Here is a 112,250-nt window from a genome sequence, read left to right on the forward strand (position 1 = left end):
GATCCCTGAATAAATAAAATCTTAAAAAAAAAACATTTATTTATATGAGAAAGAGAGAACACTAGAGGGGATGAACAGGGGGAGGGGCTGAGTGAGGGGGAGAAGCAAATTCCCTTCTGAGCAGGGAGCCCAGTATTATAGGGCTTGATCCCAGGACCCTGAGATCATGACCTGAGCTGAAGTCAAACCTTAACCGACTGAGCCACCCAGGTGCCCCAGTAATGGTAACATATTAAAAGGATTATACACCATGACCAAGTGAGATTTCCCCCTAGAATGCAAGGATGGTTCAACATTCTAAAATCAATCAATATTATATAACACATTAACTGAATGAAGGGAAGAAACCCCATATAATCATTCAGTAGATGCAGAAAAAGCAATCGACGAAATTCAACACCCATTCATGATAAAAACTCACAACAAACTAGAAATAGAAGGAAACTAAAAAAAAAAAAAAAAAAAAAAAAAAAAAAAAAGAAATAGAAGGAAACTAACTCAGTATAAGCCATATATGAAAAATCTACAGCAAACATTGTACTCAAGGGTGAAAGATGGAAAGCTTTTCCTCTCAGATTGGGAACATGGTAAGGATGCCCACTTCTTCAACATAGTCCTGGAAGTCCTAATCAGAGCCATCAGGCAGGAAAAAGAAAGAGCACCCAATTTGGAAAAGAAGAAATAAAATTATTTCTGTAGACAGACAATATGACTTTATATGCAAAAAAGTCCTAAAGATTTCATCAAAAAACTGTTAGAACTAATAAATGCAACAAAATAGCAAGATACAAGGCAACACATAAATATCAATTGCATTTCTACACACTAACACTGAGCAATTCAAAAAAGAAATTAGGAAAATTTATTTACAATACCATCAAAAAGAATAAAATATGTGGGGATCCCTGGGTGGCTCAGTGGTTTGGCGCCTGCCTTTGGCCCAGGGTGCGATTCTGGAGTCCCGGGATTGAGTCCCACGTCGGGCTCCTGGCATGGAGCCTGCTTTTCCCTCCTCCTGTCTCTCTCTCTCTCTCTCTATCATAAATAATAAATAAATATTTAAAAAAACAAAAAGAATAAAATATGTATGATTACTTAACCAAAGAGGTGAAAGATTTGTACAATTAAAACTAGAAAACACTGCTGTGTTCATGGATGCTGAGTAATCTACAGGCGTAATGCAATTTTTAAAATCAAAGTCCAAATGATGTTTTTAGAAAAATAGAAAAGCCCATACTAAAATTCACATGGAGTCCCAAGGGACTGCAAATAACCAAGACAATTATGGGAATAAAACAAAGAAAAAAGAGATCTCAAACTTCCTGACTTCAAAATCTACCACAAAGCTACAGTAATCAAAATAGTGTGATACTGGCCTAAAGACAGACATAAGGACTAATAGAGTTCAGAAATAAATTCTCATCTACATGGTCCAATAATTTTCAACAAGGGTGTCAAAACCATTCAATGGGGCAAGATAGTCTTTAACAAATGGTGCTGAGAAAAGTGAATATCCATGTACAAAAGAATGAAGCTGGACCCTTACAGAACACCATGTAAAAACATGAACTGGGAAGCCCGGGTGGCTCAGTGGTTTAGCGCCACCTTCAGCCCAGGGTGTGATCCTGGAGACCCGGGATCAAGTCCCACGTTGGGCTCCCTGCAGAGAGCCTGCTTCTCCCTCTGCCTGTGTCTCTCTCTCTCATGAATAAATTTTTAAAAATCTTAAAAAAAAACATGAACAAAAATGGATCTATGACCTAAATACAAGACCTAGACTATAAAAAAAAAAAAAGACCTAGACTATAAACCCCATGGAAGAAAACACAAGGAAAAAGCCACAGGGCATTGGGTTTGGCAATGATTTCTTGGATATGATCCAAAGACATAAGCAATAAAGGAAAAAAAAATAGATTAGCTTGATGCAAATTTAAGAATTTTGTGCATGGACAGCCCAGGTGGCTCAGCGGTTTGACACTGCCTTCAGCCCAGGGTGTGATCCTGGAATTTGGGATCAGGTCCCGAATCCAGTTCCCTGTGAGGGGTCTGCTTCTCCCTCTGCCTATGTCTCTGCCTCTCTGTATGTCTTTCATGAATAAATGGATAAATCTTTTTTTTTTTTTTTTTAAAGGATTATAGGGACCCCTGGGTGGCTCAGTGGTTTAGCACCTTCCTTTGACCCAGGGCGTGATCCTGGAGTCCCAGGATCAAGTCCCACTTCGGGCTCCCTGCATGGAGGCTGCTTCTCCCTCTGCCTATGTCTCTGCCTCTCTCTGTGTGTCTCTCATGAATAAATAAATTTTTTTTAAAGAAAGGATTATAAGAGAATACCATAAACAGTTGTATGTCAACAAATTAAATAACCTAGAAGACATGGACAAATTCCTTAAAACATACAAATTATATAAACTGACTCAAGAAGAAATAGGGAATCTGAACATACGTATAGCTAGGGATTGAATCAATAATCAAAAATCTCCCAACAAGTCCTAGACCAAATGGCTGCACGGTATATTCTAACAAACATTTAAAGAATTAACACCAATGCTTCTTAAACTCCTCCAAAAACTTGAAGAGGGCATACTTCCTAAGTCACCATATGAGGCTAGAATTACCTTGATACCAAGGCCAGATAAAGACATCAGAAGAAAAGAAGATTATAGATCAGGGGCACCTGGGTGGCTCAGTGGTTGAGCATCTGCCTTGGGCTCAGGGCATGATCCTGGGGTCCTGGGATCAAGTCCCACATCGGGCTCCTTGCAGGGAGCCTGCTTCTCCCTCTGCCTATGCCTCTGTATCTCTCATGAATAAATAAATAAAATTTTAAAAATAAAAACCAAAAAAACCCACCAGAGTATCTTAATGTGAACAAAAATTTAAAATATTATTTGCTAGATAAAAGGCATTTATGAGGAACCCACAGTTAACATCATATTCATAGACTGAAAGTCTGTCCTTTATTTTTTATTTTATTTTTTTTTTAATTTTTATTTATTTATGATAGGCACACAGTGAGAGAGAGAGGCAGAGACACAGGCAGAGGGAGAAGCAGGCTCCACGCACCGGGAGCCCGACGTGGGATTCGATCCCGGGTCTCCAGGATCGCGCCCTGGGCCAAGGGCAGGCGCCAAACCGCTGCGCCACCCAGGGATCCCAAGTCTGTCCTTTAAGATAAGGAAAAAGACAAGGATTCCTGCTTTTACTGCTGCTATTCAATATAGTACAAAAAGTTCTATACAGCATATATTAGACAAGAGAAAGAAATAAAAGACACCCTAATTGGAAAGATGTAGAACTATGTCTCTTCATGGATGGTGGGATTCTATATTTAGAAAACTCCAAGGAATCACCAGAAAGCTGCTAGAGTAATACTTACTTCATTATAGAAACCCTAGAAAACTAATACAGTCACATTCTGAACTCGTGAGTAGACATGAATTTGGGGTTCAGGGGAGGCACTATTCAACCCACTATGCTGGGCTTTCAGATTTCTGGTTATTGACCCTCCCTAAAGGTGAAGTCATAAGAAGTGGATCAGTTTGACAAGCTGCCTCCTTAGGGTCAGGATCCAAGCAGAGCTTCCATGTGCTTCCTTAGCAGATGCCTGTCCTGTGGCTGACCTTGAAGAATACCTCTGATTCCCCGAAGTACCCTGGGCTCCCCTAGGCATGTTCCTCTCCCTCTGCTGCTCCCCCTGCTTGTGTTCTCTCTCAAATAAATAAGTAAAATGAAAAAAAAAAAGAAAGAAAAAGTAAAGAAAAGCAGACCAACTTAAAAAAAAGAAAGCAAAGAGCACAGTTTCCTTTCAAGGTCATGAAAATGTTTCAAACTTAATTGCAATGATAGTCACACACTTCTGGGAATATACTAAAATTATTGCATTGTACACTGTAAATGAATGAATTATGTGGTATTTTATCTCAATAAAACTGTTTAAAAAATAATCTTTATGGTGCTCTCTTTGCTGAACCCACTGTGAGAATAAAGACCATTTTCAGTAACCAGACTGTCTACATTCCAGAAAATGCTATCACTCTGAATGGATGGTCACTGTGAAAGGCCCAAAGGAAAGCTGCAGAGGGATGTCATCAGTGTAGAAATCAATTGGAAAGAAAAGCAAGAGGCTTCGGGTTAATAAACGGAGAGGAACTGGTGACAGTTCCTCTGTAGTCAATTATAGCACATGAGCAAGGGTGTTCCATTGGGTTTCCATTAGGATGAGGTCCATGTGTGCTCATTTCCCCATTTTGGTCTTTATTCAGAACAGCAGGTCTCTTGTTAAAAATCTGAAAATTATTGGGTGAAAAAAACCTATCTGTTGGGTTCAAATGAGGTCAGGTATGGCTTGTTCAGCACCAGAAAGTTACTGGCTTTTTTTTTTTTTTAAGTTCTTTCATGTGTTCAGCAAATGTTTATTGAGGGCCTGTGTGGTACCAGGCACTGTGCTGCCCATTTTAAGTGGCTTTAATTTTCACTGGGACCAAGGGACACAGAGGAATGGACAGGCTGGCAAGGGAGGAGAGGCAGAGATGAAGATGGGGGCTGGTTGAGGGTGGATCGGGGACCCCCTCACCCTCAGGGGTCAGGTCCTGCAAAGGCCTAGGATCCAGGCTACTCTTCCCAAATGGACACTCCTTGGCTACTGTCAGGACACTTTCAGGGCACTTTCACCCTGCCGGAAAGAGGGCTTTCTATTTAGCTGGGAGTTGGAAGAGGCAAAAAGGGGAGAGGGCCCCAGACCAAGCCCCTGAGATGACGGGAGCTGAAGGACAACATTCCTGAACCACTTAGGAGAGGCACCGTGAGCTTCCCAAGTCCCAACTTATCTTTTGAATCCTTAACTGGAAGAAGGTAAATGAGACAAACCCTTGTGAGTAAGACATGAATCCCTCAGTGCTTTGTGAATGCTGCCTTCCAAGGCCAATGGGAAAGGGCCCCCAGGCTGGTCTTCAGAGAGCAAGAAGGAGGACCCAGGCAGTAGCACCCCACTCACTCCTCACAAAACCAGAAGAGGGAGGAGGGCCAAAGGCCGGCTGCCCTGGACGACCAGCTGTGCCTTAGACCAGCACGGGGGGGGGGGGGGGGGGGGGGGGGGGGGGGGGGCAGGAACCAGCTCTGCCAGCAGCGTCCATGGAGCCCACAGGCCCAAGGGGGATCCCCTTCAGGAGCAGGGCCTTGGGAAGGGGGATCCTCAAGGAGATACTCAAGGAATCAGCCCAGGGGCTCTGGCAGCATTATGGGAGCAGCACCCCAGCCCCTTGCTCAGCCCCTCCTCTTTCAAGTCCCCACTCCAGGTAGGAGGTGTGAAGAGAAGACAGAAGGACAGAGAAGGTACAGAGAAAGCAAGAGGGCAGATGGAGGGTCTGGAGGTGGTGTGACTTCCACCAAAGAGTGACTTCCGAATGTGCTGTGAAAATCGTACACCCAAATCTGTGCTTAAGGGACACTGAAGCAGAGCTGAGAGATAGGCTGTGTACAGCTTTGGCCCAGTAGGGTCCTACCAGAGAGACTCCTTCAAGGCTGGAGGCTCAGCAAGTGCCATGCTCCAGATGCTGCTTGACAACCAGGTTGGTTTTAAGAACATGCAGAATGTGGAGCATGTCCTGCTGTCGTTGGACAGAGCCATGCGGCTTGTGAAAGACGTCTTCATTTCTGCAGCAGAGAGGGATGTGTACACTGGGGATGTACTCAGAATCTGCATTGTGACTAAGGAGGGCATCAGGGAGGAGACTGTTCCCCTAAGGAAGGATTGATTGGTGTGCTGTTGTCATTAATCACTTCAGAACTGATTAATTTTGTATCTTGGAACTACTGGACTATGTTTCATTAAAAAATAAAAGCTGAATAAAAAAAAATCCTCTTACACTGGATTATAGCAGAGTGTGTAGCCCACATGGCTGTTCTGGGACTGGGGGGACAGCATTTGGGGTAATAATGGCATCCTACTTGAAGTATGGGAGGAAAGTGGATATTGATGTTGGGTGGTAAAAGGGATAGACTTAGCAAACACTTAATATCCTTTGCTGTGAATTTTAACCTCCATAAAAAAAATCGTACCAAATTCACCTTCTCTGATTCAGCAAGCTCTAACAGTTAATCACAAGGCTATCGGAAAATTTTTAGGTGTTATCTGCCTCTCAAAAAGGAATTGATTAGTGGATTGATGAAAAAGATTTGAGGTCGTTCAGGTAGAGAAACAAGAAGATGCCACAAGAGTCCCAAGACCTATCTGAGATACTGTTTAAATACAATAAAATTTATCTATTGAAAAAAAAAAAAAGGAAGTCTCGCCCTTGTGCCCTGAGCAGCTGAGTGTCCTGTGACTCGCTTGTGAAGCTCCAGGCTGTGACCATACAGTCTTTGCAGGGACATTTCCGTGCTGCTCCCCACCACAAGGGGAAGCATACTCCATTAGTACTTTCTAAACATCAGATAGGCCTTTGGAATGTAGGGTAATTTGGGAAAAGGAGTGAAGGTGCCATCAACAATGGTAAATGCAGTTTGGGGTGTGCTGAACGAGTCATTTTACCTCTCTGGGCCTTCATTCCCTCAGGGATCCCCTGAGAGGACCCCTTCGCAGGATTTCTGCTCACGGGGGTTGCTGTCACAGTCGTCCCCAAGCCACAGCAACGCAGTGGGCCCGCCACACACCCCAGGTCGCCTCTGCCCCGCGAGGCTCTGCGGGCTCCCACCTGGGGGGCGGCGCCCACGTGGGGGAAGTCCGGGGACCAGGAGGGGCCCGGAGCGCAAGCGGTCGCGGCTGCTGTCCCAGAGGGAAGGGAGGGGGACGGGTTCCTCCCGAGGGGAAACCAAAGAGCTGGCATCTGAGCTGAGCTTGGAAGGCGACCCGGAGAGCGGGACGGGGGACGCTGCGGCCCCCGAGACCAACGGGGGGCAGAGCGGCCCGGGCAGGGGCAGGTAGTGCCGGCGGATGACATGCGAGAGAGGAAAGGGCGGGAAGGTCTCGTCCAGAGTCCAGTCGGCGCGGCGTCCCCGCGAACCGGGCGCAGGCCCAGGAGGAGACGGGGCCGCGGGGCCCTGGGGCCCTGGCTCGGGGCCCAGCTTGCGGCCAGGGCTTCCCCGTCCCTTCCCTGGTGGCAGGAGGCAGAAGCAGCCCGTGTACGACCCCCGGGGGAGCCCGCGATGCCGGGCAACGGGGAGACGGCCGCCCCCCGCCCCCCGCCCCCCCGGCTCCGTTCCTAGGACGCCCCGGCAGCCTCGCCCGTGAGCGCAGCTCAGGAGCCACCTGACGGACGGGCGTTGGGTGCAGCTGCTGGAAGCGGAGCGTGGAAGCAGTTTAACTGCTGAATGGGGGCAGGGCCCGATGGGGGGGGGGGGCGCCGGCCCCGCGGGCCCCGCTCCGGCTGCTGCGCGCGGCTCTCGCTCACCCACGGCGGCCGGGCGGGGGCTGCGCTCCGCGCCGCGCTCCAGCTCGGAGGCTCGGCCGGGCGGTCCGCGGCGTCGGGGACGGGAGGCTGCGGCCCAGCGAGCTGCGGCCGTGCTCCCCCCAGGCCGGACCTGGCCCAAGTGCATCGCGAGGCCGCGGGTGCCTTGCTGAGGGGGAGAGCGTAGGCTCCTCTCCCGGGGAGGGATGCGGGTGCTCGTGAAGCTTCTTCAGTCTACCGCCAGTGTGCCGAGCGGGAAACGAGCGAGGTCACTTCAGACTGTGACCCGTGTCACGGATAAATCAGGGAGATGTGAGAAGGTGACTGGAGAGGGTGTTGATTTATAGCAGGTTTATCAGAGGAGAACGTTACATGCCCCCTTATTCCTCTCGCTTAAAATTAGTTTCTGCTTTTCTTCTTCCCATGTAGTCAGTTTTGAGCTCTTTTTTCTTTTTCTTTCTTTCTTTTTTTTTTTTTTTTTAGCTCTTTTCAGTTAAACCTTTTTCAGTTAGGTGGTGGTGGAAAGCTGATATTGGGTCTTGAGAATGCAGCAGGAGGAAAGGAATTTCAGGAAGGGCATGTCTCCTCTTTCCAGCAACTGCAGATGCGTGGACACGGCTCCATGTCATAAAACTGGTTCAAAGAATCTTATCCTAATGATGTGTGGACTTGGAAATACTTATGAAAGTTCTGTCCATAGCTGAAACGTGTTGTTTTATGTTACTTAAAGTTGTGCTTAGAAAGGAGCTCCTGATATAATGGCAACATGGGGGAAATCTCAAAAACATTATGCTGAGTGAAAGAAGCTAGACACAAAAATCATCCTGTGTAATTCTGTTAGTGTGAAACTCTAGAGAGGCCAGATCTAACCCATAGTGACACAAAGCAGATCGGTGGTTGCTTGGGGCCAAGCGTGAGGACAGGATTGTCTAGGAAGGGTCAGAGGGACCTGCTTGGAGTAGTGGCAAAGCTCTACCTTTTGATGGTGGTGGTGGGTATTCAGGTGTATACATTTGCCAAGCCTAATCAAACTGTACACTTAGAATGGGTATGCATTTTATTATATGTAAACTATACCTCAAGAATTTGTCTTAAATAATCAATAAAACTGTCCTTGAATTATTTCTGCAAGATTGGGGAAGAGCCTTTTAAGACACTGAACTTAAAGACAATTTTTTTGGATCTTCTAAAAATAATCTTTAACTTCTAAAATATGTTATCTTAATTGGTTGTTGCACTTTATAACTGTTGCCTCGGTATTGATATTGAAATACCAAGGGCACTTGGCTGACTCAGTCAGTAGAGCATGGGACTCTTGATCTTGGGGTTGTAAGTGTTAGCCCCATCTTGAGTGTAGAGATTACTTTAAAAAAAAGATAAAATAGCAATTGAAATATCATGTGATATCTCTGTATTCCTAAAAGATGTAAATACTTATATTCATATATGTATTTGTCAGCCCTGAGGATAAAAACAGACAGTTCCCTTTTGTCTATATATGTATGAATATACAATAAAACCCATAGCTCTGTCGATTCCTGTTACAACATGAGTTTGAAAGTGTTTGAGAGACAGAACTACAGAGTGACTACAAGTATAAATCTGGAACCCTCTGACCCTTCCTGGGGAATCCTGTCCTCATGCTTAGCCCCAAGAAACCACCGATCTGCTTTGTGTCACTATGGGTTAGATCTGGCCTCTCTAGAGTTTCACACTAATAGAATTACACAGGATGATTTTTGTGTCTAGCTTCTTTCACTCAGCATAACGTTTTGAGATTTCCCCATGTTGCCATTATATCAGGATCTCCTTTCTAAGCACAGCTTTCAGTAACATAAAACAGAACACGTTTTAGCTAATGGATAGAACTTTCGTAAGAATGCTTAAGTTCAAATTCCACCTCTGCCTGTTACTAGCTCTGTGGTATTAGAAAAGTTACTTAAATTTGCTGTGCCTCAGTCACTGCATTTATAACATAGGATAACAATAGTGTCTATGCAGAACATGAGAGACTCCTAACTGGGAAACGAACTAGGGGTGGTGGAAAGGGAGGTGGGCCGGGGGTGGGGGTGACTGGGTGACGGGCACTGAGGGGGGCATTTGATGGGATGAGCACTGGGTGTTATTCTAGATGTTGGCAAATTGAACACCAATAAAAACAACAACAAAAACAAAAACAAAAAACCACAATAGTGTCTATGTCACAGGGTCACTGTGAGAAGTAAATAAGTTAATACATATAAAGCACCCAGTACTCGGCACATAGTGTATCAGCCAGGTTAGGCTAATTATGCTGTGGTAACAAACAGCTCCAAAGCCTCAGTTGTTTGAAACAATAAAGGTTAATTTCTCATTCCTGCCACACATCCATCACAGGTTGGAAGGGGGGCACTGATCACCCTAACTCACTCAGGAACTCAGGCTGATGGAAGCCTTATTGTGCCTCATGCTTCCATGATCACCAAGTCAGGAAAAAGGGATGTGTCAGGTCAGGCACTGGCCCTTAAATGTCTGCTATTTATATTCCACTTAGCAAAAATAGTTACATTGTCACACCTAACTTCAGAGGGGCAAGACCATGTGTCTAGAAAGGCAGAGAACCAGAAATATTTGGTGAACAGCCCTAATGACCACTATGATTAGTTATTGTAATTGCATTTTGAAGTTGGTGGAGGAGGACTTACTTAGGAGGTGATGTTTTCGCTGAGGCCAGAATGAGAAAGGAGAAACTGTCGGAGAAATCTACATAAAGTCTGTAAGGCAGGAATGGGCTTGGAGTATTTGAGGACCAGAAAAATGGTTCAATGTTTAGAGAATGAATGAATGAGAGTTAGCAGGGTTGAGTCACACAAGGCCTTGTAGACCATGGTAAGGAGTTTGAATTTTATTCTATAGTGTACTGGGAAGCCAGTAGAGGGTTTTAGCCAGGTGACATGGAATAATCTTTATAAAGATCATTCACTGTGGTTGCTCTTGTGGGATGGGCACATATGGAAAAAGGGAGATGATCAGTCCAGGTGAGAGATGCCGGTTGGTGGTCTGGATGAAGGCAGTAGCAATATGGTTGTAAACAGGCAAGATTCATTTTGGATTGATGTGGAAGGTGAGGGAAAAGAAGGAATCAATCATAACTCCTAAGTTTCTGGCCTCAGAAGCTGAGTCGTTATGTTACCCAAAACTGGGTTCACTTCTTGGTAGGTACAGAGCCAAAAGACACAACCAAGCCAAAGAATAGGAGAAGGAAGGGTTTTACCTGCCACAAGTAGAAAGCATCAGGGATATTTCCTAAAGCAGTGCCTCCTTGAACAAAACCGGGGGTTAGCCTGCAGCAAGATGGCGGCGGCCTCCATGTCAGCGGCGCTGAGGCGAATGCTCTGGGGGGAAAGGGCCGCGGCTGCAGCCGCCCGTTCCGTTTCCAGGGCTCCTGCCAGGTCATTAAGCACTTCCACATGGAGGTTGGCACAGGACCAAGCTCGAGACACGCAACTCATAACAGTTGATGAAAAATTGGACATTACTACTTTAACTGGTGTTCCAGAAGAGCATATCAAAACTAGAAAAGTCAGGATCTTTGTTCCTGCTCGCGATAACATGCAGTCTGGAGTAAATAACACAAAGAAATGGAAGATGGAGTTTGATACCAGGGAGCGATGGGAAAATCCTTTGATGGGTTGGGCATCAACGGCTGACCCTTTGTCCAACATGGTTTTAACCTTCAGTACTAAAGAAGATGCAGCTGCCTTTGCAGAAAAAAATGGGTGGAGCTATGACATTGAAGAGAGGAAGGTTCCAAAACCCAAGTCCAAGTCTTACGGTGCAAATTTTTCTTGGAACAAAAGAACAAGAGTATCCACAAAATAGGTTGGCACTGACTATATCTCTGTGCAGTATGACTGTGAATAAAGTCATCTGTGCAGTATTTATAGTCCAGTTATAATACATCTCTTAATCTTCTAATAAATTTGACTTTTAACCACAAAAACAAACAAACAAACAAACAAAACGGGGAATGTTTAGGCCAAAGGGACATACATATTCATGAAAGGGCTTGTGCCATAGGGTATTCAGCATGGAATTGGGGCAAAAGTCATCTTATGGTGACAGGGTCTAGGTCGAAGTCACAGGGCCAGCAAGGATGAGCATCATCAATTCTCTGGCTCCAGTTGGTCTGGTATCTAAGTGATCAAAGGGGGTTAGATTGTGGAAAGGTAACTCAAGAATGTGCATCAGGTCACTCTTCACCTCTGAATCAAAGCTGGGAGTTTTACCACAGATTTATTGGGCCTGACCTGACAGTAGTTATTTGTTCTTACATGTTTTGTTCCCTTGGAATCATCTACTGGGATCTATTTTGCAATTTCAACATATCCCAGGAAGTTCTGCAAGAAATGTGTTTTGGGCAAGTAGTGCTTGTTGGGTATAGGTCACAAGATGGCTGAGGGCCTACAAGACTTTTCTTAGTCAAGAAGGCTATGTCCTGTCTTTCTTTATCCAGAGACCTCTAACTCCTTCTGCTTACCATTACTGAGATAGAGATTTTTCCCGAAATAGAAACTGAGTAGTAGTGGGGTTTTCCGAATCATGACTTGGTTTTCCCCTGTTAATTTTGAAATGTTTTTTGATATTTAAGGGTTGATTTCAGGTAGTACTTTGATATATGACTTTGGAGCTGTGGAGCGGACAAGGCTGGAGATGAAAACTTAGGCGCTGGATTAGTTATCTACTGATTCATAACAAATTACCCCCAAACCTAGTAGCCTAAAGCAATAAACACTTATTATCTCACAGTTTCCATTGGTCAGGAATTTGGGAGCAGCTTAGCTGGGTTATTCTGGGTCTGGGTCTCTCATAAAGCTGCAGTTAAGGTGTTGTTAGTTCAGGCTGCAGTCACTTGAAAGCTTGAGGGGGCTGGAGGATCCATTTCCAAGATGGCAAAACCACAAAGCTATTGGCAGGAGGCCTGAGTTCCTTACCAGCTATTGGCAAGAGGCATGCATAGCTCCATAGGGGGCTCCAATGTCCTCAGGACTTGCAGCTAGCTTCCCCCAAAGCAAGAGAGCCAAAAGAGAGCAGGAGGCAGAACCCACACTATGACCTAGTCTTATAAGCACTTGTACCATCTCTTCCTGATCTCATAGACCAACCCTGATGTGATATGGGAGGACATTACACAAAGACATGGATCTCAGGGAATTTTATCATAATATAAATGAGATATAAAACCATGAGAATGGATGAGATAATTTGATAGGGGGGGAATATAGATAAAGAGCCCTGGGACACTCCAACATTTTAGGCTCAGGCAGAAGAGAAGGCTCTAGAAGAGGAGGCTGAGAAGTGTTAGTGAGGTGGAAGGCAAACCAAGATCATGTAGTCTCAGGGAGGCCTGGGAGAGTGTTGACTTGAATAACCAGGTCAAAGGTTACAGAGTGTAAGAAGATCCAAATTGTTTGGATCTAACAACATGGAAATAATTGGTGATCATGCCAAGAGCAGTTTCCATGGAGTGTTAAAACTGGCTGAAATCAGTTGCTAGTAGAGAATGGAAAAATCTGGCAACATTGAGCATAGAAAATTCTTCCGATAAATTTTGCTGTGGAGAGGAACATGGGGTTAAGGGAAAACACTTTTCATGAAGAGAGATCTAGAACATGTTTGAATGCTACACAGAAATGGTCCAAAAGCAAGACAAACACTGTCAATGCCACAGAAGGAGGGGTCACTGAGAGGAAGTCCTTGAGAAGGCCAGAGGAGATGGGATTCGGAGCCCACATGGAGGGACTGGGCTTTGATGGGAGCAGCAGCAATTCATCCAGGCCAATAGGAATGCAGGCAGAGAATGTGGGGGCAACTGCAAGGGGGCGGGTAGATTTGGTGGTGGAAGGAAGGTGAGGGTTTCCTATGTTAAAAGGTTTTATTTTAATTTTTTTCTTCCTTTCCCTTCCCTTTCTTCTTTCTCTTTCACCCTTTCTTTCTCTCTCTCTTCCTTCCTTCCCTCTCTCTCCTTTCCTTTTCTTCCTTCCTTCCTTCCTTCCTTCCTTCCTTCCTTCCTTCCTTCCCTCCTTCCTTCCTTCCTTCCTTTCTCTTTCTTTCTTTCTTTCTTTTTCTTTCTTTCTTTCTTTCTTTCTTTCTTTCTTTCTTTCTTTCTTTCTTCTTCTTTTTTCTCTCTCTCTCACTTTCTGTCTCTTTCTTTCCTTTGCTTTCTTTCTTGGTTTAAAACAACAGAAATTTATTATCTCAGATCTGGAGACCGGAAATCCAAAATCCAAGTGCTGGTAGACTTGGCTCCTTCTGGAGCCTCTGAGGGAACATCTGTTCCATCCTTCTCTCTTAGCTTCTGGTGGCCACCAGCAATCTTCCGCAAGCCTTGCCTTATAGACTCATTACTCCAATCCCTGCTTTTCTTGTTTTCTTAATGAAATATAAGGTGAAGGTTTACAATAAACAGATGGATCATTAGAATTTTACTTTCCTTTGTGATATAATAAGAGAGTTCTGACATTTTGAAGCTTCTGCCAATCTTTCTCTATGTCTTTTTTTTTTTTTTCCAGCTTGCTGCTTCAGCCTCCTCTAGGATACTTCACTCTCTTCTGTTATGAACTGAATGTTTGTGTCCCCCCACCCCCCCAAAGCTCAAATGTCGGGGCCATAATCCCCACTTGTGTCTAATCTGGAGTAAGGAAATAATAAAGGTTAAATGGGGCCATAAGGGTGGGGTTCTGATCTGATGGGACAAGTGTCCCTGTAAGAGAAGATGCCAGAAAGCTCTCTCTTTCTGTGTGCCCCCACGAGGAAAGGCTGTGGGAGGACATGGTGGGAAGTTGGCAGTCTGCATGTAGCCCTCACCAGAAACCAAACCAGCCAAAGCCTTGGTGTTGGAGTTCTAGCTTCCAAAACTGTGAGAAAAAGAAACTTCTGTAGTTTATGTCACCCAGTGTGTGGTATTCTATTATGGTGACCCAAGCAGACTAAGATATCACACATTGAAAAATGATATGGTCAGTAATTCTGAGAAGGAATACAAAATCAATCTGAAATTAAGGCACACACAAGAGCAACTCAAATGCATTTAATAATAGTTGCTACATTGGACAAAGTCACATACTTATTCAATCAAATTACTCTTTTTCAATATTCATGGATTTATGTGTGAAAGTTCCATCACTAGAACATTTGTTTCTTTAGGCCATTTTGCTATATGGATGGCAGTTTTGTACACTGTTTTGTTTGGAGCCACCAAACCTCCCAAGACAAATGCTAAGGCGTGAGCTGATACATCGGGTGTGAGTTCACAAAAAGATAAAATCACCATTTATGGTACTGGTACAGGTTGTACCCTACAAACACAGGAATTGTAATAAATTCTATTTTACACAAATCTTATACAAAAGAAAACAATGTATCTGTATAGATATAAAGGTATATACCAAATTGTCGAGGCTATTCTGTTAAGAGTGATCTTACCTTATGTGTAGGTACCAACAAGAATGTCTGCTTACAATTGTACTGACCTAGTGATTGGAAGAATTTTACACACATTAAGTACATTTAAAGCCTAGTTCATGGGACGCCTGGGTGGCTCAGCAGTTGAGCGTCTGCCTTCGGCTCAGGATGTGATCCCGGGGTCCTGGGATCGAGTCCCACATCGGGCTCCCTGCATGGAGCCTGCTTCTCCCCTCTCTGCCTGTGTCTTTGCCTCTTTCTTTCTCTCTCTGTCTCTCATGAATAAATAAAATCTTAAAAAAAAAAAAGCCTAGTTCATCCTTCATCACAAACATACACCCAGTGGCAGTAAATCAAATGTTCATCTCTGGCCTTGCATATTGGTATCACGGTATCGGGGAACTAGGTTCTTGCAGTGCGTAGTTGGAGCACTGCGGGAAGCCTCTTCACGCTGGACCCACTGTCAATAACTTTGGGCAAGTGGCTCAACCACATAATTATATTTCGTTAAACCCAGACTAAAGCTCAACTTCCCCTTAGCCATATCTCAAAGATGCTGGAGTCCATTCCAACATCATCAAACATGAAGACAAGAGAAAAACCAGAGGAAAGAAAGAGTGGACTTAGCCAAGTGAAGTAAAGATTTCTTACTTTTTGTAAATTTTACAAAAGTGTAAATTTGTGTGTTTTAATTTGGGTTCCCCCAAAACACAGCTTGTGATAAGGGCTTGGATGCTAATAGTTTATTTGAGAGATGATTCTAGGAAGCAGGGAGAATAACATAGAAAAAGGAACAGCCTAGATAGGGGTGAAGACAATACTATCGGAAATGGGCGGTTGATTCCTCTGGGGACTCGGAGAAGTAGACATAACGTCTTTTAGAATGTGTGGCCTAAAGGGAAGAAGGTGGGAGCATTTATCCATTGGCTCCTATCCCCCTCTGAGGGGAGCTGCCCTTGCACTATTTCACTGCCCCTCACTTCTTTCTGTGAATTGGACAGAGATAAAATAGGGACCACTACTCTGGCACACTGTGGTAGATGGTGGGTCCATCCTGCAGTAACACTGGAGTGAAATATTGCTCCTGTTTACTATCTTGGCAGATGGGATGGGGTAGAGAGGAATTGCCAGGACTTCCTCAGTACCCCCCCCCCCCGCCCCCAAGGCAGTAGGAACATCCTTACCTCATTTATGGTTAGCCACTGTTGTGTTCAAGAGGTGAACAACCTTGCCATAAGTATAATAAGGTTGACTTGATATAGCCTTTCCAGGACTTTAAATCCCAACTCTTGGAAAAGTTGCCTTATACTATGTCTGTAAACTCCCCCTATGCAGCTTTACGTCCCACACCCTGCTCTGATATAGTCAAGTCTACTCCTTCTCAAGTTCCCCTTTTTCTGTCAGTACATATTAGCCAAGTCTTGGAATTCTTTCACAGAGTAAACTATTTCCTCGGAGTAGGCCTGTATTTTCCTGTTCATGTTGTGCTGAGACTTTGACCTCAGTTATTAATCTGGAGGCAAAAAGAGGAGAAAGGTTGGGATCAGGAGGGGCATCCTCCTCAGGTGGGAGTTCCACCTGAGTTTTCTGTCAAGAGGAGGCTTCTTTTCTTTTCTTTTCTTTTCTTTTCTTTTCTTTTCTTTCTTTTCTTTTCTTTCTTTCTTTCTTTCTTCTTTCTTTCTTTCCTCTTTCTTTTCTTTCTTTCTTTTTTTTTTTTTTTTAATTTATGAGAGACAGAGAGGCAGGGACATAGGCAGAGGGAGAAGCAGACTCCCTGTGGGGAGTCTGAGGTGGGACTCAATCCCAGGACCCTGGCATCATGACCTGAGCCAAAGGCAGATGCTCAAGCACTGAATCACCCAGGTGCCCCAAGAGGAGGCTACTTTCAAGGGCATAGGGCTTCTTTAACTGGCTAGAGGATTCAGGTAAATCTGGGGGTTCAAGATTTTCAGATATAACCACCCAAGTGTCCAGATCCCAGATACCAAGGTCTCACTCCTTCCCTATCAGGGCCCTTAGTCTAGCAGCTCTGGCACCATATGGTTAAATACTTGGCCCAGTTTTCAATAGTCTTCCTATAAAACCAGGAGGAGAGTTTTTTAAACAGTGCCAAGGAGGCCAGAAGCTTTCACACTGAGCCCTATATTATTAGTTGGCTGAATGGAGCCTGCCATTCTTTTTCTTCAAGGTTCCCTGGGCACTCAGCAAAAGCAGCTAATTCCAAAATCCTTATAATCACCCTTACTCACATTTCATTCAAGTTATATTGCATGATCTAACGACTCCCCTCCATCCATTCCTTACTGCAATTCACACTAGGTCTTAGTAATTCTAATGCTTCAGCACCCAAGGAGCTATCACTCTCCACCTAAAGGAACAACAGGCCTTGTTGTTGAATGACCAGAAATGTTGTCCAGTTCCAGAATCCCATCCTGATGGTTGGTTTTCTAGAGCCACTTCCAGTTGGATCCTCTTGAAAGCAGAACCTAAAACAAAGACCTATTAGGTACAGGCATTTATTTGGGAAGTGACACTAGGAGTAAGGTAGCAGAAAGGTAACAGAAGAAGGAAAAGCCGATATCAAAGTGCATTATCAAGATCACACCTTGACTACACATAATGCCTCCTAGAGTTGTTCTCCAGAGGAGGAAAGGCTGAAACACTCATCCAGTGCTACTTAGCTCCCTTCAGATGACAGTGTCTCCAGGTTTGTTTGTTTGTTTGTTTGTTTTAAGATTTTAACTAATTTATTTCTCAGAGAGAGAGAGAGCCAGAGAGCACAAGCAGGGGGAACAGCAGAGGGAGAGGGAGATAGGCTCCTCACTGAGCAGGTAGCCCAATGTGAGTCTCGATCCCAGGACTCCAGGATCATGACTTGAGCTGAAGGCAGACACTCAACCACTGAGCCACCCAGGCACCCCTCTCTAGGTTATTAATACCCTAATATTAATATTAGGACTTTCACCCTCACTTCTCAAGTCTCTTGAAGAAGCTGAATTTAGCAATTTAGAGCCTGCTCCAGGTGGGATGCTCTCAGCACGGGGTGAACCTGAGCTTTCAGAGAATTCAACTCTTGCTGAAGTCTGAGGCAGCAGAGGGGATGGGACACCATGTGAACAAGTGCTAGCACCCCTCTTAGAGACTTAGAAGGGGCTTTGGCAAGCAAGGGCCCCTGAAGCTTAAACTTTTAGCTTCAGGGTTCATCTGCCTCTGCAAGGAACTCATGTTTGTCCTGGATGCAACCATTGAGAAAAATTTTACTCAAGGCAGCCTTCCACACATGGTTTGCCCTCCTTTCCTAGTTTCCTACTGCTTTGGATTCTCACTCACAGGAACATCCTGGCCACTCCTTTTCCTCCATAATCCCACAGGTAGGGTGTAGGGCAGTTGGGAAGTACCAGTCTTGTCATGGCGTTTATTGGGACATTGTTTTAAGAAGAACACATTGAAGTGTCAATTGCCTCACTGAAATATGCTTGAATGAAGATTAAAAAAAAAAAAAGGCTGGATTTAGCAATTTGCAGACAGGAAGAAATGCCTTGGAGGGCTTATTCCAGGACAGGGAGGAATAAGCCCCCTCAAAACCACTTGGGATTCTCAAGCTGTTCACTGGAGGTTGAGGGGCTACATCATCTGGTGACCAATTCAGGCAAGTCCTCGGAAAGATATTTGGAGGAAAGGCTCAGAAATAAGAGCAGAGCTGGAAAACAGTGCCCATGAGAGCTGGAACTCAGAATATGTCCATATTTGTTAGCTGATTCCTTCTCTTTCTGTAGAGTTACTGGCAGATGAGTCCTTAGAATACAAAGTGTTTGTGCACCTGCATTTGGGAACAGCAAAGAGGGAGCTGGTCTCATTCTCAGGTCAGGCTGGGGGGTGGGGTTGCAGAGGGGAAGATTTCCCTGGGGTGAGGTTGATGGTGGCAGCAAGCAAGGAAGACAAAAGGAGAGGCAGGGGTGGAGATGCTCCAGAAGAAAAGCTATGGAGTGGTGGGTGGCCCCTCCGGAAAGGCAGCATTGGCAGAAGAATGGTTTCCAGAAAAATGAGAGGAGGATCACAAGAACCAGAAAAATGGGGAGGGCAGAGGAAGTGGAGCTTCAGGGTGGTAAGGGAGCAAGTTTATAGTCAACAGGGATGGGGGAATGTCTGCGGAGGTTGTGGTCTGGGAGGAATCTTGGAGGTAGAGAGGTTTCAGAAAAGAAAGAATCAAGAATGTGGTCCAGTAAATAAGCAACCATGGGAAGAAAAAGGACTAAAGAAGAGGAGGTCACAGAACTGAGGCCCAGGATGGGGAGGCTACTCACAGGGACAAGAAGTGGGATGGGGAAGGGGCCAAGGGTCCCTGAAGGATGAAGCCAAGGGCCAAATTCCTCAGTGAATTTGTCTGTAGGGGAAGAGATGTGGAAGCCAAAGGGATATGAGGAAAAAGCTGTTTGGAGAATTATAGGAGGAGAACGAAGGGCTTCCAGGCAAAAGGCATAAGCACAGCACAGAGGCATGCAGGAACATGGGGTGTTCAGGTCCCAGGGCCAGGAATAGGTCAGATCACGACAAACAATGCTAGGGGGGTTGGATCTGGCCTGGAAGAGATGGGGACCTGCCCATTCCTCCTACTCATCTGTATTCATAATGTTGGGGAGTCTGTAGACTCATCTTTGGATCCCTCCTCTACCTGCCTTCATTCCTTTGGTGACCTCATCCATTCTTAAGGCTGACAACTCCCAGGTTTACAACTCCAGGCTCATGTATTTCTACAAGGCTGAAAACTTGGGGGTGGAGGTGGGAGTGGGTGGAGACCCCCACCAGGGTCTGGTTTTCAGGTTCAGAAGTATGCAAATTGTTCCGTTAGTTTTCTATCCTCCTCTCTCCCCGTTAGGCAGTAGAAAATAAATGTATTAAAGCTGAAGGGTAAATGAAAAATCAATGTATTAGTTTATAGGGGCCAAAAGACCTTTAATTACTTTTTTTTTTGCCTGCTTGTTTTAAAAATACATTTATTGGTTTGATTCTGATTATAAGAATAATGCATATTTACTACAGAAAACTTCAGAAAATCAGAAAGTCTGAAAAACAAAATGCAAATCCTCTATAACACCAGCAACACTTCACATCTGTATTTGTGTGGATATGATCTTAACAATATTGGGATCATCCTGTACCTACTTTTGCATCCTATTCTTGTTTTTATATCGTAAGCATTTGGGCTTCTAGAATATATTTTATTTTTAGTACCCTAGTAACTCTGTTGCCAGTTTTTTTTTTTTTTTTTTTGCCAGTTTTAAAATCCATTATCAGAAGGTTGCTTTTGTGAGTATAAGATCAGAGAAAAAAAGAAAAGGCAATAGTTTTAAACATCAGGTAAATATCTGAACAATTTTACGCAGATTAGGTTCCTGGACCCCGCATCCCCTCCGCGCATCTTTAGGACCGCGCAACGCCAAGGGGGAGGAGGCCCAGGGTCGAGGCTACGACCGCGAGGCCATCGCCCGGGCCACCGGGTGCCCCCGCCATTCCCGTTCCCGGGGCCCCGCCCCCGGCTCCCGCCCCCGGCTCCCGCCCCCGGCTCCCGCCCCCTGGCAGAGCAGCGGACCCTGCGGCCGCCGGCTTCCTCCGGACGGCGCTCCCGCCTTCAACCAAGATGGCGCGGGCGGCGTCAGGCGGGGCACGTGACCCTGCGGCCCCCGCGCCGCCCCGCCCCGCGCCGCCCCGCGCCGCCCCGCCCGCGCGCCTGGGTGCCCGGCTGCTGGGGGCGCTGCGGGCTGCGGGCTGCGAGCCGGGGCCACGCGCGGCCGCGACGGAAGCATGTCTCGGGGGCCGGCGGGGGCCTGGGTAGCGCTCGGCCCGCTGCTTTGGACCTGCGGGCTGGCGCTGGAGGGCGGGATGCTGTACCCCCGGGAGAGCCCGTCGCGGGAGCGCAAGGACCTCGACGGCCTCTGGAGCTTCCGCGCCGACTTCTCCGACGGCCGGCGCCAGGGCTTCGAGCAGCAGTGGTACCGGGCGCCGCTGCGCGAGGTGCGGGTCCCGGGGGGCGAGGGCGGGCGCCCGACCTGGGCCCCGCAGCGATGGCGGCAGGAGCCTCGGATGGACGGGCCGACGGGGAGCGAGCGAACGGGAGGAGCCACCTGCGGGGAGCCGGCCCGGACGGCTGTGGGGCGGGGGCCGGGGCACGAGGGGCCTGATCCCAGGGCCCCCCACGGGCCGGGCACGAGGGAGCTGATCCCAGGGGCCCCCCACGGGACAGGGCTTGGCACCCAGGCAGCCCAGGACCGCTCCCAGGTCTCCCATCTGACTTTGGTGGCGTCGGCCTGTTTGGCCGCTGGTCCAGGCCACTGCTGGATCCTCCTTTCCCAGTGTCTGCCACCCATTCACAGGGGGAGGAAGAATGGAAGGCTGGGTGCTGGCGTTGTGCCTGCTCAGTTTCCTCTGCAGAGCAGCCCCCACACGGTCGCCTTCCTCTCTGGGGCTGTCAGTTAATTATCTTCCTCTTCTGGCTGTCCACCGTTCCTCTTGCCTTGGGCAGGGTTGTGGCCTGGCCCCACCCTTGTCCACAGACTACCCTGAGAAAGAACTGCACCCCCCTCCCCCCCGCCAAGCCCTGGACACAAACCATCCTTGCAGTGGATTTCTTGTCATCAAGTTACGCGTCCATTCAGCCAATACTTATTGAATCTTTGGAAGTCTCATTTCAGCGTGTTAGGAAGTCTTCCCCAGGCTGTTTGCAGGCTCCCTGAGCTGTCTGTCCTGTTCGTGCCTAGCCCTCTACCTGAGGTGGTCAGGGTTTCCCTGCCAGGCTCAGGTTTATGCAGTCCTGCCAGCTTGTCCTGAGGTGGTATCCCATATGGCCCCCAAAAGGGCCCCCCTGACCCCTCCACATTCTTCATAGAGCTGATCACCTGACAGCAAAGACCTTGTTCACAGTTTTATTCCTGGGACCTAGAAGAGTGTTGTAGGTGCTCACTGCACACTGTTGATTGAGTGAGTGTCCAGTGTCTACTTCGTGGAGTCATGAGGGGGGATGGCCTGGGATCCCAGGGCCTGGGGGAAGTCGTCTTGTCCAGCCTCCTTTCTGCAGGCAGGATGGCGGGGGATCCTGGCCCCTGGGGAACGGGTTGCCTGTGTCTTTGGTGATCCGGCCCTGATCCCAGGCCTTCTTTCCTCAGTCGGGCCCCACCCTGGACATGCCAGTTCCGTCCAGCTTCAATGATGTGGGCCAGGATAGGCAGCTGCGCAGCTTTGTCGGCTGGGTGTGGTACGAGCGGGAGGCCACCCTGCCCCGGCGATGGAGCCAGGACCCGGGCACGAGAGTGGTGCTGAGGATTGGCAGCGCCCACTACTATGCCATCGTGGTCAGTACAGCGAGCATCAGGCAGGGCAGGTGGTCGGGGCTGCTTCGGGGTGTCTGGTTCACAGGGGTCACCTGACAAGCCTGCTCCTGCGGTGGATGGGGGCCATGCTCAGGCCCCACACTGGGGTTAGTGGCCTGGTTTGGGAGCCAGTGGCCTGATTTATTCTCCCAGCGCTCACTTCCCCCATCCCTGAGCCAGGCGGCAGCTGGCAGGACTCCCCGCCCCCACGTAGCGTCCATCTGGGTAAGGGTGCCTAAGGTGGCTGGCACTGACTTGCCGTACCCTCCCCATGTCTCCTTGTGTCTGCAGTGGGTGAATGGGGTCCATGTGGCAGAGCACGAGGGGGGTCACCTCCCCTTCGAAGCTGACATCAGCAAGTTGGTCCAGAGCGGGCCCCTGTCCTCCTGCCGTATTACCCTTGCCATCAACAACACGCTCACCCCCCACACTCTGCCGCCAGGGACCATCGTCTACAAGACAGACGCTTCCAAGTGAGCAGCACTCTGCTCCCCTGCCCCCCCTGCCCCCCACCCACTGGGCTTCCGACTAGGGGCCGGGTGGCCTTAGCAGAAGTGAGGCCCTGGCTCTGGGAGGTCAGGGAGACATGTGAGCTGAGGCTGAAGGACAGAGCAAGGCCCCAGCTGGGCATTGTTCTGCCATCCCAGGTACCCCAAGGGTTACTTCGTCCAGAACACATACTTTGACTTCTTCAACTACGCGGGCCTGCATCGCCCTGTGCTCCTCTACACCACACCTACTACCTACATCGACGACATCACCGTCACCACCGGCGTGGACCAAGATACTGGTGAGGGTGCCTGGCATGAACTTTGCTCAGCCAGGCTCCAGGTAGCTCTGCTCCCTGTTTAGAAAAATCCTTGAGGAGAGAGGCTCTCCCAGCATCTCTTCAGCCTCAGCCTTCCCATCCACCTGAGCAGATCTGGAATCCAGCCTGTCTGCACTGGCATGGGCAGCAGACGTCATCCATCTGGTCTGACCTCATTTTGTGAGCAAATGAAGCCCAAGGAGAAGTGGGGCTTGCCTAAAATCATAGCTTTGGGTGAATAGCTCGGGATCCAGGAGAATCCCTGTCTCTTCCCACCGTGTTGCCCTCCCTTAACCCCCCCTCAGTGCAGACTGAGATCCAGAAATAAACAGTTGTTGGCTGTGGACTCCTCAGTGGTCGCCGCAGGGAGCTCTCCTCTTCATGACCCAGGCTGTGTCTGTCCTTCTCTCTTTTGTCTTGATCTATCTCGTCTTTTGCAGGGCTGGTGGATTACCAGATTTTTGTCCAGGGCAGTGAACACTTCCAGCTGGAAGTGTATCTTCTGGATGAGGAAGGCAAGGTCGTGGCCCAGGGGACAGGGAGCCAGGGCCGGCTGCAGGTGCCCAATGTCCACCTCTGGTGGCCGTACCTGATGCATGAGCACCCCGCCTACCTGTACTCGTTGGAGGTAATGGTGGTTAGGATGGGGGCTACAGAAGGTCTTTGGCCCCCACCCCACAGCCTTGGCTTCTGGGGGGCGGGGTGCAGGACAGAGGGTCAGGCACACGTGGTCCTCTTAGCCTCCTGGTCAATTGGATTGAAGTGTTCCAATCAATCAATTGATTGATTTTCCCCAATCCTTGGTGGGGAGGCCCAGTTTCAAAGAGCAGGCACCAGGGAGCGGGTACCTCCTTACTGGTGGCAGAAGCCGGTGATTTCTGCTTGTGGTCCCAGAGGTGGGTCACTGCGGTTTACCAAGGGCCCTGTGTGGACTCAGGCCCGCATGGACGCCTCACACCTGGTGCTTTGCCTTCGCAGGTGAGGCTGACTGCGCAGATGGCCGCTGGGCCTGTGTCAGACTTCTACACTCTCCCCGTGGGGATTCGCACCGTGGCCGTCACAGAGCGCCAGTTCCTCATCAACGGGAAACCTTTCTATTTCCATGGGGTCAACAAACATGAGGATGCCGATGTGAGTTGTAGCCGCTGGGTCGCTGTGAGGGCTGTTCCTCACCATTGCCTTCTCCATGGCCCCTGAAGCAATCGGGGGTGACTCAGAGCAGTCCAGCAAAGTGCAGGAAACCACTGCCTGATGGGGCTTGCGCTTGGGCCCGAGAGACGGCTGAGAGGGTGAGCCTTGCATGGCCTCGCTCTAGAGGGAAGTGCACCAGGATGGGGGCTGGGGGTTCACTCTGCCATGCACTCCCCTAGATCCGAGGGAAGGGCTTTGACTGGCCGCTGCTGGTGAAGGACTTCAACCTGTTGCGCTGGCTGGGCGCCAATGCCTTCCGCACCAGCCACTACCCCTATGCGGAGGAGGTGATGCAGCTCTGCGACCGCTATGGGATCGTGGTCATCGACGAGAGCCCTGGTGTGGGCATCATGCTGGTGTGAGTGCCCCCCGCTCCTGGTGTGCCCAGCCTGCCCCAGGCAGCGGGCCCTGACTTGCTGCTCTTCCTCCCTGTGCTGCAGCCAGAGCTACAGCAATGTGTCCCTGCAGCACCATCTGGAGGTGATGGGGGAGCTGGTGCGTCGGGATAAGAATCACCCATCTGTAGTCATGTGGTCTGTAGCCAATGAGCCCACTTCCTTCCTGAAGCCTGCTGCTTACTACTTCAAGTGAGTCCCCTGACGGGGCCCTGGGCCAAGGCAGGGATGAGAGGTCAGCCCTGGGGCGAGGCAGGGTGGGGGCAGGTGAGTGCCTTGGGAGGCAGCCTGGCTCCTAGCCCGGCTGGGTGCGCCTCTGCACACAGCCCATTCAGGGGACTGAGTACCACCTACCACTTTGTGATTTCAACCTGGGTGAGACCCATTGTCCCCTTTTCACACTTGAAATGAAATCTGGACATAACTTGTACACAGACTCAGACATATAACTTCAGGTTACAAAAAGGTAGCCTGTGACACAAGGGACTGTCATTTATTTATCTTTTTTTTTAATTTAAAAAAATTATATTCGTTTATTCATGAGGGACACAGAGAGAGAGAGAGAGAGGCAGAGACACAGGCAGAGGGAGAAGCAGGCTCCATGCAGGGAGCCTGACGTGGGACTCGATCCCAGGACACTGGGATCGTGACCTGAGCTGAAGGCAGATGCTCAACCGCTGAGCCACCCAGATGCCTAGGACAGATGTTCATTTATAAAATAATATGTGAACATATGGGTCTCACTCCCCCGAAGACCCAGTGAGGGGGCCAGATGCTGGCACCTGGATGTGGAGTCACCGTGAAAGCACAGCTACAGTTGCCGACAGTGGGGGCACCGTGTTGGTGACTGCTAACTGCTGGCCGCACTGCCTTCACTGCCATGTGTTTCTAAGATGGTGTCTCTGGGTAAAGGTCTAAACAAAACAGTTACACTCTTCTCTCGTTTTATGTTGTCTCCATTCCTGGGAAATTTAGTGTATGTTAAAGGTACAAAAAAACCCCACTTTGTGATGCTTTGGAATCATCTGTAAAGAGGAGTTAGGTTTTATAAAACTGGACTTTCTAGGCACATGATTCTTTTTTTTTTCAATAAATTTGTTTTTTATTGGTGTTCAATTTGCCAACATACAGAATAACACCCAGTGCTCATCCCGTCAAGTGCCCACCTCAGTGCCCACCACCCAGTCCCCCCACCCTCCGCCCACCACCCTTTCCACCATGCCTTCCACCACCCCCAGTTCATTTCCCAGAGTTAAGAGTCTTTCATGTTCTGTCTCCCTTTCTGATATTTCCTACCCATTTCTTCTCCCTTTCCTTCTATTCCCTTTCACTATTATTTATATCCCCCAGATATAATGTTTGTTATACATACAATGTTTGTTCTTCTTCGACTGACTTACTTCACTCAGCATAATATCCTCCAGTTCCATCCACGTTGAAGCAAATGGTGGGTATTTGTCATTTCTAATAGCTGAGTAATATTCCATTGTATACATAAACCACATCTTCTTTATCCATTCATCTTTCGTTGGACACCGAGGCTCCTTCCACAGTTTGGCTATCGTGGCCATTGCTGCTATAAACATCGGGGTGCAGGTGTCCCGGCGTTTCACTGCATCTGTATCTTTGGGGTAAATCCCCAGCAGTGCAACTGCTGGGTCGTAGGGCAGGTCTATTTTTAACTGTTTGAGGAACCTCCACACAGTTTTCCAGAGTGGCTGCACCAGTTCACATTCCCACCAACAGTGTATGAGGGTTCCCTTTTCTCCGCATCCTCTCCAACATTTGTGGTTTCCTGCCTTGTTAATTTTCCCCATTCTCACTGGTGTGAGGTGGGATCTCATTGTGGTTTTGATTTGTATTTCCCTGATGGCAAGTGATGTGGAGCATTTCTTCATGTGCGTGTTGGCCATGTCTATGTCTTCTTCTTAGGCACACAATTCTTAACAGGGTTCTCAGTGATGTGCATATTCTAACTTTTCTAAAGTTCCATCATTGGACAGGATGAGTCTGTCCAAAGTTCATGGTCTCATTCACTAAATACTTCCCCCACCAGGCATGGCAGTGGACAGAACCCCACTTAGGGGCAGCATTGGGAGGGTTTACTACCTCTGGTGGGCCTTGCTTCCTTGGTGTTCTCACAATTATGCAGTGATCCCAGCCTGCAGAGCGTGATGACTTCACTTGCTGTGGGGGCAGCTGGGGGCATCCCCGGCATGGAGCCCTGTGGGCTGAGCTGTGGGTAGGAGATGTGGGGCTCTGGGCAGTGGGCCCACCTGGGCAAAGGAGAGCTCTGAGCACGCAGCCCAGAGCCTTGGGGTGCGGGCTGTGCTGAGTAGGGGGGCTGGTGTGCGGTGAGGCAACAAGGAGCGCTGGTCCCAGGGTTCGGGGAGGTGTGGGCGATAGAGGGCACCCTCGCTGGGGCAGTGGGAGGTGGGCAGGGGCCTGAGGAGCCAGCGAGGCTTTGCAGCGTCCCAGTGCCCCAAGGGCTGTTTCTCTTTAGTATGGCTTTGGGACTCAGGCTAGGCTTGGGGAGAGGAGCGGAGTGAGGAGAGTCAAGAAGAAGGAAGTTGGCTGTGGGGGCGAGGAAGAGGGATGCGGGCTTGACCAGTGAGCGGGGTGACCGGCACCGCGTGCCTCTGATGGGTCCCCGGGTTGAGTCCTGAGCACAGGCTGGGCCCTCTGTCCGAAGCCTCTCCTGAAAGTCCCTCCTTGGTGAGCGCGACTCAGCATAGCTGTCGTTTCTTCAGAGTCTGGGGCTGGCTTGCCAATGTCCTGCCTCTCAGAGCTCTGCTCCCCTTCCTGGTCCTCCTGCCACTTGTACCGGGCTTGGAGCCTTTCCCTGTGCAAACTGTGTGAGGCTGCAGAGGTCGAGGTGTCCCCCGTGCACACCTGCCTCCTCGCACGCACCCCCTGCTTGGTAACTTAGTATCCGTCGGGGCCACTAGCTTTCTTGGAGGGTCAGCATGCCGTTTGGGGCAGCACCCAGCCCGGGACCCCAGTGCCGGGGGCCTGCATACCTTGCGAGGGTGGCCCACTCTCTGGGGTTGGGATTGGGGAAGGGAGAAAGAAAGTTGCTGGGCAGTGTGAGCTAAGGTGAGAAGGACGTGTTTGCTCACCTAAAGTCCTCCTCAAGGTGGGGAGGGGAGCAGGGCTTGGGATGGTTGATGGGAGGGAGGGAGGGACGGCTGTGGGAGGACCCTGCCCACACTGACCAGGCCTTGTCTTCTGCCTTCTGCCAATAGGACGCTGATTGCTCACACCAAGGCCTTGGACCCCTCCCGGCCCGTGACCTTTGTGACCAATTCCAACTATGAAGCAGACCTGGGGGTGAGCCTGGGGTTCTCCGCACCACTTCTCTTCTCCCACTTGTCCCCTCGCCTTCCGTGATGCTTGCTAACATGGGCTGCGGGGACGTGCCTGGAGCAACTGGCCCCAGCGCTTTCCTGGACGGTGTTCAGGTGAAGGGTCGCTTGCTGCTTGTTGGACAGGTGGACTGGCTTCCTAACCCGAGGAGGCTGGCACAGCGAGGTCTCATGGGCGCTCCTCCGTTTAGGAGAGCTTAGCGTTGTCACTGTCCAGCGTCCCTTAAACCTGCCTGGTTGTCAGAACCACAAAGGAAGCTCCTGAAGGTACGGATGCCTGGATTCTGAGCTGATGCTGGTTCAGTAAGGCCTTGGTGGCACCCTGCATTTTTACAAAGCTCCGCAGCGATTCCCGCCGTCACCTGGCTGTGGCAACACGGGCTGGCGGATGGAGGGCAGCTGGCCTGGCTGTGCTGCCCGCACCCCCGCCCCAGTGCGGCAGCCCCTCGGACTGTGTGTTGTGTTGTACTGAAGCTGGACAACACGGGAGCCAGGAAACGCTGCTTCAGGAGGGAGCAGCAGGCTGCTCCGTAAGAGAACGTGACGCAGGAGGAGCCAACACCACGGGGAGAATGCAGGGGAAAATGCTCTGCGAGTATGAATAGGGAGCCCTCGCCACAGAGTGCCCGGAGGCCTGCAGCCCCTCAGAGAAGCATGAAGACCATGGCAAAACACTGTTCCTGGAGCACAGGCGGCGCCTCCTTGGGTCCTGGCCCCCCCACCCGGGTGCCCAGGAAGCCGGGCCCGCGCCCCCAAGGCAGGAGGTGCCCTCATCTGGGGCCTGTGGCCACCCATAGGCGTTGTGTTGCTGTTGCCGCCCTCTGCCACTGCCCGTCTCATACCAAGGGGCTCACTTGCCCAGGAAAGTCGGGGCCTGGCCGGCCCAGGGAGGCCGTGGAGGTTGGCATTTGTGCAGGCAATTAGGCGGGACGGGGCAGCTGGCTGCCTGGTGTTGGCTGCTGTGTCCCAAGCACCGTCCAAGTAGACACCAGCTCTGCCTTCCGCCAGGAGGGAGTGTGCGGCCCCCTGCGGCCCCCAGCACCAGCTCACAGATGGTGCTTAGCCAAGATGTTCGCCAGGAGAAAGACTGCACGTGTCCTTTAGTGGGGCACCTTTCCCCAGGGCCAAGTGAGGGAGGGCTAGTGTGACAGGCCATAGAGAGAGAAGCCCTCCAGGGTACAGGCGCAGCCAGGTCCACAGCATCAGCCACAGTCACAGACCTGCCTCTGCCTGCTGCACGGGTGGGGGTGGGTGTGGTGTACACCCCCTGCCACCTGCGCCCTGGTGCTCTCCTCCAGCTTTCTGGCCCGTGAACAGGTGTAATGCTCTCCTCCTAGGCGCCGTATGTGGACGTCATCTGTGTCAACAGTTACTACTCTTGGTATCACGACTATGGGCACATGGAGGTGATTCAGCTGCAGCTGGCCACCGAGTTTGAGAACTGGTATAGGACCTACCAGAAACCAATAATCCAGAGCGAGTACGGGGCAGAGACAATTGCAGGCTTCCACCAGGTAAGCAGTGAACAGCGGTGCCACTCATTCTCCCAGGCCAGACAGGGCTCCCCCATTGCTCACTGTGCTCCTCGGGCTCACACCCCCCGGTCCTCCAGGGTTCAGGCCTCGGTCCCGTCTCCAGAGAGCCTCCCACCAACTGCCCGAGTGGCCTCCTGAGCAAATCCAAACCTTGGAAGCCCCTCACTGGCTTCCCGTGGCCCCACACGAAGGCCCCGGCCCCTGGCCAGGGCGCTGAGGTCTCTGCCTATCCCAGGTCCTCCTCCTCCTCTGCCTTCCCTCCTGGTCACTGGGCGGTTCTCACTGCTCGTGGGCTGCTGCTCTGCTGGGGGCATTCCTTCGGCCTGGAATACCCCTGCTGGTACCACATCTGCCACCTGTAATGGTGGACTCTACTCTGCTCCAGTCTCTGCTCAGGTGTCCCCCCTTTGGGGAGGTTTACCCACTTGCCCCAGGCCTGCTCAGCCTCTGTCTCAGCCCTTCTCACTGGATTCTGTCATCATTTCTTTGACTCTCTTCTTGGCAAGACTGTGGTTTCAAGAGAACTACTGAATCCTGTTTATCCTTGCTTCCCAGGCCCTCAGCAGTGTCCGCACTCAGTGGGTACCAAATAATATTAAGGAAATGAATGAAATCTTGGAGCAAATTTTAATCACTAGAGTTTTTCACACCCTCCTCTTTTTATTTCCTCACCAAAGATACGATACTTTATCTTGTGGGGATTTTTTTCCCTGTGGATTCTTACACCACAGCAAGCCCCTCATCGCTTCCCCCCGCCCCCCCCCCCCCGTCACACTCACCTGTCACAAGTACCAGATTCCTTGTTGACACACAATGTATTTATCCTTGGTACTCCTGTTCATACCCTTAAATTCATCTTGCTTACACAGAATGCCACTTTTACAGACTGCTAGAGTAGGGGGAGATAGCGTATGAGAACACCAGTTCTTCATCTTTGAGAAGGTGGCCAACTCTGAATCTTGAAGAGGATCAGGCTAGATCTAGTGCTGACTGCATCATTTGCCGTGATGAATTTTTCTGCAGTGTTCAGAAGCCACTAGCTACATGTGGCTACTGAGGACTTGAAATGTGGCTAAATCAACTGACTGAGTCGATTTAGTTTAATTTAGTCTTTATTTTAAATAGCTAGGTGTGGCTAGTATTAGGCCATGCAGGGTTGTTCCCAGTAAAAACAAAGTAAGAAAATCTACATATTGCCCTGCCCTCAAATTCAGCTTTGGAACCAGAACAAAACATGGCTCAGCTGTACTATGACCTTACCAGTGCATCTGATATAACATTATAATCCTTCTCATTGGAACAGAAAATCAAAGCTTGCAGGGTATATTCTCCTGTAAAATAACTGAGATGCTGCATCCTTGAACACTGAAGATGTGAGTGCCCCCAGATTCCCATGGGACATCTGAATGATCGTTACGTTGAAGTGTGCACCACACGTAGGAGCTCTTTACCAAATCCTGAACAAGTCCACAGACACGGCCTCTGCTCTCATGAGGACCCTCTCCTGGGAACTGGGAGCTTGGCTGCCTTCCGGGGAGCTGTGTGGGGTGCGTCTCAGCCCCCTACTAACTAATCTGCTGCTCACCCTCAGTACACCTACAGCTTGAGTCTGTCTGGAGGGTAGAACCAGCAGGGGCAGGGACACACTGACCTTCCCTGCTTATCACTTCATGGCCAAAATCTCTCTGGAAGCACATACTAAGTCATTTGGGGAATGGATAGATGTGCTAAATAGCCGCTTCCCCAGACCAGATACAGATAGATATGAGGTGAGTTCAGTGAGTCACGCTAGTTCTCAAATTATGCGCTGGCAGCTACTTAAAACTTGAGGTTTAGTTTTATTATTCGAAGGCTTATTTTTACTTCCACTGTCACTCAGCTTTAAGGCTGTCCTGGTCTTAAATAGGGACAGAAGAGTAAGGTAAAGAAAATACCAAGTCCTGTTGCTAAAGCAGTTGCTAATTCAGGTTGTTTACAGAAAATCTCTTTCCTTTCCTCTGGGCCTCGTCACAGCCTGGCTGTCCACCAGTGCCAGCGGTCCTGGGTCACTACAGCCCACTGTGGGCATGGCTATTCTGGTCACCATCACATGGGTCTTTATTTTTATCTGACGTTTACAGTTCTACAAGTTCTGCCTCTTTTTTTTTTTTTTTTAGTTCTGCCTCTTAAATTGTCCATTTGCTTTGAACTGTAGGATCCACCTCTGATGTTCAGTGAGGAGTACCAGAAAGGTCTGCTCGAGCAGTATCACTTGGTGCTGGATCAGAAACGCAAAGAATATGTGGTTGGAGAGCTCATCTGGAATTTTGCTGATTTTATGACTGACCAGTGTAAGTGGCAGTTTGGTTTACAGAATGTACCATTTCTCATTTTTTCAGGTTGGCCTTTAGTTCAGGACATTGGGTTGTAAGAACAGTGGAAACGAGCGGGGAAGCTCTAATCAATGTAGGTGATGGGAGAATTTCTTAGGAGAACCAAGTGGTATCTAGCAAGCAGAAGTCACTTGCCTGCTTCCCAAATCATTTTATGGTATAAAAGTAAACGGTAGAACCTCTTCTCTTGAGGCAAAAATGACCAACTTACCTTTGTCGGTTTCACAACAGTGTGAGAAAAAAGTGGACCTTGTATTGGATTTACTTGTGGGATACACTTGTTATGCCAGAGTAGCATACTCAGCATACTGAGCCCGGGAAACTTAGGGTATTTCAGTATGGTTTACATCATCCACTTGTAAAAGGCAGGTTTACCAAGTACAAGTAAGTGTCAAAGTGTTTTGAATGTGGGAGGGTCTGAAGTCTGCATATTTCTGAAGTGGGGAGAGGTGAGGGCCACTTCAGTTAGGTTCCAAATGAATGTATCTCCTTTCTTCCTGTTCCTGTAGGTATTGCTAGTTTTCTGATACACCATAAACTTAGCATAGCAATTTGGGGAGGTGAGGAAGGATTTGGTAGTAGTGGACATTAGAACATAACACAAGGAAAGACAGGCCTTTAGAACGTGAAAGTTTAATTAAAAATTAGAATGGAGAGGAGGGAGGTAAAGAGAAAAAGGAATGAGAACACAAGCCTCTCCGTTTGGTAGATGGGATCCATGGCTTCTGCAGCCTGGTTTCGTGAATGGGTGTGTCGGCTCTGCGTACAGGCAGTGAGCTGTGTGAGTGGACAGATTACCTGACTTTTATGAGCCTGTAAGTGGGGATAAGGCACCGTGCAGGTTGAAGTAGGAATTTATTTGATAAAGCGCTTGGCACGGTGCCTGGCATTTGCTTATAGGGAAAGCCCTTCCCACTTGAGCCAGACTGTGGTTTCTCTGGTGGAGAGGGAAGGTGCGCGCGAGCCGCAGCCAGCCCCGCCCACCCAGAGCTCCGGCTCCGGCTCCGGCTCCCACTGGGAGATTGGGCTTTTCAGAAAAGCCCAAGTCTTTCTGGGGTAACTGCCTCAGCCTCCGGCCCCTGACCAGGCAGCTGGGGACTCGTGCTTAAAACCTCGTGTCGCAGATAAAAGAAAAATAATTTGGGGTGTTTTCCCCGTGACAGACCAAAGAAATAACCCATTAGGGAGCTGAGGTTTCGGGGAGGAGCGGTATTTCAATCTGTACGCTGCCGTCGTGCAGCCGCTTCTGCAGGCTGCTTCTGCCCGGCCCATCGAGGGGCCTGAACCTCCTTTCCCTCCATTTCCAGCACCACAGAGAGCAGTAGGGAACAGAAAGGGCATCTTCACTCGCCAGAGACAACCCAAAGCGGCGGCCTTCCTTTTGCGAGAGAGGTACTGGAAACTTGCCAATGAAACCGGGCACCACCGGTCCGCGGCCAAGTCCCAGTGTTTGGAAAACAGCCCGTTCGCCCTCTGAAGCCTCTGTCTGCCCCGGAGGGGAAGGGACCACGTCCACGGACCCCATGGACCGCGTGTGGCCGCCTGGGACGTTCCTGCCTGCAGCCTGTACTGATTCACTGGAAGGGAATCTTAGAGGTGGAAATAAAGGCTTTTGTTGTGTGTGAATAAAGAGTCATCTTAGAAGTGACCGTCCATCTGTTGAATAATCTGTGTGGCTGGAAAGCATCCGGAACTGTGTTTAGGTGTCAGGCTGCTACCCCAGACCTCTGTGCTCGCTGTGGAGCCCCTTCCACACTCACACCACAGTCAGGGCTGCCGGTCACCGACGGTGCTGCTGCAGCAAAGCGGGAGGAAAAGAGAACTGCTCGTGGGCTCCGCAGGGGAGCTCCAGGGGAGCTCCAGGCCCACGGCATAGACAGAAGGTGCTGTTGCTGGGATAAGGAGCCAGGTCTGCATACCAGGTCCCACAAAGCTAAGCTGACAAATGAGAAGACAGGAGCTGGGGAATGTCAGAGGCTACCTGTTCTTCCAGACATTAGTCCCACCTCAGCCATAGTCTAGTCTTGACAGAGAGGGACAGAAGGACATTAAACTACAGTGACTGTGATGGGATCTTTTGTACCTCTGGGTGGTGGCACCTGCTCTGCTCCTAGGGGATGGTCCTCCTCTCCCACGGGCTCCAGTAAGGCAAGGAAGGTACACTGTTCCTAAGGTGTCAGTCCTGGTTGAAAGCTCCGTGCTTTGGAAAAAGACTCCTGTTGGCGTCTAGTCAAATACAGAGGACCATGAACCAACGTGGTTCTTAATCCAGAACTTAATTCACTTCACTTGGGGTTGATTCCACACATCTCAGCACATGCCTATTTTTAATCCTTCCTTTCTTGCAGGAAGGGAACAGTAAGGACCATTTAACCTCCTTTTAGTGTAAATGTGAGTGTAGTTGGTTCAGATATGAAGTTAGAGATTCTAGGGTTTACACGTTTTTGAACTTACGTTCTTTGAAGGTATCAGGTTTTGTGTTACATTAATGTCTAGGAATGATCTATGATTTTTTACTTGACATTTAAAAAAGGTTACACAGAGCAGACACACTTAAATGTTTGACAAGTTAGGGGTAAGTGCCATGTCCTAAGTCCCAAGGTTCTATCACAGAGGCATTTGTTAAAGTCACTAAAACATGGCTGAACTGTATTTTATGTGGATTCATCATCCTTGGAGATGTTAGTTACTTTTTTAGGAGACAGAGTAGCAAAAAAAAAAAAAAGGAAAAAAAAAAAGAGAGTAGCGCTTTTAGGCCTATACTTAGGCCATGCTTAATACAGTTTTATATAAAACATTTCACGTTTTCTGGGCTAGTTTATAAAAAAAAAAAAGCAAAAGCTGTGGGCAAGAGCTGACAGCACCTTTGGTGTGCTTATACAACTCTGAGCACTAACTTCTTTTTCACTAATTCTTGACAACCACACACATCATAAGCCCACGCAAATTCCATGAACTAGAATCTCTAAGAATGCTGCATGTGTTCTCCATAAACTGCATTTCAGGGAAAAACAATCAATTTCAGTGCATCTGTAAAAATGGAATTAATGTGTCAGCTTCAAGGAAAGTTTATGGGAAGACTGGATTCTTTTTTTTTGGAAGACTGGATTCTTTTCAGCTCCTTGTTTGAACTATAAGAAGGATGGCAGCACAGCTTCCACAGGTAACGTCTACATTTATTTTATACCAAAAAAGTTATGTGCAACAAATAAACATTCTTACATATTTACATTTGTTTTTACCAGTTAGCAAAACTGTGTCCTAAATCTCTGATAAAGAATAATTCTATCTATATTAAAGGGGGAAGTCTGCCCAGTGAACTCCACTTTAAAGAATGTTTACTCTGGAGCTTAAAGCACTAGTAATAAATATTTTTTGATGGAACATACTATACAGATCATACACCTAATACTTAGGCCATGCTTAATACAGTTTTATATAAAACATTTCACGTTTTCTGGGCTAGTTTATAAAAAAAAAAAAAGAAAGAAATTAACCAAGTAGCCTGGATTCCCACCCCTGCCCCTTTTGTTTGATTGAAGGGTGGTTCTCACAGATCAGGAATCGGAAGTGCTGCTGAATAGAGATGTTCCACCAATGCTTGTGTGTTGGGGGAAAATACCAGGACAAAGGTTGCATGTTAGGTATTCCTTTAAAATAGGTTTCCAAAAATGACAGTGGATTTCTTGTTGGCATTTGTCTAACACGAATTTTCAAGACAAGATTTGCCAGCTTTCGCTCATGTCTGTGCTGGTTCCAATCTGTTACGAAGTAGTTGCTGAAGATAGCTTTGCATGTTTGCTGATAATCTTATGAATGAAGTACAAGCAAACTAAAGCCAACAAATAGTTTTAATTTCTCTGGAGTCTTGGTCCTATAGCCTACTGAGTAGGGTCCAAAGATCTCTTGCACCAAATGACAGATCTTTGTATGAACATAGTCAATGTTTTTCAACATCTTTAAAAGTAACGGATTTAATGAGAGGCGACGGACATCAAGTAGAAGTAATTTCCTGGCACGCAGCTAGTTAAACCTGAGTTATTTCACCAGTTTACCTTCGCAGAAAGCACCTAGCTGCAACAAAAAACTGAATTCTCTAAACCACCTAGTTTCCCTAGAATTTGTCATCTAATGACAGCTTCTCCAATTTCTTCAAATGATAGGACTACCAAGTAAATAAGGGGCTTCATTTGTTACAAGAAGAGTAGAATTACTGCAAAACCCAAAGATCTGACTCCTTCTCCCCGCTAATTTGTTCTTCAATGTTGGTGGCTAGCAATGTTGCAGTGTTTTAAATATGGAATCTAAAAGTCATAACAATCTGAACAATCTTACAGCATGGTCTCCTTCTTGAGGTGGAAGAGAGGATGTAGAGGGGAGCCTAAATTCTTCCACCAGGGTCCTGCTGCTTACCGAGATACTGGCGTTAAAATGCTGTTATTTCAGGCAGCACACTTTCATTGCTCAGTGAGGAAAAAAAAAAACCATTAATTCTACTGGGGTTACAGGAACATGGCAAATATTTTGTACAACTGAAACAGTGGTGTTTTCCCCAAGGCTTATTAGGAAAGCAAAGGAAAACCTTGAAGGGTCTGGCAGGACATTTTTATGTTTGACCATGTAAGAGTTGAAGACATTCGCAAGAACGCAGCATCAAGACAAGCTTTAACTATACTTTGCTGATTGATACAAAATAGGATGAAAAACCATTTTAAATTGGGACACAAGGAACTTATTTAGCACAACCAGTGTTACATATACCACAGAAGTCTTCACGGTTAACCATTTCCACTCTAGCTTAGAAGAAAGAACCAGGAAGCTGCTGGGTAGAACTGAAAGCACTGCCACAAGATGACCTCAGTGCACAAGCCCTGCAACAGCAGGATTTGTTTCTCCATGAACACCAGACATCCAGTCCAGTGCTTTCTGGAGTTCTCTAACTACAGCAACAACAACAATACATACATCATAAGACAGGCATCGAAATATTCACATTCATGGGAAAACAGAAGCCTTGAAATCCGAATTCAGCTTTTACAAAACTGGTTAAAACCGGGTGAAAGTTCATTACAATTCTGATTTTCTACCTGCCTTGGGCCAGAAAAATACATTGCCTCAATTAGGACAGTTAGTTGGAAACTGCTGAACAGTTGCTGACTTTACTCATTAGGGTTTACAGAGCAGAGCCTGTCCCCTCCCTTCAAAAAAAGGCGGCTTGTTAAAGTACGTGATGGTTACCAGTCTATTTTTAACATAATGATTAATTGGAAGCAAAAACATTGCTACTACTTTTCAATCTAAGGAATAAAATGATCATACAGAACCTTTCTAGAGAATAATGCAAGTTTTCTACGTCATGGTAAGAGGAAGGAAGGACACTTCTGCCCAAGTTCAACACACAAAATATTTGGTTTGAGATTTAAGACAGAAGGCACTTTTAACATTCTGATATAAGGTGTTAACCAGAGAAACATATTGTCACAATTTCATTTGGGTTTATTCACATCACCTTTAAAACCGAGGCATTTGCGTAGTTACCAGGAAGAGCAGTGACACCACTTGTGTACTTCGCCTTCAGCTATTTCTACCTGCACTACTCCCGACGGAACAAACAGAGCAGCATGTCAGCCCTAAAATTTACAACTGTAATATTGACTCTAAAACAATTAAACTAGACATCCAATTAGTGCAGAATGAAACAGGAGGAAATACTACGGAGGTACCCAAGAGCAATCCTACTCCGGAGCAACTGGGCTTATACTGGTTATTTCAAGGTCAATACTGTCTGGTCAACTGGCACCAATGTTAAGGAAAGAGATCTGCATGAAAATTCAGCTACTGTAAGAAACTATCTAAAAATGCCATATTAATATTTCCAGCTTTTCTCCAAAGAAATCTACCCCATTTCCCCAACTTTAGTGTCCTGAAGGCCTTGGATGTGAAGGTCTGCTCACATGACTTACTTTTAAGGTCCTAACTGATCCAGTTTTCTGACTTGAACGTTCAAATTTAGTTTCTTCCCTTTGGAGGAAGGAGACGAACGGGAACCGACTACCCTATTTTTGCCGTCAGTGCCGGACCCACAGTGGTCAGTACTTTTCTCAAGATGCTCTGTATGGACTTAACTATTGTCCCTCTTTCTTCAGTCAACGTCGGGCTGCCAATTCTTCACTGCTACACTTCGGCTAAGCTGTCCAGTAAGTTCTGCAGGATGGATCCAATGTTTCTTTTATTTACAAACGTCACATAGATGGATTCTAGTGGAATCTACATGTTTCAATCCATCAGCTAAAAACATATTACATATTGTAAACATGGCAATATTTAATACAGTATCTATTCTAAAATATTTTCATGTCATGATCACATTTGTTATACCTGAAATTGAATTTATACACATTGGAGAATTACTAGCAATGGTTGCTCACTTGACAATCATGGGCAGGGGGCTAGGGCTACGTTTCATTATCTCAGAAACATCTTCAAAGTAAAGTTAAAGCTTGTCTTTGATTGGCTCGGCAGCTCCTTTTTTTTTTTTTTTTTGTATCCATATTGAAAATGAAAGATTGACACAGAAAATAGCTAGGGCCCCTTCTAATTTACAGGATTTTAAAAAATCAGTTTAAGATTCTTGGGGAAAGTGTCTGTTGTGAAGAATCAAATCAAAACAAAACAAAACAAAAAAAACTGCTGCAAAATAAACTTAATGGCAAAGGGGACTTCCGACTGTCCAGAGTTCATCCGTTTGTTAGTCCTGCTTGGGCTGCAGCTGCCGTTTCCAGGCCTCGTTCAAGTAAACTAGTCGTTTATAGTTGATGATAAGAAGAATGAAGTTCAGCACGTACGTGATGACGCATATGATGCAAAACTCCTTCAGCACAAAGTACAGAATGTAGGCCAGATACAAGGAGCCTACCACGGACACGATGGAGGATGTCATGAGGATTAAAGCTGCAACTGCACTTGCTGTCATGCCTGCAAGAGAAAGAGACACCCAACTCAGTCAGGCCCTGACCCCGGAGAGAAAGTCTCTGTGTTAAAAGCTAGCACTCTGTGATTTGCCGCAGCATGGGAATATGACTTTACTGGAAAATGCGATGAGTTTTGAGAACACAAGCTACTGGTCTGTTTTGTTAAGGTTATGCAGGTTGATTTTGCATGTAGAATACTCCCTTTACAGCTGCAGTGTCTCTGATGTTTCAGTATTCTAGGTGAAATACTACTTATACCATAAACCAGCCTTCATTAAGTCATGCAAAGAAAACATGCAGTCTTCTAATCACATCATGCATGAGGCTCATCTGTAAAATCGACAGTCTCGTCACTCCCAATGGATAAAGGAACATGAGGACCACAACCTTCTCTCCCAGGCAGGACACACTTCCTCCAACCTTTTCACTGCAGGCTCCCCATCTGTGGGAAGTAAAACTTGCCTTCTCATGTTTAGGTCAAATTTTTAAAAAATCCATACTGGGAGATGATTGTACCAATATGCTGCTGAAGTTGTAATAACCATTTCAGAAAGGGCTCACCCTGGAAGGTAACAGAAACCACGTTTGGCCAGTTGGCCACGTGTAGGTCAAACCAGATCAAGAAAAAGGCACTTCTGTGGGCTAACCCAGGGCTCTCTTGATGCTATCTGATATCTTCACATGTATTATTTTGTAATTTTCTGAAGCCAACAGTCGTGAGAACATGTGCATTTATTTTCAAGGACAGAGGAGATAGCAGAGCATATTCAACTACCCTCCCTCCCAACAACTAATGGACAAGGAGAACAGAAACAGGAAAAACTAATCGGTGGTAGGAGATCTGAAGTGGTTAATTAAGGAGCTGAAATCCCCACTGCCTGTTGATGAGAAGCTGCCTGTGGGCTAGTCTAGCCACAAAGGCCAGACCAAGGCCGGACCTGCCCACAAGACCAGTCATTCTAGCCTTACCTTCCGTAAGGCTCTTCAAGGCACTTCAAGATATTGCTGGATTACTTATGCCAGGGACTGGTGAATCTGATTGTCCACCTGCTTTTGTAAACAAAGACTGAGTGGAACCCAGCCACGCTCACTCGTTTATGTAACATCTGTGGCAGAGCTAAGTAGCTACAAGAGCCAGCAAAACCTAAACGTTTTTCTGTCTGGCCTTTTACTAAATATCTAAGACTTCAAAAATTAATGCAGTCACATTTTCCTGAGAGAGTTAGTTTCCAAATGATATGAACAAGTGCCACTCTTTTCCTTAACTTGAGATAATACTCATTTTTACTTCCCAATACTGGTGTGTGCATAGATTAACAGAGCTAATAGGAGGGGCACCTGGCTGGCTCAGCCAGTAGAGCCTGTGACTCTTGATCTCAGGTTTTTTTTTTTTTTTTTTAAATTTTATTTATTTATTCACGGAGACACACACACAGACAGAGCGGGGGGGGGGGGGGGGGGAAGGGAAGCAGGTTCCACGCAGGAAGCCCGATGTGGGACTCGATCCTGGGTCTCCAAGATCATGCCCTGGGCTAAAGGCGGCGCTAAACCGCTAAGCCACCGGGGCTGCTGCCCTGATCTCAGGGTTTTGAGTTTAAGTCCCACACTGGGCATGGAGCTTACTTTAAAAATAAACAAGTAAAAGAGGTAATAGGTATAAAACACTTTGAATGCTCTGTAAATACTGGCTTTTAGTTCAATACTATTGTACCCAACCTGTCCTGATGTAATGTAGATGGTGGTTTGGGACACAATTCCCAGGAGAATTTACAAGGTCCTGTAACTCTAAATAAATGATGGTTCAATCAAGCAGTGGACCATTTTGCAGCTGTGAAGAAGAATGAGTCTTCATTCTTAATGGGCTGCTATGGAAATATCACCACTATGAATGAGTCAAGCAAAAAATAAAGAGTATGAAGAACAGTATGTATAGCATCCCCCTTTTCTATTTTAAAAAGGTGGAAAATTAAGCTATGTTTGTATTTTCTTGTACATGCCTAAAGCAACGACAGCAACAACACACAGCCACCAGTTGGGGACAAAAGGCAGTAGGAAGTGGGCAGAGGGGGCAAAGGCTGGGGACAGACCCTTTGCTGGAGAGCATTTTATATGTTTTTTACTTTTGAACTTGTCAAAGTATTACCTATGGAAAAATTAATTGAAAATGCTGTATCTCAAACAACTTGGAAGGGCGTGAAGATAATGTGCTCTGGAAAACTGTTAAATGACTTCACATGTGCCTTCTGACATTAAAAATGCTTCATGTAGGGATACCTGGGTGGCTCAGTGGTTGAGCATCTGCCTTTGGCTCAGGGTGTGATCCTGGGGTCCGGGGATTGAGTCCTGCATCAGGCTCCCTGCAGGGAGCCTGCTTCTTCCTCTGCCTGTGTCTCTGCCTCTCTGTGTGTCTCTCATGAATAAATAAAATCTTTTTTAAAAAAATGCTTCATGTGCACACACAAAATGTGAACAGAAAAGATACACATGATACATGCCATTTAAAAAAATATGTATAAGGAAATTCACAAATTAAATATTATAAATGAAATTTGATCCAACTCTATCTCCAAAAATTAACATAGTCAGAAGCGTTTCTTAGGGCAGTCCCGGTGGTGCAGCAGTTTAGCGCCGCCTGCAGCCTGGGGTGTGATCCTAGAGACCCGGGATGGAGTCCCACATCGGGCTTCCTGTATGGAGCCTGCTTCTCCCTCTGCCTGTGTCTCTGCCCCCCTCTCTCTGTCTCTATGAATAAATAAAATCTTTAAAAAAAAAATGAGAAGCGTTTCTTAGGCTATTTTAATTTCAGCTTATACACTATATTCTTTAGAAATCCAAACAGAAAAAAACAAATTGAATAAAAAATAAAAGTCTCACCCCAGGCCCCCAACCACCAGACCTTTTCCTACACATTTATATGCATACATATAAACATATACTTCTTTTATACCTATTATACTACAATTTGTTTTTTTCACCAAACTATAATCTTGATCTTTCTAGAATATTCATGTAAGACCTGCTTTTTCCTTTAATAGCTACATAGTATTATCCAGTATGGATGTAACCTAATTTATTCAACCATTACTTTTGCAAAGCTATTTCCATTTTTTTGCTATACTCCTATGAATATCCTTGTGCATATTTTTGTATTTCTACAGGATATGGAACTGGGCAAAGCTGATAGGAGTATTTAGAAAAATTCAGATTCACAATTTGCCTGATAACAAATCAATTTCAGTTAGGCAGATGAGCACAGAAAAGACAGCAGGTGATGGGGTAAAACAGTAACAATGGAAACCAAAGGGCAAAAATGGTGGATTTAACTCTCAAAGTGCAATCAAAATTCACCAAACTAACATAAAAGAGTATAAAGAATGGCTAAAATGTTTGTCACAAATATGAGAGTGGACTATTATCAGGATCCCAATAACAAAAGTGACAATGCAAGGAAATTAAAATGATGGGGATTTGTAACCATTAGAGATTTCACAGAAAACACTTTTTAAAAATGTCCACTCTCTGTCTCTCATGAATAAATAAATAAAATCTTAAATGAAAATAAAATTAAAAAAAAGAGGGATGAAGTTTTGGGGAAGCCAGACAATTGAGAGATAAGCAGTTTGGTAATACATACATATTAAAGTCCATCAGAAAAAATCTATGTGTTTTGACTCATTTGTCCAGTGTTTGGAAATTTATTTTGCAGAACTAATTCAAAGGGGGAGGTGTGTGTCAGGAGGACTTTAAACAAAGTTGATCCCCACAGTGTTACTTAGGACACAAAAATCTTGAAACCTTGATATCAACAATAAAACACTGAAGAGAGGAAACAACATAAAAATTCACAAAAAGTTAAGTGAAAAAAGCAACAGATGATGGACACAGTGGGTGTGTAAAGGTGGTGGAATTATGCACACTGCTTCCTGTTAATGTTCTCTCAAGGGCATACTATTTTTAAGTAATCTGCACAGTATATAAACTAACAAGGAAAAAGTTTCTGGGGAAGGCTGTTGGGAATAATAAGCTCTGTGAATAGGGCTGGTTTTTTTGGACACTCTGGGATGCTGCTGTACCTGATTAAAACCAACAGATACCAAAGTTAGCATCAGCATCATCAGAATCTCAGTGAACCAAATTTTCACCACAGAACAATGTGCTACAAACTAGTGGTTCTATCATTAAGTTACTTTTATTTAATATAAAGACATTTCAGGGGAAAGATACAAAGTACTGAAGGGAATATAACAAAACAAACTTATTTTTGTATTGCTGTATAAATACTTACCAAGTAATAACTGTAGTATATAAAATATAAGTCCAAAGACACTGTTTGGCTGGTTTAATACACCATCCTTTCCAAAAATGGAACCCAAAAGACCAAATCCTCGACCCCATCTGTAAAATAAGGAAAACCAATGACCCCATTTTAAGTCTTCCTATTTTTAAAAATGTAAAATTGCCTGAGAATGCCATGGTAATACCCCCATCTGAATCTCTAAGTTGCCTATTTCTATAGGTTCTTTTATCCAAAAGGTAGGCTCAAGGTACCCTTTTTTTGATGGTGTTAGTGATTGCAGAGGAGGGGCTCCCTGGGTGTAAGCCAGTCCCTTAGCAGCAGCAGCAGCACTGACATTCTGGCCTAAAGAATTCTTGGCCATCGGGGGCTGCTCAGTGCACTACAGGGGGTTAGCAGTGTCCCTGGGCTCCACTCCCTAGTGGCAGGTGTACTCCCCTGCCAGCTGGGACAACCAGAAATGTTTTCAGCGAATGCCAAATGTCCCAAGGGGGAAAATCTCACCCAGTTGAAAGCCACTGACTTTAAGCTGCCTTATTTCTTCACTCAAAATATGTGGACTGAGGGGCACCTGGGTGACTCTTGGTTTCATCAGGTCAGGACCTCATGGGTCATGATCGAGCCCCAGGTCAGGCTCGGTGCACAGTGCAGTCTGCTTGGGATTATCTGCCTCTCCCTTTGCCCCTCTCCCTGTGCACGCATTCTCTCTCACAAATAAATAAATAAAATCACAAAAAATGTGGACTGAAATGTTGTTTCCCGACAAATTTCACTAGGATATGCAATACGAAACACATTTTGGGAACATATCTTTAAACCTACAACAGTATCAGAAACTACAGGTCCTTCCTGGAATCACAACTCAAGGGTAAAAAAAACGGATACACAATTTGCTGCATCAGTTTTTATTTGCAGTTTAACTTCAGATTCTACACATAACGTTTTCAGAATCTTATTTTCCTATTAAAAAATAGATTATTTTGGATTTAATAAAATTTGACTCCAATATCAAACTAACATTTACTTTGGATGAAAACCTTTGAGGATAACTTTAACTCTGACTGAGCATGCTTTTCAAAAATAAAAAAGAAAACACCAGTCATGGTTTTTAAGTCCATAGGGAAGCACTCAGTAAAACCTAAATATTCGTTTGGAAAACAAACTACCTGAAAACAAGAGTAAATAAGTGATTCTTTGTCACAGTTTAATTAGTAATGTTCAAGAAAGAGTGAACCTTTTCATAATGATATTGGGAGGGAAGAGAAGTGAGAGCCCCGAAGATTTTCACCATACAGAGTAACACACTTTGAGGAACACAAAGTAATCATATTTGTGTATTCTTTTACACGTCAAATACTTATTGTGCGTGCTCTAGGTGCAGAGGTTGAGTCAAATGCTGGAACACAGGAGAGAACAAGTCAGAAAAGGTGGTGCCCTGGGTGGAGCTCTTACTCCATTTAGAGAGAAGTAGTGACCATGTAACAAATGACAAAGTTATCTTCAGAAATGGATGACACTATTAACAGATATGCAGGGAAAGGGAGGGGGGAGCTATTCTAGACCAGAGCTTCTGAAAACTTAAAAGTGCACACAATCATCTATGGGCTCATTAAAATCTAGGTTTTCCGGGGATCCCTAGGTGGTTCAGCAGTTTAGCGCCTGCCTTTGGCCCAGGGCGCGATCCTGGAGTCCCGGGATCGAGTCCCGTGTCGGGCTCCCGGCACGGAGCCTGCTTCTCCCTCCTCCTGTGTCTCTGCCTCTCTCTATGTCTATCATGAATAAATAAATTAAAAAAAAAAAAAAATCTAGGTTTTCCTTTAGCAGATCTGTGGTAGGACCTAAGACTGCATTTCCAAACAAATCAAAATGCCCCCAGCTCATGCTTCCCGTCTGAGGAGCACACTCTAAGTGCTGCTCTTGGAGGAGAAGGGTTAGAATGGCTCCTCTAGGTAGGTGGTCAGAAATGGCCTTTTTAAGGAGCTACATTTTGAATTAAATCCGGAATGATGAGAAGCAGCCAGTCTCTTGAGGACTGGCAAGTACAGAGGCCTTTGAGGCAGGAATGAGCCATGAGTGTGGAAGAAGGCCATCGAGGCTGACACACTGAGGAGGGAAGAATGACAAGAGAATGAAGCACCTGATCATTTTCAGCTTTTATGGACTTTTGTAGGCCGTGATAGTTTGAATTTTATCCTAATTGCAATGGGGAAACATTCAGTGGCTTTTAAATAGGAGAGTAATATAAGCTTATTTATGACCATTCTTGACTATTGGGTAAAAAACAAAAGAGTAGACAGAAAGAAACTAGATGCAATCAAACTGCTTAGCCCTACTCATCGGAAGTAGGAATTCAAGTGTAAATCGCCACCTTTGGCCACAGAAATAATTGGGCATACTGCCAAAATTATCATGGGTAAACAGAATTTTTATATATTCCAAGCATTGTTCTGTGTCTAATTATTCACACAGGATCATGTTGATATTCTCCTTGAAAACAATGCAGAAATCCACAGAATGTATCATTTTATCAAAGTAATACATGCATAAAGGTTTAAAAATCAAGTAACACTGAAAGTCTTACAAAATAGGCATCCCATATTCCAGCCCTCTCCACATACAATTTTGACCCCAGAGGCAAGCATTATGATATCTTTTAACCTTTTTTCCCTATTTAATTCCACATTTAAAAAAAAAGATTTTATTTATTTATTCATGAGAGACACACAGAGAGAGGCAGAGACACAGGAGGGAGAAGCAGGCTCCATGCAGGGAGCCTGACGTGGGACTCGATCCTGGGACTCCAGGATCACGCCCTGGGCTGAAGGCAGGCACCAAACCACTGAGCCACCCAGGGATCCCCTTAATTCCACATTTTAAAATAATATGCTTACATGGCTATTTCTTGATTTCTGAATTCTTTTTTTTTTAATAATTTAAATTCAATTTAGTTAACATATAGCATCTTATTAGTTTCAGGGGTGATTTCTGAATTTTAAGTATCTTATGACTTTCTAATATGGTAGAGCAGAATGCTGCTTTAAAAAAAAAACATTGTGGGGAGCTTTAAATGTATATACACAAAATTAACAGAACAGAGTAATAACCTCATATACCTATCACCCAGCTTCGAAATTGCACCTTTCTTGTTTCATTTCCACCTCTATCCACTCACCACTCAATGATTATTTTCAAAGCAAAATTTACATACATTTAAGGCACAAATCTTAACTTTTCTGGAACATCTGACTAATCCTGGATACATCTGAGTAGTTGGCATACTAATTCTGGAATACTTACCCAAGAGTGTGAAAGAAGACTCTAAGTGCCTTTCATAAACAATGGAACAAACACACACTCCAACACCATATAGAGTGCCTCCATATCTCCAGTTAAATTCTTAGTTCCCTCTCATCAATTTACACTCTTCTTCACCATAAGCATCAAGTACCTCGCTAGCCAGGCTTATGGGAATTCAACCACAATACCCAACTTAGATCTCTGGTCTCCTGGATTGCAGTGCTACACTACTTCCCTTGTATCATATTAAGAGTTATAAAATAGTTACTATTTTAGCATTTTCAACCAAACAGATCACTTAATTCCTTGATGAATATAATTAAATAATGTTTAGTAAACTTTGATAAACTTGTTGTTAAAAGTGTTAGCAAGTCAATTCACAAGCAAAGTAGACTGGCATTACATACAATTATTCTCCTTGGAAAGGTAAGAACAGACATTCATAAATGACACTATCCTTTAAAACTAAAGGTGGTGTAATTTAAAAATCTTTTAGTCAATGTTCAAGTTGAACATTTGAAAATATTATGGTTTCCCCTTACTTCTAAAAGCTATACAGAACTATATGAAATATATTTTATATGCTAACTTTATTTCTGGCTTTATCTTAGTTACTAACCATTTTCTTCTTGTCCCGTCTATATTAATAATTCTATTATATTACTTATTCCAGAGTTTCCCCAAGTAATTTATAGAAGGACTGGGATATTAACCAACTGAGCAAAAGGAAATGTTTTTTTTAAAAATGATGATTTGTTGGTCATTTTTTTTCATTAAGTTTTAAAAAAATTCCAATATAGTTAACATATAGAACACTATTAGTTTCAGACATACAATATAGTGATTCAACAATTCTACACATTACTTAATGATCATCATAAGTGTACTCTAATTCTCATCACCTATTTCACACATCCTCTCCATTGACCCTCTGGTAACCATCAGTTTGTTCTCTATAAGAGTCTGTTTCTTGGTTTATCTTTCTCTCTTCCCCCCCTTTGCTCATTTGCTTTGTTTCTTAAATTCCACATGGGTAAAATCATGTCTTTCTCTGACTTATTTTGCTCAGACTATAACTTTGTAGCTCCATCCATGTTGTTAAAAATGGCAGTATTTCATTATTTTTTATACCTAATATTCCAGTGTGTGTGTGTGTGTATCACATCTCCTTTATCTATTTGTCTATGGATGGACATTTGGGCTGTATCCATAATTTGACTATTGTAAATAATGCTGCTATAAACACTGGGGTGCCTGCATCCTTTGAATTAGTGTTTTTGTATTGAGTAGATACCCAGTAGTGCGAATGCTGGATTGTAGGGTAGTTCTTTTTTTTTTTTTTTTAAGATGTGTAAAATTTAGAGAGAGAGCGAGAGCACGTGTGCACTCACAGCAGTGGGGGCAGGAACAGAGGAAGAGGGATAAGTAGACCCAATGCTGAATATGGAGTCCAACACAGGGTTCAATCCCATGACACCAAGATCATGACATGAGCCAAAATCAAGAGTTGGATGCTCAACCCACTGAACCACCCAGGTGCACCACAGTAGTTCTGTTTTTAACTTTTTGAGAAACCTCCACACTGTTTTCCAGAGTGGCTGCACCAATTTGCTTTCCCACCAATAGTGCAAGAGGGTTCCTTTCTCCCCACATCCTCACCAAAAGCTGTCTCTTGTTTTTTATTTTAGCCATTTTAACAGTGTAAGGATACTTCATTGTGATTTTGATTTGCACTTCCCTGATGAGTGATGTTGAGCATCTTTTTATGTGCCTGCTGCCCATTTATATGTCTTCTTTGGAGTAATGTCTGTTCATGTCTTCTGCCCAGTTTTTAATTGGATTATTTGTTTCTTGGGTGTTGCATTTTACAAATTCTTTATGTATTTTGGCAACTAATCACTTTTTGGACATGTAATTTGTAAATATCTTCTCTCATTCCGTAGGCTGTCTTTAGTTTTGCTGACTCCTTTGCTGTACAGAATTTTGATGAAGTCCCAATAGTTTATTTTTGCTTTTATTTTCCTTGCCTCAGGAGACAGATCTAGAAAAATGTTCCCATGGCCAATGTCAGAGAAATTACTACCTGTGCTCTCTTCTAGGCAGGTCTCACATTTGGGTTTTTCACCCATTTAATTTTTTATTAATGGTGTTAGAAAGTGATAAAGCTTCATTCTTTTGCAGGTAGCTGTTCAGTTTTCCCAACACCATTTGTTGAAGAAACTTTTTCCCATTTTACATTCTTTCTTCCTTTGTTGAAGACCATGTAATTGTGGGTTTATTTCTGAGTTTTCTATCTGTTCCATTCATATATGTGTCTAATCCAGTACCATACTGTTTTGATTACTATAGCGTTGTAATATAGCTTGAAGTCTGAAATTGTGATACTTCCAGTTTTCTTTTTCAAGATTGAAAAAGGTTCTTTTGTAGTTCCATAGAAATTTCAGGATTTTTAAAAAAGATTTAATTATTTATTCATGAGAGACACAGAGAGAAGGCAGAGACAGGAAGAGGGAGAAGCAGGCTCCCTTCAGGGAGCCCTGTGTGGGACTCAATCCTAGAACTCCAGGATCAGGCCCTGAGCCAAAGGCAGTCGCTCAACCACTGAATCACCCAGGTGTCCCTAGGATTTAAAAATTTTTTTAATTTTTTAAAAATTTTTATTTATTTATGATAGTCACACAGAGAGAAAGAGAGAGAGGCAGAGACATAGGCAGAGGGAGAAGCAGGCTCCATGCACCGGGAGCCTGACGTGGGATTTGATCCCGGGTCTCCAGGATCGCGCCCTGGGCCAAAGGCGGGCGCCAAACCGCTGCGCCACCCAGGGATCCCCCGCTGCGCCACCCAGGGATCCCGATTTTTAAAAATTTTTTTTAAAGATTTATTTATTTATTTATGATAGACATAGAGAGAGGAGAGAGAGAGAGAGAGAGAGAGAGAGAGAGAGAGGCAGAGACACAGGAGGAGAGAGAAGCAGGCTCCATGCCAGGAGCCCGACGTGGGACTCGATCCCGGGACTCCAGGATGGCGCCGGGGGCCAAAGGCAGGCGCTAAACTGCTGAGCCACCCAGGGATCCCCGGATTTTTTTTTAAAGCTTTATTTGTTTACTTTGGGGAGAGAGGGAGAAAGATAGCAAGCAGGGAGTAGGGGCAGAGGGAAAGAGAGAGAATCCCAAGCAGATTGCCTGTTGCACATGGAGCCAGATCCTGAGATCATGACCTGAGCCAAAACCAAGAGTCAGAGGCTAAACTGAACCACTCAGGCACCCCCAGGATTGCTTATTCTAGTTCTGTGAAAAATGCTTTGGGTATTTTGATAGGATTAAATGTATGGATTGCTTTAGGTAGTATAGATATTTTATTATTTATTTATTTATAAGATTGCATTTTTATTTTTTTTAAGTGCGCTTTATTTATTCATGAGAGACGGCGGGGGCGGGGAGGCGGGCAGAAACAGGCAGAGGGAGAAGCAGGTTCCACGCAGGGACCCCGACTCGGACCTTGATCCCGAGTCTCCAGGATCACACCCTGGGCTGAAGGCAGCGCCAAACCACTGAGCCACCCGGGCTGCCTAGACTGCATTTTAAAAAGATTTTATTTAATTATTCACGAGAGACACAGAGAAAGGCAGAGACATGGGCAGAGTCAGGGAGTCTGACGTGGGACTCCATTCCCAGGACCCCAGTATTACAACCTGAGTTGAAGGCAAATGCTCAACCACTAAGCCACCCAGGTGCTCCAGTATAGACTTTTTAACAGTATTTGTTCTTCTAATCCATGAGCATGGAATGTCTTTTCCATTTCTTTGTGTCCTCTTCAATTTCTTTCATCAGTAGTTTTCAGAGTACAGATCTTTTACATCTTTGGTTAGGTTTATTCCTAGGTATCTTACTATTTTTGGTGCAACTATAAATGGGATTGATTCTTTCTCTTCCTGGTGCTTCATCATTGACACCAATTTCTGTATGTTGATTTTGTATCCTGCAACTTTACTGAATTTGTGTATCGTTTCTAGAAGTTTTTTTGGTGGAGTTTTCAGGTTTTCTATATACAGTATCATGTCATCTGCAAATAGTGAAAGTTTCACTTCTTCCTTGCTCATACGGATGCCTTTTCTTTTTGTCTGATTGCTTTGGCATGACTTCCAGTACTATGTTGAATAAAACTGGTGAGAGTGGACATTCCTGTCTTGTTCCTGACCATAAAGCTCTCATTTTTCCCCACTGAGGATGATATTAGCTGTGGGTTTTTCATAGATGGCCTTCAATATGTTGAGGTATGTTCCCTCAACCTACTTTGTTGAGGGTTTTTATCATGAATGGATGTTGTATGGAAATATTTTCTTAAAGCAACAGACATTTATACATCTGTTCATTTTGTTTCAGTATAGTAACATCAATGAAATGATTATGTAAAAGAGAATCTACTTTTTGATTCTAAAAAAAGGTTCATCTTTGATCCAAATAGTAACTTCTTTGAATATTTTTTATTTGGGGGCATAAACAACCAGCATCTATGTTATGAATGAGAAATTGTTCAAAGGTTTCTAAACACATCTACTTTTGCAAGGAACAACAAATATGAAAATCACTGTTCTCCAACTCTAGTCTCCTAGGTCCCTGAGGATAAACCTAAGACATTTGCCTCTTTCACTCACTCCCTCCCAAGTGTATAGGGAAGTTTTCAAAAAGGTACATGTGTGACATTTAATAATGCAAAAGACTGAAATGCAGGGGTTAATGTGAGAATCCAACAGTCTTCAATTCCAGTAGACATTAAAGAGATTTGTGGTGACAGAAACAATGCCATTCATTTCTTTTTTCTTGAATCACTGTTTATTAGATGCACTGCCAGCTCAGTTTGCTTTCTGCTGTCATGATTTTATTTTTATTTTTTTATTTATAAATTTATTTTTTATTGGTGTTCAATTTGCCAACATATAGAATAACACCCAGTGCTCATCCCATCAAGTGCCCCCCTCAGTGCCCGTCACCCAGTCACCCCCACCCCCCGCCCACCTCCCCTTCCATCACCCCTAGTTCGTTTACCAGACTTAGGAGTCTCTCATGTTCTGTCTCCCTTTCTGATATTTCCCACTAATTTTTCTCCTTTCCCCTTTATTCCCTTTCACTATTTTTTATATTCCCTAAATGAATGAGACCATATAATGTTTGTCCTTCTCCGATTGACTTATTTCACTCAGCGTAATACCCTCCAGTTCCATCCACGTCGAAGCAAATGGTGGGTATTTGTCGTTTCTAATGGCTAATATTCCATTGTATACATAAACCACATCTTTTTTATCCATTCATCTTTCGATGGACACAGGCTCCTTCCACAGTTTGGCTACTGTGGACATTGCTGCTAGAAACATCGGGGTGCAGGTGTCCCGGCGTTTCATTGCATCTGTATCTTTGGGGTAAATCCCCAGCAGTGCAATTGCTGGGTCATAGGGCAGATCTATTTTTAACTCTTTGAGGAACCTCCACAGTTTTCCAGAGTGGCTGCACCAGTTCACATTCCCACCAACAGTGCAAGAGGGTTCCCTTTTCACCACATCCTCTCCAACATTTGTGGTTTCCTGCCTTGTTAATTTTCCCCATTCTCACTGGTGTGAGGTGGTATCTCATTGTGGTTTTGATTTGTATTTCCCTGATAATGCCATTCATTTCATTACTGTGTGCATGTGTGTGTGTTTGGGAAAAGTTATTTTTTACAAAAATATTTTAACATGTAATGGGTTTAAAGTATTATTTTTAAATGAATGAATACATTTAAATAATTTAAGTAATTTTTCTGTTTTTAATTTCTAATACAGTAAATACCAAAGATATAACATAAGTAAAAATGACTTGGGGTTCTCAATAATTATTAAAGTATAAAGGAGTACTGGGATCAAATAGTTTGAAAATCATTGCTTCCAACCAATTTACCCCAAAAAATACATTACAGTTCAAATACTGTTCAAATTTTAAAAATTGGGGTGAGGTAAAGTTAGGGGAACCTTGAAAAAATAAATAATGTGCATTATAGTAAATTATATTTTTATTTTTTAATTATATTTTTAAAAGATGTCATGGCCATAACACAAAAAATGGAAAATAATAAATGTTGGTGAGGATATGGATATTGGAATCCTTGTATGTTGCTGGTGGGTAACATGGTGCAGCCACCAATGGAAAACAATGTGGCGGTTCCTCAAAGAGTTAAACAATTACCGTACAAGCCAGCATTTCCACTCCTAGGTATACACTCCGAAGATCTGAAAACAGGTATTCAAGCAAGTACAAGTACTTGTTCATAGCAGCATTAGTCACAATAGCTAAAAGGTGGAGACAACTCGATGTCCATCAACTGATGGATAAACAAAACATCGTGTATTCACGCAGTGGAATATTATTCAGCCATGGAAAGGAATGAAAGCACTGGTATGTGCTACAATGTGGATGAACCTCAAAAACATTATGCTAACTGGACTAAGCCAAACACAAAAGGTCACATGTTGTATCAGTCCATTTTCATAAAATGTCAGAAGAGGTAAATCCACAGGGACAGAAAATAGGTTTGTGGTTGCCAGGGGTTAGAGAGGGGGTGGTGAGGAGTGCCTGCTTAATGGGTACGGCATCTCCTTTGTGAGTAATTAAAATGCTTTGAGGGGCCCCTGGGTAGCTTAGTCAGTTAAGCATCCAACTCTTGATTTCAGCTCAGGTTGTGATCTCAGGGTCCTGGGATCAAGCCTTGTGTCTGGATCCACAGCCAGTGGGGAGTCTGCTTCTCTCTTGCTCCCTCTGGCCCTCCTCCCACTCACACTTTGTGCATGCTCTCTTTCTCTCTAAAAAATAAATCTTTTTAAAAAGAAAAAAAGAAAAACTCTCTGGAATTAGAGGTGATGGCTGCACAACACGGCAAGTGTACTAAATGGGCTGAATGTACATTTTTAAATGGTTAATTTTAATAAAATTTCACCTCAGTTAAAAAAAATCTGTGTAGTGGGCTGACAGGTAATTTTTCTTATCTTTTTTTTTAATTTGTATTTTCATTATAAAACTTTTATGTATTATCCTAGTTTTCCACAAAGAACATGTATAACTAAGTTATCAGAAAAAGAATAAATTATTTTAAGAAAATAAATACCACAATTATCAACTGTTTCTTAATGGTAGGAAATAGTTTATTTAATAAGGGTACTTTTTTCTCCTTCTACTTTGTTGCATTTTGTAAATTTTCTTTAATGATCAAATATTACTTTTATAACAGCAGCAAAAAAAGAGCTAGTATATTGAGTTCATCAATCACATTTAAATTAATTAATGACAAACCTTAATGTCTTTCCAACTCCACTCTTTCCCCCTCAACCAAATTTAAGATTTACTGTAATCTCCTCACGGAATATCTACAAGGCCCTAATATAACGACTAAAACATTCAGGAATATAAAACTAATAAAGAAAGGAAGTAAATAACAATATGAGGTTTCCTGATATTCTCCTTCCTCTGAGGAAGAATTTGTTGAAATGCTGGCTTACACATACCGTTTATGGATATTCTTGTCACTTATATTTAAGATCACTGGCTCCTTGCTTCTTTTCATTTCCCCTCTCCAGTTCAAGCTTAGTCAAGGAAATATATTTTGCCTATAATTTTCTAATTTTTTAAAGTTTTTTTTAAAGATTTTATTTATTTATTCATGAGAGACAGAGAGAAAGAGAGAGCGAGAGAGAGAGAGAGATTGAGAGAGAGAGGCTGAGACACAGGCAGAGGGAGAAGCAGGCTCCATGCAGGGAGCCCAACGTGGGACTCGATCCCGGGTCACCAGGATCATGCCCTGGGCCGAAGGCAGCGCTAAACTGCTGAGCCAGGCAGGCTGCCCAAGTTTTTTTTTTTAAAGATGCACTTATTTGTGAGAGAGGGAGCGTGTGTGCAAGCAAGGGGAAGGGCAGAGGGAGTGGAGACAAGTAGCCTCCCGCTGAGCAGGGAACCCAAAGTGGGGGGGGCTCAAACCCAGAACCCTGAGCTGAAATCAAAAGTTGGATGCTTAGCCAACTGAGCCACACAGGTGCCTCAATGCTTTTCTAATTTTAGATTGTATGAGCATTTTGTAATGGCCTACTGGTATAACAAAACTATTCAAACATTTTAAACTGCTTGTGTTCGATGGTTATAAAACTCTGAGAAGAAAAAAAAACTCTGAGAAGTCCATTTTACTGAAAACAAATAAACAGACCAATCTAAATGAGCTGTAAGAAACAGAAATTAAAATTCAGTTGGTTTCCAAAGGTGGTTGGATGCATAATGAACCGGACATGACAAAAAGTTTGAAATGTTCAAGAAAAATACTAAGGATGTAATTTCTGCAAAGGAAAGGTCTACCCACTGTGGACCCCCAGAGCTAGAAGTGTGGGCTCTGGAGTCAGACAACCTTGGTTCTGTTAATAATAGGCTGTGTGACTTTGGATAAGTCACTTAATCTTGGACTCTATATCCTTTCAGTTGTAAAATGGAGATGATTATAAGTACTCAATTCATAGCACTGCTGTGGGAAATAACTGTGTTAGGAATAACTGTGTGGTGGTTTAATGTCAAAATATAAGTAGACATGTATATACAAGACATTCTGTTCTCTAGCATTCTATTTTCAAGGCCCAATGATTTTGATATAGCATGCCTTTATATAAAGCTATTTTTCTTGCACAAACATCGGCATACTTTATTAAAACATTTTAGATTTGATCTTAAACATTTTGTTTTACATTTTATGGATATACTGTAATTAATGGCAGATATTGCTGGTGAACATCAGGCTATTTCTACTTCTCATGATTATACAACATTAAACAAATATATTGTGCAAAGTGTCAGTCTGTATATTACCTTATTTCCATAGGATAGACTAAAAAGAGAGAAATGGCTTAAGTAGCATAAGCATGTTAAAAACTATTGTATATTGTACAAAATGTGTGCAATTTAATTGCCAATTTATACTTCCAGCATCAGCCCCTGAAATGTCTTTTTTTTTTTTTTAAAGATTTATTTATTTATTCATTCAGAGAGAGTGAAGAGAGAGGCAGAGACACAGGCAGAGGGAGAAGCAGGCTCCACACAGGAAGCCCGATGCGGGACTCGATCCCAGGTCCCCAGGATCACACCCTGGGCCGAAGGCAGCACTAAACTGCTAAGCCACCCAGGGATCCCTCCCTTCCCTTTTAACAAAAGACTGACTAGTAGGCCATTTTATGTATATACATGTTTTGTATATCCATTCATCTACTCATGGACACTGGGTTGCTTCCACCTCTTGGTATACAAGGCTTGTTTGCAATATATTTTTCTCTGTTGCTCCAAACAATTCCAATTACTCTGATAATTTTTTACCCATTCCTCTGATAGGAACAACCCTTGATAATAAAGTTTCAGATAAGACAGACTCAATGTCAAGGCAAATCAAAGAAGATGAGGTTCTTGACAAAAGAGCTAGAACATTCTCTCCTACCATTTTGTTGAGAGTTAACAGCATGGTTCATGGGAGGTGATGCCCTGGGTGAAGACGAAAAAATAATGCATATTTCTTTCAATCTAAATTCATGGGTTATGATACATCATCAATTTAGTAACAAATTTTCAGAGACAAAAATTAGCATATAAATATGTATACTGATCCAGGTGGTAAAGTTAAACCATGGACATGAAAATCAATAGCAACAGAAAAGTAAATGTTTGTGTTTATAAAATCTTTGTCAAACTTTTTTGTTTTTAATATTTTATTTATTTGTGAGAGACACAGAGAGAAGCAGAGACACAGGCATTGGGAGAAGCAGGCTCCTTGCGGGGAGCCCAATATGGGACTTGATCCCAGGACCCCAGGATCACGACCAGAGCCGAAGGCAGATGCTCAACCAATGAGCCACCCAAGCGTGCCCCTCCTTTGTCAAAGTTTCTTTTGTGGAAATGACCAGCTTGTACCAGGAAAGGGCCTCATTCTTAGGTCACTGGAGACAGTAGGTATTGAATAAAGCTTAAAATTTTTTCATGATGAAAGGTCTATTTTTTCACATTAGCTCAAGAACCCAAAATGGTCATAACCACTTAAAAGGAAAAATGGATCCTGGAAAATGCACATAAGTGGAATAATACTTGTATTGGGCCTAGCATGGTATCTTGTAATACTGTATGTTCAAAAAATATTTGATTACTATTATAAAAATTTCTGGAAGCACCTGGGTTGGCTCAGTCAGTTATGCATCTGTTTTCGGCTCAGGTTATCATCCTGAAGTTCCAAGATCTATCCCTGAGTTGGGCTCCTTGCTCAGTGGGGAGTCTGTTTCTCCCATCCCTCTGCCCCTCACCCCTGCTTGTGCGCACACACTCTGTCAAACAAATAAAATCTAAAAAAAAAATTCTGAGGAACTTGGTGTTAAGACCTATATACTCATTTGGTAAGATTTTTTTGTTTTCATGATACTAAATTTTTAAAAAATTTTTATTTATTTATGATAGAGAGAGAGAGAGAGAGAGAGAGAGGCAGAGACACAGGCAGAGGGAGAAACAGTCTCCATGCACCGGGAGCCCGACGTGGGATTCGATCCCGGGTCTCCAGGATCACGCCCTGGGCCAAAGGCAGACACTAGACCGCTGCGCCACCCAGGGATCCCCATGATACTAAATTTTATTAAAATTATACATCTGTATTTTTCAAAATCAGATAATAATAGACTTAGGACAAAAACTAGCAGTTCTATGATCTTGGAGTCATCCTCCTCAGAGGCAAGCACTTTTCAACTAATTTTAGTGGTTTCTTTGGTATTTAGCCAGAAATTTCTTTTTACACAAATTCTTTACCATTTTCAGATTGGATCACTGGATGCAGCAGGCCACAGAGGAACACAGTCCATACCATGGTTTGGCCTCAGGCTTTCATGACATCTCCAACATACTGTTGACTCCATAACTCAGCTGCCTCCGCCCTTTCTTAGGTCCTCATCCAGCAAGCTTTCTTCATGTTTCTGCCATCTGCCCTAAAGTGAAGTCCTAGATTGACCTTATCATCTATTTATTTTATGTAGAAATTAACAAGTCTCTTAACTCTTCCAGTATTTTAAATAGGATTATTCTTGCTCTCTCTTCATCATCTGTTTAGTTACACTGGATTTGAATGGTCCACCCCATCTTTTGTTTCCCTATAGACCTTGGTATTTTTAAATATATTTTTTAACAAAGTATCATTTACACATAGAAATTTACACATAAATGTATAAAACTGAATGAATTTCCATGAGCTGAGTATACTTGTGCACCAGCACCTAGATGAAGAAATAGAGCAATACCAGTGCCTCAGAAGCTTTCCTATGCTCCCCTTATAGTTACTCCTCCTCCCCTGGGAAAACCACTATCTTAATATTTATATATATAATTATTACATTATATTAAATTATATTAGAATTTAAGCATATTACTTAGTATTAAAAATAAATATTTCATGTCCTAAAAAATGAATTATTTTAAGTTGAACGCCCTCAATAACAACCACCCTATCCCCTTGCACATGCTCCAACCTAATCAAACACATGGATTTATCACAAGTGAGCATTCTTAAATACAACAGTTTAGTCTTGTTCCCACTTCCATTTTCTTTTATTTGATGTTGAGTTCCTTTTAAGCAATAAATTCCTAGCTCTGGTATCTTGAAGGTTCAATTCCATAGAAAATGAGTTTCTTTCAGGAACATATTATGCCAGAAATGTCCATAAAACTGTAATTATATTTCTTTTTATACACATATTGCTTTTCTTAGAGTTAATAATTATCTTTTTGTTTTTTTCAATGCCACCATCAATTTTCCAAAATCTTTCTGGGCAATATGCTTTTTTTGACACTCTGACATGCTTTTTATTTAAGTTTTTAAAAACTTATTTGGAAATAGTTTCAACTTATAAAAGAAGTAACAAACAAAAACAGTATAAGGAACACCCATATAGTCTTTAGAAAGATTCATCTATTGTTATCATTTAATCCCATGTGCTGTATCATTTACTGTGCCTCCCTCTTTCTCTCTACACACACACACACATACACACACATTTCCTGAATCATCTGGAACAAGTTATATACATCATTGTTCTTTACCTCTAAATACTTAAGCATGAATTTCTGAAGAATAGGGCTTTATTCTATAGTTAATTCCATAAATTCACACTGGCATAATACTCTAATTTACTGTCCACATTTCAAATGTTTTAGTTATTCTAGTAATGTCTTTTATAGATTTTTCTCCTTCCAGTACAGGTTCAATTTTATGGTCTGAAATAGCTTTCAGTTGTCATGTCTCTTTGGCTGCCTTAAATTTGGAACAATTCCCAGTCTTTTTTTTTTTTTCTTGAACATTGATTTCTGAGCAGTATTTTCCATAAGATCACCCATACTGAAAACTGTACGTTTTCTCCTAGAACTCTTAACCTTTCTGATCCATCCTGGACAACCTGCTTCAGGCTGGCTGCTGTCTGGGCCTGCTGCACAGCTGTCATTCTGACTTCCAACCTCTTCCCTACACTGAACCTTTTATTTTGTGGATTTAGTATCTTCCTTTTTCCCCTTGGTTAATCACCTGTTTTAGTGAAATAATCTTTTGTAGCTTCCTTGAGAAAATATAGACTGGAGGTAACATTCTGAGATACTGAGATCTGAAAATATCTTTCTACCATCACTGGATTGGTAGTTTTGAGGGGATATAATTATAAATTAAAATAATTCCCTCTCAGAATTTTTAAAGTCATTGTCCTTGAAAAATCTGATACCATGCTGACTCATAAATATGACCTGGTTTTGTTTCTTTATGAGGCTTTAAGAAACTTTTTTAAAAAATTATTTTTAAGATTTTATTTATACTGTAGTTAACATATAGCATATTATTAGTTTTAGGGGTAGAATTTATCTCTTCCTCCTGGGTTATACCACAACTTACGCCACCCTGGTTCAAAAACAGAAGGTAAAGGAGGAAAAACTTCTTATAAAACTCCACGTATGCAATAAATTGTATGCAATTCAGTTGCATACAGCACCCAGTGCTCACTAGATCGTGCTCTCCTTAATGCCCATCGCTCAGTTACTCTACCCCTCTACCTGCCCTCCAGCAACCTATAGTTTGTTCCCTATAGTTAAGAGTTTCTTGTAGTTTTGCTTCCTCTGTTTATATTTTATTTTATTCTTTCCTTCCCTTATGTTCATCAGTTTGGTTTCTTAAATTCTACATGAGTGAAATCAAATAGTATTTTGTCTTTCTCTTATTTCACTTAGCATAATACCTTTTAGTTCCATCCATATCATTGCAAATGGCAAGAGTTTATTCTTTTGATGGCTGCGTAATATTCCATTGTGTGTGTGTGTGTGTGTGTGTGTGTGTGTGTGTGTGTGTGTGTATACTGCATCTTCTTTATCCTTCCATCTGTTGATGGACATCTGGGCTCTTTCCATAGTTTGGCTCTTGTGGACATTGCTGCTATAAACATAGGGGTGCATGTACCCCTTCAAATCACTGTTTTTGTATCCTTAGGATTAATACCCAGTAGTGCAATTTCTGGGTCACAGGGTTGTTCTATTTTAACTTTCTGAGGAACCTTCATACTGTTTTTCCAGAATGGCTGCACCAGTTTGCATTCCTACCAAAAGTTAAGAGGGTTCCCTTTTTCCACATCTTTGCCAACATCTATTACTTCCTGAGCTGTTAATTTTAGCCATTCTTTTTAATCCTATTGATCTAAAATTTCACAAAGGATGCGCCTTGGTGTAGGTCTTAAGTTATTCATTGTGAAGGGTCCGTGGTGGGTCCTTTCAATGTAGAAATTCATGTTTTTCAAAACTAGACATTTTTCATGTATTACAACTTAGCCAAATGTTGAACGTCTTAAATTAAACCTTTTTTTTTTTACTCTTTTCTTTATTTTCCATCTCTTTTTCCTTTTGTTCCATTTTCTTGGAGATTAACATAATGTACGCTTCCAAGTCTTCTATTAAATTCATTTATTAAACTTACTGCTACTTACTGCTATATTTAATTTTTAAGCATTCTCTCCTATCCTATGATTGTTCCTCTTACCTTAACTCTTTTCTTAGATCGAAGGAGATACAGCCATCGATGTTTATTTTAGGTTTACTTCTTGCAGCTTCATTTGTTTCCCTGAGTTCCTTGGTGTGTGTTTGTATCTGTTTCTCAAATTGGACATTTTCCCCAAATGTCTGAGGATCCTTAACTGTCAGTTAATTTGTAAGACCAAGGCCAAAATTAAAAATATGTATGCCAGTTCTAGCTTTGGATAGAACAGAATATGGGCACTCTAGCACCTATCCTTTCCTTCCTCACTGATTATAACTAAAAATTGAACAGAATACAGAAAGCAACCACCCAAGGACCCTAAAAAGTAAAAATAGCAGGTAGATAGGGAGAAAAGGCCAAAATTTGAATAAAAACCAGTGCAATGGAGTTTTCTGAGAGGTTCTTCCTCCTTTACCTTCTGTTTTTGAACCAGGGTGGGGTAAGTCGTGGAATTACCCAGGGGGAAGAGATAATAAAAAAAGCCCCACTTTCTGGCCAGAGGATGACTAAAAGGGATCCATGTGAGCTGGAGAACATGGGAATTACCACAATTTGTTTTCTTTTTTTTTTTTTTTTAATTTTTTTATTTATTTATGATAGTCACACAGAGAGAGAGAGAGAGAGGCAGAGACACAGGCAGAGGGAGAAGCAGGCTCCATGCACCGGGAGCCCGACGTGGGATTCGATCCCGGGTCTCCAGGATCGCGCCCTGGGCCAAAGGCAGGTGCCAAACCGCTGCGCCACCCAGGGATCCCCCACAATTTGTTTTCATTTAATTTTTCTCTCCTAGCCTTTTCTAAAGGTCTGCACCTCAAGCATGGTGGCCCAGATACCTCAATCTATGTGAAAAATCCTCTCTCTGCCTTTAAGAAATAAGAAAAGGGCCCCTGTGGTCTTAAGCATGTGGGAGGAATCCTATAATTCCTCTCTTTTCCCTCATGGCTTTACCCTGAGGGTGAATTCAGTCATGTGGAACTATCTGACAGTAAGGAGGGCTAAAACTCTCTGTGAGAAACCTGTCTTCTTACCAAGAGGAACTGGGAAAGCGGCCACTGGAAACCAGAGATTAGGAAGAAAATCCCAGCAAGGAGAAAGCCAATAAAGGGATCCCTAATTCTGAGTAGGAACCTATACAAGTCCTAGATTCATCCCTGCGCTGCAAATGCATAGAAGTGATCCAAAGAAGTATAGCAAAACTAAGATTAGAGCAAAAATCAATGAAATTGAAAACAAAAAAACAGGAAAAGTAAATAAAATCAAAAGCTGATTCCCTGATCAAATAACCCTGATAAACCATGACCTACAGCTGGCAAAGGGAAAAAGAGAGAGACAGACACAGAGAGAGAAGACACAAAGTACCGATATCAGATATGGAGGAGAGGATATCATTACAGACAGGTATAGACATTAAAAGGATAAGGAAGTGCTACAAACAATTCTATGCCCATAAATTTGACAATTTACAAATAGATCAATACTTTGAAAATCACAAATACTAAAAGTCACTCAAGAATAAACAATCTGGGCAGCCTGGGTGGCTCAGCAGTTTAGCGCCGCCTTCAGCCCAGAGTGTGATCCTGGAGACCCAGGATGGAGTCCCATGTCGGGCTCCCTGCATGGAGCCTGCTTCTCCCTCTGCCTGTGTCTCTGCCTCTCTCTCTCTCTCTCTCATGAATAAATAAAATAAAAATCTTAAAAAAAAAAAAAAACAGAATTTGAATGGCCCTAATAGTTTAAAATCTTTTTCCAAAACAAAAACTCCAGGTCTAGATGGTTTCACTGACAAATTCTACCAAGTATAGAAGTACCAATTCTACGTAACTGCTTCCAGAAAACAGAAGAAAATAGAACACTTCTTAACTCAATTAATTTGTAAGGCAAACATTACCATGACATCAAAACCAGACAAAAACATTACAAGACAAACAAAACCAAAACGAAACAACAAAAAACCCACTACAGACCAGAATCACTCATGAGAAGACACAAAAATCCTCAACAAATTATAAATCATATCTAGCAATATACAGAAAGGATAATGTATCATGACCAAATGGGGTTAATTCTGAAAATGCAAGGCTGGTTCAACATTCAAAGATCTATCAATGTGATTGATCATATTAACAAACTAAAGAAGAAAACTACACAATGATCTCAATAGAGGCAGATAGTGCATTTGTGAAATACACCATCCATTCATGATTTTGAAAATGCTCAGCATACTAGGAAGAGAAGGGTTTTCTTAGATCTGATAAAGGTTATCTACCCAAAAACAAAAAACAAAAAACAAACAAACAAAAAAAACCTACAGCCAACATCATATTCAATAGGGAAAGACTAAGTTCTTTCTCTCTAAGATTGGAACAAAAACAAAGATGTCTGCTCTCACCACTTCTATTAAACATTGTACTGAAATCCTAGCAAGTACATTAAGGGAAGAAAATAAACCAAAGTCATGCAGATTAGAAAGGAAGACAAAAAATGCTATATGCAGGCCACATGATTGTCTACAAAGAATCCTAAGAGGATAAATACACAAAGAGACAAGAGCCAGAACATATACACAAGCAGAACTCTGACCTACAAACCTCCATAACAACTAGTCCAGGAAGCCAAACCACAACTTCTGTAGTGATCAACTGGTTCCAAGTAGCCAGGACTTGATCAATAACTGCCAGCCTCCCCAATTTTTGCCCCTACTTCCAATTTAGGACCAACCAGAGAAAGCCAAATACACTCTAGATGTCCCACTTCTAGTCAGGCCAGCTTCCAGCTTCCCCATACCAACTTCCAATTAGAACAACCTGAAGCTTTCCCTTTTTTCATTAAAAAGCTTTCATATTCTCCTTTTAGATGCCCTTTTGAGTCTGTACCAAATGCAAGTAATGGTGGCCAATGCCCTTATTCTCCTGTAGGTGGTCTTCATTTATTTCCATACAAGAGATCTACAAAAAAAGCTCCTAGAATTAATGTTTAGCGAGTTTATAAGGTCATACAACATAAGATCAATATACAAAAATCACCTGTTATTTCCAGACACTAGCAATGAATTATTGGAAATAAAAATTTTAGAGCATCACTTATAATAATGTAAACACATACAAATAAAGAAAATACATAGAAATCTAACAAAATAGTGTAGTATCTGTATGCTGAAAATTATGTGACATTGATGAAATTAATCAAAGAAGATCTACATGGATGGAGAAAGATACTGTGATTAAAGACTGGAAGATTCGGGATCCCTGGGTGGCACAGCGGTTTAGCGCCTGCCTTTGGCCCAGGGCGTGATCCTGGAGACCCGGAATCGAATCCCACGTCGGGCTCCCGGTGCATGGAGCCTGCTTCTCCCTCTGCCTATGTCTCTGCCTCTCTCTCTGTGTGTGACTATCATAAATAAATAAAAATTTTAAAAAAATTATAAAGACTGGAAGATTCAATATATATATGATATTAATTCTCCTCAGACTGATCTATAGATTCATTCAATGCAATTTTAATCCAATACCAGTGAGATTTTTTTTATAGCTAGTGACAAAAATTTATACAGAAAAGAACTAGAAAAGCCAAAGTATTTTTTACAAAATATTTTATTTATTTATTCACCAGAGAGAGAGAGAGAGAGAGATAGGCAGAGACACAGGCAGAGGGAGAAGCAGGCTCCATGCAGGGAGCCCGACGTGGGACTCGATCCCGGGTCTCCAGGATCAAGCCCTGGACCGAAGGTGGCGTTAAACTGCTGAGCCACCTGGGCTGCCCGCCAAAGTATTTTTGAAAAAGAATATAGTTGGAAAATACATACTAACTTCAAGATATTCTATGGGGCATCTGGATTCTGCAATGGGTAAAGTGTCTGACTCTTGGTTTCAGCTCAGGTCATGATCTCAGGGTCATGAGATGGAACCCTGCATCAGGCTCCCTGCTCAGCATGGAGTCTGCTTGTGTTTCTCTCTCCCTCTCCCTCCATCCTTTCTCCTTGTTCTCTCAAATAAATAAATCTTAAAAATAATTAAATAGGAAAAAAAAAGATATTCTATAGTACTCAAGACAGTATTGGCAAAAGGACAGACCACAGACCAACAGAGAATATAGAGCTCAGAAACAAGAGATGTTTTTAACAAAAATACAAAACTACTTAATGAAGAAAAACGTCTTCAACAAATGCTGTTGGAATAATTAAACATGGGTATGCAAAAAGAAAGAAAGAACAAATGAACTTGACCAATACCTCATACTTCAAATACAATTCACAATAGAGAAGACTAGCAAAGTGGACTTCAAAACTTAAAATATTTGCTCCATTAAGATATTGTTAAGAAAACAGAAAGCTAAGCTACAGATTGGGAGAAAATATTTGAAAATTATGTATCAGGTAAAGAACTTTTATCCAGAATATACAAAATCACTAAAAACCCAAGCATAAGAAAACAAACAATGCAATTTAAAAGGAGAAAGTAAATTATTTAAATAAACATATCATCAGATATATAGAAATGGTACATAAGTATATGGAAAGATGCTCAGTCATTAGAGAAATGCAAATTAAAAATCCAATGACATACAACTACATATCTACCAGAATAGCAAATAAACAACAAAACCAAACATACACATCTAAATGCTGGTGAGGATGCAAAGCAATCAGAACTCATACATTGTTGATGGTCATGCAAACTTGTACAGCTATTTTGGAAAACAAATTATCAGTTTCTTAGGAAGTTAAACATACATGGGTTATATGACCCAGCAATCCCACCTGTTTACCCATGAGAAATGAACACTTGAGCTCACTCAAAAATCTGTTTGCAAATGTTTATGGTAACTTTATTTATAATTGCCAGAAGTTGGAAACAACTCAATTGTCCTTCAACAGGTAATTGGATGAACAAATTGGTACATACCATGGAATATCACTCTATAGTAAAGTCAAGAGACTATTGATATATGCAACAACATGGATGAAATTGCAAATACATTATGATAAGTTAACAAAGCCAGACTCAAAAAGACTGGATACTGTAAAATTAATTTAAATGATATTCTGGAAAAGCCAAAAGTATAAAGATAGAGAATAGATAAATGTCTGCCAGAGATTAGTGATGGAGGAGGGCTGAGCACAAAGGGGAACTCTTCTGATGCTGATAGGACTGGTGGCTACCTGGCTATACACATCTGTTGAAACTCAACAATCTGTAAACCAAATAGTGAATTTCACTATATGTAAGTTTAAATTAATTAAATTCAAAATGCAGAACGTATTTTCTATTATTGGGTGTTTATTATTTGCCATCACGTTTACCTGGAAATCTAAAATTCACTTTCTCAAATTTTATCAAATACCTATGTGCCAAGCAGGCGGTGTCTGAAGCAGTAGGTAGGAGTTTTGAAGAATACATGAATCACAGTGTCTACCCCCCTAAGAAGCTTAGTCTTTAAAGAACAGGGAAAAGTCATATTCAGAAACACTAAGTAATAAACATTGTAAAGACCCATGTATCTCAGTGGAGAGAGCTTATTTCTGCCTAAGAGGGTTACCAAGTAAGTTCCTGTTGCATTGATACACAGTAGAGATTGCTCAAGGGGGTCAGAAGTGAAAGAGTAAGGCCAGTTAGGAGACTGACTACTCAAAAGTTTAGGTGAAATATAAAGGTCTGAACTAGGACTAAGAGCACAAAAGATGGACTCAAAAGAAATTCAGGAAGAAGAATCAACAGATCTGAAAACTGAATCATGAGAGGACGATGACTGGGTAGATGGTGAGGCCGTGCATGAGACACCACAGAAGGAAGAACAGTGGGTGACTGAGTTGCTTTTGACATGCTGAGTTTACACAGATCTCTGAGCCACACAGTCAATGTTCTTTTTATTTTTTTTTAAAGATTTTATTTATTTATTCATGAGAGACACAGAGAGAGGGGCAGAGACACAGGCAGAGGGAGAAACAGGCAGGGAGTCTGATGTGGGACTCTGGTCCCAGGACCCCGGGATCACACCCCGAGCTGAAGGCAGACGCTCAACCACTAAGCCACCCAGAAATCCTGATAGTCATGTTCAGTAAGCAGCCCAAAGTAAAAAATCTAAAAATTTATAAATGGGTCTAAAATGTGTATTTAGCAGTATGGTTCTAAAAATGACAGCCATGAATAAGAAGGCTCAGGGAGAATTTTTAGAAAAAAGATGATAGAGAAGGAATCCATGGGGATGAATGAAAATTGGCTAGGGCAGTATAACCAGGAAAGAGTAGAAGAGGAGTGAGTAAGAGAAGATTTAGCGAAGAAAATAGTATTCAATATCAAATCCCAAGGAAAATATTAATAAAATACAAAGTAAAAAGTACCTCCTAGATTTGGCAATTAAGCTAGTAATGGACCATGACTTAAAAGAATGGGCAGGTATTTTTTGATATTGGCGTTCCCAATTCCAACGTGGGGTAGGGGCTTCCCATCCCCCACAAAACCAAGCAATTCTTCGATACCAGCAAGCTGAGAATTCAACTCAATTCCATCACTATCTACCTGGAGATAGCATCCGATTCTACAGGTTAAGGGCTCAGTCCTATAAGATTGCCTCCACTCCCAACTTCAGAGGCCAGTTGCAAGCCCCAACAACTCACTGAACCCAGTCCAGTCCCTCTGGGTTTTTAATGGAGGCTTTGTTACATAGACTAGCCAAAAAACCTCCCAAAACCCAAAACCACAATTGTTTGAAAAAGTAAAATGAAGTAAAATGAACGCAGAACTAGTAGAAAAAATAAATTGTGAAATGTTATTTTTAAATCCAGATATATCAGTGATTAAATTAACCATGTGAAAGGCCTATTAAAATATCTGCTAAAAACACTACTATCAAAACTTGTGGGATTTAGCTAACACTGTGTAGAGGGAATTTATAACCATAAACACATACATGCATCAGTGATCTAAGTATCAATCTCAACAAGTTAGAAAAGTAATAGCAAATTAAACCTCCCCAAAGTAAAAGAAATAAATACAAATAGTCAATTAAATAGAAACAAGTATAACGGTACAAATCAAACATTAATAAAAGGAATCAATTCCTAGAAAGACCCATCTTTAATTTAAAAAAGAGAAAAACAATTTCAAGAATGAGAAAAGGCATACCACTTATAGAAGCTACTTAACATTCATTTTTCAGATCCCAGCTTTTGATCCTTGACCAGGGAAGAGCCTCTTACCCCTCCTGTCAGCTTCCTACATTTTTTACTCATACAAACTAAGCTATTTCCTTGAGAGCTTTTCTCTGATTCTGTACATGTATCTGTTATTACTGCGTCTTCCGTATGAGTCTATGCTCCATGAGGAGAGGAATCACTCACTGTTGCTATCCAGTCCAGCACGGTGTACAGAATGTAGTAGGGCAGGGACTCAATCATTTATCCAACAAATACTGAGTGCCCACCCTGTGCTTGGTACTGTTTTAGGTGCTCAGAATACAATAAGCAAAACAGACAAGATTTTATGCTCTCATGGACTTTACATTCTCATGGAAGGAGAGGCAATCAAGCAAGTAAAATATATATCAGATGGAGACAAACAAAGCAGGGAAAGTGAGTATAGGACTGAAAAACTGCAATTTAAACTACATTTAAAATTTAAAGTCGGTAGTCAGGGAAGGCTTTACTGAGGTAAAAAAGCAAACTATGCCCACCTGGCTGGTTTGAAAAAAAGAGTCAGAAAGCATGGACACAACAAAGTAAGCATATCAAGGAAGGGAAGAGCAAGAGGGAGAAAGTAAAAAAACATCAGGACAAGGTTGTCAGCTGATCATGCGGGTGTTTAGGCCATTATTAGGAATTTGGCTTTTACCCTGAATGAAACAGGGAGCTAACTTGTGGGTGGGACCAGTTTACATTTTAAAAGGATCACTCTGGCTGTATGGCTAAAAAACAGTCTATGAGGGGGAAAGGCAGAAATTGGGAATCTAGTTACGAGGCTACTGCAGTAATCCCAGAAAAAGATTATGTTGGCTTGGACCAGATGAGAGAAGTGGAGGTGGTTAAGAAATGTTTTAGAACCAGCATTAGGGGGGATCCCTGGGTGGCGCAGCGGTTTGGCGCCTGCCTTTGGCCCAGGGCGCAATCCTGGAGACCCGGGATCGAATCCCACGTCGGGCTCCCGGTGCATGGAGCCTGCTTCTCCCTCTGCCTGTGTCTCTGCCTCTCTCTCTCTCTGTGTGACTATCATAAATAAAATAAATAAATAAATAAATAAATTAAAAAAAAAAAAAAAAAGAACCAGGATTAGGGCAGCCCCAGTGGCTCAGTGGTTTAGCGCCACCTTCCACCTAGGGTGTGATCCTGGAGACCTGAGATCGAGTCCTGCGTCAGGCTCCCTGCATGTACCCTGCTTCTCCCTCTGCCTGAGTCTCTGCCTCTGTGTCTCTTGTGAATAAATAAGTACAAATCTTAAAAAAAAAAAAAAGAACCAGCCTAAATTTTGAGGGTAGAGCCATGTAGTACTTGGCTCACACACTGAATGTGCAGTGTGAGAGAGAAGGAAAGTTGTCTAAGAGGATACCAAGGTTTCAACTTGAGCAGATGAAAACAAAAGTTATTTTTCTGAGCTGGGAGAGAGAAAGCTTTGGGGAGACAGAATTCAGTTTGGGACACAAGTTTTACACTGCCCTTTATGTATCCAAGTGGAGATTTCAGGTAGGCAATTGGATTATGAGTTTTTGGCTACAGATAAAAATTTGAGTTGTCAGCATATGGGTGGTATTTAAAATCATGAGATTGAATGACGTCATCAAGTAATCTTTGACAAATGCATCAATCAATGACTAATAAACATATGACTATTAGCCATCTGAGCTGTTAAGGACGAAAAAGTGTTGAACTTTGGGGACTTGGAACTTCAGCTGGAGTGAAATCACAACTCTTTGTTTTGGTTTTTAAAGAAGAATCTTCTCAATTAACACCTCCAAGGCAAAAAATGCATAGCCAACATTAAGGGAAGGCAAGCTTCCTCAGTTTCCTTTTATTTGTTCTCCAAAGTTGGTAGATTTCCTAGCTGGCACCATGTTACCTACACTCTCTCTATGCTTTGAAATGGATGTTGTACTTATCTTATCAAATCCTGGAGGGGGGGGGTTGGGTACCAGGATTTGAATGTTTGAAGATCATCCCAATCATTCATTTTGATGAGTATTAACTGGAAATCAACCTGGACCATCAGAAATCTATGCCTTTGGACAATATCATCTCTCCTATGTAGAACTGCTTGCACTGAGTTTCATGTTAGCATTACATCTTGGCAGTTTCTAAAAGAAACAATCAGATGAACTCCTTTATTTGCTATAGAAATGTTGCTGAAAGCATTGTCTATATATCTGTGTCCTTTATGTGTAACCCTACAAGAGATTTCTTTTACAATGGGAAAATGTTTGCCTTCCCTGAAGAGTTATATGCAACATTTCCTTTTAGGCAAGGCTATCATGAATCACAGCAATGGATACCTCTGGAAGGCTGGGGGATGAGGGGTGGGGAATTGACTGGCAAGAGGCAACATGAAACTTCATGGGGTTATAGTAGTGTTCTACATTAGGATTTCTCCAAAGCGGTACTACTGACAAAGAATTGTGACCAGACTCTACCCACTAGATGTCAGTACTAACCTACCCTTACCCAATACAGTTAGGACAACCAAAAATATCTTCACAGGGTCAAATGTTCCCTGGGAGGCAAAATTGCCCCTCATTGAGTACCACTGCCCTGTATCTTCACAGTTTTGGCTTACAAAGGTATATGCATTTATGTCAAAACTCAGAGAACATATAGTCTCGGTGTGTTGCAGTTTATGAGTATTTTAGCTTTTAAGAAGACAAACTGTAAATACATAATGAACTCTAGTTTATGATATGCATGCTCATGTATTTAGGTTTTTTTTTCAATGATGGTTGGATAGAGGTGGATATTTGTATAGCAAAAGGTTAATGGTAGAATATAGGTAGTAGATGTATAGCCACTCTATAAAATTCTTTAAACTTTTCTGTATATCTGAAAATTTTCATAATAAAGTTGGGTTATTCTCATTGATCCATTACACAAATCAAGTACCCAGTGAAGCCAGTTCAGATACTTGTGCAGTGGAAAGTATCAGCTGTAAGCACTGTGATCTTGGAGGGTCACAAGTTACACCACATGGTATATGGTTCTTGATGGCTGCCTGAAGAAGAAACAATGCTCTACAGCTCTATCATCACTAATAAATTACATTAGGATATTCACACTTCATAAACATTTAAGAAGACTTTAAATACTCTGAAATTTCAGTTAAAACTGTAAATGCCTGCACACTGTTTCATGAATGCATTGTCAAATATTTGAAAAGTAAAATGTAATGATGATTAAATATCAGTTATGGTATTTCCGGTTTCTAATGAGGCATTTTTTACCTTAGTATTATCTTATTATGTATATATAACTCAAAAGTGTGTGATGTGCTCTGTTGTGTCATATAAGAGGTATCAAATCCTTTTAAAAGATGCAGTGAAACTGGTTATTTCTAGACTTAAGTACTAGTACATATAAAGCCTATAGCTTTATTGAGGGTGATACAATTATCTGACATTCAAAGCATGGATCACAAACCAGTGATGGTCTATGAACTCTCTTATGGATCCATGTTGAGAGCAGTTCAAAAACTGAAAGTAAGCACTTAGAAACTTTCACAAAAGTGTGACACTGCCATGACATGAAGTCTTTTTTTTTTTTTTTTTAATTTAATTTATTTATGATAGTCACACAGAGAGAGAGAGAGAGGCAGAGACACAGGCAGAGGGAGAAGCAGGCTCCATGCACCGGGAGCCTGACGTGGGATTCCATCCCGGGTCTCCAGGATCGCGCCCTGGGCCAAAGGCAGGCGCCAAACTGCTGCGCCACCCAGGGATCCCGACATGGAAGTCTTTTTGAACAGAGTATAGACAGATACAAGTGCTGTCAAACTCACATGAGTTGCATATGGCACAGAATCAAGTTACATATGATATTTTAAGGTCATCTTGTCAGCTACCTAAAGGTGTATAAGAATCTGAGATGTGCAGGCTTATTCATTTTTATAACTAGTTAAGTTTATGAACATTTTCAACTCAAACTTGCTTTTTATTTTAGAATTTAACATAATTCACTAAATTAGGGAAGTGAAATTTATATTATTTTAACCTAATTTACATGTGGACAAACCAGCTTTGGTGGATTTTTCAGCATCTTTTTAGTGAAGACATGCCCTTTCTGAATGCACCAGTAGCAGTAAACCAAATGAATATGAAGGATATGATTGATTCTGAAGACTAACAGAGGCCTACTTTCACTCAGGAGTATGATCCCTTTTATAGTGAGTTCATTTTTGTAGCCATAATTGATGGTGAACTGCTAACATCACAGTATATTAACTGCAGAGATATACTGGTTAATGGACCAACAAAACCATCTAAATTTCAGGAGTAAGTATTTACATACAAAAATAAGTTTAAAACCAAAAGAATTATTTGAAAGAAAGAATACTGAATCTAAAAGGCTAACAGAAACAGTATCTCATCCATAAATGTTTTACAGGCTTCCTCTCCTAGCATGTTGTACTGCTAAAACTAAAATGGTAAATACAATTGTTAAGAAACAAGATAATAACTACATCAAAAATACTTGCTTAGAAATATTGGGTAAATACTTTCCAAAGGTAACACAGCAAACCACATTTAGAAACTCATGATCTGGAAGAATCAATTTACAAAACCATATTTGCAAAGTATTTTTCATTGCACCTGGACAAGTCCATAGGTATTACTAATATGTTATTTGAATATGATGGTGAAATGAAGGAAGAATTCTTGTTTGCAGTTTTATAGCTAGCAAACACAGTCAATCAGCTTTGAACTGGATAAAACTAAGAATTACACCATCAACAAGAGTGGCCTGGAGTTTTGCAGAGAACAATGTTCTGATGACACAACTGATATGACAAGAAAACATTCTGGAGTAATTTCCCACATGAAGGAGCATCTGAAAGTAAATTAACACATTGCTTCTTTTGTAAACAAAATCTAGTTATATAAAAAGTCAGCTGAACTCAAAAATCGTGAAAATATAAATGTTAAAGCATTAAAGATTACTTTTTATTATGTAAAATATAAACACATCTTATAAATGATTATTAATGGATTAATGTTAAAACAATGTCAATGTTAAAACAATGGCTACCGAAGGCAAGTTGAAATTACAAACTCTTAGTGTTTCTGTGAGATAAAAAGTTTGGTTCCAATTTCTTAAAGATGTGAACTGGATAACCAAGTTGTGTAATATCTTCAGAACTTTGAATGTTCTTAAGGCTTCTTAACAAGGAAGAGATGCAACATGTTTTTCAGTAGCAGTAAGAGTAAAGTGAAAAACCAAAGTTCACTTGGAAGAAGTGTTTCTTCAGCTTATCACCATACAACTGATAAATGTAACAGAACACCCTGAAATGAGATCCACAGATAGGAAATGTAATAGAACCGAATCCATTTCTTTCATTTAAAGATAATTTAACCACTTACAGCTTAAACTGTTGGAACTGGCTACTGTTGAAAGATAAAGGATACACTGGGGACTACAGCATCACTTGTTTTTGGTTAAATTCTAATGAATAGCCTGAGTTTGATGAAACTTTTTTTTTTTTTTAATTTTTTAAAAAATTTTTTTTTTTTTTTTTATGATAGTCACACAGAGAGAGAGAGAGAGGCAGAGACACAGGCAGAGGGAGAAGCAGGCTCCATGCACCGGGAGCCCGACGTGGGATTCGATCCCGGGTCTCCAGGATTGCGCCCTGGGCCAAAGGCAGGCGCCAAACCACTGCGCCACCCAGGGATCCCTGAAACTGCTTTTAAGATCTCTTCTAATCCTACCAATATAACTCAATATTTTCTCTAGAGTGTTATTAAATCAAAGCATTAACAAGTTTAACTATAATGCCATCATCTGAAAATAACACTATCTTCAACCCAACCTAGATAAATTAATAAGCAAGACGTACTCTCATGTCACATTAAAACTTAAAATACTGATAAGATAGTGTTTGTTCAAGGTATATGTTACATCTTTAAAATACCCAATTACTATTTCATAACTTTATTTTTTTAAAGTAATCTTTACACTCAACGTGGGGCCTGAACTCACAACCCTAGGATTAAGAGTCACATGTTCCACTGACTGAGGGAGCCAGGTGCCCCACTATTTCATAACTTTAGATACGATTACCAAACAACATAAAGTTAAGAGTGTAATATAGAAATTTACCATAGTAATTGACCATACATGCATAGTTTTTATAATTCTTCATATTTCATTGATTCTATTAAAATGTAATTTTGTCATTTGAATAGACTACTTGAGTTGTATTTAGCATGTTTTCATTTGTTTAATAGTTCATTTTGCAAACATAACAGTCCATAATGGATTGGAAATTTTAAAAACTTATCTTTTACTACAGTGAAAGAAAAACACTGGGCTAGCCTTAAGTAGCTACTTGTTATCTTGAGTTTCTGGTAAGAATAAACCCACATAAATCCTGAATAAATCTATACTAATTGAGATTCTGTAAACATTTAAAGTTAAATTTAAATTTTTAAGTATTTGGAAACTTTAAGAATGTAGAAAAACGTCTTAACCAGATGCTGGTAATCATATACAGAGTAGCTGTGGCCTCCATTTATCAGAGTTCACAGGTCTGGCACACTGCTTGTTTTCACAGTAAGTAAAGAGAACCTGGACTGGAACATATTTTTGTCTTTAATTTTAATTTTAGCCATCGAAACTATTGTCTCTGATGGAAAAGGGAAACTGATGAAGATTCTCTTAAAAGCAAAACCTATCCAGCTGAGATTAACAAACTGAACAAGATTGTCTTTGGAAACATCAAACTGTTCTGATTGTAATCTCAGACTCCCTAAAGTTCAAGTAAATTTGAACTTCAAAATAATTAAGCACCTGGCTCAGAAATCTGTAGATCATTACACTAGCTAATATCAATGAAAATGTTAGACCTTCCCCCCTTGATTTTAAAATAATGGTAATATTCATAGTAGCATATATTGTCGGTAATCAAGATTGGACACTGGGAGGTGTATCGAGGGTCATTCTGGATTGTGAAAGCAAACTTAAGCCACTCTTTCAAGACAATTATCAGTGCTAAGAAGATGCCTAAGGCCATAAGAATTACTGCTACCATAGTTTTCAAATATAAGGAAAAAATTGTTAAACCTCCATTTTAACTTAAGGTTTTAATGGTTAATTGTGCATTAATGTGAAATAGAATTCTAGCAGCTCTATGCACAAAGCTGAGGTTGACTGTCAAGCATTTTGTTGTTCAGTCCCATTCTCCTACAAATCCCCTATCTTGAACAAAACATTAAGTTTTGTATTCCATCCCTAAATGAGGACTCTTACAACTAGAAGAAAACCTTATTCACTGCTTTGTAATTTTTAAATTCATCCCAGGTTAAATGCTATCACTCCAAAATGCAATCTCAAATCTCCTTCATTCTGCAAAAACCTCTGCTGGCCTCTTTCAGTAGAAAATGTAAATTACAAATTTTGGATCTCCTTCGCCTTCTGGTACACCCCCCCTCCACACACACACACCACTGTTTTACTTATTTTGCTTATATCATCTGTGTCTGGCATTAAAGTGGACTTCAAGAGAATAGGAACTCTCAATTATCTTTGAGTTCCCAGGTCAAAATTCCAAAGTATAAGTAATTAAGAAAAGGCAACAAATTCTTTCACATTCCCAATTTATAGTCCTCTCAAGAATAGGTATTTTGTATTCAAACTTTCTTCGATTACTTGTTTATCTTTGGTCCAGTGACCTTCTGGGGTCTCAAAAAATAGTTCAAGAAGTAGATGCTGTCTAGAATACTCCCACATAACAAACTTTGTAAATAAAAACTTGAGGCCTAACTTTGTACTACTAAAAACCTTGTGATACCACATTTTAATTGTGTCCAAGTGAAGTAAAGGAGCAAATGACAATACTAATAAACAAATAAACATTTTCTTTTATTCCCCAGCCCAAAGGTATTTCAAAATATACTAAATAGTTGAGGTTTAAATACCCTAGAGCAAAATATAAAAAAACAAGATATAAAAGTCTTGATAGTCTCAAGTAGCTGGTGTAAACTGAGGGGAAAATAATAAAATGCAGATAGCATTTAATGTTTTAAAAGAATCTCAGAGAATTCTGCATATGAGGAAAGATTAATAGAGATGAAAAGATTTTCAGAGATGAAAAACGTAACTTGCCAAATTTAAAACAGCAATAAAAGTATGGAGTAGCAAGGGTGCCTGGGTGGCTCAGTCTGTTAAGTGACCGACTCTTGATTTTAGCCCCGGTCATGATCTCAGGGTTGCGAGATGGAGCTCCATTACACAGCAGGGAGTCTGCTTGAAATACTCTCTCTTCCTTTCTGCCTCTCCCCTCACTTACACTCTCTCTATAAAATAAATAAATCTTGGGCACTGGAGTGGCTCAGTCAGTTAAAAGTTTGCCTTTGGCTCAGGTCATGATCCCAAGGTCCTGGGATCAAGACTCACATTGAGCTCCCTACTCCACAGGGAGCCTGCTTCTCCCTCTGTTTCTGTCTCCCTCTATTTCATGAATAAATATAATCTTTAAAAAAACAGTGAGTAGCAGATGAAATACTACCAAACAAAAAGTGACATAAAACAATAAATGAATACATTATCTCACAATTCTAATAAAAAGGACAAAACAGGTAAGATAAAAAAATGTTAGAAATATACAGATTGGGGGGGATCCCTGAGTGGCTCAGCAGTTTAGCGCCTGCCTTAGGCCCACCCAGGGCATGATCCTGGAGTCCCGGGATTGGGACTGAGTCCCACATCAGGCTCCCTGTATGGAGGCTGGTTCTGCCTCTGCCTGTGCCTGCCTCTCTCTCTCTTTCTCAATCTGTGTCTCTCGTGAATGAATAAATAAAATCTTAAAAAAAGAAAGAAATATACAGATTGGGGTAGCATAGTCACTTAAGCAACTGACCCTTGGCTTCAGTTCAGGCCATGATCTCAGGGTCATGAGATCGAGCCCTGCAAAAGGCTCCATGCTCAGCCTGGAGTCTGCTTAAGACTCTCTCTCAAGCTCCCCTTCCCCTCCACTCTCTTTAAAATAAATAATAAATAAATCTTAAAACAATATATTATACAGATCAACTTTACCAATAATAAGAGTTGTAGAAAGAAAAAAAAAACAGTATTTATTCTTTTAACAAATTTATTGAGCATACAGTATACTACTGTCGATTTCCATGTTGTTTTGTTCACTACTGTCTCCTTGGTGCCTGACAGTACTATATTGCTGAAAAAGGAAAGGAAAAGGAAAAGGAAAAGGAAAGGGGAAAGGAAAGGGGAAAAGGAAAGGGGAAAAGGAAAGGGGAAAGGGAAAAGGAAAGGGGAAAGGAAAAAGGAAAAAGGAAAGGAAAGCAAAGGGGAAAGAAAGGAAAGGAAAGGAAAGGAAAGGAAAGGAAAGGAAAGGAAAGGAAAGGAAAGGAAAGGAGAAAGGAAAGGAAAGGAAAGGAAAGGAAAGGGGAAAGGGGAAAGGGGAAAGGGAAGGGAAGGGAAGGGAGGAGGGAGGGAGGGAGGGGAAGAGAGGAGGAAGGAAGGAAAAAAGAAAAAGGAGGAAAAAAGGAAGGAGGGAAAGAAGAAGGTAAAATAAATGTACACATTTTGTTTTCTAGCTAGATTTAATGCAAAGAAATTGACAGAATTTTTTAAAATTATTCATTTATTTGACAAAGAGACAGGGAGAGCACAAGCAGGGGGTGGGATAAAGGGAGAAGCTGACTCTGCTGAGCGGGGAGCCCAACCTGGGGCTTGATCCCAGGACTCTGGGAACATGCATGATGTGAGCAGAAGGCAGACACTTAACTGAGCCACCCAGGGGCCACCCAGGTACCCCTCTTTACAAATATTTTATTTCGTGTCAAAATGCTTGTGACTCAAAGTTAAATGAAAAAAATAGGATGGCCTCAATTTTTTTCTTAAAAAGAAAGCGTGTATTTATGGGTATACATTCATATAGTCATATATACATGTACACAATACATATTTACAGATAAAAATCAACTGGAAGAGAGTGCACTAAAATGTTATTTGATGTAATTTTTTTTCTTTTTTACTTTGCAAAGAATTTTTAAGGATCAGAATGAGGGACGCCTGGGTAGCTCAGTGGTTGAGCATCTGACTTAGGCTTACGGCATGATCCCAGGTCAGGGGGATTGAGTCTTGCATCAGGCTCCCTGTGAGGAGCTTGCTTCTCCATCTTTCTGTGTCTCTGCCTCTCTCCCTATATCTCTCATGAATAAATAAATAAATCTTTATTAAAAAAATCAGAATGAGTTTTGTTTTTTTTGTTTTTATTTTTTTATAAACTTATTTTTTATTGGTGTTCAATTTGCCAACATATAGAATAACACCCAGTGCTCATCCCATCAAGTGCCCCCCTCAGTGCCCTTCACCCAGTCACCCCCACCCCCTGCCCACCTCCCCTTCTACCACCCCTAGTTCGTTTCCCAGAGTTAGGAGTCTCTCATGTTCTGTCTCCCTTTCTGATATTTCTCACTCATTTTCTTTCCCCTTTATTCCCTTTCACTATTTTTTATAGAATGAATTTTTCAAGACCATTTACACTTAGTGTAATGACAGACTGATATGCCTGTGTTTTAAGTCTTACTGTTTGCTATTTGTCCCCCCTTTGTTCCTTTTCCCCTCATTTCCTGCCTTCTTTTGGATTTAGATAGGAAATTGTGAAATCACTGGTTGACTTACAAAATTTGTTGAGCAATGATGGAATAACAGGGACTGAATTTACCCTGCTACCTTAAACCACTAGAAAATTAGAATATGAAATAACAATTTAGAGACAGTGGGTAATAGGCAACACAGGACTGTGATCAATGAAAGAAGAGAAACGAACCTACTGAGCTTAGTGGTTATCCCAATTTCTTGTCTGTAGGTGGTTTTCAGGCTACAGAGCAGGGAACCCAAAATAGAGCCCAGTGGTTTCACTGAGTTAAGAAGACAGAGATAGGGACGCCTGAGTGGCTCAGTGGTTTATTAAAAATAAATTAAAACATTATTTTTTAGGATTCCATCATTGTTGTTACTTAACATTATGTGTCTTTTTTTCTCTGCCTGTTTTTTTCTTTTTTTAAGATTTTATTTATTTATTCATGAGAGATATTCTCCTTGGGATTTGTTGTGCTTCTTGAATCTGTGGATTTGCAATTTTCATCAAATTTGGAAATTTTCTGGTCATTATTCCTAAAAATGTCTTTTGTTCTCCTCTCTCCCTCTTTCCTGGGCTCCAATAGACATGTTAGACTGCTTATTCCTGACTACTGTCCCTGTTTTAGACATTGATGATCTATTCATTTTCCTCACATTTTGAACAGTTTCTATTGTTACATCCTCAAGTTCACTGATTTGCTGTGCCTCACCTACTAATCCCTTGAGTATATTTTTCACTTCATTTCTATCTCTGAAAATTATATTGAGGTCTTTTTTTATATCTTCCATTTCTCTCTCCATTACATTAACCATTTCCTCTACCTGCCTGAACATATAAAGCATATTTAAAAGAGTTGCTTTAATTAACTTATTTGTTAATTCTATGATCTCTGGATCTATTTCCATTTTTCTGATTCTTTTTTTTTAAGATTTTATTTATTTATTAATGAGAGACACACACAGAGGCAGAGACATAGGCAGAAGGAGAAGCAGGCTCCATGCAGGGAGCCTGATATGGGACTCGATCCCAGGACTCCAGGAACATGCCCTGGGCTGTCTTCTTTTTTTTTTTTTAATTTATGATAGTCACAGAGAGAGAGAGAGAGAGGGGCAGAGACATAGGCAGAGGGAGAAGAAGCAGGCTCCATGCACCGGGAGCCCGATGTGGGATTCGATCCCAGCTCTCCAGGATCGCGCCCTGGGCCAAAGGCAGGCGCCAAACCGCTGAGCCACCCGGGGATCCCCTGGGCTGTCTTTTTAACTCAGTGAAACAACTGGGCTCTATTTTGGGTTCCCTGCTCTGTAGCCTGAAAACCACCTACAGACAAGAAATTGGGGTAACCACTAAGCTCAGTAGGTTCGTTTCTCTTTCATTGATCACAGTCCTGTGTTGCCTATTACCCACTGTCTCTAAATTGTTATTTCATATTCTAATTTTCTAGTGGTTTAAGGTAGCAGGGTAAATTCAGTCCCTGTTATTCCATCATTGCTCAACAAATTTTGTAAGTCAACCAGTGATTTCACAATTTCCTATCTAAAGTATTCACCTAGTGTTCTCTCTTTTAATATCTAACAATTCTAACTACTCCCTTGTCCCTTGGAATTTGCTCCACTCTTAGTTTGACACTAAACTCTTATTCTCCTACTTCTCTAAGATTTCTTATTCTTGAATCCTCAAATATAGGCAAGTTTCCAAAGTTCTGTCCTTGCCACATTTTCTTCTCCATCTGTGCAGGATCTTACCATGTGTGCTTTCAACAAGCCCTACAATTTCATTTATGACCTCTTTTGCTGCTGACTCTTAACACAACAGAAGTATCATATGTAACTGGCCTCAGACTTTTTCATTCATGAAGAGAATACAAAGAAAAGCAGAATACAAAATGTAAAATCTCCACTCCATTTTAAAATGTGAGACCTCAGAGGCACCTGGGTCGTTCAGTTGGTTAAGTGACCGACTCTTGATTTCAGCTCAGGTCGTGATCTCAGGGTCATGAAATCAAGCCCCACATCTGGCTCCATGCTCAGCACAGCGCATGTTTGTCCCTCCTCCCACACCTCACCCCTGCCTGTGCCCGCCCCCACTCATGCTCTCTAAAATCTTTAAAATAAATTTTTAAAAATGTGAGTTTATATATGTATTTTCATAACATGTAACCAAAACAGACAAAAAACCCAGAAGTTAATTCAATTAAAATGTTCAGAATGATTGTGTTTTATGGATTTTTTCCTTCTATATACTTTTCTGATCTTCTACACATACACAGGCATACACTAAATTTATAATGAGAAATTATTTACTAAATCCCTACTTCCAGCTCACAGCTTAAGCTATTTCATAGGTCAGTATCTCAAACCAATATATTCAAAGACCAGTAATGCACCTTCCACCTAGAGTCTGCCTATCCCTCTCTGCTCTATTTAATGGTACAAAGTCCTCTCAAATTTCAGAGTCATTTCAACTTATTCTTCTGTCCCCGCATCCAGTCAACAATCCTAATGAAAAAATGAGTTTCAGTTCACAGGAAACAATATTACTGCAGAAAGCTCTAGAATAATGATTCAAGCAGCACTGAATAGCTAGAGAATGAAATCTCTCCTCCCACCCACCTCCCCAGGTCAGAGATACAGGAGAAATCTACAAAGAGGAAGCAATGGCCTTGGCTCAGAACCAAACTGTCCAAGAGGTAAAGGGGTAGACTCTGAGGAGGGCCAAAGTTGGACAATAAGCCCAGGGGAAAAACTACTGAGCATAATGAGTCAAGAGGCTGGGGACTGAAATGACCCTCCATTCTGATTGGCATTTATACATGAAAAAAAAGGAGAAACATGTAGTAAAGCTTCAAATGGCATTTTGGCATAAAGTTGCTGCCAAAACTGGCATTAAATATTGGTTGACATGAATAATGCACACTACCAACTTTTTACTGAATAAAAGTCAGCTCCAGATGAAAAGGTCATAACCTTTTTATCTTAATGCTCTTTTAAACATAGGTAATAGGGTGCCTGGGTGTCTCCGTCGGTTAAGCATTTGCCTTTGTCTCAGGTCATGATCTCATGGTCCTGGGATCAAGCCCTGGGTCAGGCTCCCTGCTCAGCAGAGAACCTGCTTTTCCCTCTGCTCCTCCTCCCTGCTGTGTACCCTCTCTTTCAAATAAATAAAATCTTAAAAAAAAAAATGTAATAAATGAACAAGGTACAGAATCCAAGGATCACAAAATACTATGGATGAGCCTTGAAACAGTCTGCTAAGTGAAATATACCAGTCACAAAAATACATGATACACACGAATATTGTATGACCCCACTTTTATGAGGTATCTAGAGTAGTCAAATTCATAGAAACACAAAGTAGAATTGTGATTGCTAAGGAATAAAGGAGATGAGGAAATAAGGAATTGTTTAATGGGCATGAAAAGTTTTGGAGATTGGATACACAACGATGTGAATAAACTTACAGTACTGAATTGTTTACTTAAAATGCTTAATTTGGTAAATTTTATGTTATGCGCATTTTGCCACTATGAAAAATGTTTTAAGAGAGTTAAATAGTATATAGAGAAAGTATCTCTCATTTTGTCCCCCAGCCACCAACTTCTCGTCAGAGAGGGCCAGCATTAATATATTCTTTCATCCTTCTGGGAATATTCTATTTACATATTTACATAAATGACTTAAAAATATACCCACACAGAAATAGAGCTGATTCTTGAACAACACAGGTTTGAACTTCACCGGTTATACACAAATTGTTTTTGACAAATATAGCATAGTACTGTAAATGTATTTTCTCTTCCTCTTTAACATTTTTTCCTCTAGCCTCCTTTATTCTAAGAATACAGTGTAGAATACATATAATATACAAAATCTGTGTTAACTGACTTTATGTTATCAGTAAGGCTTCCAGTCAATGCAGGTTATTAGCAGCTAAGTTTTGGAAGTCAAAAGTTATACACAGGGAAATGCTAATTAAAACCACAACAACCTGACCCTAGTCAGAATGGCTAGTTTAAAAAGACAAGGAGTAGTAAGTGCTGGCAAGAATGTGGAGAAAAAGGAACTCTTGTGCACTGTTGGTGGGAACGTAAATTGGTGTAGCCACTGTGGAAAACAGTATGGAGGTCCTCAAAAAACTATAAATACTGTATGATCCAACAGTTCCATTCCACTGCTTAGGTATTTACCCAAATGAAAACACTAATTTGAAAAGATATATGCACCTCCGTTTACTGCAGTATTATTTACAAGAGCCTAGAAATGGAAGCAACTTAAGTGCCCACTGATGGACAGATAGATAAGAAAAGATGGGGTATACATACACACTGGAGTATGACTTGGCCATAAGAATGAAATCTAGCCATTCGCGATAATATGGATGGACCTAGAGGGTATCATGCTAAGTGAAATCAGTGAGAAAAAGACATACTACATGATTTCATTATATGTAGAATCTAAAAAACAAAACAAATGAACAAACAAAAACAAAAATTCTCACAGAGAACAAATTTGTGATTGCCAGGGAGGTGGGTGAGGGGATAGGCAAAACGGGTGAAGGGAAGAGGTACAAACTTTCAGTTATAAAGTAAGTCACAGGGATGAAAAGTACAGCATATACAGTCAATAATTTTACAGTAATGTTATATGGTGACAGTGTAATTGCATGTATAGAATTATGGATTCATAATGCTGTACTCCTGAAACGTAACACTGCATGTTAACTATACTTCAATTTAAAAAAATGCAGATTAGACTACACAGGTAGTCAGTGCCCCTAATCCACATGTTGCTCAAGGGTCAACTGTATTAGCATATAATATTTATCATTCATGCACCTTGCTTGATATTTTTATTTAAAATATTTTAAGAGGGCAGCCCCCGTGGCGCAGCGGTTTAGCACCGCCTGCAGCCCAGGGCGTGATCCTGGTCCCACGTCAGGCTCTCTGCTTCTCCCTCTGCCTCTCTCTCTCTCTCTTTCTCTCTGTCTCTATGAATAAATAAAATCTTAAAAAAAAAAAGATTAAAATATTTTAAGAGATGTTACTAAATTAGTTCACAAAGAACTCCTTTTAAGGGCTGCTAATTCACCATGTAAGAATACCATTAGTTACACAGGTAATAAAGTTTTGTCCAAAACTTTTGTTATTACAAGCATAGAAATGAATGTCTTCATACTATTTAACCCCCATGTATAAGAGTGTATATATATATGTATGTGTGTGTTTACAAGCCAGAAAAGAACTGCTAAACAAAGGGTATGTACATTCCTTATGACTGTGTGTATAAATGCAATTTTTATTTAAAATTTATTATTGAATTATAGTTTATGTTCAGAAAAGTACATAAATTCTCAGTTTACAGCTTGAAGAATTTTCCCAATGTAAACATAACTCTGTAACCAGGACCCACATTAAGATAGAACATTACAAGCCCCCAAAAGCTCATTTTGTGTTCCTTTTCAGTGAGGTAACATTATCCTGACTTCTAACTCCACAGATTAATTTCATCTGTTTTGAAACTTGTATTTTCACACCAGTTATTTCATTCACCATTATGGTTTTAAGAATCCACCATTTTTGTATGTTAATTCTTTTTTTTAAAGATTTTTTTTTAAATTTTTTTTTTTAACTTTTATTTATTTATGATAGTCACAGAGAGAGAGAGAGAGGCAGAGACACAGGCAGAGGGAGAAGCAGGCTCCATGCACCGGGAGCCCGACGTGGGATTCGATCCCAGGTCTCCAGGATCGTGCCCCGGGCCAAAGGCAGGCGCCAAACCGCTGCGCCACCCAGGGATCCCTTTTTTAAAGATTTAAAAATTTTTTCATTCATTCATTTATTGGGAGGTAGAGAGAGAGGGAGAATGTCAAGCAGGCTCCACACTGCACAGAGCCCAACAGGGGGGCTCAGTTCCGCAACCTCAAGATCACGACCTGAGCTGAAACCAAGAGTTAGAGCTTAACCGACTAAGCCACGGAAGCACCTTCCCTCCTTTCAAAAGATTTTATTTATTTTGTGGGCCAATTCATCGATTTTTTTCTTCATGGATTCTGGGATTGTGTAAAACTTAGGAGCAACTGGAACTTTCATATGTTGCCAGTAAGAGTGTAACCCGGTACACCTATTCTGGAAAACTGTTTTCAAAAAACTGAATATATATATTCTAGTAGTTCCATTCAATTCCAATAACAAATTGGAATAACAAATGAGTACTTAACACCCACCAAACACATACAAGAATGTTCTAAGCAGTTTTATTCATCTTAGCCAAAAGAAAAAAAATGTACACAACCAAAAATTCTATCAACAGCAGAATAAAGTGTGCCATAATAACACACTACACACAGTAAATAAAAGAACTGCTACATGCAACATAAATAAATCTCAGACATAACGTTAAGCAAAAGAAGCTAAACACAAAAGAAGACTTACTATATGATTTACTTCAAAACCAAAACCTCTGCATAGAGGTCAGAAAAGTGGCTTACCAAGGGGGGCTGACTGGGAGGCATATAAAGGAAATTTGGGGGATGCCAGAGATAGTCTATATCTTGATCTACATGATAGATTCTGTGTGTATACTCACAAATGTATTATTGGTCCCTTAAAATATGTATACTTTCCTATCTGTGAATTACATCTCAATAAAAGTCTTTGTGTTTATGAGATGACAAGCTAGCTTTTTTTCCTCAAATGGCTACTAAGTTGATCCAACACTACTTATTGAAGAATTCACTGTTTTATTACCTGTAACAGTTCTATAAACATAAACAGTTTATGTCACTACTGTCAACTCTGTTCCAGGGATAACCTGTCTGTCTGGAGCCTTTCATTACTTCAGCTTTAACACTGACTTTAACAGCAGCAACCCCCTTCTTCATGAGTATTGATTTTCATATTTTTTATGAAAAATTCTGCTTTGGTTCTGTTTCATAGAAACCTTAGAATCAAGTTTTGAAAAGCCTGTGGAAATATTCACTGGGATTACACTGAGTTTACAAATTATGTTTTATCAAGTCCAAAATACCTTCAATGTAAGATGCACAATTTTATGCAGCACTAAAAAAAGGACACTGCCACATGAACAGACTCCTGTTTTGTGATTGAGGATTTTTCTTTTAGGCCTATTAAAATACATCTTTTAGACTTACAGACTGTTTCGTCTTTATTTCTTTTTTAAGATTTTATTTATTTATTCAAGAGAGACACACAGAGAGGGAGGCAGAGACACAGGCAGAGGGAGAAGCAGGCTCCCTGCAGGTAGCTCAATGTGGGACTCCGGGATCACACCCTGAGCCAAAGGCAGACGCTCAACCACCGAGCCACCCAGGCATCCCAGACTGTTTTGTCTTTATATCATAGGTGACTTGTGCTTATAATTAAAGGAAAATAAGTAAAATAAATTCATTAAGATGTTCATAAATAAAACTTCTTCACTACTACAACATTGCCAGAAATGAATGGAAGGTTTCTTTAATTTCTTTTGTTTTAGAGATTTATTTACTTATTTATTTGACAGAGAGCAAGCAAGCACATAAGCAGGACAAAGGGCAGGAGAGGAGAGAGAATCCCAAGCAGACTCCCCATAGGACTGGTCCAACACAGGACTTCATCATAAAACCTGGAGATCATGACCTGAGCTGAAATCTAGAGTCAGACACTTCACTAAGTCACCCAGGCACCCCTGGAAGGTATCCTCAATTTTAAGGCATATCTCAATTTTAAAATGACAAAATGCAAAAGTGTATCTAGTAATACACAACACAACAATTTAGAGGGCATATTGACATCTTTCTGATGTGAGAGTTATCCTATTCAAGTTATGTGTCATGTATTTATTGAATTTTTTTATGTCCCTTGTTAAAGTTTCATATTTTTCAGATATACTTTGCTTTCTTGTTTTTTTATAATGTATTTCTGTGTAGACTTTTTTCTTTAACAATTGTTAAGAAGATGTGCAAAACCTCTCCCTAACAGTATTACTCAAGGCCAAATGCGTATTTCTGCAGAACGTTGTAAGCAGACTCTAAAACATATATGCAAGTGCAAGGGGCAAACAATAACCAAGACTCATTACCTACTGGTGATCAGGTAATTCTCAAACTGGAGACTCTACAGGATTTTAGTTAATGTGATTTTACCTACTATATTTATCACATTTGAAGTTAACACAAAATTGTGAAATATTTACTTATCTAAAAATAACATTGTATGTTAACTGAGTTTAAATAAAAATTTGAAAACAAATAGGCAGCCCCGGTGGCGCAGCGGTTTAGCGCCGCCTGCAGCCCAGGGCGTGATCCTGGAGACCCTGGATCGAGTCCCACGTCAGGCTCTCTGCATGGAGCCTGCTTCTCCCTCTGCCTGTGTCTCTGCCTCTCATTCTCTCTCTGTGTCTCTATGAATAAATAAATTAAAAACCTTAAAAAAATGAAAACAAAAATAACAAAAAAACAAGAAACAGATTACATATTAACAGGGATAAATTCTTCATGAAATATAACTGTTTTCCAAAACATAACAATTTAATGAAAAGAAAGGCAGTGTTTTACATTTTTGTAAGTAAATCTCCTTAATATCTGGCTTAAGAGGAGACAGTTGGAATTCTCATACCTGCATTTACATTCAATCTGTTTCAATATCACATGTCATACAGCCTCTAGAAAACCTATTGTACACTTGGTGAGGGAAAAGAGTAAAATAAGGTGAATAACATCTTATTATTACTATGAAAATAGTTTTTGATCTCAAAGACTCTCTGAAAAGGTCTGGACCTACCTGGTCCCAGAAATGAAAGGGACATAGTCCCAGAGAACTACTGAAATAGAGTAGTTAAGATAGTGGCACCCTGGCACAAGGACACACAAATAGAAGAATAGAATACAAGAGCCCAGACAAATCCTTTTGTACACAATCAGCTGATTTATGAAAAAAATAACTCTACAGAGCAAGGGAGAATAAGATCTTAAACTGGTGCTACAATAATAATAACTAAATAGTCATACAGGAAAAAAATTAAGTTGACTCCAACCCAGACCACTAAAAATATTCCACTTAGAATGTTGATCTAGGGATCCCTGGGTGGCGCAGCGGTTTGGCGCCTGTCTTTGGCCCAGGGCGCAATCCTGGGGACCCGGGATCGAGTCCCACGTCGGGCTCCCGGTGCATGGAGCCTGCTTCTCCCTCTGCCTGTGTCTCTGCCTCTCTCTCTCTCTCTTTCTCTCTCTCTGTGACTATCATAAATAAATTAAAAAAAAAAAAAAAAGAATGTTGATCTAAATGTGAAAGGCAAAATTTAATAGAAAGTATCTTCATGCAGAATATCTTCAACACTAGGATACAAAAAGCTCCGATTATGAAGGAGAAGGCTATTTATGTTAAAATTAATAATCTCTGTTAATGAAACACCTTTAAGAAAACAAAAAGGCAAAGCAAGCAACAGGGTAGAAGAGGATATCTGTAATATAGCTTACCTGAAAAAATATATATGTATATGTATATACATATCTTACAATATACATATATACAGATATACAAACATATGTTAATGTATCTCAAAATGAGTAAGATGAACACCAGGCAGAAAAATGGGCAAAAGATTTTAATGAGACTTTAATGAGTCTTTCAAAGAGAAGATAATCCAAATGGCCAATAAACATATAAAAGGCTGCTCAACCCCATCAATAATCAGGGAAATGCAAATTAAAACCAAATAGGGGGGATCCCTGGGTGGCGCAGCGGTTTGGCGCCTGCCTTTGGCCCAGGGCGCAATCCTGGAGACCCGGGATCGAATCCCATGTCAGGCTCCCGGTGCATGGAGCCTGCTTCTCCCTCTGCCTGTGTCTCTGCCTCTCTCTCTCTCTCTCTCTGTGTGTGACTATCATAAATAAGAAGAAAAAAAAAACAAAAAAACAAATAGGAATTTAAACAGAACAACCACTTTGGGAAACTATTCTGTGGTTTCTAATAAAATTAAACACCTACCCTATGACCCAAAAATCCACCCTTCAATATATACCCTAGAGAAATAAGAGTGTGCATGCATGTGGGTGTGTAAAATCATACAATGGCACTAAGCAATAAAAAATAACTGATAAAACCAACAACTTGGATGAACTGCAAAAAACATTATTATGTTGGGCAAAAGAAGCCAGACAAAAGAGAGTACATACTGTTATGAGACCATTTACATCAAGTTCAAGAATAGGCAAAACAAATTTATAGTGATAAAAGTCAAAGCAGGATTGTCAGAATAACAGCTTCTGACCGAAAAGGAGCATGAGAGAACTTTCTTGGGTGATAGGAATGCACATGCATATGTGAAAACATTTTCAAGCTGTACATTTAAAATCTTTGCATTTTAATGTATATGAAATACATCTCAACTACCCACAAAAATCCATTACATATACACCAGAATGGTTAATAAAATTTAACAGATTGACAATTCCAAGAGTTGGCATACAGGTAGAATAACAGGATATCTGATATATTGTTGGTAGGAATCAAAATTATTGCAATTACTTAGAAAACAGTTTGGCATTACCAACTAAAATTGAAAATACATAAAAGTGCTCATAGCATCATAATTCATACCTGCTTCAAAGTGAAAATAATTTAAATGTCCATTCAAAAAAAGGAGTAAGTTAATTGTGATACGTTTGTCTAACAGAATATTCAGCAATGAAACAAACTATAGCTCTATAAAACAGATGAAGCTCACAAGATAATGCTGAGGTGGAATAAAGAATACAAACTAAATGGTTCTATTTATAAAGTTCAAAAGGCAGGGAAAATTAAACTACCAAGTTTAGATGCAACCTTAGGTAGAAAAGTAAGAAACTATCATAAAAGAAGTCAGTTAATCTTGAGAAGGAGGAAGAGAATATTTAATAAGGAGAGAGTTAAAGGAGGGCTTTCTGAAGTGCTGACAATCATCTATTTAATGACCTGAATGTTTGTTGGCTACAAGGGTTACAGTTTGTGATTATTACATGAAAAAAGATGCACAGCTCAATGACTCTTCCATGTGTATGTTACAAATCAGAAAAAAAGATTAAAAAAAAAAACAATTGGACCTGCTGACTGATTGGATTTCATGGAGAAACAACCAAAGACAACTCCCAGGTTTCTGCTTTGCACAACTGCTTAGGTGGTGATGCCTTTCACTGGAATGAGAAACAGCATTTTCAGGGGAAGAATTTTTTTTTAAAGACTTACTTACTTACTTTATTTATTTATTCATTCATTCATGAGAGACACAGAGAAAGAGGTAGAGACATAAGCAGAGGGAGAAGCAGACTTCTCACAAGGAGCCCAACATGGGACTCGATCCCAGATCCCGGGATCACACCCTGAGCCAAGGCAGACAGATGCTCAACCACTGAGCCACGGGTGTCCCAGGGAAGAGTATTAATTAAATCTTGGACATGTTAAATATGGTACTTTGAAGACATCCTAGCAGAGATGTCCAGCAGGCAATTACATAAACAGAATTAGAGTTCAAAGGAGAGAGATAAATTTTAAGACTAGAGGGATGTCTGTGTGGCTCAGCGGTTGAGCATCTGCCTTCAGCTCAGGGCATAATCCCAGGATCCCAGGATCGAGTCCCACATTGGGCTCCCTGCATTGGAGCCTGCTTCTCCCTATGCCTGTGTCTCTGCCTCTCTCTGTGTACATCTCTCGTTGAATAAATAAATAAAATCTTTAAAAAAAAATTGAGGCTAGAGACATAAATTTCCAGGCTAGAGATCTAAATTTTAGGTTCATCTTTGAGTGAAGCCATGGATATGGATGTGACTTTAGGGAAAGAAAGACTGACAAGAGGGTGTAGGACTGATCCCTGGTGTGTCAACATTTAGTGGGCAGGTACAGGAGGATAAGCCAGTAAAGAAAGCTGAGAAGGAACCAAGTGGTAGGAGGAAAATCAAGAACATGTCATGAACCATTAAGCAAGGGAAGAGAACGTCTCCTGAGTAATAAGTCACCCACTGCAGGTTGATGCATAGTTAAGAAAGGATATGGGTTATGTGCAATACTTAGCCAGTTTTTTACTCCAACTCTTTTTGGTTTAGAGACAAGTAACAACCCAAGAGAAAAACCAATGTTTCTGAGAACGGCTGAAAATTTTTGTGTTATCTTTAGAAGTGAGGGATCAAGTCTCCCTGACTGTTCTTTTTCTCTGACTCTCAGGAAGAAAGTGGACAAATTTGAGAGCACTGATTGGGTGTGTGTGATACTGGACAGAATCACCATTAAAAGGTAAGCCTCAAGAGGGCTTTCTTTTCTCTAAGTGAGAACCAGGGCCAAACCTACTACTTAGGCAGAAAAGGCCTGAGGCATGTGGCCAAGGCCAGATCAGCAGTCAGCCCAAGCAAACGTGCTCTCTGGTTACATGGCCCTGAGCATTGACAGGAATGAGTTAGATAGAGCAGGCTCTGCTCACATCACATGGGAAAAATCTAGCCATGTTTGAGAATTGAAGAGATGAACGGGGTCCATCTCACAGCCTGTTTTAGTTTGAAACAATTTAGGCTTAACTGGATTGAGAAAAAAATAAAAAAGCATTTCCATGTGAACCCAGCTGGGCTCATTCCAGTCTTTTGTCTTGGGAGTTTAGTGCCCAAGTCCCAGTTAAGAATAAAATGCAAAGTATTTTAGTTTTCATTTGCAGGTACAAATATTAATACAAATTTCCTCCTCAGGGACCCTATATACTTGAAAAGAGTGGCTATAGACTGGAGAGAATTCTGTTACTGGGATCCCTGTTCAGAATACCATCATGAAATTTCTTAATTTCCAGCACTACATCCATCATATACAAAACAAAACTACAATGGGCATCTAGGTTAAAATAATAACAGGTTAGCAACTCCAGAATAAATAGGTATGTTTGTTCCTTGATGGGAAAATGTAAGTAAAGGTTGACTCTGTCTCAAATCCATCTATAAATTTAGTAATAATTCTATTCAAAATCTCATTGGAATGGTTTTTTAGAGCTCATCAAAATAAATTCTAAAATTCACCTGACACAGTAAATGCATAAGAATAGCCAAAGAAATGTTTTAAAATGAGCATATTTGCCCTATCAGATATCAAACTATTTAAAGCCACAGGGGAGAGAGGGACTGTAGTAATGTAAATGTGTAGAAAAACAGACAACATATTACTGGAACAGAATTGAGAATCCAAAAAGAGACCCTACGCATATAAAGAAATTCCTGTGTCATTTCAAATATGGTCAAGTCAATTCATGGAGTTAGGCAAAAGCCCACCAATTTAGAAAAGTTAGATCCCTACCTCACGTCCCACACTAAAGTAAATTCCACTCAAACTAAAAGGAGCTAGATATGAAAAAAATTCAAACAAAATACATGAAAGTTAAAAAAAAAACTTAGGATGCTAGAGAGTTTGCTAAATAAGATTAAAGAAAGAAAACAACCTAAAAGTTACCAAGAAGTCAAAAATGGCATCACATAAAAAAGTTTCAACTTCTGTTGAATAAAGATACCATTAATGAAATTAAAAGGTGAGAAACAGGGGGTCGGGCGGTTTGAACGAAATGAAGATGGAATCGAAGCCGGGCACAGGCAGTGGACACGGTCCCGTCGATAGCCGAAGATGGCAGTGAACGTATACTCAACATTCGTCACCAGTGATAACCTAAGTCGACATGATATGCTGGCCTGGATCAATGAGTCTCTGCAGCTGAATCTGACAAAGATTGCACAGTTGTGCTCAGGGGCTGCCTATTGTCGGTTTATGGACATGCTATTCCCTGGCTCCATTGCCTTGAAGAAAGTGAAATTCCAGGCTAAACTAGAGCATGAATACATCCAGAACTTCAAAATACTACAAGCAGGTTTTAAGAGAATGAGTGTTGACAAAATAATTCCTGTGGACAAATTAGTAAAAGGAAAGTTTCAGGACAATTTTGAATTTGTTCAGTGGTTCAAGAAGTTTTTTGATGCAAACTATGATGGAAAAGACTATGACCCTGTAGCTGCCAAACAAGGTCAAGAAACTGCAGTGGCTCCCTCCCTTGTTGCTCCAGCTCTGAACAAACCGAAGAAACCTCTCAGCTCTAGCAGTGCAGTTCCACAGAGGCCCATTGCAACACACAGAACTACTGCAACCCCTAAGGCTGGCTCGGGTGTGGTGCGAAAGAATCCTGGTGTGGGCAACGGGGATGATGAAGCAGCTGAATTGATGCAGCAGGTCAATGTATTGAAACTTACCGTCGAAGACTTGGACAAAGAGAGAGATTTCTACTTTGGAAAGCTAAGAAACATTGAATTGATTTGCCAGGAGAACGAAGGGGAAAACAACCCTGTATTGCAGAGGATCGTGGACATTCTCTATGCCACAGATGAAGGCTTTGTGATACCTGATGAAGGAGGCCCACAGGAGGAACAAGAAGAGTATTAACAGCCTGGACCAGCAAAGCAACGTCCGAATTCTTCACTCCATGTGCTTAACTGTAAAATATCCCCTTTTATTATTCTTAGAGGACTCACTGGTTTCTTTTCATGAGCAAACAGTACCTCTTCTTAAAGTGCACTTTGCAGAAGTTTCACCCCTTTTCCAATGAGTTTGAGTTAGGAGCTTTTACCCTGTAGCAGAGCAGTATTAACATCTAGTTGGGTCACCTGGGGAACAGAGAGGCTGACCATGGGGCTCACTGTGTGGATGCTGGTAACACTCACTGCTGGAGAAGGTGCTTTTATGTCATACACTGAGGTGGAGTCCTCAGTAGAGAAATGTAAAGACTGATTTGAATTTTAAGCTAATGTGAAATCTTGGCAGAGAACGTTTTTATAAATAAATGCCTTAAGAGTATTTAAAAAAAATAAAAAAATAAAAAAAGGTGAGAAACAAGAAAATATATGTAATACATACAACAAAAAATTACTGTGATACCTGAAGAATTCCCTCTAACCAATAAGAAAAAAAAGACAACTTAGAAGAGAAATAAATGCACAAAGGTATAAACAGGCAATCTCCAGAAGAAATTCAAGTGAACATTAAACATGTCTATACAAAAATTAGGTTATAGGTTCATCTGTAACCTATATTCTACATGATTAAGTAATTTTTTTTTCAAAACTAAAAGAAATCATAAATACTCATTCATCAGAATGAGACATGCCCTTCTAATCTTAAAACCTATGGGAAAAAATTACATAGAAAAATAATTAAAATTTTTGCACACTTAAAAAAAAATCTATGTACTACAAAAATTAATGCCTAGGTGGCTCAACGGCTAAGCATCTGCCTTTGGCTCAGGGCGTGATCCTGTATTCTGGGAATAAATCCTATATGGGGCTCCATGTGGGGAGCCTGTTTCTCCCTCTGCCTGTGTCTCTGCCTCTCTTTCTGTGTCTCTCTTGAATAAATCAATAAAATCGTAAAAAAAAAAAAAAAAAAAGAAAAAAGAACATGGCAAAAGTATTAACAAATGTTAAAATATCCATATCCTCTAAATATATAAGGCATTTGTCTAATCAACATAAAAATTCTAAGATGTATACAGGCAAGACTAAAGAGAAGTGCAAACAATAAAAACATGAAGGGGATCCCTGGGTGGCTCCACGGTTTGGCGCCTGCCTTCGGCCTGGGGCGTGATCCTGGAGACCCAGGATCGAGTTCCATGTGGGGCTCCTGCATGGAGCTTGCTTCTCCCTCTGCCTGTGTCTCTGCCTCTCTCTGTGTGTCTTTCATGAATAAATAAATAAAATATTAAAAAACAATAAAAATGTGAAAACCAACTAAAAGTTGCTTCTGCTTGGGGGGAAATGTAAATCAAAACAATGAGATGATATTTTTCTTTTCTTTACTTATTTATTTATTCATGAGAGACACACACAGAGAGAGGCAGAGACACAGGCAGAGGGAGAAGCAGGCCCCATGCAGGGAGCCCGACGTGCGACTCAATCCTGAGTCTCCAGGATCACACCCTGGGCTAAAGACGGCGCTAAACCGCTGCGCCACCACGGCTGCCAGAGACGATATTTTCCATAAAACAAATTCATAAAGGTCTAAATAATGAGAATACCCAATGACAAGGGTACAGGGCTCCTAACATTCTCTTACACTCATTACTAGTAGAATTTTTAAGAACAAGAAAAAATAGTTGTGACCTGTTAAATGAGGGGAAAAAAGATATATGTACAATATGATCTCAACCATTTTTTTAAATATTAGCTACATCTACGAGCACTTACTTTTGTGCCAGGCACTGTGCTAAGACTGTTTATACATACTGATGGATTGGTGTACTTCATATTCCCAATAATCCTGGGTTAGACACTACTGTTACCCTCATTTTATGAAGTGGAAACTGAGAAGAGAGACCAAATTATGCAGCCAACAATTCAATCCAGGTACTCTTGCTTTAATGACTGTGATCTTTACTCTTAGCATAATGCACAAGCAGAAGTAAATTAAACTTTTAAAAGCAGAAGAATTGATTATACTCCACTTTTAATTCTTATTTTGTCATGGATCTTCCATGATTTTACTTCTCAAAAACAATGATTCTCTTTGAAAAGGCCAATTATCACACAAGAGGACAACAGCATCTTGACATTCCCCTAAATTACAGATGCTTTATAACAAAAGAAACTGTAGTTTATAATCTAATGGTTTAAAAGAATTTTTTGGCAAAAGAATGTTTTTCCAAATGAAATTTTATGTGAATCTATACTGAAAAACAGATTAAAACAGTATTTCATTCTATCAGTATATTTTAAAAGCTCAAGTTTATAACATTTACAATGAAGGTCTTTTGATTAACACAAACTTTATTTAAGTTATGGATAATTGGGGGCGGTCAGACTTGTTCTGTTCTGATTGCACAGTATCAAGAAAAACCTGATCCAAAGAGATTAGCAGTTGCAAATGCTAATCTTTTTTTAATAGTACATTAATGCTCTAAGGCTTTTATTGTACCTGTCCAAAAGTCTAAGTAGAAGAACATTTCTAAGTTAAATCTCTAAGACTAAATTGTATAATCAAGACATCAGTATATTATGCATAAGGCAGTCACATGTTATACCATAAAGCAATGAGAGTTCTATAGTAGTGAATTTGCTGATATAATTTTACAAGAGCAAACAAGCACTAGCCTGAATTTTTTAAATACCAATATAAAGCTATAATCCTAATCAGTAGTCTTCTTAAAAATTCAAGTATCTACACACAGAAAGCAATCCTGAGTGTTGGCATTATGGATATTTTTATTTTTTTCCTTTTGCTTATTTTCCCTCAAATATTCTAAATAATTGCTTTTTTACTTTTTATCTTAAAATAACTATAAATCACAAGAATTTGCAAAAAAAAAAAAAAAAATGCACAGGATGGTCCCTAACACACTTCACCAAACCTCCCTTGCATAACTAGAGTACAATACCACAACCAAGAAACTAACCTTAGTACAATCTAGAGTTTACTGAGACTTCACCAGTTTGCAATTTTATTAGTTGTAGCTTCAGTGTAACCACAATTAAAATACAGAATATTCCTTCCCAACAAGGCTCCCTTATGCTACCTTCCTTAACCAAGCCACCCTTTCCCCAATTCTGAACTTTCTGGCAACTACTAATCTGTTCTCCATCACTATAATTTTGTTATTTCAATAATGTTATATAAATGGATTCATATAGTGTGTAACCTTTAAAGACTGGCACTTTTTTTTCATCTAGCATAACACCATTGAGATAACCTGGTGGTATAAATCAGTGGTCTCTACTGATTTAGCATGTTATACATTTGAAAATATATACATGCTTATAAATGTTTTAAAGTTTAACATGTTAAAATGTGAATCAAATGCTTATGAAATCCCTGCTGCACTGCCACAGAACTAGGAGTTGGGGGGAATGAATTTTGGAAACTGAACATCTAATACCTGTCTAGTACAACTGAATATAAATACTACAGAGAAGAGAAACCCCAGGATCAGTGTGTATAAGTCTTGTCCATGTTTACAAGAGCATGTGGTTTACAAGAATGCCTGGTTTTGCATTTTTCTGGACAAGCTCTAGATTCCAGTCCTTTCTCCACCCAAGTGGGTCTATCATTCAAATAGGACCACTTGCTATTCCTTCAAATGGCCACCATCTTCTGCTTTTCTTCTTGCTGTTCCCTGGAGTCTTCCACATCATCAAGGAAATGAATCCCTCTTAAATTCTACTTCTGTATCGTGGTTTAGCCAGCACCACACCCCAGGCCCAATTCTTCTGATTCTATGTACAGTAGATCCATGACTCAACACCTCTCTCGGAAAGAGCTTCCCCACCCTAGTACAAATTCAAACCAATTTCCTCTCCCACCCCAGGTGCCTAGATGCCCTTATCTTCCTTCTCTTAGCAATTCTGCTAAGTCTTCCTGATAGCTCACCCCTCTGCATGCCTGTTCACTAACTAGGTGAGACAAATGCCTTGTCTTCACAAGTTTAGGCTTCGAAAGCAAATACTCCAGAAACTTCTTGAATACCACGCCTTCATAATAATGTCCTTGCTTTTCCAAAAATTGCTCTAAACAAGTAAAAGCTATAATGCAAAATCTAGGCATTTTTTGGCATACAGATGTTAAAAAAAAGGCACCAATGTTTGCATAGTTTTAAATATTTGGCTAATATAGGTATCACTTGATCAATATCATATCTAAATGGAATTCAAAGTAGTAGCAAAGAGCTTGGACTTTTGAGACAGGTTGCTTGGGTTAGAATCAGGCTTCTGCCACCGTACTATCTAAATCAACTTTCAGTTACGTTCTGTGTGCCTCAGTTTTCTCATCTGTAAAATGGTGATAAAAGCACCTCATAGGGGCAGCCCGGGTGGCTCAGTGGTTTAGCACCGCCTTCGGCCCAGGGCCTGATCCTGGAGACCCAGGATCGAGTCCCACGTCGGGCTCCCTGCATGGAGCGGAGCCTGCTTCTCCCTCTGCCTGTGTGTCTGCCTCTCGCTCTCTCTCTGTATCTCATAAATAAATAAATAAAATCTTAAAAAAAAAAGCACCTCATAGGACTGTTATGAGAATTAAATTAGTAAAGCATTTAGAACACTGCTTTGCACACAGTAAACATTATCTTACATATTAACAGTTATCTCTAACACATGGCAGTCCAGTTACTCTTCGTAATGTATTCTTTCCTCTTATACTCTAAGTTCATACTGCTTCTGAAATTTCCAGACCAAGAAACAATAACATAAGAACCAATATTTTATTAGTCAAAACTAACTTCTAGAACAAATTTTCTTTTACATACTAGCAGTTATTAACATTGCACCAAGTACGAATATAAGCACTTAAATACATATGGTGATGGAAAGAATGCTAGCAAAAAGTAGGGTATAGATCAGAATGTATAACATGATAACTTTGTTTAAAAATGGGAAGAAAAATATGGTCATATTTATGCTTGTATATGCATAAAATGGCTCTGGAAAGTTTCACAGCTGCTTACGGAGAGGGAGAACTTCAAGTCAGAGTGAAGGGGTATGAAAAAGACTATTCACCATGTTTGCTTTAGTATCTTTGAATGTGAAGCATTATCTATACAAGAATTCAACTGAAGGGGCGGCTAGGTGGCTCAGCGGTTGAGCGTCTGCCTTTGGCTCAGGTCATGATCCTGGGGGTCCAGGGATTAAATCCCACATCAGGCTCCCTATGGGGAGCCTGTTTCTCCCTCTGCCTGCATCTCTACCTCTCTCTCTGTATCTCTCATGAACAAATGAACAAATAAATAAAATCTTAAAAAAAAAAAAAAAAGAGGGATGCCTGGGTGGCTCAGTGGTTGAGCGTGTGCCTCTGCCTTTGTCTCGGGACGAGATACCAGGGTCCTGGGATGGAGTCCCGCATTGGGTTCCCTACGGAGAGCCTGCTTCTCCCTCTGCCTATGTCTCTGCCTCTCTTTGTGTCTCTCTCATGAATAAATAAAATCTTTAAAAAAAAAATTCAACTGAAAAGAATGGGGGGGGCAGTCCTTAAATAAGTACTTTGGAAGCTAGGCTTCTAGTCCCCATTTGCCATTAATTGTTACCTTGGGCAAGCTGTTTAACCTCTGAGTCTAGGTGGACAAAGCAAGGGGCAGCAAAGACTTCTAGGTTCTATTCTAAAAATGTAAGATCTCAGGGTACCTGGCTGGCTCAGTTGGGGTCATGAGTTTAAGCCCCATGTTGAGCAATAGAGCTTACTTTAAAAAAAGAAAAAAAGGGATGCCTGGGTGGCACAGTGCTTAAGCATCTGCCTTTGGCTCAGGTCATGATTTTGGGGTTCCAGGGTCAAGTCCCATATCGGGCTCCTCGTACGGAGCCTGTTTCTCCTTCTGCCTATGTCTCTGCCTCTCTCTCTGTGTCTCTCATGAATAAATAAATAAGATCTTAAAAAAATAATTAAAAAAAGATCTTAAAAAAATAGATCTCAATAAAAGAGGTAGTAAGTAGATGGCACTACTCCTTTTTTTAAGCCATGAGAGGTACTAGTTCAACATTTTGCAAAAGAAGGCAACTTTTTGAGGAATTGATAGTTTTCAAACGCTATTTTAAAAATGTAGAATTGTCAAGCCTATTAATCTTTAAGGATCACTTGTGCTAATCTTAACATAAAAATCCTTTTTAGAAGGGGACCTGGGGCACCTAAGTGGCTCAGTGGTTGAGCGTCTGCCTTTGGCTCAGGTCGTGATCCCAGGGTCCTGGGATCAAGTCCCACATCAGGTTTCCTGAGGGGAGCCTGCTTCTCCCTCTGCCTATGTCTCTGCTTCTGTGTGTCTCTTATGAATAAATAATTTTTTTTTAAAAAGAGGGGGTCTAATGGAACTTGCAGAAAATACCTATCAAGAATATTTTGCACAGGGACGCCTGGGGGGCTCAGTGTTTTAGAGTCTGCCTGCAGCTCAGGGCATGATCCCAGAGTCCTGAGTCGTACTCCACATTGGGCTCCTTGCAGGGAGCCTGCTTATCCCTCTACCTCCCTCATAAATTATGTATTTTAAAAAATACATAAATGACTATAACTAAAACAAAAAACTTATACTACTTAGAGGCATTTATTATCAGAGACTGCAAAAAAAGGTGATACCTCCAATCAATGATAATAGCTATAACTAAGTATATAATTTATTCCAGGTATCATCCAGGTATTTATTCTTTATATCATGATTAGTCTCACTATTCATCTGGCAAAGTAGGTTTTAACAGCCCCATTTAACACAAAAAGCAACTGAGGCTCCGTGAAGATAAGTGACTTGCTTGAGACCACAGCCTAACAAGTAGCAGAGGTAGGAGCCCACCCAGAATCTTTGGATCTGAGCTCTGTACCAGATGAGGGTTATTTAATGTTGACTGGGAAACTGATGCAGCTTTGCAACAGACTATTTACTGATTTATATAAAAATGAGGAAAAATAAGGAGAAGAAAGAAAATCTTTTGGGATCCCTGGGTGGCGCAGCGGTTTGGCGCCTGCCTTTGGCCCAGGGCGCGATTCTGGAGACCCAGGATCGAGTCCCACATCGGGCTCCCGGTGCATGGAGCCTGCTTCTCCCTCTGCCTGTGTCTCTGCCTCTCTCTCTCTCTCTCTGTGACTATCATAAAAATAAATAAATAAATAAATAAATAAATAAATAAATAAATAAATAAATAAATTAATTAATTAAAAAAAAAAAAGAAAATCTTTTAATAAAGCTAGTTGATTCTTCTATTCTAAAATTCTGTCTACAAATTGAGTTAAAATATCCTTTCTTTAAATGAAATGATGGTGAAAGTAGCTAGTGATGTGAGTTACTGTTGCTGTTTTTACTGGCTAGACCTGGCCAAAAAAAAAACACAACAAACAAACAGAAAAACTGGCAACTCCACTGCACCCTCCCAATTTGGGGGGGGGGGGGTGGATTCCTTTTGAAATCCAAAGTCTGGGGGAACCTGGCTGGCTCAATCAGTGGAACATGTGACTCTTGATCTCTGGGTTGTGAGTTTGAGCCCCACACTGGGTGCAGAAATTACTTAAAAGTAAAATTCAAAAAAAAAAAAAGGAAAGGAAAGAAATCCAAAGTCTGGGAATTACTCCCTTAGAGAGTTGGCTCCCAAAATACTTGAGGACTTTACACACACACATCCTTCAAGATTCTCTCATTAATCTCTATTCTATTTGGATCAAGAGAGTTAAGGATTGAGAAATGAAAATAAAGTGGGTTTTAGCAATCCAAAGTCACATGAGTTAACAGTGGGTTCTGGTAGAGGACTCTCCTCAGGATTCTTTAAATCACATAATTTTTCTTATCCTTTATCTGCAATTCTACTCCCTCTAACCTGGGCTCAGACTTTCTTTTCCTAAAATAGTCATATTTTTTAATACTTCTGCTAAGTAACAACAATACTGAAGTCAAATAAAAAGAATTACTTGAGGTCTCCAATAATGTGATTTTATTTAAAGCCATTCTGACAAAACAAAAACTTTTAATGATGTTTATTCTCCCTATTCCAAAAAAAAAAAACTGGTCTATAAATCGGACTCAAGCCATTTTAATTTCCAAATTTCTGAACCTCCATTAAATATATATATACATACACACACACACATATATATGGCATATACATATATGTAGTTTTGCAAGTAGTCTATAAACAGGCTGATCAAACTGAATAAATGTCTTGAAAATAATTTTATGGAAAATAAACTTTATTTATGGAAAATAAACTCCTTTTGTTAGCCATGTCTTATTTCTTACCTATCCTCCTTTAGAGAACACTGGATTTAAAATATTTTGTGTACACAGCTACACAATTAAACATTAGTTCCAATCACAACATATTAAATTCACATTTAAAACTATAAAGAAAAAAAAAACTATAAAGAGGGGTGTCTGGGTGGCTTAGTGGGTTAAGCATCTACCTTCTGCTCAGGTCAGGATCCCAGGGTCTTGGGATTGAGCCCCACATCAGGCTCCCCCTCAGCAGAAAGCCTACTACTCCCTCTCTCTCTACCTGCCACCCCTCCTGCTTGTGCTCTGTCAAATAAATAAATAAAATCTTAAAAAAAAAAACCCTATGATGAGATCCACTTATTTTTAGTCTTACTTATATACTTATATATACTTACTATACATATATACTCAATATTCTACTTGATGTTATTTATTTTATGGTGCTTTATTAAAAATTTAAAAAAGAGGGACTACTGGGTGGCTCAGTGGTTGAGTGTCTGCGGGATCAAGTCCCATATCGGCCTCCCGGCAGAGAGCCTGCTTCTCCCTCTGCCTATGTTTCTGCCTCTGTGTGTGTGTGTGTGTGTCTCTCATGAATAAATAAATAAATAAAATCTTTAAAAAAAAATTTTTAAAAGGGCACAAAAACATGGATCTTAAAGGATATGTGAAAATATTTATAGTCTATACTTATTGCATGATTCAAAAACACTCCTTTTTAAAGGAAAGTCAATTTTAAAAATTTAATCATACAGTTTGAATAACATAAAGCACTCTTTCCATGCCCACAAGTTAAAAGGTCCAGTTTAATTTATTATAGGCTACAACATTTGCAAATCTAAAATTGGTGATAAATCTGCCTAAACTGCATACTAATCTAGTATCAAAAGTTATTATTTCCTTTTCTTAAAAATCACTTGAAATCTACTGCTGGATGGACTCTTCACTACATATTCATTCAAGTAACTTTGGGTGCGAGGAACTTTTAAGTATAAAAGTCCTTTCCATTGGAAGTGAAATAAACATACAAATGTTTGCATAAAATACACTCTGGTTCTCAAAGGGATGCTGAATCTATTAAGTCTACTGACTTGGTTCAAAATACCCAACCAAAAATGTGAGCTTTCTGTCACATTGATAGATTGTAACTGTTAACTAATATCTACATTTTAAACATGTGTTTAATGTAGCAATAATGATGACTACTTTCCCACTAAAGCACAGGATTTTGGTTTAAGGGCAAATGAGACAGAACCCTCTAAGTGGAAAGAAAAAGATTGGCAACCTGAAGTTTGTAAACAATAACAAGACAAACTCCAATGCTTGCTTGTTCATGTAATCACCAATATGTAGGTCAAAATAAACTAGTGAGCTATACATTACCGTCTACCTAGCAATTTACAGATCAACGGGGGGGGGGGGGACTGCTTGAATATAACTACTGTTAAGAAATGCAACATATTAAGCATGTCTCTATAAAAATTGCAACCTATCAATTTTGAAGTCATTTATTTTACGTTTGCTACTTTTAATGAACTCTCCTCTTTAAAAAAAAAAAAAAAAAAGCAGCCACTTCAGGATGTAAATTCCTCTTCTTTTCCAAACTAACTTGCCTAGGAAAACCTAGTGCAGAAAACAGAATGTGACAGATAAATCACTAGAACATTTTTAAAAACTTGAAGCTATCAGTAAAACAAACCAATCCCTCTACTTAGGCAAGGTGTGTATTTTTAATCTTCTATGAGTTTCCCATTACATTAATCTACAATGTTTAAAAGTCAACCTAATGCCCCTCTATTGACTACACTTGACATACCCCTCTATTTTAGGTAAAGAAAGCTTTAACTAGACCCAAAGTCAGGCCAATTCCCCCTCTTGGGCGCACGGAAATAAACGAGGGGGAATCCAAGAAATCAGATATGTTAAGTGCCGGTATCTTCTTCCAGAGTAGGGTCAAATTCGTGTCTGTCTGCAAATGTCACCGTCTCAAGAAGTCTGCAAATTCTCCTTAGCGCTGAGTACAAAGAGGCCTGACCACAGAACACCTGTCCTAGCAGCGGGGAGACGGTGGGAAGGCAAGCCCCGAGCCCACGCCGGCCGCACAGCCTCGGGCTGCAACCAGCCGGCACGAGCGGCGGACGGTGACCTCGCGGCTCCCCCGCGCAGGGTCCCACACTCCCGACCCAGCTCCGCCCGCCACGACTGGGAAATCTGTCCAGCCGGCCGGGACCCACCCTCGGCGAGCCCTGGCGCTCCTTCCCGGCCGGCCCCAGCCTGCCCAAGTGCTCCCGGCGCGCTCCGGCCTCCCGGCTGCCTCCGCCACCTCATCCGTCCTCGCCGTCTCGCCGCCCCGCCACCGCCACCCCCGCGGCCCTCCCGCCGGCCGCGGGCCGCAGCCCCCCGCCCCGGCCACCTCGCAGCGCCGTCGGTCCCCCCGCGGCCCGGTCCCCGCCACCCCCCAGGCCCGAGCTCCCGCCGCGCGCTCCCCACCCCCAGCCTCCGCCCTCCCCGCGCTCGGCCGCTCCCGGCCCGCTCCCCCCGCCGGGCTACCTGGAGGCCAGGGCGGCGGAGCACTTCACCCAGGGCCCCAGGTCGCAGAGGGCCCGGTGCTCGGGGTCCCGCTCCTTCTCCCGCTCCACGTGGTAGGCGTAGATGGAGAGCAGGATCCCGGCGGCGCACACTGCGTACCGGGCCACCCGCTCCCACCGCGGCACCGACACTCTCAGCAGGACGGGCGCCGCCATCTTCCCCCCGCCGCCGCCGCCGCCGCCGCCGCCTTCGCCGCCGCCGCCTCCCTCCGCCTCCACCTCAGCCGCCGCCGCCCGTCGGGGCCCGACCCAGCCGCCGCCGCCGCCGCCGCCGCCTCCGCCGCCGCCGCCACCGCCGCCGCCGCCGCCGCGCCCCATTGGCTCTACCGCCTCCTCTGGGCCCCGCCCCCACAGGCCCGCGGCCCAACCGCCCCGAAAGGAGAGGGCCCGGCGGGGCGGAGAAGGCGCGCGCGGGCGCGGAGGGAGGGGCGGGGCGCGCAACCGCCGGGAGGCCGGACCGGCAGGCGGAGACTGAGGCGGCGCGGCGCGCGCGGCGGGCAGGACCGAGGGGGCGGGGCCGGGAGGGGGCGGGGCCGGGAGGGGCGGGGCCGGGGGCGGGGCGGGGCTTGAGGGGCGAAAGGGGCAGGGGGCGCTGAAGAATAAATTCCAAAGACACCAGCCTGCGGGACTGAGGGAGCCCTCGGCCCCTCCCCCCGGGGAGGGGTGATCATCAATTGCCAGCGTATTTTCCTTTCCTGTCATTATTATTTGATATTTTTTGACCCAATCCAAATTATCCCTGGCCAATGCCCAGAGCTCCAGAGCCATGCTTCCATTACCTGTTGTTCCCCACCGAGCACCTTCGTGTTCAACAGGTGCAAACTTAAATATCTTTAAAAATTATTTATGAAAAAACCAAAAATTTTATTATGAATGCTTTGCTTCTCTGTAAGGTGAATTTGAGATGGCTTAACATAATGTAGTATAGAAAAATGTGAAAATGAACTGAAAAACCAGACAAAGGAAAAAAGTCAGAATAAAGGGAAACACCAGGAGTAAGAACACAGATAAGCAGGTCATAAGGCCTTGCATAATTATTAAAACTGAACCATAAATTTGCCTCTGAGCTTCCTGCTGGTCACAATTAAAAAGAATATACATGTGTGTGATTGTCACTGTCCTTAAGAAAAAAGAAACATTCTTGGAGGTGGCCAGTTTTTCCCCTGGTTGCATCTCTCAAAGAGATTTCAGGAGCTTTATTTAGTGATTTTGAGTGATAAGCAATGTGCTTGTATTATCTATTGTTGGAAAACAGATTACCCCAACTTTAGCAGCTTAAAACAAAAGTCCCTTATTTTCTCACAATTTCTGTGGGTCAGGGATGTGGGTGCCCTTTTGCTGGGTCCTCTGGTTCAGGGTCCCTCACAAAGCTGCATTCAACTTGTCAGCCAGGGCTGCAGGCATCTCAAGGCATAGAATCCTCTTTCAGTCTCACTCAAACACCATTGTCAGGCCTCAGGTCCTTCATTAGTTCCAGCCACTTGTACCTTTTCTATAAGAAGCTGCTATCTTCCCCTGGGGCAAGGAATAGGAGAGAGAAATGGAAGTCTTTGTTGTAAGCTCATCTCAGAATAGACAGCCACTCACTTTTACTCCTTCTGTTACTTAGAAGCTAGTCCCCAACCTAACTGTCCATCAAGGATGAACAGATAAAGAGGTGCCTGGGGGTTCAGTCGCTTGAGCAACCAGCTCTTGGTTTCAGCTCAGGTCATGATATCACGGGCTGTGGAGTGGAACCATGCAATGAGGTCCCTGCTCAGTGGGTACCCTGCCTGCCACAATGGAGCCCCACCAGCATCCAGCCCCCCAATAAGCTCCGTGCTCAGCCGGGGAGTCTGCTTGAAGATTCTCTCCTTCTGCCCCTCCCTCTGCACTCTCTCTCTCTCTCTCTCAAATAAATAAATGAACTTTTTAAAAAGAATGAATGGTTAAAGAAAATGTGGTATTGTACAAACAATGGAATATTATTCAACCATAAAAATGAAGGAGATCCTATCATTTGAGACAATGTTGATGAATCCTAAGAACATTACAGTGAGTAAAATAAGTCAGCAGAAAAAGACAAATACTATACAATCTCACTTGTATGTGGAATCTGAAGAAGCCAAACTCAGAAACAGAGTAGACTGGTGATTGGCAGGGGCTGGAGAGTGGGGGAAATGGGGAGAATTTGGTCGAAGGGTACAAACTTCCAATTATAAAATGAATCAGTTCTGGAGATCGAAGGTACAACATGGTGAATGTAGTTAATACCATATTATATATTTGAAAGTTGCTGGGAGAGTAAATCTTAAACGTTCTCACCACGTACTCACACAAAAGGTATGAGGTGATGGATGTGTTAACTAACTTTATTGTGGTAGTCATCTCACAATACCTACATATATCAAATCATCACGTACGCTTTAAACTTACTCAATGTTGTACGTCAATTATTTCTTAATAATGCTAGAGAGGAAAAAAGAAGCTAGTTCCTAGGTCCTATCTGCATCAAAAGGGAGGGGTTAACACAAAAGCATGGAAACCAGGAGATGGGATCACTGGGAGTTATCTTAAAGGCTGCTTACCACAGTCCCCAAAAGATCACCACTCTCTCTACTGGTACTGGTTTCCATAAATCTGAATGAGATTAGTCTCCACAACCCCCCTCCTTCTATATTCCTTTCCTGACTTGATGAGGCCCATTGACCATCTGGCTTCTTTCATCATTACGGCTGTGAGGTTTATCCATGCTATCATGCATAGCTCTTGTTATTTCTCATTGCTGTGTTCTAGTCCACAATATGAATAGCAGTTTTACTTTTATATTTAATTTTTTATTTCAAATTTTCATTTAAATTCTAGTTAGTTAACTTATAGTGTGATATTGGTTTCAATAATAGAATTTAGTGATTCATTACTTAAATATAACATAGTGTTCATCATAATAAGTGCCCTCCTTAATATCCATCATCCATTTAGCTTATCCCCCTACCCACCTCCCTCCACCAACCTTCAGTCTGTTCTCTATAGTTAAAAGTCTTTTATGGTTTGCTTCCCTGTCTCCTTTTTTTTTTTTTAACTCCTCCTATGTTCATCTGCTTTGTTTTCTTAAGTTACACACACAAGTGAAATCATATGGTATTTCTCTGACTGACTTATTTTGCTTAGTAAAATACCCTCTAGCTCTATCCACGTCGTTGCAAATGGCAAGATTTATTTTTCTTAATCGCTGAGTAATATTCGATTGTGTGTGTGTGTGTGTGTGTGGTGCATGTGTATGTGTGTGTGTGTATCCCACATCTTCATCCATTCATCAGTTGATGAATATTTGGGCTCTTGTTGATAAGACTGTTATAAACATCAGGGTACATGGATCCCTTTGAATCAGTATTTTTGTATCCTTTGGATAAATACCTAGTAATCCTAGTAATGCAGTTGCTGGATCGTAGGGTAGCGCTATGTGTAACTCCTTGAGGAACCTCCACACAGTTTTCCAGAGTGGCTGCACCAGTTTGCATCCCCACCAACAGTGCAAGAGGGTTCCCCTTTCTCTGCATCCTCACCAACATCTGTTGTTTCCTGAGTAGTTAATTTCAGACATTCTGACAGCTGTGAGGTGGTATCTCATTGTGGTTTTGATTTGTATTTCCCTGATGATGAATGATGTTGAGCATCTTTTCATGTGTCTGTTGGCCATCTGGATGTCTTCTTTGATGAAATGTATATTCATGTCTTCTGTCCATTTCTTAGCTGGATTATTCAGTTTTGGGGGTGGTGAGTTGGATAAGTTCTTTCTAGATTTTGATATTAGCCCTTTATCCGATATGTCATTTGCAAATACCTTCTCCCATTCCAGAAGCTGCCTTTTAGTTTTGTTTCCTTCTCTGTGCAGAAACTTTTTCTCTTGATGAAGTCTTAATAGTTTACTTTTGCTTTTACTTCCTTTGCCTCTATAGACGTGTCTAGTAAAAAGTTGCTATGACCAAGGTCAAAGGGGTTGCTGTCTGTATTCTCCACTGGTATTTTTATAGTTTCAGTCCTCACATTTAGGTCTTTAATCTATGTTGAATTTATTTTTGTGTATGGTATAAGAGGCCCAGTTTCTTCTTCTGCATGCTGCTGTCCAGTTTCCCCAACACCATTTATTGAAGAGACTGTTCTCTTTTCACTGGATATTCTTTCCTGATTTTTTAAAAAGATTTTACTTATTTATTCATGAGAGACACACACATAGAAAGAGAGAGAGAGAGAGGCGGAGACACAGGCAAAGGGAAAAGCAGTCTCCACACAGGGAGCCAGATGCGAGACTCGATCCTCGGACTCCAGAATCACGCCCTGGGCCGAAGACAGGCGCTAAACCGCTAAGCCACCCAGGGATCCCCCTCTTTCCTGCTTTGTTGAAGATTATTTTACCAGATAGCTGTAGGTCCATTTCTGGGTTTTCTATTTTGTTCCATTGATCTATGTGTCTGTTTTTGTGCCAGTACCATACCGTCTTGACGATCACAGCTTTGTAATATAGCTTGAAGTCCAGAATCAATATTCCTCTAGCTTTGGTTTTCTTTTTCAGGATTGTTTAGGCTATTCAGGGTCTTTTCTGGTTCCATATAAATTTTAGGATTGTTTGTTCCAACTCTGTGAAAAATGTTCGTGGTATTTTGATAGGGATTGCATTAAATGTATAGACTGCTTTGGGTAGTTATACACATTTTAAGGATGTTTGTTTTTCCAGTCAATTAACATGAATGAATGCTTTTCCACTTCTTTGTGTCTTCTTCCATTTCTTTTATAAAGTTTCAGAGTACAGATCTTTTACCTCTTTGGTTAGATTTATTCCTAGGTATGTTATTGTTTTGGGTGCAATTGTAAATGAGATTGATCCCAATTCCTTGGTGTCTTTTTCTGCAGCTTCATTACTGGTGTACAGAAATGCAACAGATTTCTGTATGTTGATTTTACATCCTGCTACTTTGCTGAATTCATGTATTCTAGCAATCTTTTGCTGGAGTCTTTCAGATTTTCTACATAGAGTATCATGTTGTCTGCAAATAGTGAAAGTTTTACTTCTCCCCTGCCAATTTAGATGCTTTTTATTTATTTTTGTTGTCTGATTGCTGAGGCTAAGACTTCCAGTACTATGTTAAATAACAATATGGACATTCTTGTCTTGTTCCTGACTATAACCACAATTTTATTTATCCATTCTGTCCACTGTTGATAGACATTGATCTTCTTTTAGCTGCCATTAATAATGTTCTATAAGCATATTTTGGTGGACATGAGCACTCATTTCTATTGGGAATATGTCCAAGAGTGGGCTTAGAGTCAGACAGTATTAGTACATACTGCCTCTGTCAATTCAGTCTTCCACAAAGCAAATGCCAAGGTAGAATTCGATGTGCAAGAAATTTACAGGGGCAATTCCTGGGAAGGATAAAAGAGAGATGGAGGAAAAGCAGACATGAGGAACCTCCAGACCACAATGCAGGTCTGACCACTGTGAAAGCCTGCAGTCCCAGCCAGGCTGTCAGGGAGCCCAGTGTACAGAGTGTCCACCATAGGAGCTACCTGCAAGGCAGGATTCAGGATGGCCTGGAACTAGCACCTCTGCACAACTAGCACAGTCCCTGGCTGGGAGCAGCCTAGAAAAACCATGGCCTCAACATGAACACTGGGGTGGATCCAAAGGTACGGCAGCTGGAGGCTATTGGCCAACTAGCCCCCTTGAAGCAGGCTGTCTTGAAGGGAGATCTAAGTTGTGTACTCAGGGCCACCACATGATCAAACAGTTTTCCAAAGTGGTTATACCAATTTAAACTCCAATTAGCAATGTATGAGATTTCTCTATGCCCTACAGCCTCACCAAACTTTGGCAGTATCAGTGCTATTACTTTTTACACATTTTGGTGGCTCTCTTGAGGGATTTCATTGTGGTTTGAAAATAGTCTTTGCCTGAAGACTAATGAATTTGAGCACATTTCATATGGTTATTGAGTACATAAAAGTTCTCTTTGTGAAGTGTCTATTTCCCACTTAAAAAATTAGGTTGTCTGTCTTATGAGATTATAGAAATTCTATTTTTAAAGACTTTATTTATTTATTAATGAGACACACAGAGAGAGACACAGAGACATAGGCAGAGGGAGAAGCAGGCTTGGTGCGGGGAGCCCGATATGGGACTCGATCCCAGGACCCCGAGATCACACCCTGAGCTAAAGGCAGACACTCAACCACTGAGCCACCCAGGTGCCCCTGGAAATTCCTTATATATTCTGGATACAAATTCTCTGTCAATAAGTTTATTGCAGATATCTTCTCCCATATGATGTCTTGCCTTCTCCCTCTCTTAGTGGTGTTTTTTTGCTGAACGATAGAGAAGACTTTGAATTCCTCACTTACATTTCACTACTTCTCACCTTGGATATTTCAAACTCCTTACTTATTCACGGCTTACTTATCTCTCTCTCCTGGAAGACTTTCCCACCTCTATTATAATAGTGAAGATTCTGCTAATACAAACCCAGTTCACAAGGCCAGGGATTCAAACTCCATCAGGATTCTCTCTGCCCATCTATGTGTTGATTTTGTTCTCTCAGGAAAGCTGTGCATTCAGAAGGAAAAGTAGCTACTGTAGTTCTTCCATCTTGCATCTTTGTCTTCTCCTACCAGAAAGGAACTGCCTATCATCTCTTAAGTTCACTGTAAAAAATCCTAATGAAGATTCCAGGTTGACCAGCCTTAGGTCATTCATGGTCCCTGTAGCTAGAAAGAGTGCTGGGTCTGGCAGCCCACATACCCATAGGAGATTCTACAAAGAAGCAGCCCTCCCAAAGAATAAAGGAGTGCTATTCCCAAAAGCAGGAAGAGGTAACTGGACAGACGAAGCAAGAGGCTGATCCAATCATTTATTCCACAAATATTTATTGGGCACCTACTACATGCCAGGAATAGCTGTAAGGGTTGGAGACATAGTGGAAAAGATGAGAAATGGCCCTTGCCTCACAGAGCTCACACTGTGAGAGAAACTAGGTGAGGCTGTCCCTGTTGGGGGCTCACACAGAAGAGCCCTATTGTTGTACAAAAGAAGCCCCTCTGTTCCCAGACAGGCAAAGCTGTTCATCACCCTTTCTGCAGTACCATCAGAGAGCCAAGACCTTCTTCTCCTGATAGGCACAACTCTGGGAGGTTGATTTCCAATTCAAGAATGTAAACATCAAAAGTTATACACAGATGGAAACTTCATACATTGCTGGTAAGGAATATAAAATGGTAACTTGGAAAACAATTTGGCAATTCTTTAAGATGTTAAACACAGAATTACCATATGACCCAGTAATTCCACTCCTGGGTATATATCTAAAAGAATTGAAAACATGTGTCCACACAAAAACTTACACATGAGCATGTTCATAGGAACATTATTCCTAATGGCCAAAAATTTCCATTAATTGACAAATGAATAAACAAAAGTATATGTGTACAATGGACTATTACTATTCAGCCATAGAAAGGAACAAAATACTGATGCACGCTACATCATGGATGAACCTTGAAAACATGCTAAGTGAAAGAAGACATAAAAGGCTACATATTGTGTTATTCCTTTTATTTTTTTTTGTGTGTTTTTTTTGTGTTATTCCTTTTAAATGAAATGCCCAGAATAGAGAAACCTCTAGAGAGAGAAAATAGATTCCTAGTAACGAGGAGCTGGGGTGATGGAAAATACTAAGTGACTGCTAATGGTTATGGAGTTTCTTTTTGAAGTAGCTTTGCGCAGTGGCTGTATCGTAGCCAATGAGGTTTATCCGAGGCGCGATTATTGCTAATTGAAGTCATTTAATGTTCTGAAATTCAATAGTGGTGGTGGAATCACAACAATATGAATATACTAAAACCATTTTAAAAAGGTATATTTTTATGGCATGTGAATTTTATCTTAATAAAGCTGTTTTTAAAAGTGGAGGGGAGCTTGGAGGGGAGATTGGATGGCTCAGTTGGTTAAACATCTGACTCTTGATTTCCACTCAGGTCATCTCAGAGTCCTGAGATCAAGCCCCACATTGGGCTCCATGCTCAGCATGGAGTTGGCTTGAGATTCTCTCTCTCCTCCTGCCCCTCCCCGTTAACAAACTCTCTCTCTCTCTCTGAAAAAAAAAAAAAAAAAAAAAAAATGCACGTAGAGCTTCTGCATTGTAATTGCCCATTTAATGCTGTCTCCACTAACTGCAAACTCCATGAGGCCAGTGGCTGGGTCTTTTATATTCCCAGTAGTTGGTGTAGTGCCTGGCACAGTACTTGGTGAATGGGTGAATGAATGAATGAATGAATGAGACCAGCTTGAATGACACTTCATTCAGGAAACCTCCAACTCTGTGCTCCCAAAGACTTTCTCCCCATTCCCTTTTGTTGGAGGGACAGATTCAGTCTAGCAGGGATCTTGGCTCTACTCATCACCTTGGTTTCTGAGGCCAGCATCCCTGGCCACATCCCCCCAGGCCACTGCAGCTACAACTCCATTCCCTGTGCTGGTTTCAAGGTCTATCTTTCATCAACACCTGGAGATGTGCCTTTATTCCTGCCAAGCTTGGTTATGTAGCAAAGTTTTTTTTCTGAGAATGTTTTATCCAATATTTATGTATTTTTTTGTTTTCTGTGTTGGCTTAATCTACCATGCTCAAACCAGAAATCCTAA

The 112,250-nt window shown here is 41.9% G+C and overlaps 3 protein-coding genes, 1 non-coding gene and 2 pseudogenes across 10 annotated transcripts in view; 5 read left to right on the plus strand and 1 right to left on the minus strand.

The window, feature by feature from the left end:
• The window catches only part of ASL (argininosuccinate lyase), an 18,965-nt gene extending 15,021 nt beyond the window's left edge, over window positions 1-3,944 (plus strand). For all 4 annotated transcript variants that reach the window (XM_077908366.1, XM_077908362.1, XM_077908356.1 and 1 more), the window contains one exon: window positions 3,601-3,944. In XM_077908366.1, coding sequence (XP_077764492.1) covers window positions 3,601-3,666 — 66 coding nt within the window. In that variant the 3' untranslated portion in view covers window positions 3,667-3,944. The remainder of the gene's footprint in view (window positions 1-3,600) is intronic.
• Window positions 3,945-10,685: 6,741 nt separating this feature from the next.
• On the plus strand, window positions 10,686-11,342 carry LOC144318214 (NADH dehydrogenase [ubiquinone] iron-sulfur protein 4, mitochondrial pseudogene; annotated as a pseudogene).
• Window positions 11,343-20,582: 9,240 nt separating this feature from the next.
• GUSB (glucuronidase beta) lies at window positions 20,583-33,506 on the plus strand. Of its 4 annotated transcripts, XM_077908369.1 has the most exons (13): window positions 20,700-20,840; window positions 21,712-21,803; window positions 21,989-22,174; window positions 22,484-22,665; window positions 22,840-22,982; window positions 23,441-23,628; window positions 23,979-24,131; window positions 24,371-24,549; window positions 24,632-24,778; window positions 27,832-27,916; window positions 29,289-29,465; window positions 31,681-31,816; window positions 33,166-33,506. In XM_077908369.1, exons 3-13 carry the CDS (start codon window positions 22,007-22,009, stop codon window positions 33,333-33,335), a joined length of 1,728 nt encoding a protein of 575 aa, XP_077764495.1. In that variant the 5' UTR covers window positions 20,700-20,840; window positions 21,712-21,803; window positions 21,989-22,006; the 3' UTR covers window positions 33,336-33,506. The 4 variants fall into 4 exon arrangements, with proteins under 4 accessions (XP_077764494.1, XP_077764493.1, XP_077764495.1 ...); XM_077908368.1 differs by lacking the exons at window positions 21,712-21,803; window positions 33,166-33,506 and adding an exon at window positions 32,568-32,617 and having other exon boundaries at window positions 20,583-20,840; XM_077908367.1 differs by lacking the exon at window positions 21,712-21,803 and having other exon boundaries at window positions 20,585-20,840.
• Window positions 33,507-35,013: 1,507 nt separating this feature from the next.
• Window positions 35,014-103,778, minus strand: VKORC1L1 (vitamin K epoxide reductase complex subunit 1L1). The gene is made up of 3 exons (XM_077908371.1): window positions 103,539-103,778; window positions 43,115-43,224; window positions 35,014-38,833 (listed from the first exon to the last, which is right to left on the minus strand). The coding sequence occupies exons 1-3, from the start codon at window positions 103,730-103,732 to the stop codon at window positions 38,607-38,609; spliced, it is 531 nt and encodes a 176-aa protein (XP_077764497.1). The 5' UTR covers window positions 103,733-103,778; the 3' UTR covers window positions 35,014-38,606.
• Window positions 91,845-93,122, plus strand: LOC144319778 (microtubule-associated protein RP/EB family member 1 pseudogene; annotated as a pseudogene).
• A 7,545-nt stretch (window positions 103,779-111,323) lies between the features above and the next one.
• On the plus strand, window positions 111,324-111,465 carry LOC144319852 (U4 spliceosomal RNA). The gene has a single exon (XR_013385554.1). It is a non-coding gene; the product is annotated as a U4 spliceosomal RNA (small nuclear RNA).
• Window positions 111,466-112,250: the final 785 nt, after the last annotated feature.

The sequence above is a fragment of the Canis aureus genome, chromosome 8 (assembly GCF_053574225.1).
Source record: "Canis aureus isolate CA01 chromosome 8, VMU_Caureus_v.1.0, whole genome shotgun sequence".
In the NCBI taxonomy this organism is placed as follows: Eukaryota; Metazoa; Chordata; class Mammalia; order Carnivora; family Canidae; genus Canis; species Canis aureus.

Excerpts from the sequence above, each read along its gene's own strand:
- GUSB (XM_077908367.1), top strand. The coding sequence starts at position 20,631 with ATGTCTCGGGGGCCGGCGGGGGCCTGGGTAGCGCTCGGCCCGCTGCTT. Across the intron at positions 22,175-22,483 it reads CCCACTACTATGCCATCGTG|TGGGTGAATGGGGTCCATGT; the intron begins GTCAGTACAGCG and ends TTGTGTCTGCAG. Across the intron at positions 24,132-24,370 it reads ACAAACATGAGGATGCCGAT|ATCCGAGGGAAGGGCTTTGA; the intron begins GTGAGTTGTAGC and ends GCACTCCCCTAG.
- VKORC1L1 (XM_077908371.1), bottom strand. The coding sequence starts at position 103,732 with ATGGCGGCGCCCGTCCTGCTGAGAGTGTCGGTGCCGCGGTGGGAGCGG. Across the intron at positions 43,225-103,538 it reads TCCGCCGCCCTGGCCTCCAG|ATGGGGTCGAGGATTTGGTC; the intron begins GTAGCCCGGCGG and ends CTTATTTTACAG. Across the intron at positions 38,834-43,114 it reads TATACTACAGTTATTACTTG|GCATGACAGCAAGTGCAGTT; the intron begins GTAAGTATTTAT and ends TTTCTCTTGCAG.